The sequence below is a fragment of the Crotalus tigris genome, unplaced genomic scaffold, assembly GCF_016545835.1.
Source record: "Crotalus tigris isolate CLP2741 ecotype Arizona unplaced genomic scaffold, ASM1654583v1 scf7180000017698.756297, whole genome shotgun sequence".
In the NCBI taxonomy this organism is placed as follows: Eukaryota; Metazoa; Chordata; class Lepidosauria; order Squamata; family Viperidae; genus Crotalus; species Crotalus tigris.
The window spans coordinates 51,262-195,440 of NW_024096575.1; the positions used below are offsets into that span (position 1 = coordinate 51,262).

The window sequence follows — 144,179 nt, forward strand, 5'->3', positions numbered from 1 at the left end:
CAGATGCCATTTGAACTTGAGATAAAGGAAAAATATGGGAAGAAGAGAAATATGTGATCAAAGAGGACGATATAAAAGACTAAGTGAAATTTATTCAATGTTAAAAGAAAGAGGAAATGATGTTCTGCCACGAGCCATTGAGACTAACTGTAACTTTTATATTAATTTAACAAAATGCACAATGGGAGCTTTCTTTTTGGAGTGTATAATGTGGCAGGCGGAGGCCCGATTATGGAAACCTATTTGGATTAGAAAGAAACCCAGAATAAGATATAAATATTAAATCTGATTATAGTAATGTGGTAATGGCCGTATAGCGATCTGGATTGATTTGGACTTGGACTTTGTTAAAAGGGCTTTATATGTTTTTATTGGAGATGGTATAATGAGAAAAGAATTGAAATATGGGATTTGGAGAAATAATGAAAAATAATAGAAGATTGGTGAGAAAGAGAAGAATTTACTTTTGGAGTTAATAATGTTTAAATAAAAAAACACTTGGGGCACCTGAATAGTAAATGAATATGTTAGTTTAAGATTAAATATTTTGTAAAATTAAGAAAGCAAGATACAGGATCTTTGGGATTGATAATGAATTTGTAAACTTTTATTGATTAATGAAATTTAAATAGAGTGATATATTCAATGAAAATTTGTTTTAGAAAGGTTTTAATGAGTCTATAACAATATAAATAGATAGATAATGTTAGTCTATTTTTAATTATATGATTTGGATGAAATGTTATATTAGTGAATGAATTGGTTTTAGATATTGACTTGATTATAATGTCTCTAAATAAATGGAGTTCACTAAGCCTAAGTTAAATGTGAGAAGAAATATAGGTTTTTATAGATTATTTTTTTATTGATTAATGTAGTTGATGGTTAGACATAGTAACGAATGAATTCAATGAAAATGTACTAATCTGATTATAATATTCTATATAGATAGAGAGGGAAATTTTTAAGAATTAATCGGTATATATTTACTATGTTATTGTTTGTTTTTTAAAAAAATGGATCACCACGTTTCCACATGGGTTCTTAAGCTGTGTTGGTGTAAAATGGAAAATTAATAAAATGGTTTTTGAAAAGAATTAGGCTAACCCTAACCCTTTTCATGACTCTCTTTTCATACTTCACCTGAATATTGCTTGTCTTTTTACAAAATGCCTAGGCATTATATCACATGCCTAGGGAAAGTATATAGAATGTTACAATAACACAGACATTTCATACTTTGCTTAAAATGTCATGCATTCTATAGATTTCCTGTTCTCCACAATGCCAGCTTTTCATACATTGCTGGTGACATATGTAATATTAAGGGAACTGGACCGAAAGAAGAGGAGCATAATTTTAAACTGGTGTAATGTTTCTATACTTAACAAAGATCAGATTGTGCAAGCAGCAGTATTTCCTCTGATACTCCATAGAAGCAAAAATTGGACTTTGAAGAAACATGATAAATGAGATTTATTTATTTGTAGAATTTATGGGCCACCCATCTAACCTCAAGGTAATTCTGGGAGTTTTATAATTAATACCTGTAAACACCATGAACTGCCAAGAAATGAACAAAAGGATCATTAAATAAAATCAACCCAGAGTTCTCATTTGACGGGCTCAATTATCGTACTTCAGACATCTTATGACCTAGCACTCTGGAAAGGCTATAATGCTGGGAAAAATGGAAGGACAGAGAAGAAGAGGACAAGTAGCAGCAAAGTGGATGGACCCAGCTTAGTGATGTTGTGTACCACTGGAAGATTTGAAGGACCATGTTAGGGATATATGATTAGAATGGGGAAAATCTTTCTATGTTGTTATTAAGAATCAACATCAACAATCAGTCAGCTCTTGGCATACTTTGTCCTAAGGACAGCATAACAGAAAATATATATGAATGACTTTTATATCCTAAAGTTTCATCATGGTTCATACTATAGTTCAAAATGTATAAACAAAAGAAAACATGACTGTTTTTATTATGTATTTTTCCTAGGATAGTTATTAGCTTATGGTACTTGGGTGGTTCTGTGACCATTTAATCAGAACATAAATTCTACTCTTTTTCCAAAATACTGCAAAAGGATTTTAGCAACATTATCACATTTTGCAAAAAGCTTCTTGGAATTGATTTTTCTTCCTTTTCTTTTTTCTTTTTCTTTTTAGGACAAGCTGTGTAAAGGTAGCTCAAGGCAAACCAAAAAAATCTCAGGTTTTTGGGTTAATGTAGAAAACAATATATTAAGATACACATTAAAAAGCACAGGTACAAAACAGCTGAATTCTAAGCGAAATCTGTGAAAATTGTCCTGCTTGGAGCCTATAGCAACTGCATAGAAGCTGATTTTCATTTAACAGTTTATGTGATAAGATGTGCACTTCAGAGAGAAAGTAAGGGGAAAAAATACAAGTGGTACAATGAAAAAGTGGTAATAAAAAGGTGGGGCTAAACATTTAGGAAGTGAGATGCCAAGAACTCCTATGATTCCAGATTATATATCGGTGACTCAAAAGAAGTCAGATGTTCATTACATAATGCCTTAGAGAAATATCATTTAAGGACACAATTTTTCAATTTGCAGAAATTGGCATATCATATGCATTAAGTGAAGTACATTTATATGTAATTCCAACTTTTGCCCATTTCAATAAGAGCCTAGAGTGATTTCTGAAATGCAAGCATATTCTTTAGAGCAATTGGGAATAACATTCTGGAATGAAGGGAGAGTCCACAGTGGGTGAAGCACTCATGCAAAGTGGCTTGGAAGAAGGTGACACCTATGTGACGGGGTGAGGAGTATGTTGTGTTTCTTCCCAGAGGGGGTTGAAAAACATCTTTGAAAAAATTCTCAGGCTGTTGTTTGCTTAAGAGTGGCATCAAAATCAACAGCATCATTATCACTATTATCTGATGTTACCATTATCATATTACCTAATATCTTGTCCTGTAGAGAAATTCTGTAAGACGCAGGCTGGCAAACCTTTCATGGAAAGCTGAGTGACTTTTCTTCTTATCATGGTTCCATAATCTAAGGCAGTGTTTTTCAATGTTAGCAACTTTAAGATAGATGGACCTCAACTCCCATGGCTGGCTGAGGAATTCTGGGAGTTGAAGTCCACCCATCTTAGAGTTACTAATGGTAAGAAACTCTGCTCTAAGTTAAACTTTCCCAATCTGGTGCCCTCCAAATGACTTATGCTCCTGGAATTATTAGCAATAGCCCTGCTGAAAGTGGACTTCTGAGAATTACTCGAATTACTGAGAATTACTGAGAAATGTAATGGTCTGTGAGAATAACTTTGGGAAACCAGAGCAAGAGACACAGCCTAGACCAGTGATGGCGAACCTTTTAGAGACTGAGTGCCCAAACTGCAACCCAAAACCCACTTATGTACCGTCGGGTGCCAGATGGGCGTGGCTCATTGGGTGGGTGTAGCCCATTGGGTGGGCATGGCCCATTGGGTGGGCGTGGCTGCGGTGGTAACGGCAGACTGGGTGGGACTAAAAAGTTCAATCAATCAATTCCAACTTTGCGAGATCTTTTTTTTCCCGCGAGAAGTTGAAATTGATTGATTGAACCTTTTTTTTTTTTTGCACACGGCAGCGGAGGTCTAAAGCAAAAAGGTTTTATAAAACCCAGCTGAAGGCCTAGGACTGGGGCGACGGTGCGCGTGCCCACAGAGAGGGCTCTGAGTGCCGCCTCTGGCACCCGTGCCATAGGTTCGCCACCACGGGCCTAGACAGTCATAATTTAAAAGATATCTTAGAGCACAGAAGAAAGGCAATGTTGGAAGCATCTTAGAAGGGGCCTCCTCTAGTTTTCTGGAAAATAAAAGAAGGAAGAGGTGCTTTCAGCCGTGCAATGTTCTGTTACTGAAACTTTATAATAAGGCTAATATTAGTACTCATGGTTTGTGGGATTTTCATGGACTACTTTGACCAGCTGACAGAAAGGAACTCAGGTTAGGAAAGACTGTTGTAAAGGAATAATTTGTTCAGTGGGTTGAAAAAAATGTTGGGCATAACTAAAAGGGATGGGACTACTTATTCCCTCTTTTTTGCGCTCTTGATCCCTGCTTGAAAATTGCTTTTTCCCTCCCTTTTTGCTGAATCTGGCAAGCTCAAAGACTTCAAGGAGACTTAAAGCTAGTCAACATAAAAATATAATCTTAAAATGTGGAAAAGTAAATTTCCAGGCAGATTTACAGGAAGTCAATTAAGGCTTAGAAGTGTCCCTATAGCCCCCAACTCTCTGATGGGCTGGTTCTTCTCAGACCTACTGGATTCCCCCTTTGCCTGGTTTCTACAGTCCCTCACATCAATAGAGGTGGAACTGACCAATGGAGGAAAGAAATAGATACAAGGAGACAAGAAAAGCTGATCCAAGCTTCCTGCTTGTCCCATCACAAGGATGGATAACAGACCATTTTGGGAGGGGAGAAATGGATGACATCATTCTCAGCCCTTCCCTAACTTCTGAGTAGAGACCTGAGTTTTCTCACTCTGCATCCAAAGCAGTGTTTCACACCTTTTACTAGTGTAAGTAGGGCAGTCTGGATTGCCAGATATACTTCAATCTGTCTTCTACAAACATTTTCATTGCAATTTACGGTTATGAAATCCGACAGATATACCACCCAACCAATCCTTCTCCTTGCAGTTGATGGCTATTTCAAATTGACCTGCCTGCCATGAAACATTGGATATATTATTTTTTTTTAAAAAAAGATATAGTATAATACTGGAGTGCTGAAATGCTATCCATGCCTTATTTTATTATTTTTTAAAACTGGATAAAATTCTGCAAGAGTTCTGCCCAATATCCCCTTCTAGCCCAAGGGATAGGAGGAATTGTAAAATTTAGTTGCCATGATGCATTTGTATCTACAAAGATCAGAATTGTGCAAGGATTTGGTATTCCCTATGGCATTCTATAGAAGTAAAAAATTAGGGAGGAATATTGATGCAGTCTTTGGCAATCTCCAAAGCCCTCCTTCACCACAGTTGTAAAAAAAAATCAATATTACAATTTCCAGCCAATTTGAGCCAATTTCCAGGCAGGCAATAAAGAAAATTGTTGGTACATATATGCTAACAAAAGAATCTTAATGTAGTAAAAAGGCCTAAAAGAAAAAAATAGCCCGAATTCATTCATTCATTCATTCATTCATTCATTCATTCATTCATTCACTCATTCACTCACTCACTCATTCATCCATTCATTTATTCTCTTTCACCCAGGAAATTTTTTATCTTTGCTGATGCTTTATTTAAACTAAATTTGTGTATCAGGTATTGTGTGACCTCTGTAGATGCCATGTGCTAAATAAATAATATAATAACCCATTTTCATCTTTGCCCTTGGCCTTCTCCCTTCTCCAGAATGTTAAATGTTCTTCACAGCCATCAAAAGATTATTACTTCTCTATAAGAACTTCTTTAGATGGCCTTATGATAAAGGCCCTTTCTTTTTCTCCTTGACAGCAATGGGGACCTGAGAATGCATAAATAAATACAATGTACTGTAAGGTATTGAAAGTAACATTCAAACTATTTTTAAAAGAATACTTTTGGCTTTCATAGAAATGGCAGTATTTTCCCCTTTATGAAATTCTATTTTATTCACATCTTTAACTGATAATTCCTCATACATGAAAATTCATCTTCTTTCAGTCCATAGCTCACAAAAGTTTGATCTGATTTTTTCCCCCACCATTTTTAAACATCTGCTCTTAATATTGAGTCATGAGAGAAAATGAAGCAAGATTAAGCTTATATCAGAATATAACTTACTGATATTTATAAAGTACCAGTTGGATATCATTTTGCACTATAACATAATTTAGGGACATAGAAAAGGAGCTACTGTATGTGGTGTAGTTTCTTCCAGATAAAATCCTTATATTTAGATATATGCATTAAAAAACTTTTCTTGCTTCCTCTTGGGCAGTGTTATTAGGGCAGGCTTCTCACATAATATAATTTGGATTTATTGTGATGTCTGATCCCAGCTATTATTAAAGTATGATGTTTTCTAGGATGTCTAATCACAGCCATAGATAAAATGTATCATGGTTTGGTCTTTGTAGACTTTAGTTATTTCCCCAATAATTTCCCCATTGTCTGGCAGACTTGATCCAAGATAACGCCAACTTGGTATGAATTATGGATATCTGGTTGGGTAAGATGAGCATTACCATCTGAACTCAGATTATCCCACCACGTTTCTGTGTTCTGCAACAAAGAGCTGGGAGAGAAAGTAGTGTCAAAGGATTTATTATCCCCTTTTCCCAAACTCAGGGAGAGATGAGTGTGTATTTCAGAAGAACTGGGTGAGTAGAACACGTTGGGGGAGGGAGGAGGGAGGGAGGGAGAGAGAGAGAGAGAGAGAGAATGATTTAATTATATTTAAATAGTATACAGCAACTGGTAATTTTGTCAGGCAGAACTGCCAACACTCAAAGAGAAGATATATGTTGTTCTCCCTAGTCATTTTGAAAAGCATTCTCCTCCTCCCCAAAAGACTTTTGCTTGATCTATTCCATTGATGGCAAACCTTTTAGAGACCAAGTTCCCAAACTGCAACCCAAAACCCACTTATGCATCGTTGGGTGCCAAGTGGGTGTGGCCCATTGGGTGGGTGTGGCCCATTGGGTGGGCTTGGCTGCGGTGGTAACGGCAGACTGGGTGGGACTAAAAAGTTCAATCAATCAATTCCAACTTTGCAAGATCTTTTTTTTCCCCGCGAGAAGTTGAAATTGACTGATTGATTGAACCTTTTTTTTTTTTTTTTGCACACGGCGGCGGAGGCCTAAAGCAAAAAGTTTTTATAAAACCCAGCTGAAGGCCTAGGACTGGGGTGACGGCACAAGTTCAATATAAATAGAGGTTTTTCAGTAACAGTACATAATCATAACTGTTAGTTATCACCAGGGCTTTTTTTTCTCATAGAACGCCCAGAACGGAGTTGTATGACGTGTGTGAGTTCTGGCACCTTTTTTTTTTTTTTTTTTTGAAAAAAAGCACTGGTTATCACAATATGCATTGATAGTTTGGACAGAGGTGATCTTATGGAAAGACCAGTAAGAGGAAGTATAGAGAAGACTGAGCAAGAAAAGAGCACAAGCTTTTAAAAGATTTATAAAAAGGTTTATAAAATGCTAATCTTCAGTAGAAGGTCATGTTGACAAAAGAAACTTCTCTGAAGAAGATTCTGGGGGACTTAGAAAAACTACTTCCCACCTTATTCGGTTGCTAATCTACTTAGTCATCTTGTCCATCTCTCTCTTGAACAACAACCACAGATTTTGTTGTCACTAGCCTTGGCTTTCATATTTTTTTCCACAGCAACCAGCTCTAAACTAATTGTGGCAGTCAGGCACAAAGCTTTTATATTATAATTAAAGCACTTTTCTATGACTAAATGTTACCTCTATGTTACTGCTTTTAATTCAGCCTTCACATTTAGTTTTCACATCTTTGTATGTAAATGCAGATACCAATCTATAGAACATCTGCTATGTTTATGAATCTGATCTTGATTTTTTTTCTTTTCCCATAAGAAGAAAAGTTCATTTGCAATAATATGAATCAAACTGAATATATTTTTTTCCCCTGGGGAGAAACATAAAATCTCAATTTAGTGATTCCCAACCTGTGGTCCATGGACCACTGGGGGGAGGGTCGTGATGTAATCACAGGGGCCCACAAAAGCTTGAAGTAATGTTATGATTTAAATCTTGAGTTAAGTCTGGGTGGTCCGTGGCCACAAAAGGTATTTAAAGGGGGTCTATAGTGAAGAAAAGGTTGAGAACCACTGTGCTACTGTTTGTCTTTTCCTCTATATTTATACATATAAGCTGTTGAATGAAATTCTTTTTTACTTTGCTTGCACTATGTAAAAGACTTGATAGGGCCTTTAAAAATCAACAAATATCACATTGATGATATTACCACATTTTCACAATAACAAATATCACAATATTTTATTTAGGGGGCTTGAAATAAGATTCCATCTTCATTAGCACAGTCTAGGCCAGGGGTAGGCAATCTTGGCTCTTTTATGACTCGTGGACTTCAACTCTCAGAATTCCTGAGCCAGCTATGCTCACACACCATACATGATAACTAAATAGATAGTTACCAATTAAAAGCTGAGGCTATATGAGTATGAAATGTTCAGAAGAATTCTATCTATCAAGAAATGCCACTTACTAGTTTTTGCTGAATAATATTCAAGATTTCCTCATAATATATGTTGGAATGTATATCCTGCATACTCATGTGTACTCTGTATTCAGAAGTAAGACATTAAATATTTAATATTTAATTGCAATTTAAATACATTTATAACTACCCTTTTTATAGGGGTAGCTATAATGTAAATATATTGATTTTTCTATAATGTATAACTACCTTTTTTAATTGCAATGACAGAAAATTATGACTTGGAATATTGCATACTACAATTAATATGCAAATATTTAGAAGAAAATTTTAATAGCATTAAAATAATTGTGATGAAAATGGCAAACGCATTTAGCCTAGATCAAGGGTAGGCAACCTTGGCTCTTTCATGACTTGTGGACTTCAGCTCCCAGCTCCCAGATATCTTGATAGATATAATTCTTCTGAACATTTCATACTCATATAGCCTCAGCTTTTCATTGGTAACTATCTATTTAGTTCTCATTCCCGTAAAATGTGGTAATAGTTTATTAACAATCTTCCCATTTTCTTCAGAATACAGAATAATTTCTCATAAATGACCATTTATTTATAAGTTATGAAGATGAACACTGATTACATTCCAAAAGTCTAACATGTAATAAAGCTTGTAAGCAATACTGTTCAAGTGTGTTTATACAAATTTAACTTTAATCATAACTGTACTACAGAAGCCTATCATTTTAATAAACCAAGATCCTTCCAAAACAAAGTTATAAATAGTATTTACCTTATTAGATCTTATATTATGAATTTCAATGGCATTTCATTCAAGAAATCAGTTTCCACTAAACATCCTAGTTTCTACCTTTCCCTCTTTAAAACCGCACTTAGTGAATTTCCATTTTCTCCCAGTGCAGCCATATTATGCAAATTATTTTTGCTGCCTTATGAACAGCAAAAAATGAATACAAACGAATGAAATCTGGGACTAGAACTTTGCCAATGGCTTAAACTGTTGACTAAAATGTTGATCAGGATCCAAGTATTGGATCTCATAATGGTAGTAGTTCTATGGGTCTCAAATCCTTCTTGCTCTCCACAACTTTCTTCCAATTGCATAAGGAGACAGAAATATGAACAAATGATAGATAACTGAAGAAATAAGAAAGAGAAAAAAAGTTTGATATTATTCACGACAAAACATGGTAATGGCTTATAAAGGATTAGTAGTTGACTGCAAACTGAATATGAATTAGTAGTGTGGTGTTGCTACAAGAAAGGCATCTGCAGTTTTTAGGTTGCATCCATAATATAGTTCTGAGCACTACACTTTACATTCAGAGAAACTAGAATAGGTTTAGAAAAGTGTGACTTGGGAAGAAGAAATCAAATCCTATGAATGGAGACAGAAAGAATTAAGAGTGTGTTGAGAAGACTGAGCAGAATTATGATAGCTTTTTTCAAATACCAAAAAGCTGTCACACTGAAGGTTAAGACCCCTTAACCATCATTCCAGGGGGCAGGATGTGAAATAATGGTTACAGGCCACAGCAAGGCAGATTCCAATTAAACATTAGAAGAATACTTTCTAACAATAACAGCAGAGTGAACCCAATACTGAGTGAAAATAATTGGGCTTCCCATCACTTGATATGGTGAAATGGAGGTTTGAAAACCATCTGTCTTGGATGCTAAAACTTGGATACTTGCACTGAACAGAGGACTTGATGGTCTAGATCAGGGGTAGGCAACCTTGGCTCTTTTATGACTCGTGGACTTCAACTCCCAGAATTCCTGGCTCAGGAATTCTGGGAGTTGAAGTCCACGAGTCATAAAAGAACCAAGGTTGCCTACCCCTGGTCTACATAGTTTATTCTAATTCCATGAGTCTAGTTATTATATTGTTATTTTTTCTTATAATTATGATAATTATTCTTTCAATTGCATGGCTATCATTTCCTGAACAATTGGCCTCACAGTGATTCAAGTGAACGGATGTAGAAGGTTTGAGAAGTTCTGCCTTAGAACACACCCAACTCAGTTCTGCAGTGTTGGCACATATGGTAGCAGTAAAAGTTAGCTGTGGCAATGGACTAGTGCGCTTCAATATCTTCATAAATGATCAAGAGGAGGGGATAGAAGTAGAGCTCATCAAATTTGCAGATGACGCCAAGTTTGGGGAAATTGCTAACACTTTGGAGAATAAGCTCAAGATTCAGAAGGATCTTGACAGATGAACATTGGGCCCTAGCTAATAAGATGCAGTGGTGAGAAAAATAAGGCCCTACATCTAGGCAGGAAAAATCAAGTGCACAGGTATAGAATAGGCATATTGGCTTAACATTAGTATGAGAGGAATTTAGTACCCTAGTGGATCTGCACTTAAGTATGATTCAGCAGAATGCTGCATCTGCTAAAAAAAAAAAAAAAGCCTGCTAGACTGCATTAACACAGGAGTAGCATCAAGATCTTGAGAAATAATAGTACTACTTTATACTGTACTAGTGAGGCCACACTTGGAATTCTGAGTCCAATTGTGGTCACCATGATATAAAAAAGATGCTGAGAACCTAGAAAGAGTGCAGAGAAGAGCAATTAAGACGATAAGGGATCTGCAGGATAAATTGTACAAGGAATGTTTAAGGAACCAGGTAAGTCTAAGCCTAACAAAGAGAAGAATTGGGGGTAACATCGTCTTCCAGTACATAACGGGCTGCCAGGGAGAGATTAAACATATTCTCCCAAGTTCCTGAGGGTAGGACAAGAAGCAATGGATGGACGCTTGTTAAACAGAGATCCAACTTGAAAACTAAGGAGAAAGTTACTGAAATAGAGAACAATTAACCAATGGAACAGCTTGCCTCCCAAAGTTGAGGGTGCGCCATCGCTGGAGGTTTTCAGGAAAAGATTGGAGAACCATTTGTCCAGGATGATATAAGTTGTCCTGCCATGGACAGAAGGTCAGACTAGAAGACTCCATAGTCCCATCCAGCCCTATGATTCTGCTGCTAGGCTGCTAGTTTTAGGATGCTACTTTTGGAAAGTAAATCCATCAGTTATCTATCCTGACTTGTTTGCGTTTTCTAATCCAAATACTTGTGCCATGCCAGAAATAGGTATGTGTGTGTGTGGGGGGGGGGAAAGTGTAGACTCTATCAAGTCAAGCTCAACTACTAGAGCAGTGGTTCTCAACCTTTTTAATGCCACGACCCCCAACCGGTCGTAAGTCGAGGACTACTCAACTGGTCGTAAGTTGAGGACTACTCAACTGATGCAGCACCGTTTGCAGAATGGGACTTTTGATGGGCTCGGCAGGGCAGAGACAGCCTGGACAATTCCTATTGGTTTTTGAAAGCCAATAGAATTAGACTCTATTCAAGAGAGTCTATTCTATTGGCTTTCAAAAGCCAACAGAATAAAAGGGAGTAGCATAGCTAAGGAAAAGGGGAAAAAAATGGTGGACTGCGTTGTTTGGCGACCCCCGTGAAATGGTCATTCGACCCCAAATGGGGTCCCGACCCACAGGTTGAGAACCACTGTACTAGAGACTGTGCACTTCTTACTGAATAATAGGGGAGTGGTTTATTGAAATGTAACCATTTCCAACCTTGCTTAAGTGTATTTAAGATGAAAAGCCAGTGATATTACCTCAGTTCATCCGAAACCTAAACAAAGCCAGAAATAGAAAGTGACAACTTAAATCATAAAGAAACAAAAGTCCTCACTTGTTATTGATATTACTGTGATGAATAAAATATAGGTTAAAGATAAAAAATATGTATTTAAGAATTGGGTTTGGCTCTGCAAGGCTACTATGAAATAGGCTTATTAAAAATAGTAAATGTATTGTGTACATTTCTGTTCTATTGTATATATTTGCTTTCTCCTGTTTATGTGTTTAAAATATTAAATTTACCACTATATAGTAGAAAGATATTGCTATACAATATTTTTCTGAAGAATCATTCTAGTAAACAATGATTAATAAATTTTGATGAAAACTCTGCTCACTATGCATTGGGCAATATATTATTGCAATAAAATATCACCTTACAGAGTTGAAGGAGTTTTAGATCTTTGTGTAGATTCTTTATCATATTTGAGATATTCTTTATATTTTTATTATATGATTTATCATATGTTTATCATATCAAATATGATGAAGAATCTACACAAAGATCTAAAACTTCATTTGCAATGAAAATGAATTCAGGTTTTTCTTTCTTACTTTCATCGAAGGGTAAACAGGATCATCACAGGATCATAACATTGTAAAAAATTGTCTGAACATGTTCTGAAAGACTGTAGCAGAATGTACAACAATTAGGGAGAAATTTACAACTTTATTCAGAACTGTGGGGAAATTAAAAGCAACATCAAACAAATACACAATACAGATAGCCCTTGACCACAATTGAGCCCAAATTTTTTGTTGCTAAGTGAGACATTTGTTAAGTGAATTTTGCCCCATTTTACAAGCTTTCTTGCCACAGTTTTTAAGTGAATCACCGCAACTGTTAAGTTAGTAACATGATTGTTAAGTGAATCTGGCTTCCCTATTGACTTTTCTTGTCAGAAGGTAACAAAAGATGATCACATGACCCCAGGACACTGCAACCGTCATAAGTATGAGTCAGTGGCCAAGCGTCTGAATTTTGATCACATGACCCTTGGGATACTGCAACAGACATAAGTGTGAAGCATGGTCATAACTCACTTTTTCAGTGTTGTTGTAACTTCAAAAGGTCACTAAATGAACTGTTGCAAGTTGAGGACTACCTGCATTTTATAGTACCCAGAGGTGCTAGAAATTCTGCAAATACAGTCACAATAATTCAAGGTAAAAACAATAGAATATTTGATTTGAAAGTTTAAATTCTGTTTCTTTTTCTTGCATCAATATCACAGTATACAGTGTTCCTGAAATGCAACAGCATTTTGTACCAGTATTTGTTGTTGTTGTTAATTGCGAAGTCATGTCCGACCCATCACGACCCCATGGACAATGTTCCTCCAGGTCAGGGGTAGGCAACTTTGGCTCTTTTATGACTCGTGGACTTCAATTCCCAGAATTCCTGAGCCAGCCATGCTGGCTCAGGAATTCTGGGAGTTGAAGTCCACGAGTCATAAAAGAGCCAAGGTTGCCTACCCCTGCTCCAGGTCTTCCTGTCCTCTACCATCTTCTGGAGTCCATTTAAGTTCACGCCTACTGCTTCAGTGATTCCATCCAGCCACCTCATTATCTGTCTTCCCCTTCTTCTATTGCCCTCAATCTTTCCCAGCATTAGGCCCTTCTCCAGTGAGTCCTTCCTTCTCATTAGGTGGCCAAAGTATTTGAGTTTCAACTTCAGGATCTGGCCTTCTAAAGAGCAGTCGGGGTTGATCTCTTCTAGGACTGACCGGTTTGAACACCTTGCAGTCCAAGGGACTCGCAGGAGTCTTCTCCAGAACCATAGTTCAAAGGCCTCAATTCTTTGGTGCTCAGCCTTTCTTATGGTCCAACTTTCACAGCCATACATTGCAACTGGGAAAACCATGGCATGGACTATACGCACTTTTGTTGGCAGGGTGATGTCTCTGCTTTTTAGTATGCTGTCTAGATTTGCCATAGCTTTCCTCCCCAGGAGCAAGCGTCTTTTAATTTCTTGGCTGCAGTCCCCATCTGAGGTGATCTTGGAGCCCAGGAAAATAAAATCTGTCACTACCTCCATTTCTTCCCCATCTAATGGTTAACAAAATAGAAAATCATTTGAACATTTTCAGAAAAGATCATATGAAGTAATGGAATATGAAAATGAGGAAGACAACTATAAATGTGTCTTTCTAAAAATCATTGCTTTGGAACAAATCTGAGGATGGGGTGATTTTAATTCTTTGTGAATTGTAGACACAACTTTAATGGAGAGCTGTACTGGACAAAAAGCAGAAATCACTATTTTTTTCTATATTCTATTATTTTTCATCTTATGGCATTGAGTTTAGCCTGAAACAGTTGACAGCTGGTCTCTTACAATAATATTTTTTCTTCCATCTTATGGACATTTAGAATGTTCTGACCTTATGCAAACTTTCCAGCAAAGTTGTAAGGCTTTAAAATAATTCTGGAGCCAAGTATATTTTCAGGTTAAAAAAAAAAAAAAAAATCTGTGGATGAGAAGTATAGCTAGAACAGACACATTCACTACATGCTGATTGCAGAACACAAACAATTCCAATTCTAAAGCGTCAAATACTATTTCTAGTTTACCCATCCTCCCGAGAGTGCAATAATACAGAAGTTGTCCATCCTGTTCACAGTAACCAAACCCTGTTGCAGTGATTCTCCCTTTTCTTTTAAATCAAGTAACATTAAGATTTTCTTAACTACTGAGTATCAACGAAGCAGATTTATCAAATGTGTTTCATAACTACTAGGTACCCAGCCCTGAGAATATGCCTCTAAAAAGAAATAAACTGAGAGAGGCAGACAGGTACATCATCTGAATTCTCTAGCCTTCGTTATTCAAAGCTGAAGTCGTGGCAGCGCTGGATTACCCTGAATTAGAAGATCGATAGCAAGATCTTTCATTCAATGAGAAACGGAGCCAAAAGCAGCATGAAACTTCATAGATGAAGTTATCCATGTAAGAGACTCTTCGTCACACAGTAGTAAGAAATCCCTTTATTCACATGGTCACCCAAGATGATGTAAATATCCGAAGGGGATGAAAAACGTGGGAAGGGCCGGTGGTTATTACGTTGAGGCTGGTTTCTCCGGCGTTTCGCCATTGGACCTGTGGCCCCTCCGCGCCCACGCTTTGCTTCTGGCCGGCGGCGTTCGCGTAAACTTTTTAAGGCTCTCCCCGCCTTTCCCTTTTTTTCTTTTCGTTGTGGCTTTTGCAAAGGCTGGTTGAGCCACTCCGTGCACGGATGGCTCTCAGAGAAGGGGGGATAGGACTGGTTGACATAGTAACTCCGCTCTTTTTTCCCCCCTCCCTCGGTGGCCATCCGGAGGCTCGGCGCGGAGGCGACGGCGCCGAAGCTGCCTGCCTGCACTAAGGGGCTGAGGTGGGAGGGCTGGAAGCGACCCCCGGCGAGGGAGAGACCCGTCAGGGCTCGCCCTTTGGTTTTCCCCAGGCAGAAGCGACCTTCTCCAGCCCTCTTTTAAAATGGGGACGCTGCGCCACAGGTAGCCAGAGAACAGAAGGCGAGCGCTTCGAGCCATTTTTTTTAAAATATTGCTTTTGAAGAACGCCGACCGAGCGCGCGCGAGTGCGTGTGTGTGTCTCTGTGGACACGGCGCGCGCGCCTGTTTTTTTTTTTTTTTTTGCGGGAGAGGGGTTCCCCAAGGGTGCCCCTTTTGGGGGGAGGCGAGGCTGGGAGCCTCCTGAAGAAGAGGGGATTTTTTTCGGGGCACCCCCCCCAGAGGAAACGCCATGAGTCACAACCAGCTCTACGCGCCGCGGGGGAACAACTCGCCGGTCGGCGGAGCCCCCAGGAACGACAGCCAGGACTATTTGCTGATGGATTCCGAAGCGTGTGAAGAGAACTGCCTGGCGCCTTACGCTTACTACCCCATGTGAGTGGGTTTCCCGCTAAAAGAGGCTCGCGGGGCAGATGGTGGGGCGTCGGGTGAGCCGGGTAGCTTGAGGGGGACGGTTCAGGTTCCAGGCTGGGTTGGCGCCACGTGCTTAACCTGGCTACTAAATTACCCCTGACTACTACATTACGTATTTTGCCCACGACTCCTGAAACCTCTTGCGTTCACACAGCACACTAAGCCCTTTCCGCCGCCTCCCACCAACACTGCCAACCAAGAACTAAACAAGCCTGTTGCGCGAATGCAGCGGTTAGAGGCCAAGCTGGTTGTGGGAACGCAGTCACGATCTCATTATGCGTGTTGGCAAGCCTATCCCACACCGGTAAAACGTCACGGGAAAGGAAGTGCCAGAGTTTAAGCGAGGCACACTTTCTGGAAAGGGGGGGGGGGTGGTTCATCGAAATGGGGGATGAGGTGGGGGAATCGCTGCGTGGGATACAGTATAGAACTGGATTTGCCTTTCTTTGCTCCTCAAAGTGGGTCTGGGCATCTGACAACTGTATAGTGGGCAGAAGTGGCCGGTGAAGCTCTTTTCCGAGAGGCACCTGTTGCATTTCCACCTCTTTAAAAAGTGGCTTTGTCAGCAGCTGGAGAAATTGCAGAAAACCTAGAGGCGAGAAGCGTTTGCTGCAAAGAAACATAGGGAATGCGAAAGCACATGTTTATGATTGCTAACTGAATGCATGGCAAAAACATATGAGTGATAGAAAGTAGTTGTATCTTATTCTCAGATAAGACATATCAAGTTGTGTGTGTGTGTGTGTGTTTGTGAATGTTCAAGCCTTTTAAAGAGACTTGAGGGGCCCTGGTGGGAAGCAGAATGCTCACTGGACACCCCTCCAATTTTCTTCTCCCTCCATTCCATCTTTGCATTTTTTTCTCCTGTTATTGTTTGTCCATTAAAGTCAATGATGCAGGAAATAGGAGCATATGGGAAAACCTGAGACATACTGAAATAACTCTTGAGAGTTTGGAATGATTAGTTTTACTGCTTATCGAGGCATAAAAGGCTGAAGCAAATTATGGATGGTCCTTTGGTGATAATCCCTCAGCAATAGGCCATATGTAATGAGGCGGAGATGTGGCCCTCCTTTCCATAAAAATGTTTATTTGTGATAAGAATTGGTGGTGAAGGTGGTCTTTGTTAGGTTGTGAGGCAGGACTCTGCACAGCTCTCTATGGATGTGGAGAGAGTGGAGTCATTGTAGAATAAAAAATGCCAACCTTTTGCGTTCATGGCACTAACAACACAGAATGTATATCTCTCCATGGCAAGGATGAAATGAGAGTTGGACTTGGGGTAGAAGTAGAAGACCAGCTTGAATTGCTGATTTATTTGCTAGAATTGCTGATATAACATTTTTCCTCCTATGGCCCACTGTGCTTATTCTCAGATAAGACATATCAACTAAATGCCACTGCAAATAAGAACATGAAATCCAGGCTCCAAAAGTACTGCAGTAAAGGACCAAATGATTTTGAAAGTAAATAAAGGCGCTGATTTATCCGCTTTTATTGCTATATTGATGGCAAAGCCATCCCACAATGCTGGAATTTTTTTCATTATTATACTAATGTTAGGGTGAAGTGGTTCATGTACCCATTTCTGCTCCAGTTGGCATACAGTACTTTTGGAGCCTGGATTTCATGTTCTTATCTGCGGTTTGGGTGAATCTGTTGCAAGATGCTTCATCTGTGATAAGCAGTATTTGTTTATGTATTAGTTGAACAACAAGATGTGAAGTAGAGAATTTCTGTGCCTTAACTGTAGATCAGGGACATATTAGAGGCGAATGACCTGTTGGACAAAACCAGTGTTTATATCCTTGCTGACAAAACTGCAGCAGGTTGTTGAAAGAGAATGAGTACAATGTACAAAACAAACACAAAAGAAAAGATAGTATTTGACAGGGAATGACAGCCAGGGAAGCTGCAAGTTTTGAAATATATAATGTACCAAATCTCTGAACTTTTGCATTCTGAAAACAATGCCATGATATTATATGTGCAGTAGTTTACTTCTTAATGCACATAGTTAAAATAGAAAGGAAGAGATGAAAATCTGTCTGTCTGTCTGTCTGTCTGTCTGTCTGTCTGTCTGTCTGTCTATCTATCTATCTATCTATCTATCTATCTATCTATCTATTAAATTTAAACACCATCCATCATCACCCTGTCCAATCTGGAAGATTTGGAGCAAGACCTGTGCTGAAGGATATGGCACAGGAGTTTCTTTCTGCTAGCTTAATGCTGAAAAACCATTCTAATTATGCTACTAGAAGCATGCCTACTTTCTGACTGAAGACATCATGTGACAGAAAATTTGGATCAACACTGTTCTGATTCAAACTGATTCAAATATCCTTTCCCCATCTTACAATGTCTTTCATCCAATATATCATCACAACATTTGCTGATCAGGATACAGAGATTCCCTTTTTTAGGTCAATGCTAATGGCACTATTCACTTACTCTTCCATTACTCTATTTAGAGGTCCTCATTTAGTGACCACAGAACCAGCAACTCAGTTGTTAAGCAAAGCAATCACTAAGTGAAACCACAACTCTGCTTATGATCTTATTTCAGCTTTCCTTTCCTTTACAGACTTGCAAAGAATGTAAATACAAGGATTGGTTGTAAAGTTATTTTTTCATCAAATGGTGGCTAAACAAGGCAGCCACTAAACAAGGACTGCACGTTCTTGCTATATTTCTATTTCCCAAATTATCCAAAATAAGGAAAGGAAAATGGACATGTGGAAGTGGAAGAGAGGATACTTCTTGATACACAAGAATTCTCATTGAGCTCAGTTCTGAAAAAAAAAATCTAATGGGGCAAAATGAACTTGAGTGAACAATTGGATGCAAAGTGTGTTTAATTCTAAGGGGTTGGCATCTGCCCAACCTTGTCTAAGCTCAGAAGCTAAACAGGTTTGGTTCTGGTTGTTACTACAGAGAATATAAGGACTGCAAACTACAGTGAGGACTTTAAAAAAAAAACCCTCAGAAAGTAATGATAAACTACTTCTATATTACTGCCAAGAACATTGTAAGGGCATATTTATGAAATCACTACAAGTCAGGTTTGACTTGAAGTAGGCTACTTTTTCAGAATGGGAAGTGAACATATTTCTGTATCAAAATGATTGTGTAGAGATATTGAAATTCAGAGGTTTTGACAAGTTTGATACCTCTTTGATATATTCCTTTCCTTTGTGGAAGTAACTATCTTGCGTACCATTATAAAGATGGCAGATGTTATAACAAAGTGATCATCCTTAATATATATACTACTGTACTAAACCTCTTGTTGTCATGTCCCTTAATTGGGTGAGATGGTGCAGCATGGCAATAATTTTTTGAATCAAGGTACCTCAAATGGGCTTCCTTATAGAATGTGTTTAAAATCTGGGACATGACTCCTGACAGAACGAAATTTGAGGAAGTTGTGGCTGCTTCAGTGTTACTGGCCACTGCTGCACTGCGCTTATGGTTACATGATCTTTATTTACAATATAATAATAATAATAATAATAATAATAATAATAATAATAATAATAATAATAATAATAATAATAATACCACCAAATGAAGAACAGAATAGAGGCATAGGAAGACAAAGCACTACATGGCCAATACATTAAAAAAAAATAGCTGGGAAAGCAGATAATAACAAGACCTGGCAATGGCTAAGAGCTGGAAAATTGAAGAAAGAGACCGAGGGACTAATTCTGGCTGCACAAGACCAAGCCTTAAGGACAAATGCATATAAAGTCAAAATTGAGAAGACAGCAAGAGACAGTAAGTGCCGCCTATGCAAAGAAGCTGAAGAAACAGTGGACCACTTGGTAAGCTGTTGCAAGAAGATTGCACAGACTGATTACAAGCAGCGGCATGACAAAGTAGCAACAATGGTGCATTGGAAGATCTGCAAAAAATATCATTTGCCTGTAAGCAAAAACTGGTGGGATCATAAAATAGAGAAAGTCATAGAAAATGATAAAATTAAACTGCTCTGGGACTTCAGAATTCAAACAGACAAGCACCTGCAACATAACACCCCAGACTTAACAATTGTCGATAAGAAAGACAAAAAAGTCTGGATAGTGGATGTGGCAGTGCCTGGAGACAGCAGAATAGATGAGAAAGAACGAGAAGATAACAAAATACAAAGACCTATAAATAGAAATAGAAAGACTGTGGCAAAAGCAAGCAAGGGTAGTACCAATAGTAATAGGCTCCTTGGGTGCAATCCCAAAACAACTGGAGCACCAGTTGAACACCATTGGCATTGACAAATTCGCTATTAGTCAATTGCAAAAAGCGGCCTTACTAGGAACTGCTTCCATCCTGCAACGATATCTGTAATACCATCAAACATCCACATCTGCCTATCCCAGGTCCTGAGTAAGGACTCGATAGGTAGACAAAATGCCAAATCCAGTCTGAACATCTGGCTGACTGTGCAATGATCAATAATAATAATAATAATAATAATAATAATAATAATAATAATAATGATGATGATGATGATGATGATGATGATGATGATGATGATGTTGGAAGGGACCTTGGAAGCATCAAGTCCAACCACCCCTGCTCAGGCAGGAAACCCTATACCATTTCGGACAAATGGCTGTCCAGTCTCTTCTTAAAAACTTCCAGTGTTGGAGCATTCACTGCTTCTGGAGGCAGGTTGTTCCACTGGTTAATTGGTTGTCAGGAAGTTTCTCCTTAGTTCTAGGTTGCTTCTCTCCTTGATTAGTTTCCACCCGTTGCTTCTTGTCCTGCCTTCAGGCGCTTTGGAGAATAGCTTGACTCCCTCTTCTTTGTGGCAGCCCCTGAGATATTGGATATATATCCTTCTTTCATTAAACTAGACATACCCAATTCCAGCAACCGTTCCTTATATGTTTTAGCCTCCAGTCCCCTAATCATCTTTGTTGCTCTTCTCTGTACTCTTTCTAGAGTCTCAACATCTTTTTTACATCGTGGTGACCAAAACTGGATGCAGTATTCCAAGTGTGGCCTTACTAAGGCATTGTAAAGTGGTATTAACACTTCACGAGATCTTGATTCTATCCCTCTGTAATGCAGCCTAGCACTGTGTTGGCTTTTTTGGCAGCTGCAGCACACTGCTGGCTCATATTTAAGTGATTGTCCACTAGGACTCCGAGATCCCTCTCACAGTTACTACTATTGAGCAAGGTACCCCCTATACTATACCTGTGTATTTGGTTTTTCTTGCCTAAATGTAGAACCTTACTTTTTCACCATTGAATTTCATTTTGTTAGATAGCGTCCAGTGTTCAAGTCTGCCCAGATCCTCCTGTGTCCTACGCCTGTTTTCTGGAGTGTTGGCTATTCCTGCCAGCTTGGTGTCGTCTGCAAATTGTGTGACAATTTCCCAGTCAATCTCAAAATCCCTCACTCCCTCCCCCACTCAGCAGCAGCCATTTACCTGCCCTCTGGAAAGGAAAGAGAATGGAGATTTCTGATGCTTCCTGCCAGATTCCCACAAGGAAACTTAATGCTGTTGCTGCCATTTTTTTTTTTTTTTGCCTGCCCTTCGACATTCTATTTTTCTGTTTAGGTAAAGAAATATATCTGAAACTATGAGCCAATGGGGCACGGGTTGTCTAGTGCATCTTTAAAATTGCTGAAAACCCAGGTTTGGTCAGAAGTATTATAACTTATAAATCTGTTTATAATAATAGTTCACAATGAGGAACAACCAGTCAAAAGAAGAAAAAAAGTTAACGTAAACATTCAACAAAAATGTAGACTGGGAAAGTAGGAGGAAAATCTTGAGAATATATTTCTGGGAAGGGATAACAAATATGCATGGGAGGTAGCACCTTTGTTGCTTGACTCCTAATTATAGTTTGTGGGATGAGAAAGATGACATTTGTAGCATTAGTGAATCCATATTTTGTTATATTAATCACATATCTGGCTTACTTCATATATTCAGTGTAAAAATACTTGTGTGCATATTTGGAAATTAAAAAAAACATCTAATTAAGCCCAATTGTAATGAATTAACACGTCTTTCTTCAATGCTTTAATCAGAAATATAGGAAAGGAAGAAATCCATTCAGAAACAGGTTAAGATCTGTTTGCTATTGTTAAGTAAAGGACAGATTGTTTGTGTTAAGTCCTTCGCAAAATGGCAATGACACGAGAAGCAGTTGTAGTTCTCAGGAACTCTTTATTTCTGTTCAGCATACTGGTTACGAGACGCCGACAACGCCCAAATCTCCCTGCCTCTTTTATAGGCGATTCCCGGGCCAAACTGCAACATTTGGCGCGCTTGCACCCGCGCATGTGCGCGAGTGCTGATGACAGCCAGTCTGGTCCCGGGCAGCTTGCACCTGCCCAGGACCGTTGCAATGCCCCGAGCCTGCTTCCACAGGCTCAGGACATAACACCCCTTCCCCCCCGGCTAAGACTATGATCATACAATAATAATATACAACCCAATACGAGTGTGGTACCCATACAACTTTGTACCAATTGTCCCCTTTGCTTCTATTGTTCCCTAGTGTTCTATTTTCCTATGTGTACAGGAATACTCTCTGTTAACTCTGTTTTGCCAGTAGGGTTACAAAATCTTCTAAATACTTAGGAGATCTTCTAGCTCTCTGTGACCTCCTGACTTCTGGGTACCTTCCAAGTACCCCTTGACTGAGGGGTGATGTATGCTTGTCCCCCTTGCTAAACCCTGGTGATTCCCAAGGACTGTGCTCCAATGCCTGGCCTGCTTGCCCACCGGGCTTGTCAGGCCAGGGCTTCTTTCTCTGGTTGACCTGGTTGTCCTGCCTAGCTGCAGGCACTCTGGCCCTCTTAAGTGACTGTCACTGTTGGGCAATTCTGTAGAACCTCCCAGGTCTGTCCTAGACCTGTCAAGAGGTTGTCTTTCCCCGTGTTCACGTTCTGTCCCCGGGCTTGTTGGGGTTTCAGTGCTGTCCCAAAACTCAGTTGTCCCCTGAGTGATGTCAGAGGTGTTGTAGTCGGGATTTGGTTCCTCGACCACCTCCCTGTGTGCTTGCCCCCTTCTAGGGACAGGGGTAGTGTCAGGCCAACTAGACGGAATGTGTGCCAGCTCTCTTGCAGGGTGTGGGTTGTTTGGACGCTCCCGGATATCCTCCCTGAATGGAATACTGAGTAATGCGGGTGAGTAGTGATTATGCCCCCGGGGTGACTCCCTGGCTGGAGTAGGCACTGGTGCCTGAGTTCTAGTTGGGCTCCATGGATTCCTGTTTGGAGCACTCGCGGAATCTCGGAATGAGCTGTCTGTAGATCCCTTGTTAATGATAGGCGGCAGCCCGCACTCTTCCCTTTGCCCAAAGGGGTCCCCGTTCCCCCCTGGAAAAGATCCAGGAGTCTCAGTAAGAAGGTCCCATCTAGTGCGGAGCTGGTTGATGTGTCGTCGCAGGACACGACCGTCGTCCAGGGACACCTCATAGGACAAAGGATCTGTGACCCTGGATACAGTGGCAGGGACCCATGAATGACCAGGCCCGTAGTTACGAGTCCAAACCGGGGCACCCACAAGCAGTTGTCTAGGTGCCCTGGGGTGTGTGATTGTGGAAGGTAGTCTGTCTGGGTGCAACCGGTCAAGCTTGGTAGTCAGTTTGCGCCCCCAACGAAGTTCAGCTGGACTCTTCCTGGTAGAAGTGGAAGGTGTAGTGCGATAAGAAAGGAGGAAGTCAGCCAACCTGTGATGCCAGTCTCCATAGGTAATTTTCTTCAAGGCGTCCTTGGTGATGCGAATCAGGTGGCATGACGAATCATGTTGGCCTGTAAGAAAGCTTGGAATTCTGAAGAAGTGAATTGAGGGCCATTGTCAGATACGAGGACATCAGGAAGCCCGTGTGCAGCAAAAATCCCCCTCAGTACTTGAATAGTCTTTGCAGTGGTGGTGGAAAAGACAGGTACAACCTCAAGCCATTTTGAATGGCTATCAATTAGGACCAAGAAGAATTGACCCTGAAAGGGCCCAGCGTAGTCAATGTGCACCCTAGACCATGGAGACTGTGTTTCCTCCCATCTATGTACAGGAGCTTGGGGCATTTCAGGGCGCGAGCGTTGACAAAGGTGGCATGCATGCACCTTAGCTTCAATGTCTCTGTCTAACCCAGGCCACCACAAAGCGCCTTCATACGAACAATGCCAGGATGACCCTCGTGGAGGGAACCTAAGACCCTAGTCCTCATTGAGGCAGGAATGACAACTCTGCTCCCCCAAAGCAGACAACCCTGGAAAGTGGACAATTCATTCCTTTGGGACCAGAAACTCTGAAACTCAGTGCCTGGACAGCTCTCTGGCCATCCAGATAAAACCCAAGAAAGGACACGCGAAAGTGTGAGATCTGTGGCTGATTCAGCAGCCACATCCCTTGCATCTAAAGGGGACTCAGGCAAGGCCTGAATGGAGAGGATATTGATTGTTGGTGCAGGGTCAGCTTCTACTACTGGCAGGGGTAATCTACTGAGGCCGTCAGCATGGCCCATTTCTTTCCCAGGTTTGTGAAGTAAGGAAAAATCATAGGCAGACAGAAAGATAGACCATCTCAGCATCCTGGGGGAGATGATTTGGGGAGTTTGTTTATGTGTAGTAAACAGCCCCAACAAAGGCTTATGGTCAGTGAAGACCGTGAAATGCCTGCCATATAGGAAATCATGGAATTTTTTGATTCCAGCAACAACAGCTAAAGCCTCCCTGTCAATTTGAGCATAATTTCGCTCTGCAGAAGACAAGATTCTGGAGTAATGTGCAACAGGAACCTGAGTTCCATCTGGTCTGAGGTGGCTCAGTACGGCTCCCACCCCATAAGGAGAAGCATCACAAGCGATGCACACAGGAAGGGATTCATTGAAATGTGTAAGCACACTGTTAGAAGTGAGTAAGGCCTTAACCTCATTGAAACTTGCTTCATGTTTTTGTGACCACTGCCACACTGCCTGTTTGTCCAAGAGCCTATGAAGAGGCTCGGCTACACTAGCCTTGTTTGGAAGGAAGGAGTTGTAGAAGTTCAGAAGGCCCAGAAAGGCCTGTAGTTCGGCCTTGGACTTTGGCCTAGGAGCATGCAAAATAGCTTTCAATTTGGATTCAGCAGGGTGAATCCCGGTAGCATCAATTTTGAATCCCAGAAAATCTGTAGAAGGCACCCCAATTTTACATTTGTCCTTCTTAAGTTTGAGGCCCGTTTGCCTGAACCTTAGCAGGACAGCCCTTAATCTCTCAGCTAAGTTGTGTGTAGAGTCTCCAGCAATTAAGACATCATCAAAATAGGGGCAAACCCCTGGTATACCCCGTAGTGTGTCTTCCATTATGCTTTGGAAAATTCCAGGAGCGACATTTACTCCAAATTGTAACCTCTTTACCTTGAATGCCCCCCTGTGGGTCACAATGGTTTGAGCTACAGCAGCAGCATCATCAACAGGCAGCTGTTGATACGCCTGAGCTAGGTCAAGCTTTGCAAAAATGCACCCCCCCTTGAGGGAGGCCAGAATATGACTGACCATGGGGACAGGATAGGCATGTTGCTGTAATGCCTTATTCAGAGTGCATTTGTAATCTGCACAGATGCGAATGTCCCCATTTGCCTTAAGAGGCGTGACAATGGGGGTCTCCCAAGGACTGGAGTCGACAGGTTCTAGAACTCCTTGCTGAATCAATTTGTCCAATTCTGTGTCAATTTTACCTTTCAAAGCAAAAGGGACCCTTCTTGCTTTAATTCTAATAGGGGTGACAGTGGGGTCTAACTTCAGTGACACAGGGGGTCCTTTGTACGTGCCCAGCTGGGGGCTGAAAACATCTGCAAATTCTTTGCAGACTTCTTGTAGGTCTATTGTTTGCAAGCTATTGAGCCCTGTGACATGTATTCCCAAGGCCTCAAACCAATCGAGTCCTATGAGACTCGTTCGTTCACCCCCTACTACTATTACATCTAGTGGACCTTCAAAATCCTTATACTGAACGTTAAGGGTGGCCTCCCCCTTAACACACACTCTGGAGTTTTGAAAGTCTGTTAACATAATGTCGGAAGGCCTCAGCTTGGCCTGAAATCCGCTGCCAGAACAAATCTTCCTAAATGTGTGCATGGAAATGATTGAAAGTGCAGACCCCGTATCCAGTTCCATAGCCAATGGAACCCCTTGTAGCTTCACTTTAAGTGACAGCTTTTTCTTGATGGGCTTGTGTGTGCCTGTCCTATAAATGCTTCTTCGCGAAGCACAGAAACCCACCCTGTTTTGGCTGGGGACCCTGGTACCTTTCAGGCGCAATTCTTCCCGAGGTTGTACCTTCTGACGGCCCAGACACACAGCTGCAATGTGTCCCTGTTTTCCGCATGCCCTGCAGATAGCGGAGCGGAATCTACAGTCGGTCCTCTTGTGGCGACCTCCACAACCGAGGCACTTGGGGAGAGCTGAAGAGCTTTCTTTCTGTTTCCCTTCTTTTGTGGGGTAGAGACGGTCTACTTCATCGTCAGGATCCTCCTCTGGGTTCCTTTGGACTCCTTCCTGGTGCACGGACACAGCTTCTGGAGTGCTTCTGATTGGCCTCATGTTCTTGATGGCGCCATTGCTGCCTCTTCTGCAGTAACCTCTCTCAAGGCATCTTGGAATGATAAGTCTTCTTTAGCAAAAAGTCTCTGCTGCAATTCTCTATGCCTCAGTCCGCATACAAATCTGTCTCTCAGCCGTTCTTCTAGATCCTTGAACTCGCAGTGTTTAGCGGCTTTTCTCAGTGCAGCAATGTATTCTTTGGCTGATTCTCCGGGTCGCTGATCCCTCTGTTCGAAGGTGTGGCGCCAAGCGATGACGGACAACTTGGGCTGGAAGTGTTCCTTTAGTAGTTTTTTGAGATCTGTGTAGTTAACAGATTCTAGAGGTACAGGTGCTGCTATGTTTTCAGCGATTTCGAATGCGTCTTGACCGCAAATGCACAGCAGGGTGGCGGCTTTTAAACTATCTTCTCTTACTTGATTGACTTTAAGATAGTTTTCCACCCTAGCTACGTAGGACTCCCATCTTTCCGGATGCGAGACGTCGAATTCTGAAAGTCTTCCAACTTTTGCCATTTTTGTAGAAAAGGAAGGGTCTATCAGCCAGCCTACCCCCGATGCTTGCTAGATTGGCAGGTAGCTGCCGAGTCAACGCCGTTCCTACTGCTCAGGACTCTAGGGTAAGCTTACACCTGTCTTCAGTCGATGTAAGGCAATCCTACCTTCGTCGCCAGTGTTAAGTCCTTCGCGAAATGGCAATGACACGAGAAGCAGTTGTAGTTCTCAGGAACTCTTTATTTCTGTTCAGCATACTGGTTACGAGACGCCGACAACGCCCAAATCTCCCTGTCTCTTTTATAGGCGATTCCCGGGCCAAACTGCAACATTTGGCGCGCTCGCACCCGCGCATGCGCGCGAGTGCTGGCGACAGCCAGTCTGGTCCCGGGCAGCTTGCACCTGCCCAGGACCGTTGCAATGTCCCGAGCCTGCTTCCACAGGCTCAGGACATAACAGTTTGTAAAACTTGAATCTGGGAATTTTAGGATTAAAAGGGATTAATGGTACCCCCAGCCTAGTGAAAAACGAATTAAAGCATTCCTGAGAGACAAGTGTCTAGTTATTCATTACTTATAAAGGAGAATATTCTCCTTTATATTGAATATTATACTAATAGGGCAAGTCATTAGAATATAAAGCTGACAGCAAACCGCACTCCTTACTATCACTGATGATGTTACTTACTGCAGTTTGGGTAACGAAACGTCTGCAAAAAAACAAGCAAGCTAAGAGAGCACCAAGGACCCCTTATTCATTACTTGATGACCCATCATTACTAAGGTCATTGGTTCTACTATGGGACAACTCTTGTTATTAAGTTTGTTTTGGGCTGAAATTTGTCTTCTTGTCTTATACTCTAGAATCATAGAGAACAGGTCTGAACCTTCTGAGTGACAGATTATAGTATATTTAAATAATAATATCATATTCCCTGTCTCTTTTTCTCAAGGTAAATATATCCAACTCTATCAAAATCTGTTCATACTTTTAGTCTCCTATTTATCCTCTGTGCCCTTCCCCAAATCCAGTTTATCTGATTCCTTTTTAGAGTATAGTGCCCCAGATTGGATATAATTCTTTGAGAGGAGTCTGACCAAGATAGAATACAGGGCAATAGTTATTCCCTGGGAATTGTAAACTATGCAGCCCCAAAATGCATTTGTCTTTTTTTATAGCCACATCAAATGTTGAACCAAACTGAGATTACAGTCATATTTCTGTAAGAGTTAAATCTGCAATATATGGATATGTATAAGAGTAAGGGTAAATGTATGTAATGAAATTGTAATGATTTCATCTTGGCTGTTCTTAGTACAATCTCCAACTCAAGTGTAAAGATTTAAAAAAATAAAGTGCAGATGGTTTTAATTGTCTTACCATCGTAAAATAAAATATAGTTTTGGCATTTTCACTGTAATAAACTTTGATTCTGTGTCTAACTTCCACTGTCTGCAGTATAAGGTGCAAAATGTTGACACTTAGTTTACGATGTAGGTCACCATCATCTCAGTACTTTTCATGTAAAAACAGAAATCTTGGCATAATATCTCACTTTCCTCTCTATTTCACTGCTGAACTAGGTCTCTTCTGGGTTCTGAAGTATACCTCAATAAATATATTCTCTTCTACTGGAACAGTACATTTAGAATTAAGCTTTTACCAGTTCTGTTTGGGACTATCTTGATTGGAATTTCTAGCTTGAATAATTTTTGAACTGGGTAACCCAGAAAAATAATTCTTAAAAAATATGAATTTTAGGAATAAAAATCAATCAAAAACATTTTAGGATTTAGAGAAATTTCATGAAAGGATATACAACTTTTTTTAAGCCGAGAGATGCCTTTGGTTGTGCTTAAGAAGTTGTAGAACTAGCATCAAGAAAAGTGACATCAAATAAAAAACTAATATTTAAATGTATTAAATTGATCAAATAAATTAATATCATAGTCCCTCATGTAGTTATTGATTGTTCCCTCCAATCATATAAAAAACTAAATTTGGTTGCAGTTTGGAAGTTCACATGTGGCTCTAAGATTTGATAGTACACACTTTTGAAATCTATGGATTTTCAATAAAACCAGATAAATATCATGGCTTCCAGTTTATCTTAATTTAATCACAACATCTTGCATACAATAACCTTCCCTAGGGAACAAGAAATAATTATATCAGAAAGCATGTCAAGAATCTAGAATATTCAGAGATGGCTGTAGGAGACATGTTTTCTATCTCACTAATAGTCTAACTTTGTATTTTAACTTCTTAATGTGAGTCATTTTGAAATTCACCTCCTCTGATTTATACAAGTTGAGCTTGCCAGAATATATTAATATAACCTGGCACAATTTTGGAGTGCTGGTATGAGGAGGCAGCAGATTAAGATAATAAAATTTAATGTTATAAGAATAGGTACTCAGAGTAACAGCATTGGAAGAGGCCACTGAATTCAAACTCCTGCTTAGTAGAATATTTCAGATCAAATCATCACATAGACATAGGTATGTCTGGTCTCCATCTGAACACATCCTCAGGATAACACAGCCCTTCTCACCCTTCAAAGAAATAATGAACAGTTGTTTAATTCTGTTAAATATTATGCAAATGTTGAAATGCTACATGCAAGACTCTCGCTTTGGGACCATTTGAAGAATAATTACCAATGGGTTTAGGAACATTGAAGAAATGATAATTTTACTGGTTCAGTTCATTTGAAAGTTTATTAGATGGACTTTGCAAAAGATGGAAATAAATAAGAGAAGTTGGAATCAGATAGGAGACAGGATAATGTCACTATGGTTGAGTACCAGCTTTCTCAATTTGGGCTCATTCTTAGTGCATTGGATTGCAATCCAACAACACGTCAGCTGTTAGCTGGAAGCAGGGCTTTTTTTGTCATAGAATGCCCAGAATGGAGTTCCGACACCTTTTTTGGATGAAATCTTATAGGGTAGGCAAGGCGGGTTGTATGACGTGTGTGAGTTCCGGCACCTTTTTTTTTTTTTTTAAGAAGAAAAGCACTGGCTGGAAGTGATGAGAATTGTAACAACTATCATAGTACACTGGGAGAAGGAATGGAAAAGGCTTTTTTGAAATTGTTTTCTGCTTTTGGAATAGTCTATGTAGAACACTTACTTGGTGATTGGAAAGCTTTGCAAACCCTAGGAAATCTTTTCTATTTTTGCAAGTGTTTATATCTCTTATCTCAAGCGCTCTTCAAAAAAGTTCTTTGTGGATTTAGTCTATATTTTATTTTGTTTGTGTGCGGATAAATAGATGATAGATTAATATATAGATAGATAAAATTTAATAAAGACTATTAATTGAGTCTTACAGATTTGTTTGTTTTGCAATAATATGGATGTTTTTTGCCATTGGCTTCCTCTGTTGTTTTTTTTTTTCAATTTCCCAGTATAATTTGTAATCCTGGGATTCTTCATACCAGAACTAAAAGGGTCCAACTCTTTCCTGCATGTGGCAAAGTTCTGCCACACTTCATTTCAAATCTTGTTCATATTTTCTCAAAAGCTCATTGGATATACTTGCCTAGAAAAATCAATGAACGGATTGTATAACAGTTATATAGCAGGCACTTTGGCTACTTAGTATTTAGTGCATCATACTAAGTTACCTAAACATGGTTTGATACTAATTTGTTGGTGGGCTTCATATGACATAATAAACCCAAAGTCCAAACAAAAGCATGGTTGTGTCAAATTAACCTTTTTTTTTTTTTACTTTTCTATCTTTTCTCTGGTAACATAATAAAGCAATTGTGAAAGTCAATCAGAGTGAAAAAGACAGTAATAAACATGTAAAAATCACTGCTGCTCCACTGCTAATTATCATCATCATCATTATTATCATCATCGTGATAATGACAAGACATTTTTAGATGTGAATTCAGGTTCCTTGGACCAAAGCCAACATTCTAGTCCTAAATCACACAGATAAACCATCCTGGACTATAAAAATAAGCAAATATGATAACATGTCTTTTTGGTCATGTGCTTCAAAACCACTGATTTCTGTCTGATCGTGATGAAAAAATGCAGAGAAAACATTTTGCTTGACTAATGTAACACACCCGATACATTTTTGAAGACCTTCCAGAAGCTTCAAGCGGTCCAAGAATATAATGACATGGGCAGTTATGAGTGCACCTGCAGGGGTGGAGTGCTCTGAGTTTATCTCTGTTGCAGCATCTGCCTTCTGGAATGAGGTTCCCTCTGAGATCTGGGAGACCTCGGTGTTGGAATGGGACAACTTGCCATAGCCAACTTGCCATGGCCAACTCACTATGGGCAACTCACCAAGGGCCAACTCACTACAGGACAATTCAACAATTCAATTTATTTTATTATTTTATTATATAATTATTTTTGTCATTCACATTTCACTTTGTCCCTTCTTCCTAAATGAATCTATTCCACCATTTCTTCAATTCTTGTCCCGCTGCTAGTTGTCACGAAGTGAGTTGTCTGTAGTAAATTGGTTGCAGCAAGTTGGCCGTGGCGAGTTAGCTGTCTAACTTGGCTCTTTGTCCACATATCTGATTAGGATATGTGTAATCTCCAAGAAGTAAGTATATTTTGTTGCTGCTTTTTTTCTTTTTCTTTTTGCTGTTTTTTTGTTCCTTATTTTTTACCATTGCATTTATATTGGGCAGTATACCAAATTAAATAAATAAAAAATAAGCATATGGATGCTGTCATCAAATCCATAGTAAAACCTGAATATAAATGTATTGAATAAAAATAAATAATAGATGAAAGTGCAAATCTTTTGCACCTGGATCTCCACTGAGTGAGTCATTGCCTACTTGTTTGGTTGATTTCAGTGATCTGTTGTGAGAATTTCTGGTTCAGAATCTAATTCAGGAAGTCCAAAGTAAAAATCTGGGTTATTTTTAATATAAAGAAGTAAGCAAGGCATTAGGATACTACAAAGGTCTATACTGGAAATTTAGAAGAAGATGATAATGTTAAGAGCAAAAGTGTGAAAAGAGCGGGGAAGGCTGAAATGGAGGAGGAGATACAATTAGTGCAGGTGAAATTCTGAAATGGAGAAAATCTAAAAAAGTGAGACAAAGTGGGATGGAAAGAAAATAGATATGCTGGAGGTGAAAAAAGAATCTTACATAGAATCAGAGCAATGTACTAAATCAATAAACCTAAGAAGGAGGAGGAGGAAGAGGAGGAGGAATGATTGTAGCATTGAGCCAGCTGGTTTGAACAAAATATTCCAATACTCTGTAGATCTGGCAAGTAGGAAGGTGAGAAAACAGAATGTAAGAGTATAGGTAAGATACCACACATTAACTCTAATATATGAAGCAATATGGAGGTAGTCCTCAACTTACAATCACAGTCGGGACCAGAATTTTGGTTGTAAATTATTGCGGTCATAAATTAAGGCACTATGTGACTGCACCCATTTTTATGACAGTTGTAAAATGAGTCACCATGGTTGTTAAGCAAATCCACTCTCTTCAATGAGCTTTTTTTTTTTTTGCTGGAAACAGTCTGAAATGGGTAGCTAGAATGAACAGAAGAAATGCCTTGAAGGACAGGAGGAAAAATGGCTACCAAGGCAGTGGTTAGATAAAAGGGCCCTGTGCCCAGACCAAAAAAGTAGCTTGAGAAAGGATCCAATCCAGGGCGATCACTAGGACCAGAGGTTTAGCCTTCTGAGCTTTTGGACTTATGCTGGAACCCATCCTCAGGGAACTTCTCTCTAGCAGCATGAGTCTGAAAACTCTGGTCCCTGTGATCAACCCAGATTGGATCCTGCAACATTATCCTGAGATATGTATATTTGCTTTCATCAGTAGCTTGAGAAAGCTTTTCAGACAAGCCCCTTCTTAGGTCACACACAGATAGAGGGAGGGAGGGAGGAAGGGAGGGAAAACATATTTAGACTTGCAAGATTGATGTCAGCCCTCCTAAGTAGACCAGACTAAAAAACTAATGCAATGTAGATCAAAATTACTTGTACTGTTACAGTTTTAGTGACAAATCTTGCAAGTCTGAATGTGTTTCTCCCTCCCCCCAGGATAATTCCTCTTTTCCTATTTTGTGAACTTTGGTTGGCCAATTTGGAGAGAAATGTTGAATTAGATAAGCTTTTGGTTTGATCCAGCATGGCAGTTTTTATATTGTTTCCTGAAACAGCAGATTAGAATGTCAGAAACACAGAAAACGTCACATTCTTTTGGGAGCAGCCTACTTCAGAACATGACAAGTCAAAGGTTCTGGATATTTACTATAATAGATAAATATATGGAGTGATCCTGCTTACCTTTTAAATAAATATTTACAATTTCTTTTATTTCAATAGAAGAATGTAAGTACCATATGCAGTTCCATTTCATCATCTGAACTTGATATAAATTAATATGTGCAACTTAAAATGGAATCTATTATATATTCATCGATCATCTATCACATCCCTTTGCAATTTTCCAATGAAAACATAAGTTTTCTTATTCTTTTTGGGAGAAATATCATGATTGGTGCTTCCCATACCATGGCTTCTCATTTTGGCTTTAAGTAATGTGTATTAAAGATAGTGTAAGATTTAATTTAAATATCTTAGCTTCCAGTTTTCATAATAGCACTAGTGGGATTTAAAAAATACGTTGGAATTCAAAATGATGGAAACTCTTTATAAAAAAGAATGCAAAGATGTGAATTATTTAGCATTTATTTCATCAATGAAAACCATCTGCCAACTACAATACTTAAGTATTTGCTTCCAAATATTATTTTTTCTCAGGTAGATTGCCAGATAGATAGATAGATAGATAGACAGAGAGATAGATAGATGATAGACAGACAGACAATCAATCTTATTTAGAAAGTGGTTAAAAGTTACTTACCATGTTTACCACAAGATACTTCTTTAATAGCTAAAATTATGGTTTAACTTTAATAAGGAATGGCTTAAATATCTTTTTAAAAAAAATATCTGTACCCACTGGGGAAAATGGTAGTTATTATAGTAAATAATTGCTTTTTAAACATCTTGAATGAATTGTTCTGCTAGTTATATTACTTACTGAGAAGATGACATTAATTTAATAACAGACTTACGTACTTTTCTGTACATTTAATGGAATTAATGCATTGAAATGAAATAATTACCATAATTTTTAGGTAACCATTATCAATTATGTTAGTTTGCTTTTTTGTTATTTACAGAGAGAAATATACATGGTTCTTTTTTTTCTTTTGTATCTTTACAGATAATCATTATAGCAATGGTGATAAATATTTTGCATACTTACATATTACATTTCAAATGTATAAATCACACTTAAATTCTCCCTGCATTTATGAAGCTGTTATGAAGTTTTCTCATTCTTGTAATCCCATTGGTATGAGTTTTATTATTATTCTCATAGTACAGTTGGGGACGAGGCTTAAAAACTAGTGCCTTCTTGAAACTATCCAGAAATTCATACAGCTAGAATCTTACTCATCCCATACACCATGTGCAGTTTTGTATAGATGCATAGCTATTAAACCTCTTTTCTCGTCCCCAATATTTTCTTATATATGAAAAATCCGTGTTTTCATACAAATTAGAGGTCCACTTTGCAATATCTCTAGATGAGGTCAGCTGTCTTAATTCTTGGTGACCTACTCTGGAAGACAGGTTTTTGGGTAGCATTCTGAACTGATTTTTTCCCCCTAAGCACAAATCTCATATTACTTTTAGCAGGCTTTACTAGGATAAAAAACAGTATTGTTATAAATCCTGCAGCAAGAGCACTTAATTTTCAATTTAGATCTTATATATCTATCTATCTTTGCAGGCTTTCTGACCCTTTTCTCACAAAAAAATGTTTTGGAAATCTCTCCTACAGTGGGCAGTATGGATTTAGATCAGGGGTCACCTGGCCCTTTTATGACTTGTGGACTTCAACTTCCAGAATTCCTCAGCCAGCATGCCTGGCTGAGGAATTCTGGGAGTTGAAGTCCACAAGTCATAAAAGGGCCAAGTTTGAAAACCCCTGATCTAGATACATGGAGAGTTGTTTCATTATAGGACAGATATTTCTGTAATTCATTTGTATTTATTTATTTTTATTCTGCCTTTATTATTTTTATAGAAATAACTCAAGGCAGCGAACATACGTATAATACTCCTTTTCCCTCCTATATTCCCCACAACAACAACTCTGTAAGATGAGTTGGGCTGAGAAAGAGTGATTGGCTCAAAGTCACCCAGCTGGTTTTCATGGGCTTAGAAGTCACAGTCCCCTAGTTTTGTAGCTGATGCTTTAACCATTAGATCAAACTGGCTCCACAACTTCAATTGGTGGCACTATTAAAGCTAAATTTTGGGGAAGAAATCCTGGGTGACACTCTATACAATGAGTGAACTATTTTTTTTTTCATAAAATAATGACTCTAAAGTGATATACAGTTTCATTGCCATAAAAAGTTCTCTTAGATTATTATATTTACAATTTAAAATTATCTTGCTGTACTTTTGAATCCAATAAATATATCCAGGGGGAAATGCTATAGCAGTCTTTCCTGTTCTCAAAATTCTTAATTACCACGAGTTATTGTGTTCTGTTACTTGTAATACTATTATGATTACACAGGGCTAATAGAAGATGGACATCATTTAGTATAGAGCTCATTAATAAGAAATGAAGGCATTTAAATATGTTAAGTTATTCATTTGAGTCTTTTGTAAAGAGTCATTTCATTCTTCAACATGGGGATTAAGCTGAAATCTCCATATATAATCTCAAGAGAAGGGACTGTCCCTAACCCTCAGTTATAAATTGTTGCCTAAGAAATTCAGTAGTAAGTGAAATGTGCTGCTTGATTTTTGCAATTAACATGGCTAATTTGTAACTTCTCTCTAAATAATACACTTGTTAACTCTGAAGCTTTAATGGATGAATGGTTTCCAACAAAATTTGAGAAATATGTCTATAGCAAAGAGTAACCATATTTTTGCACGGCTGATTTTTATTTCTTCATAAATGTTTAAATAATGAGTCAACTTTGAACAAAAAGGCAATATGTTTATTTAGAAAATATGTTCAATATTTTTTTTCTGATATTATAGAGTGAATAGCTCATATCTTCTCCCCACTGTTTTTTTTTATTATTTCACATTTCAATCCCAGGCTATAATAATGCACAATTCCTATTTATTTCAAAGTGGCTTGGACAACAGACATGAGATCTACAGAGTTTTATTTGTTTTATTAATATGAAGCAATCAATCAAAGCCAGTCATTTCCTCTTTCTAAAGATGTAATTTAGCAAAGAATTTTGGAAACATAAGTGATGTTTTAGAAGGAAACATTTAGAAGTACAATTTTTACAATTTTACTAAGCTCATTCTTCTGTCTTACTTTCCAGAATCACAAATTTCCATGCTTCTTCACCAATCTAAAGAAATTTAATATATTGATCAATTTCATTATAAGCTTGTATTGTTTACCTAGAAAATAATGTCTTCCTTATTTTCCATTACCCAATAACCTACAGGTTTTCAGCAATATACATTTGAACAGTGTTTAAATGGTTTACAATAAGAATTATTGAAAGCATAAACAGGAATTCCATATTAATTTTAAAAATAAAAATCTTACATCAGACAGTGTCTCTATCCCAGTTTGGCATCTCCACATGTATCTGGACTGAAGTTTTCAGAATTCTTAGACTTTTATTATTCTACCAGGAAATACTGAAAGATACAGTATTTATATACTCACAAGTTGAGAGAAGATTGATTCCATCCATCCATTGATTCCATCCATCCATCTATCCATTATTTATACATCATAAATCATAGTGCACAAATCACATGATCAAGATCAAGCACTAAACTAAGCCAATACCAAGCAAACCACAGAGTTATTTAATATGATGTATTGATCATGCCATTGTCATTGATTTGTAATTGTCTAGATTAGCCCAGACCAAAAATCTGTTCATAAGAGACAAGATAGGAATCTCCCTCTTCTATTTAGTTCAGCATGAAGCATTCAGAATTATGCCATAGTTACCATGGTTTTAATCATTATGCAGATCAGAAAATTTTGTCAGGTGTAGTTTCTCAAGCTTAGAAGCTGTGCTGGGTGAAATTTGACACAACTATTAAAGCCAGTGATGCAAGTTTCATTGCTATGTTACAACTATTTTTTTCCTCTTATCATACAATCGTCTTCCTAAACTACCCAGTAATCAAGTTACATTTTCTCTTTCTGATATGGGCCACACTGTTTTTATTATATACCTCGACTAAAAAGACAGACAACTGTTAGTGTTATGCACTGATCCCTTACTCATTTTTTTTAAAGTATTGGGTCTATTATTATTATGTTATTCTGGAGTGGACTGTTAAGTAAAGTCTTAAATACTTTTCCTAGTATGTGGTTCTTGGGTCTTGTGTGCCAGTTTCAATATAGCATTTTTTTACTTGTTCTTTTCTTTTGGAAAGCATAGTAAATGACTTTGGGAAAAATATACTGTATTTGCAGCATCATTCATTTCTGGAGCCTTTGATTGAACCGTTTCCTAGAGATCATTTCAGGAAACCATTTAAAAGCATTGTGGAAAATAATAGGTTTAGTTCTGTGGAAAAATACAAAACAAATGGACAGTGTCTAGAGCAGTGGTTCTCAACCGGTGGGTCGGGACCTCATTTCGGGTCGAACGACCATTTCATGGGGGTCTCCAAACAACGCAGTCTGCCATTTTTTCCCATTTTCCTTAGCTGTGCTACTCCCTTTTATTCTATTGTCTTTTGAAAGTCAATAGAATAGACTCTCTTGAATAGAGTCTAATTCTATTGGCTTTCAAAAGCCAATAGGAATTGTCCAGGCTGTCTCTGCCCTGCTGAGCCTGCCAAAAGTCCCATTCTGCAAACGGTGCTGCACCAGTTGAGTAGTCCTCGACTTACAACCGGTTGAGTAGTTCTTGACTTACGACCGGTTGGGGGTCGCGGCATTAAAAAGGTTGAGAACCACTGGTCTAGAGAAAAATTACAATGGTGTAATAGCAACAACAAAAAGAATAAAGTATTTTTAGTAATTGCAAGCATGCTAGTTTACCATGATCTGAGCAAATATAAGACCTGAATGAAAAGACTCTTGGAATTGCTTTGGGTGCAAAGATGGTAGAAAATACATACAATCGTTTTATAGTACTTTCATATCAATATTATAGACTTCTGAGAAGATAACTACTATCCTCTAATTCTTAGAAGAGATGCTATTAGTATGTCTTGATGTGTATTTCTCAATGTTATCATTGAATTGCAAATCTAATACAAAGAGAGCACATTTACAGAGTGGAAATGTAAAAACAAACTTATATTGTAATCTTGTGAAACTAATATTTATCCCATTAAATTAATTTCTATGCTACTTGTAGAAATCTCTGCTTGGGTAGTTTTGAAAATTAGGCCCTTATTTTAATATAATATGTGCATTAGAACCATATTACTTAACCTAATAATGTTCATTTTGTCTCTACATTTGTAAATTTCTGGGGTTTTTTAAATGCATTAGCTGCATTTGTCTGGCGGCAGGAAAACAAGACATAGCAGTTAATGAACTTTGTTTGTTTCCATTCATGGACAAAATAAATTTAATAGAATTGTAGAAGAAGCTGTTTGGGACACTGAATTCGATCCCTGTTCAATGCATGGATTCAAAATAAAGTTTGCCCATATTTGCCTATCCAAACTTTACTTTGTCCTCAAGTAGATGCCCTGAATTCTCAAGAATTATATCAATTCTCAAGAATATAATTCTCAAGAATTATATCAATAATCATTAAAATCACACAGGCTAGGAATTCTAAAATTCACTAAAACAAAATGGTAACGTGTTGGGGAAGGGCGATGAATTACTCCAGAAACTTTATAAATTTATAACCTTTATAAATTCTTTTATAAATTAATTAAGTTATAAGGGTAAAAAATATTGTGAGTAGTCTGATTTTTTTATGCAAACAACATGGAACCAATGTAAAAGAGAAAATGATAACAGTATTTTGGGTGATTTGGAAAAGTATGCAAATGTTGGGAAGTATCAGTACCTACCCCTTTGTGGATTACTGCCTTGTCGTGGCGAAGGGGCTTGTGTAACTCAATGAAGCTATAAGCTATGCCGTGCAGGGCCACCCAAGACGGACAGGTCATAGCACAGAGTTCTGACAAAGTGTGATCCACTGGAGAAGGAAATGGCAAACCACTCCAGTATCTTTGCCATGAAAACCCCATGGACAGTACTAAAAGGAAAAAAGATATGACGCTGGAAGATGAGCCCCTCAGGTCGGAAGGTGTCCAATATGCTACTGGGGAAGAGCAGAGGGCTAGTACTAGTAGCGCCAGAAAGAATGAAGCGACTGGGCCAAAGCCGAAAGGACGCTCAGCTGTGGATATATCTGGTGGTGAAAGGAAAGTCCGATGCTGTAAAGATTTTTTCTCCATAGGAACCTGGAATGTAAGATCCATGAATCAAGGCAAGCTAGACGTAGTCAAAAAAGAGATGACAAGACTGAACATCGACATCTTAGGAATCAGCGAACTAAAATGGACAGGAATGGGTGAATTTAACTCAGATGACCATCAGGTATACTACTGTGGGCAAGAATCCCTCAGAAGAAATGGAGTAGCCTTCATAGTCAATAAAAGAATAGGAAAAGCAATACTGGGATACAATCCCCAAAATGACAGAATGATCTCAATTCGAATCCAAGGCAAACCATTCAATATCACAATAGTCCAAATCTATGCCCCAACCACTGGTGCTGAAGAGGATGAAATTGACCGGTTCTATGAAGCCCTACAGCACCTTATAGAATTAACACCAAAAAATGATGTCCTTATCATCATGGGGGATTGGAATGCTAAGGTAGGAAGCCAAAAGATAACCGGAATAACAGGCAAGTTTGGCCTTGGAGTACAAAATGAAGCAGGGCACAGGCTATAGAATTTTGTCAAGAGAATACGATGGTCATAACAAACACTCTTTTCCAACAACCCAAGAGACGGCTCTACACATGGACATCACCAGACGGTCAACATAGAAATCAGATTGACTATGTGCTCTGCAGCCAAAGATGGAGAAGCTCTATACAGTCAGTAAAAACAAGATCAGGAGCTGACTGTGGCTCAGATCATGAGCTTCTCGTTGCAAAATTTAGGCTTAAATTGAAAAAAGTAGGGAAAAGCACTAGGCCACTCAGGTATGAACTAAATCATATTCCTAATGAATATACAGTAGAGGTGACAAATAGATTTAAGGAATTAGATCTGATAGACAGAGTGCCTGAAGAACTATGGATGGAAGTTCGCAACATTGTACAAGAGGTAGCAACTAAAACCATCCCAAAGAAAAAGAAATGCAAGAAAGCAAAATGGCTGTCTGAGGAAGCTTTGCAAATAGCTGAGGAAAGAAGGGAAGCGAAAGGCAAAGGAGAGAAAGATACACCCAATTGAATGCAGAATTCCAGAGAGTAGCTAGAAGAGATAAGAATGCCTTCTTAAATGAACAGTGCAAAGAAATAGAAGAAAACAACAGAATAGGGAGGACCAGAGATCTCTTCAAGAAAATTGGAGATATGAAGGGAACGTTTCATGCAAAGATGGGCATGATAAAGGACCAAAATGGCAGAGACCTAACAGAGGCAGAAGAGATTAAGAAGAGATGGCAAAACTACACAGAAGAACTATACAAGAATGAGCTTGACGTCCCAGATAACCACAATGAGATGGTCACTGACCTCGAACCAGACATCCTAGAATGTGAAGTGAAATGGGCCTTAGAAAATCTGAGCAACAACAAAGCTAGTGGAGGTGACAGTATTCCAGCTGAGCTATTCAAAATCTTAAAAGACGATGCAGTAAAAGTGCTACACTCAATTTGCCAGCAAATTTGGAAAACTCAACAGTGGCCACAGGATTGGAAAAGGTCAGTTTACATTCCAATTCCAAAGAAAGGCAATGCCAAAGAATGTTCAAACTATCGCACCATTGCACTCATTTCACATGCTAGTAAAGTTATGCTTAAAATCCTACAAGCTAGACTCCAGCAGTATGTGGATCGAGAACTACCAGAAGTACAGGCAGGATTTCGAAGAGGCAGAGGAACTAGAGATCAAATTGCCAACATACGCTGGATCATGGAGAAAGCTAGGGAGTTCCAGAAAAACATCTACTTCTGCTTCATTGACTATGCTAAAGCCTTTGATTGTGTGGATCACAACAAATTGTGGCAAGTTCTTAAAGAGATGGGAATACCAGACCATCTCATTTGTCTCTTGAGAAACCTATATGCGGGTCAAGAAGCAACAGTGAGAACTGGACACGGAACCACTGATTGGTTCAAAATTGGAAAAGGAGTCCGGCAAGGCTGTATACTGTCGCCCTGCCTATTTAACTTATATGCAGAGCACATCATGAGAAAGGCAGGGCTAGATGAATCAAAAGTTGGAATTAAGATTGCCGGGAGAAATATCAACAACCTAAGATATGCAGATGATACCACTCTAATGGCAGAAAGTGAAGAGGAACTAAAGAGCCTCTTGATGTGGGTGAAGAAGGAGAGTGCAAAAGTTTGCTTGAAACTCAACATTAAGAAAACCAAAATCATGGCATCTGGCCCTCTCAATTCCTGGCAAATAGATGGGGAAGAAATGGAGGTAGTGACAGATTTTATTTTTCTGGGCTCCAAGATCACCTCAGATGGGACTGCAGCCAAGAAATTAAAAGACGCTTGCTCCTGGGGAGGAAAGCTATGGCAAATCTAGACAGCATACTAAAAAGCAGAGACATCACCCTGCCAACAAAAGTGCGTATAGTCCAGGCCATGGTTTTCCCAGTTGCAATGTATGGTGTGAAAGTTGGACCATAAGAAAGGCTGAGCGCCAAAGAATTGAGGCCTTTGAACTATGGTGCTGGAGAAGACTCCTGCGAGTCCCTTGGACTGCAAGGCGTTCAAACCGGTCAGTCCTAGAAGAGATCAACCCCGACTGCTCTTTAGAAGGCCAGATCCTGAAGTTGAAACTCAAATACTTTGGCCACCTAATGAGAAGGAAGGACTCACTGGAGAAGGGCCTAATGCTGGGAAAGATTGAGGGCAATAGAAGAAGGGACGACAGAGAATGAGATGGCTGGATGGAGTCACTGAAGCAGTAGGTGTGAACTTAAATGGACTCCAGAAGATGGTAGAGGACAGGAAGACCTGGAGGAACATTGTCCATGGGGTCGCGATGGGTCGGACACGACTTCGCAATTAACAACAATAAGAAATCAGTGCCTACAAAAATCAAAATAATGCAGGCATTGTTTTTTGCTATGATATTTTGTGGAAATGAAAGTTGAGCTTTGAAGAAGAAGGATAGTAAAAATATTGACATTTTGGAAATTCGAAGAAGACTCCTGAGCATACCAAAGGTAGCCAAGAAAGCATACAATTGGACCCTGCAATAAATCACGAGTTGAGGCAGAAATGACCTGGCACAAATGATCCTACTTTGCATATTATGCATAAATTCAATTCTACTAAGAAGTCCATAATTTCGTGAAGGAAAGAAAAGAGAATAACCAGTAGCAGGGTGGAACGGAGTCAATTAAGTGGCAATAGATGCACCATTGGAAGAGTAAATTTGGGACAGATCCTCTAGGAGAAAATCTACCTATGTGCTGGCTAAGAGCCAACACTGATGATGGTACATAATCAATGAATCTGAGTGAATAGTGACTTATGATCTTTCGGGCATCACTAGTGTCCTTTGTGTCAAGTAACTCTTATCTCTGTGATAGCGGTGTCACAAATGAAAACATTTCAACAAGGTCATTGGAGAAATCATCTCTGATTTCCCTGAGGAAAAGAATTTTATTTAAGTTTGTCATTAGGTTACAGGAAGAGAAGAATATGTCTGCAATTATGGGTAGCAGTTTTTCCATTTCGTCCTATGTTGGTGATACTTCAAGTCATGTTTCCAGTTCTGGATATTCTTTAATCATAACTCAGGCAGTCTGGAACAGTTACAGAAAAGAACAAGGAAAATGATTGGAGGACCAGAGGAAATTAAGTTTTGTGAAGAAAGGTAATAGGAACTGAAAACATTTAGTTCTGAGAAGTGAAAACTGGATGGTGGATTTGATAATCTGAAATAATTGTTCTAGCAGGCATTTCATAGAATAATAGATTTATGCTATAGAAGGCAGAGTCTCTCTCTCTTATTAGGAAAATTTTCCTAATGGTGAAAGCAATTTCAATAGTATAGTTGTTTACCTAAAGGCTAGATGTTCATATATTTGGGGTGCTTTAATATGGTTTACTGCACTGAGCAAAGCATATACTCAGTGGCCCAAAGCTTTAATTTTAGCTCCAGATCTAATCAGAGCAGAGTTAAAAAGTCCAGCAGAGAATCACACATTGATGGAACCAAATGGGCAATCTATGACCATATCATGTTTCTTTAAGCTTACTTAAATTATAAGTTTTAAAATAGGAATTTGGTGATGGGGTCAGTGGTGCCTTTTGTCTTCCTCCTCCAACTGCAAATCTCCCTCAGGAAGGCAGACTAGCTGGTTTACATGATGCTGGCAATACTATAATGGCTTGGGAGCCAGAGAGCTTCTCAACACTGGGTAGTAACCATGTTTAATATCCTTTGGACGGTAAACTTGGCAGCCCGGGACATAAAACTTGACAACTGTCATGGGTCAGTCATGGTCAAATGGCTGCTTAGTTCCCAAATGTTCACTGTGCTGACAGAGGAAAAGAGAGAATTACAAAGTGTTATGTGTGCATGTAGAAAAAGCATAAAACTATCTCACATTTTATTTATTAAAACTACATACCTGCCCAAATCTTTACTGGCCTGGTTCTGCTATAGTATTAAACACTAATTTTTGTTTACTATTGACTTAATGTGATTAAGGATACCTTCTCATTATGACTTTGTGCAAGCATATACCTTTTTAGACTATTGGTCATATATAAGAATTTTGAAAGTAAGCTCTGATCACTCCCACAAAATGGTTGCCATAGTATTTTGTTGTCATTTTTTTCAGCATTGCTAAATAATTAAAATGTTAAGCTTGAGAGCCTGTAAGTGCCAAGAAAAATGTTAATGATGCAACATCACCTTGAGTGTTTAGATTAATCTCCCTCATCCACCAATTTTATGTGTGTCTCTCTGGGTGTGCATATATAACATGTATTGCATGATTTAAGAGAACCAGCTTAGTGTAATGGTTAAGGCACCAGGCTAAAAACCAAGAGACTTGAGTTCTAGTTCTGCCTTAGGCACAAGGCCAACTGGATGATCTTGGGCCAATCCCTCTCTGTCAATCTTAGGAAAGAAGCTCTAGCGAAAACACTTCTGAAAATACTGCCAAGAAAACTGCAGGGACCAATCATACAGTTGCCAGGGGTCAACACTAATGCCTAAAGTATTCTGATATCAATAAAATAAAGGAGAGCTTTCTTGGATATTTAACAAATACAGACATTTAATATTAAAGTAAGGCTATTACAGTATACAAATGGTTTTTAAATGATAGGAAGTGGTATTGTAGTTCTTTTCCCCAAACCAGCTTTTGTACATTTTTCCTGTTTGACTCATGCAAAATGCAAAGCTATTCACCTGTTTTAACTCTGCATTTGTGTCTGTTTGTCCTGATAAATCTTTTACTTCTTGCATACTTTTTACAACTTTTTGAGCAGTTGTAAAATAGTCCAGAGGTGCAGTGTGGTCCATTTAATCCCACATCCTTTCATGTCTGAAACAATCCAACTTTCTTTCTGGAGAGAAAATTTCCTTCTATGGCTATTACTTACTTCACTGGGTGTTAGCCAGTTCTCTCTAGTAACTCTGCTAGGTCTTCTCTTATTTACCACATACACAACATATTTTCTGCCATTCTAAGTGTATGCATCATTCCAATGCGTATCTGTGATTCCATAAAATCAAAACAGATACAAATTTATATCAGGAAGAAGAGAAAATCAGAATTCTTGTGGTTTTTGTGCCTGTGCTTTGCTTAGCAGCATGGGGGAATGCATGAAATGAAATTGAATGGCGCACAGCCAAGCATTTGGCCAGTTACTTCAAAAGCTTTAGTTTTGCTTGCTCTCAAGCTTTTCAAGTTACTGTCTGTTTCATTTTGTTCTTGTTTTCATCTTTCCTGCAGCAAGCTATACATAACATTCAAAAGGATGAATGGCAATAATTTTAAAAAACAAAGGAAAGCAAATTTTTTTTAAAGGGGTAAAGCAGAAATATAGTACACGAAGATCTAGTGCTAGGAAATAGTGAGGAATTCTGTCATCCCATTGTGTGTTATTAGCTCTCAACAGAATTAGGAGTCTGCCAATGAGCAAGCCTTTAAGTCTTCTTCTGCTAGTTAGATTTTATGGAATGTATTAGAGAGAATCTGAAAGCACTTAGAAACAGTTAGATGCTTGCTGTTTCTCCCAAATGTCAGAGAAAACTTGCTTCTTGCCTTAGGCTTTGCCTAAGTATCTTTGCCAAGTCCAAAATGAAGAGTTTGCAATCTTTTCCTGTGCGTTCGCAGGCAGGATACTGAGCTGAATGTCCTGCTTATAAACACAAGATGTTTTCTCTTTGCCTGGTAACCACAAACCGTTGTTTGACATTACAGACAAAATGGCAGTACTATGGTTTGTTAATAAGAGAACAAATGCAAAAGTCTGAACCTGCACGTTTTCCCTTAGTCTATAGCCTGATAATTTCTAAACATGGTTTGATATTGCATCCATCTCAAAGGAAAACATTATTATTAACTTTTCAGCAGAAATCAATGATATATTGTACTGTTCAGCTAATATCTGAGAAACATCAGAATAATGTTCTCTCTCTTCCTCCCCCCGCCCCCAATCATTCATTCATACATACACACACACACACACACACACACACACGATATAGAATCCTCGAACTCTGGGATAGATAAAATAGTTGTTTATTGTTAAAAGTAATAAAAACAATAAAAACAACCCTTCATAAAACCAAAAATCTACTGTCTTAACCTTCGCTAGTCCACTGCCAGCGTCATCAGAGTAAGCATTGGAAGGTGGAGAGTCTGCTTATAAGCCCAATTAGTTCCGTGCTCTACTCATCAGCCGTGTGATAGGCCCGTCTGCTCTAGTTAACCGTAATTGCTCTGGTTGTCCCACATCCCCTTGCTCGCATTTTGGTCTTGTCGCCCTTTCTTCTCCCATCGTTCCCTTATCTGCATGTTTTGTTTTGCTCATCCAGGTCAATCCTGCTTTCTTTCGCTGTGCTCCCTCCCCTGTCATTCCTGCCGATCCTGGGGGTCCCTCTTCTCCTTTCTCTATCTTCCCCACCTGCCTTGCTCATACTTGGCTGTTTGGGGCTATTGTCGGGCTTTCTTCTGATATATATCTTTAAGAACTTTTGTTATAATGGTAAAATATAATACAGACTAAATTTAAAGAAAGAGAACAGAAAGAAAGAATAATAAATGCAAAGAAAAAAAAGAACAAACAAACAAAGAAAGAACAAGAATATAATATAGAAGTGTCTGTGTGACTTCCAAACTTCATCACAAGTGTGAACAAATTTAGTGGTTCTTCACCCCGTCTAAAGTTACAGACTTATATCTCTTCATCCCATATCCCAACTCTTATCTAAATAAGTCTAAAACATATCAACTTTTCAGTTCTGTGTCAGCAGAAACCCATAAAAGGTTGCCAGAAGTAACAACATATCTTGTAATATATCTTACATATCTCCTGGGCTTTTCCACATCAAAGAAACAAAAGCATTACAGTAATTTGCAGAGCTGTAATGCAAGTAATTATCCAACCTTTCTCTATATTTGTGATCAGCTAAAAGTTTTACTAAAATTACTAGATAATTGCTGAAATGTTACTGATGAATGGATATATAAACAAGGATATTAAGGATTTCAATGCATTTCACACTGTCTTTTGTGGCATATCTATCAATATTTCTTTGGTTTATTAATGTTCGAAAGAAAAGTCAATAAAATCAAGGCTTTTAGCATGGATTTTCTCCACGTTCAGTTGTGCCATAGCTACACTAGGTAAATAATTCCATGCCTTTAATAATGTTTTTTCAACTTTTAAGTGAAAAAACATAAATGCCCATTTGTTTCAATGGATGACAACCACTAGAGAGCTTGTTAAGAGATACTTTTAACACATATATGGCTGCTAATGGTCCAAGTACAGAACCATTTCTGCTTGTTGGCTGCTTTTAACTTCCTTTTCCATCAAGGAAACTTTATCACCACATAATAATTCTGGGATCCAAGTTGAAATAAACTGCAGTTTTTGACCCACAGTATCAAATAGGAATCTCAATTACAGTTACCATAAAGTGAAATGCACCTACCATTCTGCATAGGGATAATCTGTATTCTGACCTTATTTGGGGACGGGAAAGAGAAAAAAAAATTCAACTTTACTAATTAAAGCACTGCACATTTTTAAACTTAGCACCCATTTTGTGCCAGTTTTAAAAGAAGCAATTCAAATGTTTGTTGTTGTTAGTTGTGAAGTCTTGTCCAACCCATCACGACCCCATGGACAATGTTGCTCCAGGCCTTCCTGTCCTCTACCATCTTCTGGAGTCCACCTACTGCTTCAGTGACTCCATCCAGCCACCTCATTCTCTGTCATCCCCTTCTTCTATTGCCCTCAATTTTTCCCAGCAAAAGGACTCCTGTGAGTCCTTCGTTCTCATTAGGTGGCCAAATACTTGAGTTTCAACTTCAGGATCTGGCCTTCTAAAGAGCAGTCAGGGTTGATCTCCTCTAGGACTGACCGGTTTGATCGCCTTGCAGTCCAGGGAACTCGCAGGAGTCTTCTCCAGCACCATAGTTCAAAGGCCTCAATTCTTTGTCACTCAGCCTCTCTTATGGTCCAATTTTCACAGCCATACATTGCAACTGGGAAAACCATGGCCTTGACTATACGCACTTTTGTTGGCAGGGTGACGTCTCTGTTTAGTTTCTGATTTTAGTTTGTTTATTTATTTAGTAGATTTATATGGCTGCCTATCTTAAAACACAACTGTGGGCAGTTGCCGTAACAGTAAAACCTCAAACTATAGAAACCATAAAACATAAACCCATAAAATAAGAACAAAATCCAGCACCTTGGTTATCCCTTTGGGATGCTCCAAGAAGCAACCTAAAATATTCTCACTCTGCACCAGTAAAAAAAAAGTCTTGATGATGTTCTGGAAGGCTAAAAGAATAGAAACATAATAAAGTGTTACAGCTTTATGTAAAGCTCATTCATGAAATTATTGGGAACAGAGGAATCAAAACTTTGAGAACTACTGTCTAGGTCAGTGTTTCTCAATCTTGACAACTTTAAAGGTGTGTTGACTGAACTCCCATAATTCCCCAGCCAATATGCTGGCTAGGGAATTTGGGGTGTGGAAATCCACCCCATCTTAACCTCACCAAGGTTGAAAAACACTGCTCTAATTTGTAATAGAAAAATATTATAGGGAAACCCACTTGTGCAAAGATTTCCATAACAGTAATCAGCAGTAACAGAGATCCATTGTTGGATACATCATCCCATCCATCAAACTGATTCCTTCATGATGCAGAATACACTAGGGATCACTTGATGTCCCATGTTCCATCTCTATTCTTCTGTAGATACATAAATGGATTAAACCCAGGACTCAGATTGTTGCAGGCAATATGCAAATAATGCTTACATTGTAACCCGCCCATAGAGTGCTATAAAGCAGTCGCCCCCAACCTTTTGGGTATCAGGGACCAGTTCTGTGGAGAAAGGTTTTTCCATGGACCGTAGGGGACTTTGCTTGTTTGTGTGGCCCAGTTGCTGGCATGCCGTGGCCTATTGCTGGTCCACTGACTGGTGGTTGGGGATCCCTGCTGTAAAGTGCTATGGGGCAGTAATATAAGCTTAAATGCTATTGCTTTGCTAAACTGGAATAACCAAAGTCCTCTCCCTTTGGATCTCTCCATGCTAATTACTCATAATATTGTTTCCAAGTGGTTCTGAAAGTTCTATGCCTTTAAATATAGATAGATGTTCATAATATAGATTGTAAATATTAAGCCCCCTATTCTTTTTATCTGCTAATTATGTCACTTTCTCCTTGCTTTGCATGCCTTTAGCCCCATTTTGCGAGTTAAATGTTTTTGTTGTTTGTTGATGCTTAATTAAAAAACATCAAGCTATAATTTTGTGAGCTGAACTGAGCCTGCTCTAATATGCATACAGGCTGTCCTTGACTTACAACCTTCTGCTTAGTGACTGTTTGAAATTCACTTAACAATCATCAAAAAAAGGTTGCAAAATTGAGTGTGACTCACTTAGCAACTACTTGGTTTAGCAATGGAAATACTGGCCCCAATTGTTGTAAGTTAAGGACTACCTATATAGAGATTGATTAAGAGAAAATAAGTATCAACCGAACTGGAAACTGCTCTCAGTAATTTTCCAACAATTACCAATATATAAATGTTAGGAAAATACTGTAGCTGATTTACCTATATTAGAAGAGCCTAGAGAAATGATTTGTTTCCTTAAAATAATGTATTAAACTTTTCAGAAAAGTTAAATGCAGAACAATTGAAGAAGTTTGTTTTCAGACTAATATTAGTAAATAAAAATAGCAAATGTATTGAATCATAAACTGGTCCTTCATGAATTCTAGGTAAATGGGGTAAGATGAAAAAATTATGTAAGGCATAAAAAACTGTACAGATGTATCCCACAGATGGTAACAAACCATAGTGTTAATATCAAAACCACAAGCCAAAGCAAGGGAACTACAATATGGCTTATATGATTAACTTGGTGGAATCATTTGTATAGCATACCAATATATTAATGCTTATTGTTTTAGCATGTGTATGAACTTAGCCACCATCTCATCTTATGATGAACAAGACTTGGAATTCTTAAATTGTATTAAATATTGAATATGTTCAGTTAAATCAGTGTTTCTCAACCTGTGGGTCAGAACCCCATTTGGGGTCGAATGACCATTTCACAGGGGTCGCCAAGCCACGTTATCTGCCATTTTTTCCCTTTTCCCTAGCTGTCCTACTCCCTCTTATTGGTGGCCACACCCACTTGGGGGTCACCACAACATGGGGAACTGTATTATGGGGTCACGGCATTAGAAAGGTTGAGAACCACTGAGTTAAATATTGTATTGGTCTATCCTATATGTCTTTTGATATTTGCTAAAGAATGTTTTAAGATAAAAATGAAAAGTAGATTCAAGGATTCCTATACCAAATCTTCTGTTAGAACAGAATCAATATTGCAGTCCACAAAAAATTGTAGCTATATGCATTGTGTGTTATAGAATATCAGCAGGCAGCCAGATAACTCTGTGGGACTGAACATAATGAAATGCAGTTAGATTGGTATTTCTTCTGCCATTATCCAAGTATTGGTTACTGTTCTCCAAGGATTGCCTCAGCTCTTAGCATCTTGCAGTTATCACTTTGCTATTCCCACTGGCAATAGCATATGTTGATACACTTATCAACTTCAAAGTGCATAGTTCACCACTCCTTTTATTGGTCTGCCGTTTTCCAGGGAGGGAGGATAAATACTCCATTCCTCTTGCGATGGTCCTTCTTAAAGAGCTACTGATTGATGCTGAAGCAGTGTTTAAGAACACCTCTGCTTATAATGACTGATATTGGTATTCTGCCTTCAGTTTCTAATCCTTGGATTATCTCCTCAGGTCTTCCTACAGCAAATAGCTAAACTCCATCCATTCTGAGATTAAAGGTATGCTCTACTGTCCTAGCATTTCTGCTGAGATATATCTCCCATGTACAACAGAGATGATTCTTTAGGTTTTAAAAATTATCTTGATGGGCGGGTCTGTAGAATGATGGTGAAAACTGCATGCCTTTTGTTCAGAAGTTGTTTAGCATCTCTGGTTAAAAGATAGTCAAGAAAAACTAAGCAAAGCCATAGAGAGGAGCTGCCAATCGAAGGAGACAATAAATAGGTATTTGAAGAAATAGTTCAATAGATTAATAGCTTTGTGTTTAATTTTAATAAACCATCCTACTTTCCTCAACCCTTAAAGCAAGAATTAAACAGTACTAATGGATAGCTTAAAAATTAGGGATTAATTGGAAAAATGGGGCGGTATGACCAAAATTAATTAGGGTGCGTTTTTAAAAAGTAGATTGTAAGATTTCTCCTGGAAGACTGAGCAGCATTATATCTCCAGACCCCTTTCCTGCTGTTTTGTTTTATCAGTGGATGTTATGAATCTCTGTGAGGTCTTGTTTGTGTGTTTTGGATTGTCAATGTTCACTTAAGCAAGTTGACATGCATGATAACATATGCCTTTATTTTTGTACAATATAATCTTTTAGGGAAGGTATCTTGTAGAAACCTGTAGCATAAAGCAAAATAACCACCTCTAGAAACCAAATAAGGAATTCTGCTCCTGCATTTCTTTTGTTTTGTTAAAATAATGCCAAATACTACCATGGAAGTCTCAGCAATGAAAAGCCCTGTAGCACAATGGACTTTATGTGTCTGTGCCTTCTTTGAGTTCTGTGTTGTGATCTGATTTATAGTAGATGGTACAAAATTTACTGTAAACCTCAGCTTGGTGCTAAAGAAAATTTAATAGTTTTTTCTGTTTTAGGAGTGAAATCTTGGTGCAGCTGAAATCAGTGGCAAGTTGCTTGAGACACCCTTATTATTTCTTGGCATACATTGTTTGGGAAATAACAAAATTAACACTACAATCTTATGCATGTCTGCCCAGAAGTAAGTCCTTCTTGTGGGTCCAATTCCACCTTTATTGGTTGTATAAATAAATATGTAGAACGATGCATCCAGATGAAGTTGGTAAGTTGGTAAGACACAAATACTACAAGAAATAATTTTCATTTAATTCCTGGAGAGTTTTTAAACAAATAGTTTATAATACTGCCTATAAAATAGGAAAAATAGCATTTCTGTATTCCATGGACTTAAGGTTGGTAAAATCTTTTTCATATATTTTTTCATGTTTATTTATCATAGTTTACTGAATTTGCAATACTGGAATTTAGTTAAAAGAAAGAGAAAATCTATGGTAACTGACAGAATATGTTCCAGAAAATGCTTCAGAATGGAATATACAGCCAACATGCAAAGACCAGATTTCCCTTTTGCCCATCTTTGTACTTGATCCAACCAAGGATAAGGGTTTGAATAGCATATTATCTAAGCCAGTGGTTCTCAACCTTTTTAATGCTGCGACCCCCAACCGGTCATAAGTCGAGGACTATTCAACCAGTCGTAAGTCAAGGACTACTCAACTGGTGCAGCACTGTTTGCAGAATGGGACTTTTGGTGGGCTCAGCAGGGCAGAGACAGCCTGGACAATTCCTATTGGCTTTTGAAAGCCAATAGAATTAGACTCTATTCAAAAGAGTCTATTCTATTGGCTTTCAAAAGCCAATAGAATAAAAAGGAGTAGCACAGCTAAGGACAAGGGGAAAAAAAATGGCGGACTGTGTTGTTTGGCGACCCCCGTGAAATGGTCGTTCGACCCCAAATGGGGTCCCGACCCACAGGTTGAGAACCACTGCCCTAAAGCATTGTTTTCCTTTAGCTTTAAATAACATAGTCTTCCAAGTCTAATTATGTTCTACATTGTCTCCCTTCTTATGCTCCTCTTATGCTCCTCTGAATTAGGGCTCCTTCCTAATATTATCTGGATATTCTGGACTTAAAAATGTTTTAACCTTTTTGCTTAGGCAACTCTTCCTGTCAAGCTCATCTTGTTTATTCTACATGGAGTTATTGATACAGGTGGCAATATAGATTCTATTTTTTTAAAAAAAACATGATTAAATCTTGGGAGGTCTTACAACTGTTGCACAATTTCATTCAATTCACATAGGTTTTTAGGATTCTTGCTAAATTTTAGACAGGAACACCAAAATATCATAAGATTTAGTGATTTCCTAAGATTTTGGCTATTTTATCCATTTATTCATTTTTGCTAAAATTCATTTTCACATCATGTTTATGTCCATTTGGAAGGGGGCACATGTACACCACTGCTAATAGTTGAGAACTTTCAGTGCTAATGTTTTATTTATTCATTTATTAGATTTTTTTCCCCTGCCTCTATTATTTTTATAAACAACTCAAGGCAACAAACTTGCATAATAGTCTTTCCTCCTATTTTTCCCCACAACAACAATCCTGTGAAGTGAGTTGGACTGAGAAAAAGTGATTGGCATAAAGCCACCCAGATGACTTTCAGGTCTAAGATGGGACTAGAACTCACAGTCTCCTGGTTTGTAGCCTGATACTTAAACTGGCTTTCTACATAAAGTGATTGTGGTCCACATAAAGGAAAAGGTTGGGAATTACTCTCTTAGGAGATCTCCATGTGATTTTGTTTTCACTATATATGCTGCTACAATGAGAAAGTTGCTGATCTTTAGTTTATTAAAACGTATTAATTTATAAAGTTCATTTCTTAAAGTTATAATGTTAACTTCTGGATCTGAGTATTGTTCAAAAACATTGTAATTTTTGTATCTGAAATCTCCAGGATTTTTGTTTGGTAACTCCATTTGAAAGAATTTGCAAAGAAGCATTTCAATCCATTTAGAACTGATCTCTAATGCATTTATAATTGTGGAATAAATGGGACTTTTCAGCAAAATGCCTTATTTACAAAATAAATGTGCTTGAATAAGTCTATTAAATTGTAATGGAAAGTCCATCAGTATAGCTTACGTTGTTTATTCTAAAAAAACATTGGCATTGTGTCACAATGCTCAGAAGCCTTATTCACGATTGGATTAATGCAGCTGCTCTTAAACATGGAGTTGCTATATTTTTCTCACTATTGGTCTTATTTGGTTGCAGGGTCCACTTATTTTGCATTGTAGTTGACAGTTCATACAGCAAAGACATCAAGGCATCATGTCATAAAGGTTTCTTTTACAACCAACTATATACAGAACCTGACATTGATTGGGAGGAGTGGCCCAAGGTCATCTAGCTGGTTTCTGTGCCTAAGGAAGGACTATAGGTAGTTCTCTACTTATGACAAGTCACTTAATGACTATTGGAAATTACAACAGGCTTGAAAGTTACTTACAATCAATCTCTCTTAAAATAATGACAGCCACACTACCTGCACAGTTACGTAATCATATTTTAAGCGCTTGCCAGCCGGCTTGATTTACAACTAGTTGCAATCTTACTCAGTCAAAAGACCATGTTTTGTGACATTTTTACCATTTCCTAGCAAAACACAGCAAAAAGCATCCACTGAATAAGCTGGATTTGTATTTACAACCACAGGATTCACTTACCAATTGTGATGACTTGCTTAACAATCATTGTAAAAATGGTCATAAAAATGAGTCTGGTCACATGATGATTGGATTTATAACCTCAGTGACTTACAAACAAAATTTCAGGCTCAATGTGGTAATAAGTCAAGGGTCTTCCCAGTTGAACACATCAACCACTATACCAAAATGTCCTATTGTCCTCTTTCTGTAGCTTTAGTCCAAAACATGTCCTCCTTCTCGAGGATTGCTTTTTTATCTGTGGGACAAAATATGTAAAATTCCTGACATCATGTTTAATTTTATATTCAAGATTCCATTTTTCAAGATTCTGATCTTAAATTTTGTTGCCCCAGTCATTTTCCTATCTCTGATTTCTCAGCTCTGCTGCCACTTGGATTCCTGCTATTCTGCATCTTCTGTCCACCGATACCTGAGTTTCTTCTGTCCCCTAATAATACCAGTGTATTCAAAGTCATTATCACCTGGAATTGATATCATTATGAATTATTATGGTTGGTCACACAGTCAGCCAGGTGTTTAGACTGAATTTGATATTTTTATCCAGCTATCGAGTCCTTCCCAAGGACCTGGGATAGGCAAAAATTGATGTTTGATGCTGTTAGAGGTAATATTACAGGATGTAAGCTGTTCACAGCAAAGCAACCTTTTGCAATTGACCGATGCTGATTTTTTCAGCGCCGATGATATTCAAGTAATGCTCCAGCTGTTTTGGGATTGCACTCAAAATATTACCATTAGTACTTCCTTTGCTTTCTTTTGCCAAAGTTATTTTATTTCTTTTGCAGGTCTTTGTATTTTGTGATGATGTTGGTGGTGATGATGATTTATTACTTTAAATTATCATCAATTTGTTACCAAATTCCTAAATACATTATCATTGATTTCTTTTTGGCACTGTGTTTCCTAAAAGACAAAATAGGAAGTGCTGTTTGCATTTGTGTTTGTGATAGGATCCTTTGATAAACTGTAGCACTGTATTTTCCCTCCTGCTAAATTTAGAACCCACAATCAATATCAGGACTTGAATAATTGTAAGCTAAGTATCTCCTCAGATAAATATGCAGTGAAAAGAATTGATTGGTTTTCCTTTCCACCATCGCAAATATTTTGATATTTTCGGCTTTGAAATTTTAAAAAGTTTTAAAAAAAAAAAAAAAAAAGAAAATGAGCAGGTTGTGAGTAAAGAGCACATTTTGCCTCTTATTTTCCTCAAAGAGAATGATAGATGTTCATATATCTGGGGGAAAAAAATGATATTTACTCAAAAACAAAGACTGTGGTGAGGAAGAGTTATTTCTACAGAGAAAAATCTCATTGTCTGAAATAAGCAACATGATTGTTTTTAATCATTCGTATTCTGGATTACAAATTTATGACACTAATATAATGATTTACATGGGATAAAATAATAAAAAAACACATCTTTGTATGACCCAGACTTCAGTAACTTCTATAAGATGTGTTCATGGCTACTAATTTAGATGGATTTTGAAAAGGACTAGACAAATACAGGAGATAAAGACTAGGGATTAATTGTGGACAATTCTGCTTTGTGGATTTTCTGGTTAGTTCAAAAAAAAAAAAAAAGGTTGCAGAAGATGGAATTTTGACTTGATTTACTAAGCTCATGATATCTTATAGAATTACGTTCTCCAATCTGGTGCCTTCCAAATGTATTCTGCCAGAATTCCCAGCTAGATAGGTTAAAAAAAAAATGCAGCCAAAATTTTAAAAAGTGAAATTCAGCATAACTGGAAGGCACTATAGCAGAACTGACCAGAGTAACTATAAACCTTGAATTCAATTTGGATACAACTGTCTGATTTTTTTTAGCTTTGATGATGACGATGCTAAAGTTTTAGAGGATTGGACATAGCTGAATATAACATTGGGGTTAGGTGTGTCTGCCTATGTACAGGTAGTCCTTGCTTAGAGATTACAATTGGGACCGGCAGCTCCATTGCTAAGCACTGTGGTTTCTCAGCAGTGTGATGTTGTTTCCCATTTGGTGATTAAATGAATCATCATGGTTGTTAAATTAGACTGCAATTTGCAAATGTTTACTTTCATGTCTTCCATGAACTCTGCTTATAACTTTGAATGTTTGCTAAACAAGGCAGTCAGTAAGTGAAGACTATCTGTATTAAAATGCATGCACCATTTCTAGAAAGCAAATCATATAGCTTTTTATAAACTTTTGCACAGTTTCATGCATTCCCAGACAATGCTGAATTGGGAAGCTTTTAGAAAAAGTGCAGAATATTTAAAACAGATTAGAATGGAAATGTATAGGAGAATGTCCAGTTTAATCTGCTCTGGGACCACAATTCATCAAAGCTTCTTTAAATAAGAAGCATTAGCATACTTAGCCCTTTGTGATCACTACATAGCAACCCCTGTATAATTTAACAAAGTATAGTTATGTAATTGCAAATGGGAATCACATTTTAAAAATTTATTCACCAGAATTTATTTACACACCTGTCTTTTAACATGTTTTAGAAACACATTCATTGTAAGAGAATCTCAGCTGCTAATATACTTTTTGCTACTGAAAGAACATGCAGTTTATATTTTCAATAGATCTCTGACATACCAGTTTTTCTTTCATGATTATAGATACGTGTTTTATTGAATTTTAGATCAAAAGATTAATGTAATTTTATACCTGCAACTGTATTGAAGGAAATTGGAAACTTAAAAAAAGGACCTGCAGCTTATTCTACCCAGATAGTAGATTTTATCACTGACATTTCAGACAGAGATAAATGGTTTCACTTGATACTACTTTGTATTTTTTGCTATGTGGTGTCAGAACTGCATTGGTTCACCAAGAATGAAAAACAAAGAAAAATAAGCTCAATGAAAATCTTTAAACATACTCAGTGCAGAACCAACTCTGCTTGGAGGGGAAAAAATGAGTATTTTGTTGAAATCCACACATTTTCAAGTTGCCAAGAGAAACACTTGTGTATATACAGTACAATCTTCTGAATCAGAGTGAATGCCTTAAATAGTTGCTAAAGAGTGATGCTATTAGAAGACTGCCCATGCTTATGAGGTTCCCGAATGCCTCTAAATTGTTCTCTCTCTCTAATATAGAATGCTGGATTAGATGGGATTGACTTTCCTTATATTCTTAATTGGTCAAATTTATCTATGTTTGGTATCCTAGTATTAGCATTATTAGTATTATCCTAGTATTCATGTCAGTTTTATTTCTGTCAGATGTTGATTACTTTTCTATTTTTGCAAAGTTGTAATAAATACACATCAGAGTTATTTTCTCTAGCAAGACTACATTGGAACAAAATTAAATAAGCATGCCAATTGGTCTGCTTCCACATGATTGCAATGTTTCAATGATAACCTTTCCATGACTGTCCTCAGGATTTCTGCATTCCATGTACATTTCATGTGCTGTATTTGTTAAAATTTCACAAATTTGTCTCCTTCAGACAAATTCTCTTTATTTTCTTTATAAGCCTGGAGAGGAAGTGAATTTTCTTTTATGTGGGGAATCAGGTGACTTAGACTGCCCTTTTTGCAGGAAAATGTCTACAATTCTAACTTCAGGTTTTATTTCAAAGCAAGGTAATTCAGTTTAAGAATTTGATTCTAAAAATGTTCTTCAGATTTTTTTTATTTGAAAAGATTGTCTTGCAAGTATACTTCACAGTGCATATATTATAATATTTAAAAGTTCTGAGGAATAATAGTGAGCAAAGTAAATCGAAATTGAAGCTACTGGAGAAAACATAAGCAAATCTTCATCAGCTGTAATTAACATTACTGTAATGATTACTAGGCAGTTTTTAAAATATAAAGCTAACCCAACATTTCGTGAACTTTAATTTATGAGCAAAATGTCCAGATCTGACAGCCTTTTAAAAACTAAACAATTCAGAAAGGTTTTCCAATTTTCATCTAAGTTTCTGGTGCTAATCTGAGATGATATTAGAGCTGCTGATATATTATTACACATACATTTTTACAGTTTCAAGAAAATGCAGAGTTTTGAAAGTTAGTGGAAACTAATCAAGGAGAGAAGCAACCTAGAACTACGGAGAAACTTCCTGACAATGAGAACAATTAATCAGTGGAACAACCTGCTTCCAGAAGCAGTAAATGCTCCAACACTGGAAGTTTTTAAGAAGAGACTGGACAGCCATTTGTCCGAAATGGTGTAGGGTTCCTGCCTGACCAGGGGGTTGGACTAGATGACCTCCAAGGTCCCTTCCAACTTTACTATTATTATTATTATTATTATTATTATTATTATTACTGATTAGATATGGATCAGGTTTCGAAAGAATTATCCTGTTGACCCTTTGTATGTTTGGAAAAAATAATTTTCAAAGAAAATCCATGTAATTGCAATCAGGTGAAGAGATAATGACATTGATTTAAGTGGAAATTAAATGCAAATGAGTACATAGGATGAATCAGTAGCAAAGATTACTTTCAACAGTTCTCTTTGTCTCTTGTTTAAGGTATTATTTTAGTTCTACTGCATGTAAAAAATTAACACTCAAATTCCTGTAGGCGCTGATCTAATACATAGTACTTACAATCTAGATGGATGTACTTATTAGAGCTTAAACAGAGACAATTCATTTTAGTCCCAATGTTGCAAAGCTGCTCTCAACAATTAAAATGTGATCAAACTAGGCATTTAAATATGCATTCTAAGAAAAAAGGTAAAAATTTAAACATATAATTGCATAAATACACAATTTGAAAATAGACTATGTAAAAAAAAACTATATCAAGAGTGAAAACAGTGTGAAGATAATATGGACTAGAGATAAATTCAGTCATTTTTACTGGATATTAGAAGATATTATGTATTTCAATACATAAAATTTTAACTCTTTTGATGCTGTTTGCACTCTTTTCCAGGCTTTGTGGGGTCCTTGGTGCTCTCTAAACTTGATTAGTTTATAGGTAGACATTTCATTATCCAACTAGTTAATATCATCCTACCAGCAGACAAAGGCCAAACCATGGTGATCATGAATAGATCACAATATATACAAAAAGCTAAAGAATTACTGGAAGACAAAGTCGAGCACTGATGATCTCACCTGGCTGGGTAATTGAAATGTCTGCAAGAAATCAATCAAGCTCAGAGAGCACCAAGGATCCCATGGTTCAACCCTCAGCTACAAGTATTCTTTTCTGAGCTTTTTAATACTATATGGAGGCCGACATATAGTATAATGGGGACTATATGCCAAAAACTGGTTAAAAGGTAAAGAACTAGGCATTGGGAAGAAAAAATTAAATTGGATTTAATTTTAATGTAACATTAAATAGGGTTAAATATAAATAATTCAATATTAATTTAACTAATATGATCACTCCTGTATATATAAACAATTATATTTCCTAAAGCATAGAGAAGTTGTAAGAGACCTAGTTGAAGATCTAGCTTAATATTGCATAGAGCCTGAGGTAACATTCCACAAATGGTCCTAAAAATATTGTGGAATTTCGAGGTGCGCTGAGGGGAAGAATGAAGAAGCTGGCTAACCTTGAGTCTCTGATGGGAAGGAAGCAGCTGAAAAGAAATCGATGTATATCTAGTAGTTTGGTGTGTGTGTGTGTGAGAGAGATTTAGTGTGGCCAGATTCCTATCTATAGATGAGTAACAATAAACATACCACTCTGTTCAGCTCCTTGTGTCTCTCCTTGTTCCTTGCACCTGACAAACATATCCTTAAAAAAGGAAGATGGCCAAAGCATTAATCCTCTCTTTCTTTTTAGTAGAGGTGCTGAGAACCGGCATGGCTTTCGCCAACAGACTGTAGTTAGAGAGAAAGGCAGGAGATCTGCTGTTCGAGGCCCAGCATATATGTTTAATGATCATTCAACCAGCCTTTCTATTGAGGAAGAGCGTTTTTTGGAAGCAGCAGAGTATGGCAATATCCCTGTAGTCCGTAAAATGCTGGAGGAATGTACTTCACTCAATGTGAACTGTGTGGATTACATGGGCCAGAATGCATTACAACTGGCTGTAGCAAATGAACATCTGGAAATCACAGAGCTGTTACTTAAGAGGCAAAATTTGTCACGCGTTGGAGATGCGCTACTCTTAGCCATTAGCAAAGGCTACATCCGAATAGTTGAAGCCATTTTGAACCATCCCGCATTTGCAGAAGGGAAGAGGCTGGCCACAAGCCCTAGTCAATCAGAGTTGCAACATGATGACTTTTATGCCTACGATGAGGATGGAACTAGATTCTCCCATGACGTGACCCCAATTATCCTTGCTGCCCACTGCCATGAGTATGAAATTGTGCATATCCTGCTGAGGAAAGGAGCTCGGATTGAGAGGCCTCATGATTATTTCTGCAAATGCAGTGAATGCAACAAGAAGCAAAAGCATGACTCTTTCAGCCATTCTAGATCCAGGATCAATGCTTACAAAGGTCTAGCAAGTCCAGCTTATCTATCTCTGTCAAGTGAGGACCCAGTCATGACTGCCTTAGAACTCAGCAATGAGTTGGCGGTGCTTGCAAACATTGAGAAAGAATTCAAGGTAAGATTTTAATTAATGAATTGTCATTACATAACCTCTTTTGGAATAGAGTAAATCTCTTAAATTCTTCTCATTACCATAACAAAACACATAAACTATAAAAAAGATTTTAAGAAAGTCTTAAAGTAGACTTTGAAGGTTTGACTCCCATATTTTGCATTCTAAGTTAGATGTGAAAAGAAATTCAGTCACGTATATTAAGACAGTTTGCAAAGTTAAAGCTAATATTGGTATTAATTACTAATACTTTTCTGGGGGCATGATGGCTCAGCAGTTAAAGACTCTAAACTTGTCAGCTGGAAAGCTGACAATTTAGATTTGAGACCCGAGCACTGAACAATATGATTCATAGAAAATCATAAATCATAGAATGTGAACTTACTCTCCTTGTAATTCTTAGAGAAACTTGCATGCAAGGCAGGACTTTTAGAATAGTCTGTTTAAGACAATTTCTCATTTTTGCTATTCCATAAATTAAAATGTATTGAATTAAAACCCATGTGCTCCGTCTGCCTTTTACATGAAACAGCTGAAACCACAATTTAAGGGAAAACAACTATACTTCATTCACAAAACAGAAGATCAAAAGAAAAGCATGTTCAAAGTAGCTTACAGTAGTTTATAGTTTTTTTCCCTGCAAGCTAAAACTTGATAATAGCACTGCAATAAAATCTGTATCAGATCCAAAGAATGCTGTTGATCAGAGTGACCTTTTCTATTCTCCGGGCAGGGGAGGAAAAAAAAACCAAAAACCAGAACTGCAGAACCATATTCCTATGTTGGGTTTCCTATTATATATCACCCATAACTTACTTCTCTTATTAAGTTTGTAATTGACCATAAAATCCAGGGCTTCTGTTCCTTGATTGTTCATTACCTGATCATTCAATTATGCTTTAGTCATATTTTTATTAGATTCCATCTTCCTTACACAAGCATCATTGGGGGTTTTTTGGTAAGATCTGCAGAAGCCTTCCATTCCTTCCTCCTAGTTTTCAGAAAATCAGCAAACAGTTGGTTATTTCATCAGAGCTGCTGTGACTATCTCTGTGGATGATGAATTTGCCTTATTATAATTAGACAATTGATCCATGGTTTTTATAGTACGGTAAATGATTTTATTTTTAAAATCTGATTACTCTTCTCTCTGATTTGATTCATGGACATGAGGAGTTATACAGCACTCAGTAGATGAGATCAGTCCTGCAAATATTTATTTATTTAGTAAACACATTCACCTAATCCCTTTTTGATGTAGTCAGAATTGCTCAATATGGAACCTATGTTTTATTATCTTGACCACTGTCCTACATTATTTGAAGTTGTGCAGTATAAAAAATATGTTTCGAAGGCCAAAAGTCGTCTGTCCATCCGTCTGTCCATCCATCCATCCATCCATCCATCCATCTATCTATCAATCAATCAATCATGCTGCCCATTTCACCAGAGGTGACTCGAGATGGCTGATAGACATTCAGTTAAAATGTACTCTAAAACATTTAAATAATAAATAAGGATCATAAATTTACAATTAATTGAAAATTATTAAGGATTTTCTGTACTTTCCTTTTATACCATTTCTATAATGAACTACTAATTGTGCAAGATTAGGGGAAAGTGAGGATGAGATATTTGAAGGTTTATTTCAGAAGCATCTCAGTCCTTATCAGCTGAGAGATATGAAAAAAGCATTTAGAAGAGATTCTGCCTTAATTAACTCACTATAAAAGAAGCTAAGAGGTTACTCTCATACTTTTCAAGCTTCTGCATTTCACCCAGCATCAAATATATCTTCCTGAAATTTTAGCATTTCTTGCCTCTTTGATCTTTCTCACTAGCTGAGGCTTAATACTAGTTTTGCATGACAATCACCTGTTATTTCTGAATGCTGAATTTTTGTCTATTGCTTAAAAATGTTAGTTAAATATTTTATTAGTCTTGGCACATTTATTTATTTCTTAAAATGTATTTAGCCACCCATCTACCAGAGTACTTCTGAGTGGCAATAGAAAACAGAAATTAGAATTTAGAAAACTATTAAAAAATTTAAAACTCTGCATTGAGGCTCTCAAAAATTTCATTACTAACATGTCAACACAGCCACACCAATGCCCAAATTCCATTCACATCCTCACCCTAGTTCATGGGGGGAAAATCCAAGTCTTCACAGCCTTCTGGAAAACTACTAGGACCAAGTCTGTCTGTATCTTGGGAGAAACTTCCACAGATAGGCAACGGGACAGAGAAGGCATGCTTCCTAGCAGTCATCAAGTAACGTTACTTTGCTAATGGGACCTGAAGCACACCACTCTGCCCAATGCAATGGATAGAAACAATTGGGAAGAGACAGTCCCACAAGTATCCTAGCCCCATGTCACGAAAGGGCTGTCAAGCGCTGGGGAAATCAAAAGATCCCGGCAGTTCAAGTAGGTATAAAGATTTTTTGCAAGCTTAAGCTGTCTACAAGAATCTGAATTACTAACAGTCAAAGTAAATTGGCAGTAGATAAGAGTCAAAGGAATTCAAAGTGGGCTGGACTTAGATCTCTAGTGGCCATGAAGAGACTTGAGACTCATGACATGTTTGACTCCTACACTGGTCAAACATGTCATCAGTCTTGAGTCCCTTCACTCAATCTGGTCACTTCCTACAAAGGCTGACATATGGTTCCTAAGAATTGCCTTGCTATATTTAACATTGCATACCAAATACTTCACTCCATTATTTCACAGTCATCTTTAATTTCTTGGAAGTCAGTGTCCCATTATTCATTGGTAAACCTTCATAACATTCACCAACCTACACACGGTGAGGAGCAGAAAATTCCACAGCTAGATCAAAAATAGAACACAATCTATACTAGAGCCCTTCTATTTCCAACAGCCTACTAAGAGAGTTCCCTTGTACTCTGTGTTACTGGGTATGGAGAGATTGTTTATTTACTCATCAACTTCTTTTCCTTCAAAGAACGATTACAAAAAATTGTCAATGCAGTGCAAGGACTTTGTAGTTGGACTTCTTGATTTGTGCAGAAACACAGAAGAAGTGGAAGCTATCCTCAACGGAGATGTTGAACTGAATCATGGGGAGCATGGACGTCCAAGCCTGAGCCGCTTAAAACGGGCTATAAAATATGAAGTCAAAAAAGTGAGTTGTGAGATTCTTAGCAGGAGGGTTGAGCCCTTCACAATTTTCAATACTGTTAGCATGGAACACGAAAAATAGTCTTAAGTAGTGTGATATCCTTGTCTCAAAGTATCAGAAAGTAAACATCCTGTAGCATCTACATTTTTGATATTCATATATCCACCAATTAGCAATGATTGGTGCTGATCAGTCTACATAATATACTTGTTAACTTGATGGCATTTCTTGTAGGCTTTCTTTGCTTTCAAGGAATTACTCACAATTCCTTGATCCCATGTTATCAACAATTCCCACTTTTTGACAGCCATTAAAAATCACGCTGCCAAATCTCGGTGGACAATACAAAAAAAATTAAATATATAATTTTCTAGTATGTTTAACTCCAGAAAATTAAAATAATTAGTTGAGTCCATCATTACTTTAAATGTAAACATACTAAAATATATTCTCAGTTCCAAAAATGTAATAAATCTATACCACAAATAATAAATCCTAATTGTGGATTCCCTTTTGCAAATCCACAACTGATTGTATATGATCTATGACTATGAAATGTTTATTGTGGTCTCTCATTTGTCTTTTTTCTCCTTTAAACCAGTATTGATAATTGCATTCAGTTTTCATCCTTGATTACCACCTAGAGATTCATTAATACATGGCTGTTTCTATACAATGCAAATTCAGCCAAATATGAGCAACTACAGGCTGGAAACTGGGGAATGTTTGGTGTTCTCTGAGCTTGGTTGTTTGCTTGCAAACATTTCATTTCTCAACTAGGTAACATCATCAGTGCTAATTGTGGGGTTTATTCCCTGTTTATATACAATAGTTTGCCCTCCCGGTGTTGGTAGAGTGTGATAGTTCCTTGTTTTCTGCTTGAGTGTTGTGTGATATTAATCCCTATTTGTCTGGAGGGAAAAGTAAGGTTCTACATTTAGGAAAGAAAAACCAAATGTGCAGGTATAGTATAGGGGGTACCTTGCTCAAGAGTAGTAACTGTGAGAGGGATCTTGGACTCCTAGTGGACAATCATTTAAATATGAGCCAGCAGTGTGCTGCAGCTGCCAAAAAAGGCCAACACAGTGCTAAGCTACATTAACAGAGGGATAGAATCAAGATCACGTGAAGTATTACTACCACTTTACAATGCCTTGGTAAGGCCACACTTGGAATACTGCATCCAGTTTTGGTCATCACGATGTTAGAAAGATGCTGAGACTCTAGAAAGAGTACAGAGAAGAGCAACAAAGATGGTTAGGGGACTGGAGGCTAAAACATATAAGGAACAGTTGCAGGAATTGGGTATGTCTAGTTTAACGAAGAGAAGGACGAGGGGGGACATGATAGCTGTGTTCCAATATCTCAGGGCCTGCCACTGAGAATAGGGAATCAAGCTATTTTCCAAAGTGCCTGAAGGCAAAACAAGAAGCAATGGATGGAAAGTAACCAAAGAGAGAAGCAACCTAGAACTAAGGGGAAACTTCCTGACAGTTAGAACAATTAACCAGTGGAACAACCTGCCTCCAGAAGTGGTGAATGCTCCAATACTGGAAGTTTTTAAGAAGAAACTGGACAACTATTTGTCTGAAATGGTATAGGGTTACCTGCCTGAGCAGGGGGTTAGACTTGATGACCTCCAAGGTCCCTTCCAACTACTACTACTACTACTACTACTACTACTACTACTACTACTACTACTACTACTATTATTATTATTATTATTATTATTAGGCTATCCTGGTCTTTTTGTTTCCTTCTTAGCTTTTTTTTATTCTCTCTTTTGAATTGGTTTATCTCTATTTCTATTGATGGCTGATTTGTTGAATGCTAAGCTTCCAGGAATTCCCTAGCATTTTTTTGGACTTGGTTTTTCTAGGTGGTTCACAGTTTATCAAGTTTCAAACAGTTGAGCAGAAAACAATACCCAGATCAAGGGATCACCAAGGAAAAAAACTCACTCCCAACAATACTGGCAGGGCAAGCTGCTATACATAAACAGGGAGCAACTCCACACTTACTAGCAGAGAGGTTATTACCTAGTAGGTAATGAAGCATTTGCAAGGAAACTACCAACTCAAAGAGCACCAAGGATAGCACAGTTCAACCCTGAGCTACAGATATTCTCTTTTGTTGGGACTGCAAATTATATGCAGCCCTACAGTTACCAAGATCAGCTGCTAAAATTCAGGATAAATATACCAAGATGGTACATATATTGTTGTAATGTATATATTAGTGTTTTAAATCTGCAGTAGATTTAACAATATATATTTATTAACACCTCTAAAGTTCCAAAACAAGCAAATAAAAGCTCTCTTTAAAAAAATTAGAAACCCCTCCACCTCTCCCTGTAGCCTTATAAAGATTGAACACTTGAGGTCCAACTTCATGTAAGCAGAGAAGTGAAAAGAGTAGTAAAGCTCTTTAATGCTCTTGGATACTAGCTATAGAGATGGTATTCAAATATGGCTATTGAAATATCCAAAAATGCATTTTTTTTCATTTTCAAAAGCAATAGCTTCTGTACTTCTTTTATGAGATGTTGTAATATCATAAAAGGGAATGGTTCCTGCCATCAGATTCATGGTGCAAAAATCCCAAAGATATTATTAAAGTAATATCTTAACAGGATACCGTAAAATATACCATTGACTTGACTCAGTCTGGCACATTTTATGCTCTTATTTGTAGTAGTAGTTACCTGGGGACATTTGTTGGAAGGAAAATCTTTTTAAAAGCAATATTGCTGAAAACTAAATTCAGGGTGTCTTCTGGTTAACTGATCAAAATTCTCTACTTAAGAAAAAGACATAAGGCACATAAAGAGGTTTTCCCCCCACTTTAAGTGCCATGCTTCCTTTGTGAATGTGCTGTGAAATTTATTTAGATTTTTTTCTGTTTGAATATTTTTTTAACATCCTACTTTTGAAGTGAGTGGCAGTTTATGGCTAATGCTTCTTTGTGTTTCTTTTTTCTTTTCTTTTTTTGCAGTTTGTTGCTCATCCAAACTGCCAGCAGCAGCTTCTCTCAATCTGGTACGAGAATCTGTCGGGTTTACGACAACAGACTATGGCAGTGAAGTTTTTAGTGGTTCTTGCTGTAGCTGTTGGATTGCCATTCCTTTCGGTGGCTTATTGGATTGCTCCATGTAGTAAGGTACTGGTTAGTGCTCAGATGGGCCTTACTTTTTAATAACTTTGGGGCTTGGTTTGCACGTAGGAAAGAATAAATAATGTAATGAAATGTGTGGATGACCTTGGAGATGAAGGCCACAGATGCTGCCAGGGAAACCATTAGAGAAGAAAATCAAGGACCCCCTAGTGTCTCAACCATCAGAGAAAGAATCTTAGCAAGGATTTGTCTTAATGGATTAGACAATTAAAAGTAGCAATGAGAAATTTGTATCTTCAGACTTGCAAAATTCTGTTAACTCAGTCTTACAATAAAGTAGAATTAGCTCATCTAGTTGTTTTTCCTGTCTGATTTATCTGAGACCATTGATAGATGTAAACACAGAGGCCGGGGTTTTTTTTGGATCAGTATCAGCTGCACTAAAATGAATCACATACACTTCAAAACTGGGAAACTGTAAGTTATAGCTAAATGTTTTCAAGGAAAAAAAACAAAACAAGAAAATCCAATTCCCTTTTGGAAAAACACCTTGGGTCTTGCTTTGAGTTTGTAGTTCTTTCATTGTGATCAGAAGATTGCAGCAACCCACTTCCAAAGTTAAAATATTTCAAATCTGGAACATTTTACTCATGCCTACTTTAAGCCATGAACTGGTCATACTTGAGCACATTAAATACATGTAAAGGACTTAACTTATAGGCACTCATTTTGATTGGAAGGAAACTGTTGAAGGACAATCAATCTTAGATTGCTCGAAATCAAACAGATATAACATTCTATATAAAGACTGCAAGCAGATTTGCTCATGTGGTATATCACAATTGTGTTTAAACTAAAGATACAAAAGAGTTGGTGGTCAATATGGTTAAATTTTGAATGGTCTTTATGATAAAATTCAGTTTATCAGACCCAAGAATTCAGCCCAAGATCTTCCATGTGCAATCCCTATGCTTTGCTACTAGACTATTTGTGATTATATAAACTTCCATGCGTAAGTTTCAAATGAATAAAAATGAATGACATTTCCCATGCTGATAAAGTTAGTCAGGATAGGGGGAGAAGAAAAAGTTATTTCTCATACTAATAATGATGATTATCTAATGAGTGAACAGATGTAGACTATAAAAAAAGCAAGCTTCCAGGCACTGGCATAAAAACTGGTCCCTGCAGTTTTCTTGGCAAGATCTCAGAAGTGGTCTGGAGGAGCGTGCCTGGCTCCTGGTTTCCAGCCTGGTGCCTTAACAATTATCAAACTTTCTGTCTCTCTGTCTCTGTCTATATTTGTGTGTTTCCTATTTTAAAAAACCCTTATTTTAACATAAATATTGTGGTTACTGAATTATAGCATCTTAGCTGGACAGAGCCATTGGCAGATTTCTTCACTTACATGATTGAAACTAATATTTGAATCTGGAATACCTTTCTGCCATCAATCATTCCTTCTATTTTGTACGCCACCCTGAGTCCTTTGGGATTGGGCGGCATATAAATAAATAAATAAATTAACAATGATTCTTATCTTACATATTGATCAGAGGACATGTAATCCAATCTTTCATATATTTGAACAGCTTAAAGGAGTAGGTTTGCAGCAATAGAAGTCCCAGCAGAATTTAGGATATTTCAGCTCAGTCATGGATGGGATTATCACAGCTGAATTTCCCATTATAAGATTTTCTTTATAAGCACTTATAAGATCACTTATAAGCACTGTCTTGGTTGTTTTAGATCAGGGGTGTCAAACTGCCGGCCTGTAGGCTGGATGCATCATAGCGAAACTGCGCCCACCCCATTGAGGGCAATGGAAAAAAAGTCACAATACATCGCAACACATCACTTGACGTTGCGAGTTTGACACCACTGTTTTAGGTCATGATACATCTAGATGTGCTATCCCACACACACACACACACACACACACACACACACACACACATAACAGTGGTTTAGTGGGGTTATTAATATTCCCCAGCAACCCCCTTCACCAAAACCCCAGAACTGTCCCAATTAAGTCCAGCCAAAAGCAAACCAATGCTAGTTCACAGAGCTATAGCCAATGAGTCCACAAGACACTTGAAAGTTTCCCAGACAAGATAAACCCTGGAAGCAAAATTAAATCCACAATACAAGAGGGCTTACGAGAAGGCATAATCCAAGTCAAGGCACAGTATCAATTCAAAGTAAGGCAAAAATCACAAGAAGCGGCAAACACACAGCTAGGAAATGAGCACATTGTTACCAGCATCACCTCTATCTGTCTGCTGTGCTAAATAGCCAGCTTCTGGTGCAGCCCATCAAGAAGGGGCGAGCCTGCCTCTTCACAACTAATTGGGCTGACCTTTGCTGCTTCTGCCTTTTCTCTGCCCTACGTATTCTCGGATCAGGTATAAAAGGCAGGTCCTCTTCCTCATCACTAACTGGCTGCAGTTATGTGCTTTCACCACCTGAAACCTCAGGGCTGTACTGCTGCAGCTGTGCTTTTCCCTCTCAGAGCTCGGAGCAATTGGAGCCATTGACCAACATCTCCTCCAAGCTGATATCTGGAGAGGTATCTGGGGAAGCGTCTGGGGGAGTCATCACACTAGGTGTGTTAGTTTGCAATTCCCATAATCCCAGTTAAGCAACTTCTCCCCATTGAACCCTATAGATTGGTAGAAAATGGAAATTGTAATCTAGCATATACCAAAATATTGGGTAGTAGGTGACGATGCCCTTCAACCCTCCAAATACAGGTAGTCCTCAATTTACAATGGTTCATTTAGTTTGAAGTTACAACAGCACTGAAAAAAAGTGACTTATGACTGTTTTTCATACTAATGACCCTTGCAACATCCCCATGGTCACGTGTTCAAAATTCAAATGAATCATACTTAGGACGGTTGTAGTGTCCCAGGGTGATGTGATCTCTTTTGCATCTTTCTGACAAAGTCAATGGGGAAACCAGATTCACTTAACAACTATGTTACTAATTTAATAACTGCAGTGATTCACTTAACCACCGTGATAAGAAAGGTCATAAAAGGGGGCAAAACTCACTTAAGAAATGTCTCACATAATTGTTGGGCTCAATTGTGGGTTGTAAGTCAAGGATTACCTGTATGCTAAATATGGTTGCTAGCTATGACAGTGTGGCTTACAGTATCTCGTCATTTTCCTCGTTGTGCTTACTCATTTTTATTACTTTTCCCATTAACTACCTGTTTCCTCTAAATCTAATCTGAAAGAAGTTTTCTTTTTTTACTCTTTTTGTAGTTGGGTAGAATAATGCGTGGACCCTTTATGAAATTTGTGGCACATGCAGCCTCTTTCACCATTTTCCTTGGGCTCCTAGTCATGAATGCAGCTGACAGATTTGATGGCATCAAACTAAAGCCTAATGAAACCATGACAGATAGTGCAAAGCAGCTGTTTCGAATGAAAACATCTTGCTTCTCCTGGATGGAAATGTTGATCATCTCATGGGTAATAGGTAAAAATATTCCTCAAAGTTCTGTTCTGCAACCATAGTAGAGATTACAGATGTTTAAAGATGCATTACAAATAGTCCTCAGTTCTCGGACCAGCATTTCCATTGCTAAGTGAAATTCACAATTGCAATGCAATGGCAGTTCTGCCAGTCCCCAGTTACCATAGTTAAGCAAGGACTGTGTGGGTTGTTAAATGAGAACCTCATGTGATCACGACTTCCTTCCAGGTTCCCCATTGATTTTGCTTGCGGGAAGCCAGCAGGGAAGATCACAAATCATGATTAGCTTTGATGGTCAGAAATACAGGCCAGATGCCAAGTACCCTGATCATCTCGTATCTGTTTGAGATGCTGTGCGAACCGGTCATAACTACCATCCATTCAGCATAATTACAAGTTTGAATGGTTGCTGCAGTATCACAATATTGAAATACAAACTAAAGGAATTTACAATTATGTATTAAAGTCCCAAACCAGGAAAAAGACCATGCATAGAATTCATTGCTTATTCATCCAAGTACCATTTTTGGAGTCGGATTCATTAGAGCTGGACCAATTAAACTGAGCTCAATGTCCATATGTTATACATTCATCCCAGATAATACATTTCATAGGCACATTAAAAAATAGCTTGCGGCTGACATGTTATTAATTCCATTGCAGTTTACATTTCACAATCCTAGGAGGAAGAATTCAAGTTTTAATATACTTCCTGACCATCTGCTTATTGTATTTTAGCCGTATGCTTTAAAAAACAAGGTCATACATTATCATGAAAGCACTACAGAACTATTCGTCTGTAGAATTAACAATATACATCAACTGAAAACAACATTATTTAGTTTCTGGCTATAGTATCTATGTAAATATAGATACTATATATTTAAACATTTATAGTATTAAAACATTTATAGCAATGTTTTAAAAAAGAGTTTATTGTTGACATGACATTAATAAGCATATGAAATACTTTTAGTGAATTCTAGAAAAAAGTTGTATGTAGCACGAGAGAGAATCAACTTGATGAAACCTGGCATTCCAGATAATTAAGTACAATTCTTGAGAAAAGAATATAATGTTAAATATTAACAAATATTAAATGTAATGAAAGTAAATAAATTAAGAACTTAAGGGTAAATGAATGAGTGGGATTCCATGAAATTGTTTCTTTTATTTCATAATTAATATTTTTTCATATATAAAAAATTGGAATGTGCACACTTTCATCCTAAAGTGTTCAAATGTGGCATAAGCAAAGTTATTCATAATGGAGGTCTGTTTTTTTCAGTCCTCTGTATGACTATGAAAAATGATGTAGCTGCTTTAAGGAGTTGACTTGAATAAGTCTCACAACAGTCTGAAAAAAGTAGGGTTGCTTGAATGAATAGCAGAAAAGTACTTTGCTTGCTTGAGGTCTAAGGACTTGTTCGGAATCGTTTCAAAGCATACATAGACCATGAAATGACAAGTCTGTTATACAGTAATATATGTTAATTGAAAATACCAACTTGAACTCAAAATACCAAATAACAGCTATACTTTAATACTTCCCAGTGCAGAAAAAGCTAAGACATAGCTTGTTCTTTATTTGTTTTTTTTTTTTCCTTTTGACAATTCCTTTGTTTGCAGCAAATCATAACGGTTCCACAAGGAACACAGTTCAAAGCAATTCTACTGTAGATTAAATATTCAGGTCTAATAAATCTCAACTGTGCTGAAAAGAGAAAGTTTGTGACTTTTGTAATAAAATAGAACTGACATTCAGATCTTGATCTATTCAGTCTGTTCTTTGTCTCACCCATTTCCCTCCCTTTTTTCTCCTTCCCGATATTACAACTCAACTAATTTGACTGTTCTCAATAGACCCAATGTTTTATTTTTTCTGCATAAACAGTTGCACCTCCTTGCTTTCTGCATAAACAGTTTTGTTTAGTTTTTTGGGGAGGGAGATGCACTAAGATCACACTATTAGGAAGTATTAGGAAGCCAGATCATAAGGCCATAGAACAAAATAGATCATACTAGGTAAATAATTGGTGAAGGAATACCTAGCTGTTTTAAATGAATCCCAGAGGGCTAATGAACTGATGGAGGTGATCTTAGAACCTTTGACTGTTCTGTTAAATACAGCGGAAGTATTGGAAGATTAGTGAAGAATGAATATTTTTCTTATCTTCAAAATAGGCAAGGTAGACTCAGGAAACTATAAACTGGTCAATCTCATACCACTACCTGACAAAATCCTAGAAAAAGATAAGCAAGCAGTACAAACAGTATGAAATAAGGATATTGCTAGAAGCCAGTATAGGCTTGTTAAAAATATTAACCATGCCATACTAAATTTACTGCTTTGGGTTTTTTTGTTATTGTTTTGTTTTTTGCTGGGAGAGACCACTAATACTTCATTGGGCCCTTTACATCAAAATTCAAACCAGTTGTGAAAAAAATGTAGTGTTAAGGACTCACATAGGTACAAAATAGATTATGTTTGTCTCAGGAATGGTATTTGTGAGAAGGTTATGGGTAACCTGATAGACCAATGATGGCAAATGTTTTACAGACCGAGTGCCCAAACTGCAATCCAAAACCCACTTATGTATCGTCGGGTGCCGAGTGGGTGTGGCCCATTGGGTAGGCGTGGCCCATTGGGTGGGCATGGCTGCAGTGGTAACGGTAGATTGGGTGGGACTAAAAAGTTCAATCAATCAATTCCAACTTTGCAAGATTTCTTTTTCCAGCAAGAAGTTGAAATTGATTGATTGATTGAACTTTTTGTTTTTTTGCACATGGTGGTGGAGGCCTAAAGTGAAAAGTTTTTATAAAACCCAGCTGAAGGCCTAGGACTGGGGGGACACACGAGTGCCCATAGAGAGGGCTCTGCGTGCTACCTGTGGTACGCGTGCCATAGGTTCGCCACCACTGTGGTAGATCATAGGTTAAGCATCAGCCAGAATTGTGTTGCAGTTGTCAAAAGAATTAATGTAGCCTTGGTTGTCCCCTGGGTGTTTTCCCAAAAGGCAACTGGGCTTTCTTGGTTTTTTTCTTTGAAAATGTTTAGCTTGTCATCCAAGAAGCTTCTTCAATTCATTGAAAATCAGTTCATTGAACTGAAGAAACTTCTTGAATGAGAAGCGAAACATTTTCATGGAAGAAAAAGACAAGAATGTCCAGCTGTCTTTTGGAAAAGCACCTCTGGGACAACTGTGACCAGGATGATTGAGAATCTCCATAGCAGTCTTGAGTTGTATCAACAGAGGTGGAATGGTGACATAAGGGGAAATGATAGTTCTGCAGTATGCTAGTCAGATCACCCGTGTGTCCAGTTCCAGAATTCAAGCAAGATCTGGAACTTGAGGAACTGGAAAGAATGCAGAGATGGTTAATATGCTGATGGTTCTATGAAAAGTAATGAAAGGAACTTAGGTATGTTTGGCCTAAAGAAGAGAAGGTTAAGGAGAGAGATAATAACAGCTTTTAAATCCTTGAAGTCCTGTCACAGACTAGACTTTGTTCTCTACAACTCCTAGAGATAGGACAATTAACTATGAATGAAGAGAAATTTTCTGACTGTGAGAACCATCAATACCCCTCAGAATGACCATTCTGTGACCATTCAAAATCACAACAGCACTGAACATATGTTACTTATGCTCAGTCTTCAAAGTTATGGCTATTACAGGGTTCCCACTGCTATGTGATCAAAATTTGGGTGCTTGTCAGCCAGTCTGCTGACAACTACAGATCATGCTTCAATTACACCTGCCTATCCGCCCCCATCTCTATTCTTTTGACCGCTGTGCACCATGTTCAGAGTCTTTCTGAGGTAAGGAGAAGCATGAAGTCTAAAGCTAATGTCCTATTTTCTTCTTCCTTCCTTTAGGTATGATATGGGCTGAATGTAAAGAAATTTGGTCCCAAGGTCCCAAGGAATACCTGTTTGAGTTGTGGAATATGCTAGATTTTGGTATGTTGGCTATTTTTGCAGCCTCATTCATTGCAAGGTTCATGGCTTTCTGGCATGCTTCTAGAGCCCAGAATATTGTTGACGCTGATACTGAAATGAAGGACTTGTCAACTGCGACACTGGATCCTAGCATAAAGTACTACACTTTGGGTGAGCAGCTCATATTTATATTATAGAGCTAATGTTTTAATTCCTTTCAAATATACATTCATATTATTCAGTCCTGAAATATACCTTATATACTTATGTATAGGTCTGTTCAGAAATAAGCCAAGCCTCAATTTTTTAATCAAACTTAGCTTATCTTAGATATGGAACAGGATAGCACCACGTAAATATGTCATTTTCCTTCTAAAGTAAAAGAGGTTTACTGAATAGTCATGAAAGTAAATTAAATGCTGTAAAGTAAGTTATCAGCTAGACATTATAAACAAGGAAATATTTCCAGGAAATATTCAGCAGTTTTTACAACATTTTTTTCAAAATATGATGACACCTTCTGGATCTGATGAGACAGCGACTCTCAAAATTCTAGCTTTCTTGTCCTCCACTGTTTGGGAGTTGCAAAAAAGTTGCAATCCCAATTTACATTAAAAAGCAGCAGGTTATAAAAGGTCAGTTTACTTATGAGATGCCATAATTTATTCACCAATTTTATCAGCCCTCTGCTGCTGGAAAAGTGAAGTGTTCATTGTACACCTTAATGTAACAGGGGTGTCAAACTCAATTTCACTGAGGGCCACATCAGCATTGTGGTTGCCCTCAGGGGGCCAGGTGGGTGTGGCCTACTGGGTGGGTGTGGCCTACTGGGTGGGTGTGGCCAGCTCTACATCATTCGCGTCAATGGTCCCTGAGGGGGCCTGGGCAGGAGTGGGACAGATCTGAGGGTCTCTGGCAGAAGGGGGGTGGGACCAGGGCAAGTGCCAAGGCATGGTCCACTGGAGGAGCCTCACTGTTCCTCTCAGGCCATGCGGGTGGGGGGGCTTATGGAGCTAAGACTGAATGCGTTTCAGAATAGAGGGCCACCACAAAATTGTACATTGGCTCCCAGCTGGCCTGGGCCAGGGCCAAGGCAGAGGGGGCCGTTTCCTTACTATTTCCAGGATGGCTTCGCGGGCCACATGAAACCACTTCGCGGACTGCATCTGGCCCCCGGGCCTTGTGTTTGACATGTCTGATGTAACAGTATTGAAGCCAAGAGAAACACTTCTGAAGATTGTTGCATGAACTCACTTCTAGAACAAAGGAAGATCCTCTTGTTTCCTCAAGTGCTTTATTTTATACAACAAAGTTAAATCACACCCAAGCTACAAGTAGGCCTTGACTAATGATTACAATTAAGCCCAAAATTTCTGTTGCTATACGAGACAGTTGTTAAGTAAGTTTTACCCCTTTTTACGATCTTTCTTGCCACAGTTGTTAAGTGAATCATTGCAGGTGTTAAGTTAGTCACATAGTTGTTAAGTGACTCTGGCTTCCCCATTGACCCTGGTACACTGCAACCGTCATAAATATGAGTCAGTTGCCAAGCATCTGAATTTTGATCACGTGACCATGGGGATGCTGCAATGGTCATAAGTGTGAAAAATGGTCATGTTATGTTTTCAGTGCCATTTCAAACAGTCACTAAATGAACTGTTGTAAGTCGAGGACTACCTGTACTGTGTTTAGCCTAATGTTTTGAGCAGGCAAGTAGGAAGACTAAAGCGCAACGTATTAAACTAAAACTCTTGTATTTTTTTCTTTTTAGCAAGAATAGACTGGGATCCATCTGACCCTCAAATCATATCTGAAGGCCTGTATGCAATTGCTGTGGTTTTAAGTTTCTCACGAATCGCCTATATTTTGCCAGCCAATGAAAGCTTTGGACCCTTGCAGATATCACTTGGTAGAACTGTGAAAGACATATTCAAGTTCATGGTCATATTTATCATGGTTTTTGTGGCCTTCATGATAGGAATGTTTAATCTCTATTCCTATTACTTGGGAGCAAAGCAGAATGAAGCGTTTACTACGTAAGTTAATGCTTGTGAATTCTATGAATGATCGTATTGGAAGACTCGTTTGTAACATATTTAGTGTAAGCAGAATGTATTTAATGTATTTAATATATTCATAGTAATGGTTGCTAACCCTGAAGTATTTATTAGTTATACCGTTTTTTATGCTGTTAATATCGATGCCTTCAAATCTGTGAAATCAGATTAATCAAACGTTTTCATGAATGGATTGAGGAAGGATTACTGCTTTTAATCAGTGTGATTTTTTTTCGTGCTACTGTATCTTGTTTGAATGCCAGAAAATGGATTGATAAGATTCTTAAAGAAAGCAGAACTATGGTGCCTGTACATTTTCATAAGAAGAGATGTTATACAAAAGAAAGTTTATGAAATATATTTCACATTCTTTACTTTGTATACATTGAAAATTCAATATTTTGATACAGATGTGTTGAGCATGCATTTAGTTTATTGTTTATTTATTTGTATCCTGCCTTTATTATTTTTACAAACAACCCAAGGCGGTGAACATACCCAGCACATTTTCCTCCTCCTGCTTTCCCCACAACAGTAACTTTGTGAGATGGGTTGGGTTGAGAGAATGAATGACTGGCCTCAAATCACCCAGCCAGCTTTCATGGCTATTATGGGATTTGAGTTCACAATTTTCTAGACTGGTGCCTTAACTATTATCTGTTACTATACATTACACCATGTATTACTTCATGTGTTACTAGTATAATACCCGTGTTTCCCTGAAAATAAGACTGGGTCTTTATTTTTTGCCTCCAAAAGAGGCACCAGGTCTTATTTTCAGGGGGTATCTTTTATAGTCACCTCCAGCACCGACAGCCCCACCCAGCCGATCCTCTTCTTCTGGGGCCGAAGGAACAGCTTTATTTTGCAGCTGCATTCCGGCCTGCATTTTGCAGTCAGGCCTTTTCCGAAGGCATTTACAGCCGAGTAACATAGCTTGGTCCTCGGCTGCAGAGGTCTTGCAGAACCGAGCTATGGATTCAATCCATAGCTCAGTTCTCAGCGACAGTGGTCTTCCAGAAAGGCCTATGACGGAGAAATGCAGATCTGGCTGCAGAAGACCCCACAGAAGAAGTGGGCCAGCGAGGAGAGGCTGGCTGCCAGGTAAGTGGTTATGGAGCTCATGGGACAGATCCCACCCCCGCCCTAGCTTGATTTTTAGGTGTGTGCCTTGCCCCAAAACTAGGACTTATTTTGGAGGTAGGGTTTATATTAGGCCCACCTCAAAAATCAATCTAGGGCTTATTTTTGGGGTAGGTCTTACTTTTGGGGAAACAGGGATAGTATTCAACTTATGGCTGGTCACTTAGCAATTCTTTCCTGATGTATTGTTTTCCTTTCTCCATCCAGCATTTTATGCTGAGTAACCAACTTCAGTTCTAATTGTGTTATTTCGTTTCTCTTTATATGCATTCTGTCCCGTTTTGGAGTTATTGAAGCATTAGGGTTTTCCCAATCCAGTACTGATTTTTTTGTTTGAGGAGAGTATTGTTGTGGTTTCATCAAAAAAATGAGATTGCTGTTATTATGTATTATGTTATTAAGAAAATACCCGGTCAGATCATTAAAGAACATAGCCATTTCTTTCAAATGTGCTAAGAAAATGTAAATTTGTAGAAAAAAAGGAAGGCAATAATATTTAAAAGAAGAAGAAACAAAGATTTCTTTAACAGACTAGTGGTATATTACATGATTGGAAACATTTCTACCTTTGACTTGCCCAAGTGACTGCATTTTTCCTATGTTTTTTTCTAGGAACATCTGATAATGTCTCACTTAAAATTTTAAAATTATTGATATTTAATTATTGTAATTTTTTATTGTTGTGATCCACTTAGAATCATTGAGGCCTAGAAGTTTAATATAATAATATATTATTGTGACATATTTGCGTATTCACAAAGAAGAGTCAAAATATGCGAGATGATAAGAATGATATAGGTAGAAACTGGTGGGTTTTAGATTGTGACAATGCACCTTTATTTTCCAATTTTTGATATACAATAGTCCTTGATTTACAACAGTTCATTTAGTCACCATTTGAAGTTACAATGGCACTGAAAAAAGTGACTTATGACCTTTTTCACACTTATGATCACTACACTGTCCCCATGGTCATGTAAACAAAATTCAGGTGCTTGGCAAATGGCTCATATTTATGACAGTTGCAGTGTCCCAGGGTCATGTGATTACTTTCTGCGACTTTCTGACAAGCAAAGTGAATGGGGAAACCAGATTCATTTAACTAGCAAGAAAAGTTGTAAAATAGAGCAAAACTCACTTAACAAATGTCTCACTTAGCAACAGAAATTTTGGGTTTATTTGTGGTTGTAAGTTGAGGACTACCTATACAAATATATAACACATATCCTGCAAATACCATTCATGACATACTATCAAGTACTATTAATTAAAGATAGGCAGGTTGCTGCTAACGCAATTCAGTTTTTTTTTATCTTTTGCAAGATTTGTTCATGCTTCTATTTATTCTTTTTTTTCAGAGTGGAAGAAAGCTTCAAGACTTTGTTCTGGGCAATATTTGGACTTTCTGAAGTCAAATCTGTGGTCATAAATTATAACCACAAATTTATTGAAAATATTGGTTATGTCCTTTATGGTGTTTATAATGTCACCATGGTTATTGTTTTGTTGAATATGCTTATCGCAATGATTAATAGTTCCTTCCAGGAAATTGAGGTAATATTCTGATTAAACTGATATGGTCTTTCCTCATATAATGTAAAATGTTGTACATATTCTTAATTAGGAACTACAACCATGCTAGTAAACAAAGACAGGAAACATTGTAGCATAGAAGCAGTCTTTGAATTAATAGAGCTTTTCTTTAAAATTATTACTGTTCATTAAAATTATATTAACTACTCTGCTGATAGTTACATATGAGTATTCAGCAATACAACTCTATATTTGCATCTGTCTTCTGTTTTGGTCAAGGCCTGTTCTGGAAGATAGTCATGAGGGCTATGACCTTTCTGAATGCTTCTGGGTGTTGCTTTCTTGGACATAATTAAATCCAGCAAGACTTTTCTGATAACTTTATGCCTAAAGACACTGTAATTTAAGAAAGATGTTGATAGGCTAGAACATATCCAGAAAAAGACAAAAGAGATGATACATAGCTTGCACACTAAGGCTCATGAAGAAAAGTTGAAGGATGTTAGCTTGGGGAAGAGGCTATTAAAATGGTGTAATACCCACTTTCTGAAGCCATAACTAGATAGTTCTCTGCCATTAGAGAAGATAAGACATAAAAGAGCAGGATAAAATAAAAAAAGTGATTTTGATTAAGTGCCAGAAGGAATCACCTGGCAAAATAAGCTAATAGACTATGGAAAAAAAAAAGTATTTTCAGCACTAAGCAAACCAGTTTTTATTTCTTAGCACTGAGCAAAGACATTTGTTTGAATCACTCAATCAGTGTGCTGATTTTTTAACATCTTGCTGTTTAGAAATTTGAATTCAGGCTGCTGCTTTTATTTTATTGTTTTAGTGTTGTGCTTTTTAATAACAGTAGTTAATTATATATTTAATGTATTTGCATTTCATGTATTTATTTAACAAATATTTATAGTCAGCTCCAAAAAGTAATATAGGTCACCCTGACAAAATGTTGATTTTGAAGAATGAGATCTATCTATTTCTTTTTATGATCCTGTAATCCCTTGAATCGGGGTGTAATCGGGACAACTGAATGGAGCTAAGCATTTACCGGGTGGATGACCTTCCTGATGCCTAGGAGGGGTTTGCAGCAGATATTTTTTCTTTGTGCCCAGAGACAGAAATATCTGCTGCTACCTAGGATTATATATATATCACTGAAAAAGTAACACGTATATATTAAAAAGTGTGTGTGTGTGTGTGTGTGTGTGTGAGAGAGAGAGAGAGAGAGAGAGAGACAGACAGACAGACAGACAGATAGACAGAGACTGCATTTGTAAGTCTGTGGACAAATCTGTAGCTCTTTAAAACAAGTGCATCTTCTCTTTTAGGTCTATGTCCCACTGCCTCAGGTAATCATTGATAGACTCTTTTGTCTGCCTTCCAGGATGATGCTGATGTAGAATGGAAGTTTGCAAGAGCGAAACTCTGGTTTTCTTATTTTGAGGAAGGCAGAACACTTCCTGTCCCTTTCAATCTGGTGCCCAGCCCCAAATCTCTGCTGTACTTTTCCCTCAGAATAAAGACGTGGATTTTTAAACTACTGTTTTGCCATAAGAAAGGTTTCCAGGAGGATGCTGAGATGAATCAGGTAACCAACTGCCACTTCTAGAGTTACATATTTTTCATAGTTTGAGTTGGAGGAGGAAATACGTGCTATTCCTACACCTTCAATACAATGGCTGCCTGAGGATGTGTGCTTTCAGCAAGTAAAATCAGCAGCTATTACAGTGCTACCCTACTGTTTCAGGAAATGAGGTAGCATATTTAACATTGTTTAAAGTCAGCTTTTAGACTATTAGACAATTGAAAAGTGTACAGACTTTGTGCATTCTGCCACCATGTGTTTACAGAATGTAATGCAATTAAATTTCACTTGGGCCTTTTAAAATTTAACAGCCAGTCTTGAAATACTACTATATTGAAACAATGTAATGTAAGTACCTAATAAAATCTGCCTTCTGCTTTTATATCCTACTTTCAGAGGGACTGAGAATTGTTTCTGACTTAGTAGTGGTTTTGAGCGTTATTGTAGGAGGCTATTGCTGGTGGTCCTGATCTTTCCATTATCTTGAAATCTCCTGACTTTTTCAATTAGAAACATCTCCCTGGATGATGTTCCCTTATTATGACTTCTAAAGTGGAAGTATGAGAAATCAGAACTATAGATTGCTTAAGAGATGATTTTATGTGAAAAATAGGAATTGATGCATGTCTTGTTGGCGTTAGAACTAAACAGCTGCAAATACTCCAGACTTCAATCAAGCTGGAAGGGACCTTGGAGGTTTTCTAATTCAATTCCCTGCTCAAGCAGGAGACCCTATACCATTTCAGACAGGTGACTGTCCAGTCTTTTTTTAAACAAATTTAGAAAAGAAATTCTCTTTCATTAGAAATGAAAAAAATACAGGATAATTTTTCTGCATAACACTAAAAATAACTACTCCTGTGGATAATTTGTTTAGAGAGGATGTTAGTGAGAAGATATTCCAGAACATGAAGGATAGCTCTTCCTGTGAGATTTTGCTTCCTGAAAACTGTACTTCCAAAAATTGAATTTCTAAAAGAAAAAACATCATACTTGTTGCATGGATGAAAAATGTTTTAGATGGAATTGCAGTAGTTATGTGGTAGTGGAGGGGAAAATGAAGGCAATTCTGGTTGAAATTCTTGGTCTATTCATCAGAACTGACTTGTATCAGGATGTATATATGCAGGTAGAATTAAGCTAATTAAAAGAATTTATAAATGGAGATCCAGTGGGATGAATCAAGTTTAATAAGGTATACCCCAATAACCAACTTGCATGTTTAAGCTTTCTATCCTTAAAGTGAGGAAAATAAGGAGATACCAAGCTATTTTTTCCTACAATCTTCCGTTTAGGGGAATACAGAGGAAATAGGAGTAAAGAGGGAAATGCTTATTTTTTTCAATTCTAAAGCTCCTATGGATTAATAAATAAAATAATTAGTGTTTTGGAGCTCATGTCTAATAGTTATTATCCTCAATATGACAGCTTGTTCTTCCTTTATCACGTTTGTAGCTAAAGCTCCAGTCACTTGGGGAAATAAGAAATTCCAGCAAATATGAAATGCGATGTGTTTTTGAAAATGTGTTGGTCCGTGTGGACATGGTCCTCAACATGAGCTGCTTATGAAAATGTAGCTATGTTAATTTAATGAAGCAGAGAGTCTGGATCCTCAAAAACTATCATCAAATTCCTAGATAAAAAAAATAATACAGAAAACTGGATACAAAAGGCTATGAAATGAGAGAGAAATAAATGGGAATGATATATCTATACAGAATCCAGTTATTAGTTGGTGACAATTAATATGGATAAAATAGTACAACTAAGTAAAAATATTTACCTATTCTTCCTTGGTTTATATTTTGAATTCCCTGTTTCTTGAAAAATCCAGCAAATAGAAAAAAGGAAGAAAAATAAGTTGGAATTATTTAAGAAAACTTCTTAGCATTTCTTATTTTCAGATGGAGCATAATAAGCTACCAAGTATAAAAAGCACAGATGATATCGACTTAAACAGCTCTAATAATCCACAGAGAAAGTATCAGGTAAGTGTCAACTTTTCATTTTATGTTCAACTAGATCAGTTAAAGATACAGTTGTGGTATTTGCACAAGAACCTAGCCAGGTTTAACCTGGTTGTGTGTGTGTGTGTGTGTGTGTGTGTGTGTGTGAATTATTTTGTCATATAGAGTACCAGATCTGGATTGCAGAATTTAGGATTGCCTTTATACAAAAGCAAAGGGCTAGATTTTTTAAAATTATGCCTCTTTATTTTCACAGTATTTCATAACTCAACCTGTTTGGTTAGTTATGGTTTGGTATGTTCTGTAGATTTGAAAAAAATGGGTTAATTCAGTAAATTACAAATCTAGCGTGAATCCAGCTAATTGGAACCATCTGAGAAATTCAGCAGAAAAATTCTGCAGAATTTTAGTATAAAGTGTAAGACATAATCAATCTTACATGAAGAAGTCACAAACTAACTTGTGAGAAGACTCAAGTATAAAAAATGCCATAAAGGAATTCCCTCAGGAATTGTTATGATTCAGTTGAATCACATTAACGTATGAATTAACATACAATCTCCACTAGACCACTGTGTCCAATTTCCTGCTCTCTTCAAAAAAATCCAAATTAAATCATCTGAGATTGTTGGCTTTCTAAGTCTCTGTTTCAGTGCATGTAGTGAAGGGATCCCACCACCTTTTTGAACAGCCGGTTCTACTGGCTAACTGTTCTCACTGTTAATAAGCTTTTCCTAACTTTCAAGATGGAGCCTCTCTGTATAATTGATCTCTATTATTCCATGCTTTTTCCTTTGGGGTAGTAGACAACATATCGTGATCTTCTCTTAATAGATTACGATTAAGTAAATCTTTTAATGGATTGTTCTTAATATGGATCACCTGGATCACATTCAGTTTGGATCAATGAAAAAATATAGGGAAATTGTTATGATGCAGTAAATCCTATGCAGTTCAACAGGACTTCTGAGTTAATATAGTTAACATACATAACACGGCAGTACTTCAGTAGGCATCAGTTTGGTCGTAGGAAGACTCTGCATAGTTTCTGGAGAGCAAGCCAAGCCTTAATTAGCTTGTAGGATTGGGATCCTTTCAGCAAGTTAAAAATATATTTTATGCTTCTTTTTTCCAGAAGATCATGAAACGTCTTATTAAACGATATGTACTGAAAGCTCAAGTAGACAGAGAGAATGATGAAGTCAATGAAGGTGAGATTGTGGAATGGCTATAATTCTAATATTAGACAACAGAGATTTCTCATTTGTTTCTGTCACCAAGACTTTAGTTGTATCTTTGCTGCCAAACATGTATTTTTAATCTATGGTCTATACTAGTCTTGTGCAATTCTAGAAGTGTCTCCTCAAGATCATGCTGCCAAAGATTCATTAGCAAATTGATGAATAACAGAAGCAGAGCTTTCAGGTCATAGCTGCAGAAAACAGAAAATGTAAGGGTAAATGGGATCTTAGAGATCACTTATCCCAACCTAATTGCCCAATGCAGAAATCCATTATTACAGTAAAGTGTATTACATTGAGTCTTGGGTAGGCTTAATATACCTATAAACCCTCAACTTATGATCACAATTGAGCTCAAAATTTCTGTTGCTAAGTGAAACATTTGTTAAGTGAGTTTTGTCCCATTTTACAACCTTTCTTGCCATAGTTGTTAAGTGAATCACTGCAGTTGTTAAGTTAATAACATGATTGTTAAGTGAATCTGGCTTCCCCATTGACTTTGCTTATCAGAAGGTCACAAAAGATGATTACAGGACCTTGGGACACTGCAACCATCATAAATCTGAATTGATTGCTAATTTTTTGACCACATGACCATGGAGATGCTACAATGGTCGTAAGTGTGAAAAACAGTCATAAGTCATGTTTTTCAGTGCTGTAATTTCAAATGGTCACTAAATGAACTGCTGTAAGTCAAGGACTACCTATATCAGAGGTTCCCAACCTTTTGGGCACTAGAGATCAGTTCTGTGGAGAAAGGTTTTTCCGTGGACCGGAGCGGCGTGCTTTTGTGTGCTGCTTGCATCCCACGGATAGGGCTTTACTTGTTTGTGTGGAGCAATTGCTGGCATGCCATAACCCGGTACCAGTTCATGGACCAGGGGTTGGGGACTCCTGACCTATATAACCTTTTCTCCAACATACAAACATACATAAAGTCCCAAAAATAAAAATAATTCCAATTTATCACAAATGCTAACTTTTTCTTCTTGGGGACACTAAAAAAAGATATTTATTTTTCAAAAGTTTGATCTGCTGGTATACCAAGAGGACAGCATTTCTTTGGCTAGGAAAACTAATTTTAAAGGTTCAAAATTAAAGAAATGTTCCGTGATTAGCCCTGCACAAAATTGATGCTCGTTCCAGGAGGTTTCCAAAGCTTTGGGGCTGAAACCAGTGTGTGTGTGTGTGTGTGTGTGTGTGTGTGTGTGTGTGTGTGTGTGTGTGTGAGAGAGAGAGAGAGAGAGAGAGAGAGAGAGAGAGAGAGAGAGAGAGAGAGAGAGAGAGAGAGAGAGAGTGCAGCAATAGAAAAAGATAATTTTTTTCCACTGACTGGCTGAAGCATAGGAGGGACAGGAAGTGAAGGAGTTGGGAGCAAGGACTAAGGTGTTCCAACTTCACTAATGAATAATCTTCAGGAATTTAAGTCATAAGTCAGGGCAGTTCTTAAGTGGGTTATCTCATGACTTGATTCTATTTTATGAGCATTTTTACAATGGTCGTAAATCAAATCACCACAGTTTTAAATGAACCACATGCTCTTTAAGGAAATGCAGGATATCAAATGGACATTTTTGCTATTTTCTGCTAGAAAATGGTGAAAAATATCACAAATTGCTGATATGCAATTTGCAACTGGTTGTAAATGCAGGCTGCTTGCCAAACAACCCACATGTGGTCATTTTATTTATTTATAAATTTTATTTGCTGCCCATCTTGTATCCAACCACTGGGCAGCTTGCAACACAGAAAGATTGAAAAACATTAAAAATCATACATCGTAAAAAATGCAGGAGATAAAAATATTTTACAACAATTGGAAGAGCTTTAGACACTTTAAAGCACCCTTTTAAGGCCATCATAACTTCAAATGGTTGTTAAGCAACAGGTCGTTAAGCAAGGACTATTTATATTGCATTGCTGATGGTAGGGGAACAGATCTCTCTTTTTATAAGAGGAACAGTACTGTAGCTTATAGGAAAGCAATTTCAAGTGATAAAAACACTTCAAGAGGGAAAAAGAAATGCATAGTTTCTTTTCAAATTTAAACAAGTGTTAGGACAGTTGCTAGCAGTGGTGCTAGTAATATTGATCCCCATAGCACTAAAATCTACCATCTGCAAAAAGATACTGGATAAGAGAGAGGATGAATTCTGACCTCTGTCACCTGTTCTAGATACTGAACCAAGGTTGGCTTTCTTGGTGATGTTGTGTAGGAGGGTGAGCAATGACTGGCATCATTAAACCACTGCCCTGAAATTAACCATGGTATCTGAATGATCCCTGGAGGTGCAGTGGTTAAAGGACAGTATTGCAAGCAAATTCTCCTCACAGCCTGGAGTTCAAACCTGACAGGGCTCAAGGTTGACTCAGCCTTACATCCTTCTGAGTTTGGTAAAATGAGGAGCCAGATTGTTGGGGGCAATGTGCTCTGTAAACCACCCAGAGAGTGCTGTGAAGCACTATGGGGTGGTATATAATGCTATTACTATTGCTATCTGTTGTGCAGGCAATGCCACCAGTGATCTCATTGTAGAGGAGACTGGGGAAGGCTCAAAGGTTGATTGGGGAGGCCAGCACTTTTATATACTATATCTTTTTTTTCCCTCCTGGCTGTATATTTGAGTCTTCAGTGGATCCAGAAACCAGACCTCTGCCATTTGTGACAGGATACAGAGTCTCAATCTGCAAGTCATAAAGTGAGCTCTGGGTAGATGTGGACAGAATAGCATTTCCACCCTTGACTGAGAAACTAAAGAAAGGAGCAGATCTCTACTGTAAAAAAATGCTGGAAGTTTCCAGCAGACTTGATTTTTTCAAAAGGAATTACATGTTGGGCAGCCAGTCTGTCGCAAGGCTTTAAATAGTGCTTTGATGCCAAGGGCAAGGCAAGATAAGATGTGAAGTTGTTGGAATAACAAGGCCGGTTAGCATCTTCTCTGAACTACATAGATGGGTTTCCCAATCTAATCCTTTCCTGAAAGTTGAGGCTGAGACTTGAGAGGCAGAGCTAGGTATATACCACTTTGCGCTCTTTGGATGGAAAGTAGAACATAAAAAAAGCCAACAAATAAAGGCTCACCCTTTTTCTTCTGCAATATACGTAGTCCTCAACTTAACAACCAAAACTGAAAGCAGAAGTGAGTCATGCCCAATTTTACGATCTTTTTTTACCACAGTTATTAAGCAAATCACTACAGTTGGTGGTTAAGTAAATCCAGCTTTGGATTTGACTTTGTTAGAAGCCAGCTGGGATGGTCACAAATGGCAATTACATGACCCCTGTAGGCTACAACCATTGTAAATATATTCTGGTTACCAAGTGCCAGAATTTTGATCATGTGACCTGGAGAATGTTGCAATAGTCATAAGTGTGAAGACCAGTCATAAGTCACTTGTTTCAATGCTGTTGTAACTTTGAATGATTGCTAAATGAATGGTTGTAAGACAAGAACAAACAATCATTTGTAAGTATGACAAACCAAAGCAGAGGGCTAAAACTTCCCACTATAAAAAAAAAATAGAATGTGTCTTATATCAGATAGCATTCTTAGAAACAAAGATGATATTGGAATCTGATCCCCCAAACCTCCACTATTGAGTTAAAAATAGCTTCTGTAGATGCGAAGGTCAAGGATCCTATCAATATAACCAAAGTTTATCAAATACTAGAGAAGCTATCCAAAATAGTGGCAGAGGTAGCTTTGTTCCAAGATCCAACATTAAACCTTGTTTCTCTTACTAGTAAAGATTCTCTATTTCTGGGGGGGAAAATAACCCATCTCTTTTGAAAAACAGATTTGTTATTAAAAATAATAATGAAAAGATTTTACTACCTTCATTGTTGGTGTTTTATTTATTAGCTTCCCTCTGGAAATGGGTCCTTGATTCCTATATTCCTAAGCCTTTGATCTTTCTCTTTTACAGGTGAACTGAAAGAAATTAAACAGGACATCTCAAGCCTTCGTTATGAGCTCCTTGAAGAAAAATCACAGAACACAGAAGACCTGGCAGAACTTATCAGAAAACTTGGAGAGAAACTGTGTATTGAACCAAAGCAGGAACAAAGCAGCAGATAACATGAACTTCTTTCTCAAAAGAAAAAGAAGCAGAAATTCTCCAAGCTGACAGACCCAATGAAAGCCATATCAGTGTTACCTCCCCGTTGTTCTCCTTCAAACTTAATTGACACTTTTACAGCAGATACAAAAGCAGACTCATCTTGAATGGATTTTTTTATTACTATTTGTAACGGGAAAAACAGCATTTGACTGAGTTGTTCAATCCCATGCACCAAAGGAGAGAGAGAGAGAACCCTTCAAAAATAATCTTAAAATTAAAAAAGACATAAAACACAGTTTCATAAACTGTATGACTTTAACTGCTGGACTCTGTTAACATCAAGTTTTTTTCACATATACAATATGTTCAAACGCATATATCTTATATCTTATTTGTATCTGTAATCATAGTCCATTAAAATAAAGCGAGGTTACAATAAATTAGGTAGAAATAGAGTTCTGGTCTTAAAAAAGAAAAGAATTGGACCTCCTTTAACTAAACAGATAGACATACAATTAAATTGTCAATTAACCAAAGAGATGAATTTCATTGTCAGTATAAAGGCTTAGGGTGGATAAAAGATAGGTTCAAAAGAATACATCTGGAAATTGTTGTGTAACTCTAAAACTACTGTACTACAATGCCACATGTATCACTATAGTTAGTCCTCAACTTATAACCATAACTGAGCCTGGAATTTCAGTCATAGGTCAAGATGGTCATTAAGTGGGTCATCACATGATTGTCCCTGATTTTATGACCTTTTTACAGTGGTTGTTAAGTGGATGTTAAGTAAACATTTTGATTGTTAACTGAATACTGCGATTCTTAAGTAAATCTTTGGTTTGCAATGGGTGCTTTGTGGTGGGAACTAGAAGTAAACACCAGTTTCTGTTCAAAAATGCCATAAATTGCAGTCACATAACCACAGGATACTGCAAACAACCATAAATGTGATCAGTGTAGAAGCCAAAATGCAAGTATGTGACTGCAAGGAAGGAGGAAGTTCGAATACAACTCATGAATACCTTTTAGAGGGTCTGACATAACTTCAAATGGCTGCTAAGTGCCGGTCAGTTGAGGACTACCTATATTGTAATGTAATTTTTCTAAGGAATTTAAACAAAAGTATTTTAACTATCTTGGCCTAACAAAAATGTCTTAAGAGACCTAGTTCTCCTCTTAGAAAATTATCATATATGGCATTGTTTGCAGAATGGGCTAAACCAGTGGTTCTCAACCTTTTCTTCACCATGGACCCCCCCTTTTAAATACCTTTTGTGGTCACGTACCATGGCCACGGACCTCCAAGACTTATCTCAAGATTTAAATCATAACATTTCTTCCAGCCTTGGCAGATCTCCTGTGACAACATCATGGCCTCTCAGGAGTCGGTGGACCACAGGTTGAGAATCACTGGGCTAAACCATACCATGTAGAGATACAATAACCATCTCACACACAAAAGTTTATGTTAGCAAGTTAAAAAAAAGCTGAATAATGTTGTATCATCTATATGTATAAATTATGGTAGGATTACATTTATATGTTTATTATAAAGTGTATAGAGATGTTTTCATGATGTGATAAGCCAGATTTATTCATTATCAGGAAACACACATTTCTCCCTGGGGCTTTGGCATACAATGAAATGAAAGTGAAGAAATAACCTTCTAGGTATTATTTTGTCACATAAATGCAGTGTAGAAGCCATAAACAGCTAAGGCTCAAAAGCAATGGTTCTCAACCTGTGGGTCGGGACCCCATTTGGGGTCGAACGACCATTTCACGGGGGTTGCCAAACAACGCAGTCCGCCATTTCCCCCCCCCCCTTTTCCTTAGCTGTGCTACTCCCTTTTATTCTATTGGCTTTTGAAAGCCAATAGAATAGACTCTCTTGAATAGAGTCTAATTCTATTGGCTTTCAAAAGCCAATAGGAATTGTCCAGGCTGTCTCTGCCCTGCTGAGCCCGCCAAAAGTCCCATTCTGCAAACGGTGCTGCACCAGTTGAGTAGTCCTCGACTTAACGACCGGTTGGGGGTCGCGGCATTAAAAAGGTTGAGAACCATTGCTCAAAAGGAAAAATGATTGGGAAATACATAGTTGATTCTGAAATTCAGTGTTTCTCAAACTTGGCCATTTGAAGATGGATGGACTTCAACTCCCAGAATTCCTCAGCCAGCTGTGCCAGGTCCACTCATTTTCAAGTGGCCACAGTTGAGAAACACTGCTGAAAAGCATAAAATTAATGTTTTTCAAGTGAAGGAGATGTTTATATGTGAGTATTTATATATCTGCCTCACTCTCCTCTGGCTTTTAAATAGCTATTATTTCAGAATTACTATCTCCTGCTGTAAAGTGGAAGGTGTAGATTTAGTCCAAATCTTTCAGCTGGATTTATTTCTACTCGGTGTCAGAGATACTGGAAAATATAAATTTATTGTCCTCTGCAGCTATACTAAAATACTTACTTTAGTATGCAATCCCTCTGCAGGGACTAGAACACTTCCAAGGTCCCTTCCAACTCTGTAATTCTGCTACTTGCTGTTAAAAACATACAAATAACTTTTTTTTTTTTTTGAAAAAAATATTTTGATTAGGATTTTTCTAGGCAACTTTCCAAATACAGGCAACTTCAACTTATAACAACAGTTGTGACTGGAAATTGCATTGCTAATTGAATCATCATTTGACCATACCTGATTTTGTGACCTTTTTTAGCAAGATTTAAGCAAATCATGCATTTATTAAGAGAATTCCTATTAGTTGCTTATCAGAAGCTGGCTGGGAAGGTTGCAGATAGCAATCACATGACCTTGAGACTGCAACTGTCATGAATATACGCTGGTTGCCAAGCACCTGAATCGTGAACATGTGACATGGGGACGCTGCTACGGTTGTAAGTGTGAGGACTGGTGGTAAGTTTCAGCATTCTTGTATCTTCAAATTCTTGTTAAAGGAATGGTTATAAGTCAAGGGCTACCTTAATGTGCTCTCTTTCTCACATCTTTTGGTGTGAAAGTTTGAGCGGAGACCGCAAACACAAGTAGAGCCTTGCTCACTCTTCAGTGCAATCTGCTTCCATGCACTGCGCCCATGTGTTCTCTTTGAAACGTGTGCAGATTTCTTCTGAATCGTTATAAACAGATACCACGCAACAGTCTGCAAGAATTCAAGCAGCATCCTTTCCCAACGATTGTTCTGAATGTATTTTGTAACTAAAGATGCCAGAGAAAGAACATCTGGTTTCCTGCATTCGCTTTCAGTCAGCTCCCTAGAAGAATGCTAAATACCATTTATTTGTAATCATATAGGGCAATAGGGCTACAAGAAAAGGGTTAAGTATCCCCATTCTCCACTAATTCTAATCTGTGGTATTAAAATTAAACATGAAATAACACACATCAGAATGAACTCTATTCAATTTCTGTTGGAATGGAATCGCAACAATACACAAAACAGCTTGAGAAACAGATACGAAAACCTGGCAAGAGAAAACTGATCAAAAGTCCCTCTATTTTAGTCCTTGGCAGAGTCTTTGATCTCCAGCATCTCCACCAGCTGTTTTCTATCTCTCTGAGTCATCCTCTTTGACTCTCATTCAGAGTAAGCAGAGGATAGATTATTTAGCTATATATTTTAAGCTCTGACCTTTTGCAAAGAGATTTCCTTACAGAGTTCTGAATGTGTTTAGCCCTGTGATATATCTTAATGGTGGGAGTGAAGACCTTGGCAGGGCCCTCAGAACTGATAACTGTTTTAAATAGCCCAATGTTGTATTGAAGTGCTGTTATCTCTTGGTTGGCCTGTGATTGAACATACATATTTCAGGAATATAGGAGCAACAATACCTCTGCAGAGCATGTCCTGCTTAGTATGTTTCCTGCAAAGAAGAACTCAAGGACCTTGATTAAGAGGTTGAGTTAAATAACGCAAGTATATTTTGCCCCAAGTATTTAGAGAAAGGAGTGGTGAATTAGACATTCTGCTACCAACACTGGATCAGTACTGCTACTAATAGGAGACAATGTGTTATAGCTATATAGTACTATATAGTTACCCCAAGACTATATAAAAAAGTATAGATAGTCCTTAACTTACAACCACAACTGAGCCCAAAATTTTTGTTGCTAAGTGAGACAGTTAAGTGAATTTGCCCCATTTTACCACTTTTCTTGCAACAGTAGTTAAATGAATCCCTGCAGTTAAGTTAGTAACACGATTCTTAAGTGAATCTGGTTTTTCACATTGATTTTGCTTATCGGAAGGATACAAATGGTGATCATATGATCCCAGGACACTGCAACTATCATAAATAAGAGTCAGACTGAATTTTGATCACCTGAAAATGCGGATGTTGCAACGGTCGCAAATGTGAAAAATGATCATAAGTCACTTTTTTTCAGGGGTGGCTCTGAATGGTCACTAAATGAACTGTTGTAAGTTGAAGACTACCTGAACTTGAGGTTATCTCCTATAGCCAAATATCAATAGAGATCCTCAGGTTTCAGTACTGAACTGGATGGATCATGCAAAAAAGAGAAAGAAAATAGAAATGAAATTTAGGTGGTATTTATACCTGGAGCTGAGGAATTGATTGACTGGTTGAGTGCAATCAAGTCTTGGTTGACTCTTGGTGGCCATATAGATAGATTTTTCACCATGGGGATCTGCCCCTGAGTAAATCCTTCAGCTTTGCCACCAGTGCATTCATTACTGATGTAACAGTTCATTCACCTTGCTGCTGGTTGCCATCTTCCTCTCTTTCCTTCCACTTTTCCCAGCATTACGGCCTTTTCCAGTTTATTCAATTAATTATGGCTAGGAATGTGCAGAGAATACCTATCAGGCAAGCAAATACATTTCCAATATGACTAGGGCTGAATCTGTACCTCTGCACTCTTTATTAAGTAAATAGGGGAAGAAGAGATCATTAAAAGCTTGAAGATTGGTATGAAAATTACTAAACTGACTCCTGAAAGGCCTGTGATTGTATGATACCAGAAAGGAAAGAAGGAAGGAAAGGAAGGAATTTAAATCTAGTTTATACTATTTATCATAGAACTTTTAGCTGTAGGTCAGGATGTACTTCAACTCCCAAGAGCAAAATAGGAAGAATCTGATCTTTTGCAGACATAAAGAAAAAATTAGAACTATATTATGTAAACTGTTTTGTACCACTGAAGTTTCAAGTAGGGCTTTTTCTCAGACTACTCTGCAAATGCATCAACAGATTCTTTTAAGACGTTTTGTTCAGCATGTTGTAACACTGGAGTGTGTGACACAGAAGTGAGTAGGCAGGATGAAGGTTGGGAAGGCACAGGAGTTCATTTAGGAAACTGTATCTCTATTAAAGCATTATTGTGAAAACACAACCATTCTTTCCACACCCTGCCTCATCACACAGGGTTGATTTTGTGTGTGTGTGTGGGGGGGAGGGAATTGGAATACGCTTCATAATAGTAAAGGTAAAGATAGTCTCAAATCAAAAGGGTGGATGACAGGGTGTGTTTTTAAAAAACGCAACTGAAGCTCCATTTCTTTTATTTAAGTGTTTATCAAATTTAGAGACCACCCATCTTATTCACTGAACAAATCTGGGTGGTGACTTGATCTTGATGTTTTTACTTTGCTTGCCAACAAAGCCACATTCAACTTCTGAGCCAAATTCAGCTTTTGCTGACTACTTGATAAGACCTATCCAGTTTCCTTTAGGTGCTACAAAAATGGTTTGCTACTCCCTTACCTCTTTTGGATGATAATTTTCTCAGCTCCTCAATCTTGCACCAATTACTGGGTGAATAATGAATTGTGCCTTGCTGATACCTTTGTAGACATCTGGTGCAGTTTTACACTTTCTCATAGTAATTGAGCTGCTTCTTATTTACCCTTCAGTCAGTGAATGTCCCATCCAAACAATCTAAGGCTATTTGCGAGATCGCCTACTACCTCATAGTTCCCTACGTCCGGTTAGATCCCACAGGCTGGGCCTCCTTCAGGCCCCGTCGGCCAAGCAGTGCCATTTGGCGGGGCCGTGGAGGAGGGCCTTCTCTGTGATGGCGCCCACGCTTTGGAATCAGCTCCCCCCGGAGATTAGGACCGCTCCCACCCTGTTGGTCTTCCGTAAGCTACTTAAGACCTGGCTTTTCCGGCAGGCCTGGGGTTTATAAAACCTAACCCTTGGATGATTGTCTTTGTACTGTTGTTTTGTTATGTTTTATGTGTTTTTTATTGTTAGCCGCCCAGAGTCCTTCGGGAGTGGGGCGGCTTATAATTTTTATAAATAAATAAATAAATAAATAAGCACAACAAAATGTTCTCTCCAGGAAGAGAGCAGGATAACGGGTTCTTGGGTGAGAAGATGTTTTGCATTCAGATGGTCAGATAAGCCCTGGCATCTCTACCTAGAGATGGAAAATAGGAGCCATCAACATGAAATAGGAGCTATCAACAGTGGTAAGAATAATAGGCTAAATACACCACAATCTGACTCAATGTAAGGCATTCCCTGGAGAGAAGCAACACCAGGATTATGGAATGAAATAAGGGTTATGGAATAGTAATAGCAAAATGGTGTTCAAAATTGGTGCCTCAAAAGTAGCAGTCTCCTTTGAATCATATTAAGTTCTGTTGACTTTGTAGACATGTCCATGTAATTTTCTTGACCACTGTTGCCTTCTTCCAGAATACTTTCAGATTTTCAATCTCAACTTCAGCCCTAGGGGTTTCTGGTGGTTTTCCATCCAAGTATTAACCAGGTGTGGATCTGTTTTATTGTACAAAATCAGTCCAGGTCAGTTAGATGTTAGTAGATTATCAAAAATAGCCTTCAAAAGGGGCAGGTAGCCAAGTTGGTAAATCAGCTGTTAATTTAAAATGCAACATTATCAAGGCAAATGGCATCTAACTAGCCTAAGTCTGTCAGCCCTCTTAATGAATCCTTTCAACAGTTCTTTTTTCCTTGTTTTCGCCAACTCTTCTGACTCTTTGTTGTCAATTCCCACAAGAACATATTTGCATATTTTTTATCTCACTTCTACATCTCATGGCTTATGCAAAATTCTGAACCCCATCTGGGAGACACTTTTTGATACAAAGCAGAAGCTCCCCTGCATTTACCTTGACAGGTTCGATAAGCCTGGCTTGCTACAAAGGAGAGGGGAGTCCAAAATCTGATGAAGGGTTGAAGTCCCTCAGGGGCATTGTGTTGGAGGGCACAAAAGGAGAATGGAACACCATTTGTCTCTAATAGCGCTTCAAGGAAGGAGAAGACAGCTCCTACACAGAGTTACCAGAGATAACACTCAAAGGGAGGACATGGGAAACTGAAAAAAGAGAACAGATGGGGTGGAAAGGAGGACACACTAATGATTAATTTTCTTGGCATCTGCAACAAAGGTTACAGTGAAAATCTCTCTCTCTCTCTCTCTCTCTCTCTCTCTCTCTCTCTATATATATATATATATATATATATATATATATATATATATATATATGAATTAAACATCCCCGAAGTAGACAACAGAAAGAGGAATGAAATGAGAGCTAATGCCATTAGAAGAAAGGAGGATGAAAGGGTGCTAATAGATTTGGGTGTTAGTAATGGAGCAGTAGAAGGAGTGATCTGGAAGAACGATAGAAAGAAACGCAAAGAGAGTAACAAAGAAACATCTGGAACACAAATTGACAGGCCAGGGCCAGTGACACGGTCCAAAAGCCGGGTGCAAATGTCAGCCAAACCTATTTGAGTCATCGTTGTTTACTGGCTTTTTTAGCCCTGATGATGTTGGGAGTCCCCAACGAAAGCTCGGCGGTTTTTAGTAAAGTATATTTTTATACCTAAACTCTCCTGGTGATCGTATTTTATTTATATTATAAACATGCCCAGGAGTCGTATTTTTATGGATATCATTCAATACATAGATACATACATACATACATACATACATACATACATACATACATACATACATATTTGATGAATAAAAGGCGATCACCAGGAAGTAAAACTGTAAAGTTTTAATAAATAACCGAGCTTTCGATGGGTACAAACCTGCCATCATCGTCAGGGTATAAAACCAGGGAGTGGGGAAACTCGCTCATGAGCGCAGCCGCGCCCGCATTCGGCTCATGGACCTCGTGACAGGTCCCAGCCGGCTGATCCTTACATCACTCATAGTGCTGCGTGATGCATCTTTACATTTTACACTTGTGTTGACACATATATATGTGTGTGTGTGTGTGTGTGTGTTCAATGATGCAATCCTCGATCTCCAGGAAGAGTATACTCTAGTTATTTATTGTTAAAACAATATTTAAAACAATAAAAACAGTTATATACAAGGTTAAAACAACTTAGCTTTCGCTGGTCCTCTGCCAGCGTCCTCAGAGTGGGGCTTAGGGAGTGGGGAAGTTCTTTTTATCCCCCTGCTGACCTAACTGCCTGCTCATTGCCCGCGTGATGGGGCCACTCTTCCTGATTGCCTGTAACTACCTTAACTGTTCCGTCCTCTCTTTCCTGCACTCCAATTTTGCATTTTTCTGCTCTGTCATTCTTGTACAGCCTCCTCCTCTCTGTGCTGTTATTACCAACACACTCTCCAATCCCTCCTCTCTACTTAATGCAAAGTGCCCCCTCCGATCCAGCACCACATGAGTCCTGCCACGGAGTTCCTCCTTTTTATTCTTCCTGTTAGTCTGCTGGTCTGCCTGCCATTTTTGCGTTCCAATGTCCGTTCCTATCCCATCTCCCTTCTCCAGTTTTTCTCCTCTCCTGACCTGCCGATCTGTGTACCCTTTCTGCCTTCTTTCATCCATTCCTGTCACCCCTCCCTTCTCCAATTTTCCCCCTCCCCTGACCTGCCTACTTGTATACCATTCCTATATATATATATCCTCTTCCAGCACCTTAAAGCTACAGGACATGAAATTGATTTTGAAGGAACCAAACTAATCTCCAAAACTGAACACCACAACAAGAGAATAATTATGGAAGCCATCGAAATAGAGAAACAAACCCACAACATGAATAAACGTACTGATACCTCCCTCCTACCAGACATCTAGAAACTAGCCCTAATCAACAAATGAGTCCTAGCCACAAAAACTGACTCTGGACCCAGAACAACACAGTACGCCACCACCATTCACCCTCACCAGACCCAAACCCAAGCCCAAACCCATCCCTCAAGATGAAATGCAACCACCATCCAGAAGCCAAACCACAACGACATCACCAGTTGCTGCACCTCCCTCTGACCCCCACACAAAGTAAACGGACACACGCCATGAACACAGAGCTAGACCACAAACTTGGAGCCAAACCAAAGCCCGGTATGTTACATCACAGCCTTCTGCTCTGGACATCACATCACAGAACTCAGGAGGTTACAACGTTAAAGCTCAGGATGTTACAACATAGCCTACCACCCAGGATGTTGCAACATATTGTAAAATAAATAAATAACGATCACCAAGAGAATAAATGAAAAAACATTTAATAAAACCTAGCTTTCGTCGGAAGCTTCCGAAATCGTCAGGGTTAAAAGCAGTCATTGGGAAGAAGCTTATATGTGATCACTAGACGCCTGCATCCGGCTTCTGGACCGCGTCACCAGTCCCAGTGATCGAATTGCACTCTAAGTGTATCCCTTATGTCAGCACACAGCCTTTTCCTGTTTCTATTCTGTGTGCTACTGTGCACTCCTCCATTATTAATTCTGGGGCTGAGTGGGGTCCTCCCCCATCTCTTCTGGGTGGTAGCTGTCTCTATTCCCTCACTCCCTTGTGCGCAATTCTCTTGGCGGGTTTCCAAATGGCTGGTAGGCGGGAGGTATCATCTTGCTTGTTCATGCTGTGTGGGCATTTTTCTATCTCGATGGCTTCTCTGATTATTCTGTTATTAAAATGTTCACTTTTGGCAATGGTTCTGGTATTTTTAAAGTCAATTTCATGTCCTGTGGCTTTAAGGTGTTGGACCAGGGAAGATGTTGGTTCCTCTTTTTTGACTGAGTTCTTATGTTCTTCAATGCGTGCACTTATTCTTCTGTTGGTTTGTCCGATGTATGTGGTGGGACAAGTGGTGCATGGGATTTCGTATACTCCTTGATTTTCTAATTCAATTTTATCTTTGGGGTTTCTAAGGATGGTGGATATTTTTCTGTTTGTGCAGAATGCTGTTTTGATGTTGTGTTTATGGAGGATCTTACTGATTCTGTCTGTGGTGCCTTTTATGTATGGGAGGAGGGCTTTGCCGTTTTCTTGTTCTTTGTCTTGGATTTTAGTGGGGGTTTCTTTTTGGATTAGGTTTGTAATCTTATTTTTATGGAATCCATTGGATGTTAATACATTGGTGAGAGTGTGTAGTTCAGTTTTTAGGTGTTGTTCGTCAGCTAAGCGTTTTGTTCTGGAGATGAGTGTCTTGGCTACAGAGTTGATCTGTGCTGGGTGCTGGTGTGAGAGAGCGTGCAGATAGGGGTTTGTGTGTGTTTTCTTCTGGTAGATGGTGTGTCCTAGGGAGCCATTGGATTTCTTGTAGACTAAGACATCCAGGAAGGGAAGTTGGTTGTTAGCTTCTGTTTCCATGGTGACCTGTATTTTGGGGTGTAGGCTGTTGAGGTGTGTGAGGAAGTTGTCCAGTTTTTCTTTCCCATGTGGCCAGATTATGAAGGTGTCGTCTACGTATCTGAGCCAGAGTTTGGGTTTGTGATCCAATTTTTCTAGAGCTTGGGTTTCAAAGTGTTCCATGTAGAGGTTGGCAATGACAGGTGAGGGGGGTGATCCCATGGGTGCTCCTGCTGTTTGTTTGTATTTTTGTCCATTATAGATGAAGTATGTGTTGGATAGGCAGTGGTTGGTCAGATCTAAGATGTGTTTGGGGGGGTTATATTTGTTTTGAATAGCTGTCAAGCGTTCTTTGATAGGCACTTGGGTGAAGAGGGATATGACATCGAAGCTCACGAGTAGGTCGCTGGGCTGTAAGTTTTGTTTCTTTATGATCTCTATAAACTGGAATGAGTTTTTTACGTGTGAGGTATGGATTCTGCATAGGGCTATAGTTGTTTGGCGAGAAATTTGGCTAGGTTTTGTAGAGGTGAGCCTATGGAGCTGACTATAGGTCTGAGTGGGGTTCCTTCCTTGTGTATCTTGGGGAGACCATAGAGTTTGGGGCATCTGGATGATTTCTCTCTGGGAATGATTCTTTGCTGGATCTCTTCGCTAATGGGGGAGGCTTTTATTTTGGATCTGGTGGTTTTTTCCAGGTAGGTGGTGGGATCTGTATTTAGGGGTTTGTATGTGGAGTCTTGGAGTAGGTTGGTTAATTTGGTTTGGTAGTCAGATGTGTTCATAACCACCGTGGCGTTGCCCTTGTCTGCTGGTAGGATTATTATGCTGGTGTCTTCTTTCAGGTTACGTAGTGCTGTCTGTTCCTCTTTGGGTAAGTTGCTTTTGGGTGGCTTGCTGGTGCAGAGGATGTTGGTGATCTCGAGTCTGATTCTGTTAGCGTCGTTGGGGTTGATTTTGGTCAGGCTGGTTTCAACTCCACATATAATGGTTTCAGTGGGGATGTGTCGCTCCCAAACACAGCCTGAAGATGACGAATGGGACTTCGTCGAAACGTCGCCAAGACACTTCCAATTTTACACGGGAGAAAACCCGAACAACCAAAGATCTACATATATATATATATATATATATTCTTTTAAAATGCGAAAATGCGAAAGAAAGAGAGAGAGAGAGAGAGAGAGAGAGAGAGAGAGAGAGAGAGAGAGAGAGAGAGAGAGAGACTTATATGTATATGACATTACTGTCAGGTTCAAAACCAAGAATTACATTCCATAGAACAGGGGTCTCCAAACTTGGCCCTTTTATGACTTGTGGACTTCAACTCCCAGAATTCCTTGGCAAGTGTGCCTGGCTGAGGAATTCTGGGAGTTGAAGCCCACAAGTCATAAAAGGGCCACATTTAAAGACCCCTGCCATGGAATCACAGGACTAAAAATGTATTTGTACATATGTGTTAACAAGGTCATATAAAACTGAAATGAAGGAATAAAGAAAAGAGGGAAAAGCTTGGGAAATTAAATAATAAACAAACTATTCAAAAAGATAGAAAAAAGCTTTCAAGTCCTTTTTAGAAATATATAAATTCATTTTCTTCCTACAAACAGAATAAAAGATTAGATTAGCATCACCTAGAAGCCGAGTTGCCCAGTTGGATGGACTTTGCTCTTGGTGTGAAAACAATTACGATGTTGTAATCCAGGCCTCTGCCCAAGACAGGAAAACTTATACAATTGTGGACAATGTCTGTCCAATTTCCCCCCCTCAAATTTCCAGTGATGGAGCAACCACAACTCCAGGAGGCAAGTTACTCTGCTGGTTAATAGCTTTTAGTGCCAGGAAATTTCCAGGTAGGATCTCTTCTTAACAAGCTTTTACCAATTGCTTCTTATCCTGCCCTTAAGTAGTTTGGAGAATAAGTCAACTCCCTCATCTTTGTCTTCTTCCAAGCTGAGTTCATTATTGTTTTCAGCTACAGACAAAATCTTCTCAGAGTGAGGACTCTATTATCTGCATCTACAATACACTCTGTGAAGTGTTAGGAAGGGGCTGTCTTTACTCTCTTTCTCCAACACATAATATCTGGACTGAGTTAGCTGACTAAGGATCTGGCTGAAAGGGGCTGGATTGAACCCTGTTACTGAAATCAGGAAATAAATAACGTCTGTCAATGGGTGAAGAAAAGAAAGAACTACACATTTTATATAGTGGCAATGCATAAGCATTTGAATGAGTAGGATTGTGAAAACAGTTCATAACAACAACAACAACAACAACAACAACAACAGACAAGCACCTGCAACATAACACCCCAGACTTAACAATTGTCGATAAGAAAGACAAAAAAGTCTGGGTAGTGGACGTGGCAGTGCCTGGAGACAGCAGAATAGATGAGAAAGAACTGGAGAAGATAACAAAATACAAATAGAAATAGAAAGACTGTGGCAAAAGCAAGCAAGTGTAGTACCAATAGTCATAGGTGCCTTGGGTGCAATCCCAAAACAACTGGAGCACCACTTGAACATCATTGGCATTGACAAATTTGCCATTAGTCAATTGCAAAAGGCGGCCTTACTAGGAACTGCTTCAATCCTGTGACAATATCTGTAATACCATCAAACATCCACATCTGCCTATCCCAGGTCCTTGGTAAGGACTCGATAGGTAGACAAAAATGCCAAATCCAGTCTGAACATCTGGCTGACTGTGCGATGATCATCATCATCAACAACAACAATAATAATAAAGTTGGAAGGTACCTCGGAGGTCATCTAGTCCAATCCCCTGCTCAGGCAGGAAACCCTATACCATTTGAGATAAATGGTTGTCCAGTCTCTTTTTAAAAACTTCCAGTATTGGAGCATTCACAGTTTCTGGAGGCAGGTTGTTCCATTATGAATTAAAATTCATAATTCATAATTTGAAAAAGACACTAAAAAGGATGGATAATATTTGATTTTAAGGCCATGCCTGCTTGCCAGAGGAGACAAAGATAAAAAGCAGGGCATGTAGTTAATAGCAATATCTAATAATTCTACTCTTACAGGAACTCCAAGCTTGTACATATAAAATTGAGACTTGCACTATCAGCTCAGCCCTGTTAAATACCTCTGCAGTGCCAAACAAGATCTTCAAAATATTGTACATTATTAAAAACTCAATAGCCATCTATCCTGGTCTATAGCGAAATCAGTTCTTTTAGCATCAGTACTAGTGAAAAGATATTGCGTTTCTCTTGGGGCATTTTAGCTATTGGAATAAAACCTGGACCACATACAAGTAGTCCTTGACTTACAACTGGTTGCTTAGCAACTGTTTGAAGTTATGATCTAGCTGGAATAAGGAAGTTGCGACAGGGTTCCAAAGTTCTGACAATCACAACTCTCACCCTGGTCATGTGATTGCAAGGGCAACACAACTTTTGCAACGCCACTCAGTCACATGACCACGTTTTAGAATGTTTTTGCTAAACCATTTCGGCAAAACCATGCCATAGAGAATAATGGGTTCGTTTAATGACTGTGCAGTTTAATGACTGCAGCCTTCATTTTATGACTGATGCATTTGCTAAATGACCGCTGCTAAAAAAAGGCATAAAATTGGGTTGATCACATGACAAACTGTTTTACAACTGTCACAGTATATGACTGTAATGGACGGATTCCAGGACTACCTGGTGAAACATTTCCAATATTCTTGTTTTAAAAAGTTTCAATAGAAAGAAATTAACCAGAAGCACCACAAGGGGGCAGTGTGTCCATTCCCTCATTTCAAAGAGAGCTCAAAAGCTCTGTTTTATACCATTTCCTTCCTAAAACAGTTTTAAGTCTGTAAGGTCTTGTAATTCCAGTACAGCTCTTGTATGCATAACTAAGTAACTTTACACAGGCTGTGACTCCTGTTTTGCAATAGAAATGGCTATTTAGAAATCAAATAAGAGCATAAGAAACTAAGCAATTCCCATCTAGCCCAGCCATCAGTGGCTGACTAACTGCACAAGAAAGCCCATTAATCTCCCAGAAGGTGGCCTTCAGAGGCATTCCCACTGCCATCAAGGCTAATAGCCATTGATTCCCATGACTTGTATGAATTGGTCCAACTCTAAAATATATTAAACAATATTTTATGTCATTAACACATTTCTATATCCCTTCCCATGTAATCACATCTCAGAATACTTTTGCCATGGAAAGTGTTTTATTAAAAAATAAAAATAATGCATGCAAACAATTAAAAACATGTTCAAGGGAAGCCAGGGGAAGAAGACCAAACCAAACTATTTAAGCAATAACCTTATACTGGAAAGATTTAGGCAAAGAGATAAATCTTTTGCAAGCACTAACTAGATTTAATGATAGGTACTTCAAAGAAGAACATTTCAAATGGAAGAAGTTTTCAATATAGAAGCTCCACATTGGGATAACCTCTGACACCTGTTAAACTTGGCACATGCAGCTGGACTGTTTCATATTGGCCTCAAAAACTAAAAGAAACTCCCTAGCTGAGGAATTCTGGGAGTTGAAGTCCACAAGTCATAAAAGGGCCAAGTTTGAAGACCCCTGTGTTAAAAGAGTACTGGTATTCTGGGTTCGAATTAAAGTTTCCCTAACATTTATTTCCCTCAACGTAATCCACATTTTCCCTAACATGATACAGTGGAAGATTTTGCAAACAAATAGGAGTATGTTTCAAATCTGTTTGAAAAACTGCCTAGAGACAGATTTTAAAACATAGGTAATATGATCTGATTAACCTAACTTGAGCCTAAGATGAAGCAGCTGATATTTTAGAGTTGGTGTTTTTATATAGCTCAATTTTGGAAGAGTGATAAAATTATAATGTGCCATAAAATGTGAGTCTTTTGATATTGTTCAGCTGACATATAGGACCATGTAAAATCCATTTTTAACTGCAGAGGATGAAGATGAGTATCTTTTCTATCTTCTGCACCACATAATATTCTCTTTCCTATAATTGGTTTTATACTGCAATCTCTAATGAAACTAAAAATGTTTATACATTCTAAATTGATACTATTAGGTTTTTAGTGGAAAATCACATCACATTCCTCCTGGCAGTGAACAGACTTAGCCTGCATTCTAACCATTGTGCCACCACTGTTCCTCCCAATACAGGTAGTCCTTGACTTACAACAGTTTGTTTAGTGACCATTCAAAGTTACAATGGGACTGACAAAAGTGAGTTACGAATGTTTTTCACACTAAGGACCATTGCAGGATGCCCGTGGGTCATGTGATTAAAATTCAGACACTTGGCAACCGGCATGTATTTAGGACGGTTGCAGTTTTGTGATCCTCTTTTGCGACCTTCTGTTAAGCAAAGTCACTGGGGAAACCAGATTCACTTAACAACTATGTTACTAAATTAATAACAGCAGTGATTCACTTAATAACTGTGGTAAGAAAAGTCTTAAAACGGTGCAAAACTCACTTAACAACTGCCTTGCTTAGCAATGGAAATTTCGGGGTCAACTGTCGTTGTAAGTCAAGGATTACCTGTATTTCAATAGCCAAAGCTGGACTGAAAGATTCTGAATGTGGGAGGACTACACAGGGAGTAGTGATGATATAAAAGGAGCATCAGAACATTACAAACTGGAGAGTGGATTTGGATTTTCTCCGTTTTCCTGTTTTCCTGAAGGTAATTTTTTCCTCTTCATTTAGTTTTGTTTGGAGGTTTTAGGACTTCCATTATAATTGTGTGTGCAATGGTAGAAACTGTTTCACAGCTTGGACACATTCTGTAAGAGATGGCTCCATAGAACACAGAAGACACGGCTTGAGAGCTGTGGACTCTTGGGTTTCTAACACCTAATCTCATCTTTCGATGCTGGAAAAACTGAGCAGATGTGTCAACCTTCCAGGTAGATGAGATAGAATCATGACCAGATGAACTAATTCTACTTTATTACAAGGTTACCTGAGCAGAATTTTGTAAGTCAGATAATATAAATCTCCTACCATGGTTCCCCCAAAATAAGACCAGGTCTTATTATTATTTTTTGCCTCCAAAAGAGACACCAGGTCTTATTTTCAGGGGGGGATGTCTTTTATACTCACTTCCATCACCGACAGTCCCACCCAGCTGGTCCACTTCTTCTACGGCTGAAGGAACAGCTTCATTCTGCAGCTGCATTTCAGTCTGCATTTTGCAATCAGAGGCCTTTCCAGAAGGCTTCTGCAGCCGAGTACCAAGTTATGGATTCAATCCATAGCTCGGTCCTCAGCTGCAGAGGTTTTGCAGCCCAGGGGTCTCCAAACGTGGCAACTTTAAAACTTGTGGACTTCAACTCCCAGAATTATTCAGCAGCCCTGCTGGCTGGGGAATTCTGGGAGTTGAAGTCCACAAATCTTAACACATTGACACATTTGGAGATCCCTGATCTAGCCTTTGGAAAGGCCCATTTCATGAAAGAAAGGTTGAGGCTTCACTGAGAGGCAATCTCATTGTTGAATAGGTAGGTGCGTATACTACCACTTGAAAAAATTATTGTACTTCCTTTATTTTATACCTTCTTTTCTTTTGTCTCCAATAGCATGGATATGAAACTATTTTTCCAGAGGTTGCTAAATAGCAACACCCAACAGCTTTAAACAGCTGGTGAAGTTGTTGGAAGTTTTAATTCAGCAACAACATCCAAAGAGCCATAGATCCCTATTCAAAACATAGCCAACCACAATAGAAAGATCTCCCAGCTCATCAACTTAGCTATGTTTCATAGTCATATTAAATAGAGTTAATCATAGAATGAGTGAAGTAACTGTAAAGACCCATCTCAGCTAACCACCCAAGAAAGCAGAACTCTTGAAACAGGCATTGTCTCAAAAGGAAACTTTTATTAGGGGCTAGTGACAGTAGGGAAGTCAAGGCAAAATCTGGGAAAATCCTGCTTGAATGGTATAATTAAACCAGCAATATTCCTCCTCCCACCAAAGTCATAATGTTCATTTGAAATCCAGCCAATCCACAGGTGGCACAATGAGCGGGTAACTGGTACAGTTGGTGTGCATCTCAAGGTCTTCTCCAACTTTCCTTTCTCTGTAACTGTCTCCCTGATAAGGAAGACACATTCTTTTCTCAAGTGGATAGAGGTGGAAGAAGGAGAGCAGAAACTGAAAGTTATTCCAAGTGAAAGCGAACATCCCCCCTCCCCCCTGCTAAATGGCAGGCCCCAAAGCAAAGCAAAGGAATATATAGATGGAAGGGGGACAATAAGGATTTGGGGACCTGACAGCAACCTTGAACTTCTAGCCACATATGTAGATTACTATCTGTTGAATTCTAATACTTTAGCAAATATAACCAGTTTGCAATGCTTGCTGAAATGCAAACTTATTTAACCCCTCATTGGAAAGCAAGAACCATTTGCAGCTTTGAAAACTGTTAAGTGGCTTGATTGCAATTTATCAGGTTAACAATTTCAAGCACATTCTATGTTTCAGAAGCAATGAGAGCAAGTGACATAGTTAAGAGGACTCTAACAGCCATTAGAATTTTAATTTGCACACTACAGTGGCTTGAGAAAAACTTTTCTTTCTTATCTCATGGTTTACCAGAGGTTCATTCTATGTAGAGGTAATCCTTGACTTACAACCACAATGCAGAGCAAAATTTCCATTGCTAAACAAAATAGTTGTTAACTGAGCTATGCCCCGTTTTATGATCTTTTAGCCACAGTTATTAAGCAAATCACTTCAGTTATTAAGTGAATCGTGATGTAGCTATTAAGTGAAATTGGCTTCTCCCATTGACTTTGCTTGTTGGAATCCAGCTGGGAAGATTACAAATAGTAATCTTGGGACAGTGCAACTGTCAAAAATACATCTCAGTTGTCAAGCATCCGAATTTTGATCAGCTGACCAATGGCTGTGGAAATATTGCGACAATCATGTTAAAAACAATCATAAGTCACTTTTTTCAGCCCCATTGTAACTTTGAACAGTCACAGTTACAAACTGCTGTAAATCAAGGACTACCTGTATACAGATACTTTTTTTAAACTAGAGTGAAGAATATTAATTATATTGTGAGGTTCATATGTTAACTGGGGTTTATGACATGTAATATATTTGTGTGCCCTGTCCTAAGAGGTACTGTATTAAATTAGGCTCTATTTGTTCCCATTTTGAAGAAAAAAAGGTAATTTATAAGTGTTTATTCCATTTCTTTTCTTAAATGAAAGATATTTAAATATATTTTATATAAGGTTTACTAAATATTTTCTAGTTTTTAGATTTTTAATTTGTAGGAATATATATCCAAAACAATATATGAGGGCAATGCTTTTTAACCTATAATATGTAATTATGTCTCTTGGCTGCTGTGTATTCTGCTTCTGTTGTGTGATAACCATCAAAGAATGAATATGTTGGTTACTTAGGGATCACCTGAAGATTGACTGAATACCAAATACAATTTCAAAACAAGAAGCTGAAGTGAAATGGGTTGATAATGGGTTGAGAAAGTTTTAAAAATGGAAATGGGCTTTTTTGAAATTTTGTGATCTTATCTGTTTTCCTTTTGACTGATATTATCTCTCTGGAAGTTTTTAAGAAGAGACTGGACAACCATTTATCTCAAATGGTATAGGGTTTCCTGCCTGAGCAGGGGGTTAGACTAGATGATCTCCGAGGTACCTTCCAACTTTATTATTATCGATCATCGCACAGTCAACCAGATGTTTAGACTGGATTTGGCATTTTGTCTACCTATCGAGTCCTTACCCAGGACCTGGGATAGGCAGATGTGGATGTTTGATGGTATTACAGATATCGTCGCAGGATGGAAGCAGTTCCTAATAAGGCTGCCTTTTGCAATTGACTAATAGCGAATTTGTCAATGCCAATGGTGTTCAAGTGGTGCTCCAGTTGTTTTGGGATTGCACCCAAGGCGCCTATGACTATTGGTACTACCCTTGCTTGCTTTTGCCACAGTCTTTCTATTTCTATTTATAGGTCTTTGTATTTTGTTATCTTCTCCAGTTCTTTCTCTTCTATTCTGCTGTCTCCAGGCACTGCCACGTCCACTATCCAGACTTTTTTGTCTTTCTTATCAACAATTGTTAAGTCTGGGGTGTTATGTTGCAGGTGCTTGTCTGTTTGAATTCTGAAGTCCCAGAGCAGTTTAATTTTATCATTTTCTATGACTTTCTCTATTTGATGATCCCACCAGTTTTTGCTTACAGGCAAATGATATTTTTTGCAGATTTTCCAATGCACCATTGTTGCTACTTTGTCATGCCGCTGCTTGTAGTCAGTCTGTGCGATCTTCTTGCAACAGCTTACCAGGTGGTCCACTGTTTCTTCAGCTTCTTTGCATAGGCGGCACTTACTGTCTGTTGCTGTCTTCTCAATTTTGACTTTGTATGCATTTGTCCTTAAGGCTTGGTCTTGTGCAGCCAGAATTAGTCCCTCGTCTCTTTCTTCAATTTTCCTGCTCTTAGCCATTGCCAGGTTTTATTATTATCTGCTTTCCCAGCTATTTTTTTAATGTATTGGCCATGTAGTGCTTTGTCTTTCCATGTCTCTATTCTGTTCTTCATTTGATCTTTCTTGTAGGCCAGTTTGGTCTCTCCAGTAGTTAGTAAACCTTCCTGATATACTAATTTCAGTGCATCTTCATCATTGTTCTTCAGATATTCTTCAAAAGCCATTTTTTTTTCTTCAACCATCTGATGTACTTGTAGCATTCCACGCCCACCTATTTGCCTTGGTAGATAAAGTCTATCAATGTCACTGCGTGGATGAAGGGCATGATTCATTGTCATTATTTTTCTGGTCTGCCTATCCATTGCTTTTAGTTCTGCTTGAGTCCATTCCACTATTCCAGCTGTGTACCTAATGACTGGGATTGCCCAGGTGTTGATTGCCTTTATAGTATTTCCTCCATTGAGTTTGGATTTTAAGATCTTCTTCACTCTCTTGATGTATTCACCTCTAATCTTTTTCTTGACTTCAGTGTGCTTGATGTTGTCAGCTTGAAGGATATCCAAGTATTTGTAGTAGTCTTCCTCATCCAGACTCTTAATGTTATTTTCATGGGGCATCTTGATTCCTTCAGTTTTCATTCTTTTTCCTTGTTTGATAGTAAGTGTGGCACATTTGTCCAAGCCAAACTCCATTACAATATCTTGGCAATATATACGGACAGTGTTGAGCAGCGATTCTATTTCAGATGATGTTTTTCCATACAGCTTCAGATCATCCATATAAAGGAGGTGGGATAGTCTGGCAGATGTTTTTGATATTTGATAGCCATGTCCTGAGTTATTCAGTATTGTTGACAGAGGAAACAGTGCAATAACAAATAGTAATGGTGATAATGAATCTCCTTGAAATATTCCTCTCTTGATATTAACCTCTCCCAGCCTCTCACCATTGATCTGCAACTGTGTCTTCCATTGTGCCATCGATCTTTGCACAAATTTTCTGATGTTTCTACTGACTCCTGTTATTTCTAGGCACTTGATTATCCAGTCATGTGGCAGAGAGTCAAATGCCTTTTTGTAGTCAATCCATGCCACATTCAGGTTGGTCTTCCTTCTCTTGCAGTTTTCCAAGATCATTTTGTCTATTAGGAGTTGATCTTTTGTTCCTCTGCTATTGGGGCAGTTTCCTTTCTGCTCAGGTGGAAAGAGATTGTTTTCAACTAGATGCTGTTGTACTGCATCAGCTACCACACCAGTTAGTAATTTGAAAGTTGTTGGTAAGCAGGTAATTGGCCTGTAGTTACCTGGTGTTGCCCCTTTTGCTGGATTTTTCATTATTAGGTAGGTTTTCCCAGTTGTTAGCCACTTTTCAATTTCTCCTCCTTGTAGTATATTGTTGAACTGTTTGGCAATGAGTGGGTGTATAACAGTTAGATGTTTCAACCAAAACCCATGCAGTTCATCTTCACCTGGTGCTGACCAATTTTTGATTTTCTTTGCTCTTTTTTCTACCATTTTTGTTGTTATTACTAGTTCTTTCATTTCAACTTCTGTTTTATTTGCATCCACCTCTTTTAACCAAGCCGCATCCTTGTTGTATTTCTTTGGGTTATCCCATATCTGCTTCCAGAACTGCACTGTTTCTTCCTTGTCAGGTACTGACTGATTCCTTGCAGTTTCTCCATTGATGGATTGGTAGAAACGTTTCTGATTGGATTGAAATTGGAGGTTCTGCCTATAGTTTGCAATTCGAGCTTCATATCTACTGATTTTCCTGGCTATAGCTGTTATTTGTTGCTTTATTATTTCCAGTGCTTCCTTGATCTTCCTTGTTTCTAAGTGGTATTTCTTGATTAGGTATTCTTTGGTCTTCTTGTTCTTCAGCTTCTTTTCTTTCATCTGTTCTAGCTTGCTTGCATGTGATCTTAACTTGCTGATCTTATTTTCTAGTCTAACCTTCCATTTTTCTGGTGCACTGTTTGTTTGTTTTTCTTTTTTGTTGATTTTGCATCCCAGGTATTCTGTTATAACTGCAGCTGTGCTGTACATTAGTTGGTTTGTTTCTTGCAGTGAATTGGTGCTTATACTTGATATTGCAGTATTTGCATCTTTTAATGCTTGTGCTAGCTGTTTCTTTGGAACAAGCTTCAATGCAGGTAGCCTTATTCTGTTGTTTTTGTGCTGTTCTAGATGCTCAGTTATTCTTTGTTTCAATTCTTTTATTTCTTTAGTTAGAGGGTTTTGTTCTTCCTGAGGAAGAGGTGCCTGGTTTCCAAATGAGAACAGTTGTATATCTCTGCTGGATTCCTTCACTGCCAACTCCCCCTGGTTTGCCTCTACATTCTGAATTACTTCTGGTAAGGCTTTGATTTCTTTGCCCTGGGTAAACCTTTGCAGTTTGTCCAATTCTGTTTCTGTGAATACTTTATTTCGTGTTATAAATCGGCGTTGATCTGCTAGTCTCTGTTCTGTTATTTCTGATTCTGGATGTTGTTCTTTCCAGAACTGGTGCATTCGTTTTAGATATCCTCTTCTTGTTGGACTTGATCTGTAGTAACAGATCATTATTTCTTTGTTTTCAATCACTGTGTATCTGCGACGGGTAACCATCTTTTCTTCCAGTAGTTCTGCAGCTGCTGGCCCTGGTTGCTCAGCCAACAGTCCTGAGTCCTGTAACCCATTTTTCACCAGATATCCAGGAACTCCAATATCTAGCGCCGACCTTGTTAACCCGGGCGACGTCCGAGCTGGTATGGCATTCTGCAATTTACGTCTCACCATATTTTTTATGGGAGAGACACTCTTTGTCTGACTCGTCTGATGAGACCTGTCCAGTATGGTTGAACCTCTGGCATAGCTCTCATCTTCCTCAGAGTACACAAGCCCGACAACCACGTCAAGGTAGTGCCTATTATTATTACTATTATTATTATTATTATTAATCACCGCACAGTCAGCCAGATGTTCAGACTGGATTTGGCATTTTTGTCTACCTATCGAGTCCTTACCAAGATGTGGATGTTTGATGGTATTACAGATATCGTCGCAGGATGGAAGCAGTTCCTAGTAAGGCTGCCTTTTGCAATTGACTAATGGCAAATTTGTCAATGCCAATGGTATTCAAGTGGTGCTCCAGTTGTTTTGGGATTGCACCCAAGGTGCCTATGACTATTGGTACTACCCTTGCTTGCCTTTGCCACAGTCTTTCTATTTCTATTTGTAGGTCTTTGTATTTTGTTATCTTCTCCAGTTCTTTCTCATTTATTATTATTATTATTATTATTATTATTATTATTATTACATGACCTTTGGATTACATGATTATGGACATGATCTTTGCAGCTCAACAGCTCCAGGAGAAATGTCAGGAGCAGAATCGTGAACTATACACCACCTTTGTGGATCTCACCAAGGCTTTCAACACAGTTAGTCGTGAAGGATTATGGCGCATTATGTCGAAGTTTGGGTGCCCTGACAGATTTATTCTGATGGTATGGCAGTTCCATGATGGCATGGCGGCTCATGTTCTGAGTAATGGTGGAGCCTCAGAGGCCTTCCCTGTCACTAACGGCGTTAAGCAAGGCTGCGTGCTGGCACCAACCCTGTTCAGCATGATGTTTTCAGCCATGCTGTCAGACGCCTTTCAGAACAGCTCAATGGGAGTTAATCTGAGGTAGAGAACCAATGGGAAATTGTTCAACCAGCGAAGACTTCAGGCTGTCACCAAGGTAAAGGAGACTGTGCTATGAGATCTCCTCTTTGCTAATGACTGCGCTCTTAATGCAGGATCGGAGCAGGAAATGCAAGCCAGCATGGACAAATTCACAGCCGCTTGTGACAACTTTGGCCTCTTCATCATCACGAAGAAAACTGAAGTGATGTACCAGCCAGTTCCAAAAGCCCAATATCAAGAGCCTGCCATCACAGTAAAGGGACAAAAGCTGCAAGCAGTGGACCAATTTACGTATCTTAGTAGTACCCTCTCCTGAGGTCAACTGTAGAATTGCCAAGGCAAGTTCTGCATTTGGCAGATTGCGGACTAATGTGTGGGACCGGCGTGGAATAAGCCTTGCTACTAAGCTTAAAGTTTACCAGGCAGCAGTGCTAACTACCCTGATGTATGCTAATGAGACCTGGACAATGTACAGGAGGCACGTTAGGCAACTGAACTACTTCCACATGACTTGCCTTCGTAGAATTCTGAAGATCCGGTGGCAGGATAAGATACCAGACATAGATGTCCTCTCCAGAGCAGGCTTATCATCCATTTACACTCTGTTGATTAAAGCCCAGATGCGCTGGGCAGGCCATGTTGTAAGGATGCCAGATCATTGCATCCCTAAACAGCTCTTCTATGGTGAGCTGTCTCAAGGAAAGTGATTGCACGGGAAACAAAAGAAGTGATATAAAGACACGTTGAAACCTTTCTCGAGTCCCTGGATATTAACACCATCTCTTGGGAACTTCTGGCGCATGATTAACCAACATGGCGCACCTTGGTGTGCCAGGGTTGCCAGACATATGAACACAGAAGGACAATCTTGGCACAAGAGAAGCGAGCACTCCGCAAAGCCAGAGCTGTAAATGCTGAAGTAACAGTGTCTACATTTCTTTGTTCAGTATGTGGTAGAACATTCCGTGCTAAGATCAGTCGTATCAGCCACCTATGGACACATCGTTGATGGCCCATAATCTACAAGATGTCAAGGTCCTCATCGAAATCGATGGACGAACAACATTATTATTACTACTAGTACTACTATTATTATTCATCAAACTGATCAGAGCATCGAGATTTCAAGGATAGTGAGCAGGACTCTGATTAAACAACAAAAAAGTACCTCTTTGATTTGTTCAAAGTAAACTCTTAATATGATTTTGTTTTGATTAAGCCATGACTTTATAAGTTAAGAGATAAATGTTGTTGTTTTGAAGTAATATATCTGAATTTTCATTTTATACAATGAAATTTAAATGGTTTTTTTTTCTATTTTAAAGCATAGGAAAGAGAATCTTTACTTATTCAGCTGTATCCATTAGACTTTTAAGGCTGATCATTTCCCCCCCCCCCCCACTCCATTATGGACTGTAGCCAATATGTTGAAATACTTGGTTGGGGCTGTGGTTTGTGTCATGTTCTTTCAAGTAATTATAATCCATCAAGGCAAAACAAAATTGTGTAAACAATTGCAGTTTGTTTATTAGATTGTTTATTAGGCATATAGAAGATTTAGAAATCAAGTACTATTCCTTTAGATAATCAGAACAGAATAACAGAGTTGAAAGGGACCTCTGAGGACATATGCAGGGATAGATAAAAGCATCAGGAATGAAAGAATCATGCAAAGTTCTCGGAATTCATTTAGATCAACACCCTTGTATATAGTGGTGTGCTGGAGCTGGTGAGAGCCAATTGTTGAACTTTTAGGAATTTTGCCAGATGGTTGAGAGCAGCTCAATGCATGGCATCGCAGAGACAACAGAACTGGCAGAGGCAGTTATATGTTTGTTACCACACCACTGCTTGTATAGTATCGCTACAGCCAGTCCTCGACTTACAACAGTTCATTTAGTGACTGTTCAGAGTTACAATGACATTTAAAAAAGTGACTGACTGTTTTTCACACTAATGACCGTTGCAGCATCCCCATGGTCATGTGATCAAAACTCAGATGTTTGGCAACTGACTCATAGGATTTCCTGCCTGAGCAGGGGGCTGGACTAGATGACCTCCAAAGTCCCTTCCAACTATTATTACTATTATTATTACTACTACTACTACTACTACTACTACTACTACTACTACTACTATTATTATTATTATTATTATTATTGATGGTTCCAATGTCTCAGGGTCATGTGATCACTGGGGAGCCAGATTCACTTAACAGCCATATGACTGACTTAACCACTGAAGCGATTCACTTAACAATACTGGCAAGAAATGTCAAAAAATGGGGCAAATTCCCTTAACAAATGTTTTGCTTAGTGAACGGAAATTTTGGGCTCAACTGTGGTTGTAAATCGAGGACTATCTGTAGTGACTTACAGTAGTGACTCAGTTTTTGCTGAGAAAAGAGAAAAATGAACTTGTGATTTGTGGGTAGAAAGAATAGAAAGAGCAGCTGCCAAAAAGGCCAACACAGTGCTAGGCTGCATTAACAGAGGGATAGAATCAAGATCACGTGAAGTATTAATACCACTCTTCAATGCCTTGGTAAGGCCACACTTGGAATACTGCATCCAGTTTTGGTCACCACGATGCAAAAAAGATGCTGAGACTCTAGAAAGAGTACAGAGAAGAGCAACAAAGATGATTAGGGGACTGGAGGCTAAAACATATAAGGAACGGTTGCTGGAATTGGGTATGTCTAGTTTAATGAAGAGAAGGACGAGGGGGGACATGATAGCAGTGTTCCAATATCTCAGGGGCTGCTACAAAGAAGAGGGAGTCAAGCTATTTTCCAAAGCGCCTGAAGGCAGGACAAGAAGCAATGGATGAAACTAACCAAAGAGAGAAGCAAACTAGAACTAAGGAGAAACTTCCTGACAGTTAGAACAATTAACCAGTGGAACAACCTGCCTCCAGAAGCGGTGAATGCTCCAACACTGGAAGTTTTTAAGAAGAGACTGGACAGCCACTTGTCCGAAATGGTGTAGGGTTTCCTGCCCGAGCAGGGGGTTGGACTAGATGACCTCCAAGGTCCCTTCCAACTTTACTAATATGAACAAATTATAATTTCTCTCAACCTTAGAAAGGGCAAAGTAAAAAAATTATCTCTAACCACTATCAAAGAGATCCAAAACCACTTTTTTATAATCTTTCTTTTCATTTTCTATTTTCTCCCCCCCATTTACTATTCCTTATTATTTTTATTTTCTCTTATAGCTTTTACTTTATTTATAAAATTTATATAGGCTCACTCTCACTCTGCAAAGTGACTCTGCAGCTTACAATTAAGATCATAAATATAATAATAAAATAATAATAGATTACTTACAGTATTTTTATGATCACTTCTGGTAGTTCCTTCAGTATCTTATAATGTAATTCGTTTGGTCCTGGAGATACGAATTTGTTTCCATTAAGTACGTTCTCTCCTTTACTATTCTAAACTGAAGTTCCTCCCATCTTCCCAGAGGCATAATCACGATCAGCTTGAATTCTATTTCTCTTCTGAGAGATGTTGAATAAGGAGATGTGAAGTTCTATCTTCTAACCATCACCCATCACTGCTTCTCTACTTTTCCTGGCAATTCTTTAGCTTTCCTTTTATTTCTAACATATGCAACAAATCCTTTTCTGTTATTTTTGATGCCTCTCACAAGTTTTGAGTTATTCTAAGCTTTAGCTTTTCTGATTCTGGTTTTTGAAGAAGGCCTTGTATTTTTCAGGGATTCTTCCACTTCTTATATTTCTCTTTTTCTCTTTAGCATTTTGGAGAGCTCTGTTCCTCTATAAATATTGAAAAGGATGTCATAAATAAGGATATTCTCTAAACTGAAAATAGAACAACGATCCCTGGGCTGAAGATTCAGGCTGAAGATCAGGATGCATTTTATGACGGTCAGAGATGTTAAGCTATGGAAAAGTGTCCTTACATGATGGATTCCTGCCTTCAGAATTTTTCAAATAGGGCTGGATGACCAGCTGTGGAGGATGGTTTAATGCAGTGGTTCTCAACCTTTTTAATGCCGCGAATCCCAACTGGTCGTAAGTCGAGGACTACTCAACCGGTCGTAAGTCGAGGACTACTCAACTGGTGCAGCACCGTTTGCAGAATGGGACTTTTGGCGGGCTCAGTAGGGCAGAGACAGCCTGGACAATTCCTATTGGCTTTTGAAAGCCAATAGAATTAGACTCTATTGAAGAGAGTCTATTCTATTGGCTTTCAAAAGCCAATAGAATAAAAGGGAGTAGCATAGCTAAGGAAAAGGGGAAAAAAATGGTGGACTGCGTTGTTTGGCGACCCCCGTGAAATGGTCATTCAACCCCAAATGGGGTCCCGACCCACAGGTTGAGAACCACTGGTTTAATGGGTTCCTGCAATGAATAGAAGCTGGACTATGAGATTCAAAAGATATCTTCCAACTCATACTTGTTTTGATTCTACAATTAATTAATAAAGGTGGTAATTTTTTTTTCAGTCTATGAATAGGAAAAGCAACATTTCTCCTATCTGATAATGAAAAATTCTAAACATTATTCTAAATATTAAAAAATGTGCATTGCTGAACAGCAACAAAGGGGACTTTAGAACTCCCCTTCCTCAAAAGAAGACAGAAACAGCACAACCACTAGTATAAGATAATAATTTCTATTGTTTTAAAATTAGAATATATATATTTCTGTTTTTACTTAAGTGGCTGGCCTTGGGTCATTATGGTCAGAAAGGCAAGATGCTTCCTGTAAAACAAAACAAAATTATGACCCTGGAAGGTCTTTGCAACGAATTAATCTTCAGCAGCAAAATTACAAAGAGCAGGTGCGTTATATCATTTGTTTGCAAAGCAACTGTTACAGCTACCGATCCATTTCCACAAAAGTGAGAATATAGAGAAGAATATTGGTGCAAGTGCTTGATATGTTTTTTTAAAAAATATTATTATTATTATTTGATGAATTTATTTTCCACCTATCCCATCATGGGGCTACTCTAAGTGGCTTAAACAGAACAGAGGTAAAATAATAGAACAATAAAATAAACAATGACAAAGAAACACAAAGAGTATAATATATCATTGATACAATAAGCAAAAAGATGGATGGGTGGAGAGCAAAGAGGTGGAGTGTGCCATCAATCTAGCAGCCACCTCCAGTGTGGACCTCCCCCGTTTGGTAGGCCAACTGGCAGAGCCATGTCTTCAGGCTCTTGTGGACTCCACCTCCCCACCCTCCTTGTCTTTGGTCTCCACCCATCTATATTTTTGGTTATTATATTGATGCATTATAGAAAAATGGGGGTATAGAAGGATAGGAGGGTGTTGGCAGATTTTACCTTAGAGGGTAAAATATTTATTTATTTATTTATGAGACTTATATACCGCTTTAAGTGCAAGCACTCTCTAAGCGGTGTACACCAGTAAGCAATGTATGTATATATATATATATATATTTGTTTTCTGAGGTTTTCGCGGGTATTTGTATATAGGTCTTTGGTTGTTCGGGTTTTCTCCCGCGTAAAATTGGAAGTGTCTTGGCAACGTTTCGACGAAGTCACATTCGTCATCTTCAGGCTGGTGTTTTCAGCTTCTTGCTTTGAGCAGCAATGTGTGGTTTTAGCTGTTTCTTCCTTTTAACTGCCAGTGAGGGTATGAACTGATTGGATGGGAGCTTGGCTGTGTTCTGATTGGGTGGAGTGTGTTCTGAATGGTTAGGGGCTTGGCTGTGCTCTGATTGGCTGGGGGAGTGTTCTGTTTGGTTGTGCTCAGGTTAGTCTGAGTTGCAGAGGGGTTTAAGATTTTGGGGTTTGGAGTCGTTTGTCAATAAGGGCGGGTTTCCAAATGCTGGTAGGCGGGAGGTATCATCTCGCTTGTTCATGCTGTGTGGGCGTTTTTCTATCTCGATGGCTTCTCTGATTATTCTGTTATTAAAATGTTCACTTTTGGCAATGGTTCTGGTATTTTTAAGTCAATTTCATGTCCTGTGGCTTTAAGGTGTTGGACCAGGGAGATGTTGGTTCCTCTTTTTTGACTGAGTTCTTATGTTCTTCAATGCGTGCACTTATTCTTCTGTTGGTTTGTCCGATGTATGTGGTGGGACAAGTGGTGCATGGGATTTCGTATACTCCTTGATTTTCTAATTCAATTTTATCTTTGGGGTTTCTAAGGATGGTGGATATTTTTCTGTTTGTGCAGAATGCTGTTTTGATGTTGTGTTTATGGAGGATCTTACTGATTCTGTCTGTGGTGCCTTTTATGTATGGGAGGAGGGCTTTGCCGTTTTCTTGTTCTTTGTCTTGGATTTTAGTGGGGGTTTCTTTTTGGATTAGGTTTGTAATCTTATTTCTATGGAATCCATTGGATGTTAGTACATTGGTGAGAGTGTGTAGTTCGGGTTTTAGGTGTTGTTCGTCAGCTAAGCGTTTTGTTCTGGAGATGAGTGTCTTGGCTACAGAGTTGATCTGTGCTGGGTGGTGGTGTGAGAGAGCGTGCAGATAGCGGTTTGTGTGTGTTTTCTTCTGGTAGATGGTGTGTCCTAGGGAGCCATTGGATTTCTTGTAGACTAAGACATCCAGGAAGGGAAGTTGGTTGTTAGCTTATGTTTCCATGGTGAACTGTATCCACCCAATCAAACACAGCTCAAGCTCCATCCAATCATTCATACCCTCACTGGCAGTTAAAAGGAAGAAAACAGCTAAAAATGTAAAAAAAAAAAAAAACACCAAAAAAAAAGACACCCCCTTACCGTCACACGAAAAATTGCTGCTCAAAGCAAGAAGCTAAAAACACCAGCCTGAAGATGAAGAATGTGACTTCGTCGAAACGTTGCCAAGACACTTCCAATTTTACGCGGGAGAAAACCCGAACAACCAAAGACCTATATACAAATACCCGCGAAAACCTCAGAAAACAAATATCGAACCTCTACGGGGAGGGAATCCACCATCTGACCAGGACCTATGAAAAACTTGAAGTCCAAAGAGCTTCCATTTTATGTGACCTCGCATTCCTACGTAACTGCCGAGATCAAAAATCTAATCCCCACATGTTTCCAACTGAAATTCCACTCCAACTCTGCAGCCACCAAACGGATCCTGAAAAGAACAGAATTGGCCCTAATCAGAAATGAACTTCACACAAAAAGATTCCGCCATAACCGAATTAACAAAGATCTCCTCATACACTCCCCTTCAAAACTCAGCAACAAGTCCACTCCCGCCCTTTGGGACAAATCCAAACCTCGCGGGGTCTGAGAGCACAAAACCAGACCACCCTCAAGACAGATACACACACCAACAAACTCCGAAGACTACAGAACGCCAGAAACAAACCCCTCCTCCCTCACAGCCAAACATGAAACAAACAGTGCATAACATCTCAGATAGGATCCTCACCAAAGCCGAAACCAATGTCCTTTCCAAAGGATTCAACTTTGCAGTCGCTCCCAAACACATCCCCACTGAAACCATTATATGTGGAGTTGAACCCAGCCTGACCAAAATCAACCCCGATGACGCTAACAAAATCAGACTCAAAATCACCAACATCCTCTGCACCAGCAAGCCACCCAAAAGCAACTTACCCAAAGAGGAACAGACAGCACTACGTAACCTGAAAGAAGACACCAGCATAATAATCCTACCAGCAGACAAGGGCACCGCCACGGTGGTTATGAACACATCTGACTACCAAACCAAATTAACCAACCTACTCCAAGACTCCACATACAAACCCCTAAATACAGATCCCACAACCTACCTGGAAAAAACCACCAGAACCAAGATAAAAGCCTCCCCCATTAGCGAAGAGATCCAGCAAAGAATCATTCCCAGAGAGAAATCATCCAGATGCCCTAAACTCTATGGTCTCCCAAAGATACACAAAGAAGGAACCCCACTCAGACCTATAGTCAGCTCCATAGGCTCACCTCTACAAAACCTAGCCAAATTTCTCGCCAAACAATTACAGCCCTATGCAGAATCCATCACCTCACACATAAAAAACTCATTCCAGTTTATAGAGATCATAAAGAAACAAAACTTACAGCCCAGCGACATACTAGTGAGCTTCGATTCATAATCCCGCGCTTCACCCACTTGCCTATCAAAGAAGGCCTTGACAGGCTATTCAAAACCAATGTAACCCCCCAACACATCTTAGATCTGACCAACCACTGCCCTATCCAACACATACTTCAATTTATAACGGACCAAATACAAACAAACAGAAGGAGCACCCATGGGCTCACCCCTCTCACCTGTCATTGCCAACCTCTACATGGAACACTTTGAAACCCAAGCTCTAGAAAAATCTGATCACAAACCCAAACTCTGGCTCAGATACGTAGACGACACCTTCATAATCTGGCCCCATGGGAAAGAAAAACTGGACACCTTCCTCACACACCTCAACAGCCTACACCCCAAAATACAGTTCACCATGGAAACAGAAGCTAACAACCAACTTCCCTTCCTGGATGTCTTAGTCTACAAGAAATCCAATGGCTCCCTAGGACACACCATCTACCAGAAGAAAACACACACAAACTGCTATCTGCACGCTCTCTCACCCCACCACCCAGCACAGATCAACTCTGTAGCCAAGACACTCATCTCCAGAACAAAACGCTTAGCTGACGAACAACACCTAAAACCCGAACTACACACTCTCACCAATGTACTAACATCCAATGGATTCCATAGAAATAAGATTACAAACCTAATCCAAAAAGAAACCCCCACTAAAATCCAAGACAAAGAACAAGAAAATGGCAAAGCCCTCCTCCATACATAAAAGGCACCACAGACAGAATCAGTAAGATCCTCCATAAACACAACATCAAAACAGCATTCTGCACAAACAGAAAAATATCCACCATCCTTAGAAACCCCAAAGATAAAATTGAATTAGAAAATCAAGGAGTATACGAAATCCCATGCCCCACTTGTCCCACCATATACATCGGACAAACCAACAGAAGAATAAGTGCACGCATTGAAGAACATAAGAACTCAGTCAAAAAAGAGGAACCAACATCTTCCCTGGTCCAACACCTTAAAGCCACAGGACATGAAATTGACTTTAAAAATACCAGAACTATCGCCAAAACTGAACATTTTAATAACAGAATAATCAGAGAAGCCATCAAGATCGAAAAACGCCCACACAGCATGAACAAACGAGATGATACCTCCCGCCTACCAGCCCTTTGGAAACCTGCCCTTATTGACAAACGACTCCCTAACCCCAAAATCTTAAACCCCTCTGCAACTCAGACTAACCTGAGCACAACCAAACAGAACACTCCCCCAGCCAATCAGAGCACAGCCAAGCCCCTAACCATTCAGAACACACCTCCACCCAATCAGAACACAGCCAAGCTCCCATCCAATCAGTTCATACCCTCACTGGCAGTTAAAAGGAAGAAACAGCTAAAACCACACATTGCTGCTCAAAGCAAGAAGCTAAAAACACCAGCCTGAAGATGACGAATGTGACTTCGTCGAAACGTTGCCAAGACACTTCCAATTTTACGCGGGAGAAAACCCGAACAACCAAAGACCTATATACAAATACCCGCGAAAACCTCAGAAAACAAATATCGAACCTCTACGGGGAGGAAATCCACCATCTGACCAGGACCTATGAAAAACTTGAAGTCCAAAGAGCTTCCATTTTATGTGACCTCGCATTCCTACGTAACTGCCGAGATCAAAATCTAATCCCCACATGTTTCCAACTGAAATTCCACTCCAACTCTGCAGCCACCAAACGGATCCTGAAAAGAACAGAATTGGCCCTAATCAGAAATGAACTTCACACAAAAAGATTCCTCCTAGACCGAATTAACAAAGATCTCCTCACACTCCACCTCAAACTCAGCAACAAGATCCACCCCGCACTTTGGGACAAATCCAAACAACTCGCCGTCTGGAGAGCCGAAACACAGACCACCCTCAAGACAGATACACACACCAACAAACTCCGAAGACTACAAGAACGCCAGAAACAAACCCCTCCTCCCTCCACAGCCACACATGAACAAACAGTGCATAACATCTCAGATAGGATCCTCACCAAAGCCGAAACCAATGTCCTTTCCAAAGGATTCAACTTTGCAGTCGCTCCCAAACACATCCCCACTGAAACCATTATATGTGGAGTTGAAACAGCCTGACCAAAATCAACCCCGATGACGCTAACAAAATCAGACTCAAAATCACCAACATCCTCTGCACCAGCAAGCCACCCAAAAGCAACTTACCCAAAGAGGAACAGACAGCACTACGTAACCTGAAAGAAGACACCAGCATAATAATCCTACCAGCAGACAAGGGCAACGCCACGGTGGTTATGAACACATCTGACTACCAAACCAAATTAACCAACCTACTCCAAGACTCCACATACAAACCCCTAAATACAGATCCCACCACCTACCTGGAAAAAACCACCAGAACCAAGATAAAAGCCTCCCCCATTAGCGAAGAGATCCAGCAAAGAATCATTCCCAGAGAGAAATCATCCAGATGCCCCAAACTCTATGGTCTCCCCAAGATACACAAAGAAGGAACCCCACTCAGACCTATAGTCAGCTCCATAGGCTCACCTCTACAAAACCTAGCCAAATTTCTCGCCAAACAACTACAGCCCTATGCAGAATCCATCACCTCACACGTAAAAAACTCATTCCAGTTTATAGAGATCATAAAGAAACAAAACTTACAGCCCAGCGACCTACTCGTGAGCTTCGATGTCATATCCCTCTTCACCCAAGTGCCTATCAAAGAAGCCTTGACAGCTATTCAAAACAAATATAACCCCCCCAAACACATCTTAGATCTGACCAACCACTGCCTATCCAACACATACTTCATCTATAATGGACAAAAATACAAACAAACAGAAGGAGCACCCATGGGATCACCCCTCTCACCTGTCATTGCCAACCTCTACATGGAACACTTTGAAACCCAAGCTCTAGAAAAATCGGATCACAAACCCAAACTCTGGCTCAGATATGTAGACGACACCTTCATAATCTGGCCACATGGGAAAGAAAAACTGGACAACTTCCTCACACACCTCAACAGCCTACACCCCAAAATACAGTTCACCATGGAAACAGAAGCTAACAACCAACTTCCCTTCCTGGATGTCTTAGTCTACAAGAAATCCAATGGCTCCCTAGGACACACCATCTACCAGAAGAAAACACACACAAACCGCTATCTGCACGCTCTCTCACACCACCACCCAGCACAGATCAACTCTGTAGCCAAGACACTCATCTCCAGAACAAAACGCTTAGCTGACGAACAACACCTAAAACCCGAACTACACACTCTCACCAATGTACTAACATCCAATGGATTCCATAGAAATAAGATTACAAACCTAATCCAAAAAGAAACCCCCACTAAAATCCAAGACAAAGAACAAGAAAACGGCAAAGCCCTCCTCCCATACATAAAAGGCACCACAGACAGAATCAGTAAGATCCTCCATAAACACAACATCAAAACAGCATTCTGCACAAACAGAAAAATATCCACCATCCTTAGAAACCCCAAAGATAAAATTGAATTAGAAAATCAAGGAGTATACGAAATCCCATGCACCACTTGTCCCACCACATACATCGGACAAACCAACAGAAGAATAAGTGCACGCATTGAAGAACATAAGAACTCAGTCAAAAAAGAGGAACCAACATCTTCCCTGGTCCAACACCTTAAAGCCACAGGACATGAAATTGACTTTAAAAATACCAGAACCATTGCCAAAAGTGAACATTTTAATAACAGAATAATCAGAGAAGCCATCGAGATAGAAAAACGCCCACACAGCATGAACAAGCGAGATGATACCTCCCGCCTACCAGCCATTTGGAAACCTGCCCTTATTGACAAACGACTCCCTAACCCCAAAATCTTAAACCCCTCTGCAACTCAGACTAACCTGAGCACAACCAAACAGAACACTCCCCCAGCCAATCAGAGCACAGCCAAGCCCCTAACCATTCAGAACACACCTCCACCCAATCAGAACACAGCCAAGCTCCCACCCAATCAGTTCATACCCTCACTGGCAGTTAAAAGGAAGAAACAGCTAAAACCACACATTGCTGCTCAAAGCACGAAGCTAAAAACACCAGCCTGAAGATGACGAATGTGACTTCGTCGAAACGTTGCCAAGACACTTCCAATTTTACGCGGGAGAAAACCCGAACAACCAAAGACCTATATATATATATATATATATATATATATATATTATATATATATATATATAATAATATATATTTACATTGCCCCCAACAATCTGGGTCCTCATTTTACCTACCCTGGAAGGATGGAAGGCTGAGTCAACCTTGAGCCGGTGAGATTTGAACCGCTGACCTGCTGAACACAGTCAGCTAAAGTGGCCTGCAGTACTGCACTCTAAGTGCTGCGCCACCTCGGCTCATATATTCCAAAGGGCAGGCACTGCAGCAGAGAAGGCACTCCTGGATCCCCACATTCGGAGTTCTTTGACCAATGGGATCTGAAGTAGGCCTTCCCTGCTGAATAATAGAATAATAGACTTGAAAGGGACCTTGGGAGTCTTCTTGTCCAACCCCCTGCCCATGGCAGAAGATCCTTTAAAATTCCGGACTATCTTTGGGCTTGATGGGATGGATACATGTGATCATAGAAAGAATAGCAGAATAACAGAATAACAAAGTTGGAAGGGACCCTGGAGGTCCTCCAGTCCAAGCCGCTGCCCAATCCACACCATTCCAGACAAATGGCTACCCAGACTCCCTTCAAAAGTAGGGAGTAGGATGGGCTTGTCTTAGCATGGCAAAGTGGTTCATCAGGTAGATATTTTTTTGTGTGTAATGTGTCTATTAATCTGAGAAGATGAATCACACCTGCAACTAATATTCGGTGTTATAAAGCTTGACAACCTGTCTGCAGCAAATGTTGAAAGGGCAAAATGTTGGCATGCTGATATGCATGCAGTGATGACGTTATTCCATACTTCCCCATGCAAGTACATTAAAATAGAATAGAGCTGGAAGGGACCTTGGAGGTCTTCTCGTCCAGCCCCTCTGCTCAAGCAGGAGAACCTATACCACCTCAGATAAGTGACTGTCCAGTCTCTTCTTTAAAATCTACAGTATTGGAGCACCCACAGTTTCTGGAGGCAATCTGTTCCACTGATTAATTGTCCTCACTGTCAGGAAGTTTCTCCTTCATTCCAGGTTGCTTCTCTCTTTGGTCAGTTTACAACCATTGTTTCTCGTCCTGCCCTCTGATGCTTTGGTGAATAATGTGACCCCATTTCTTTGTGGCAGCCCCTCAAATACTGGAATACTGTTATCATGTCGCCCCTGTTTCTTCTTTTCTTCAGACTAGCCAGATCCAAGTCCTGCAGCCGTTCTTCCTATGTTTTAGTCTCCAAGCCTTTGATCATCTTAGTTGCTCTTCTCTGATTTTTTTTTCCAAACTCTCAACATCTTTTTTATAATATGGTGACCAAAGTTGGCTGCAGTATTCCAGGTTTGGTCTTACTAGGATTTTATAAAGTAGTACTAATACTTCACAAAAGTTGTGGCATTTGATTGATGATCTCACAGTGTCCATTTTGTCCTTGCCCTCCCTGCAGATGCCTTAATGGAACAGATTGGCTCCCAGAAGAGCATTCCACCTGATCTAGATGTATTATCCTATATAGAAGAATTCACAATGTTATGAAAGGATAATAACAATAGCAACAATGGTGCGTTGGAATATCTGCAAGAAATACTATTTGCCTGGAAACAAATAGACAAAGTAATAGAAAATGAAGAAGGTAAAGGGAGAGAGGGGAAGACCCAGATTATTGGTGACAATATGCTGACTCTGTAACAGCTTAGAGAGGGCTGTAAAGCAGTATGAAGTGATATATAAGTCTAAGTGCTATTGCTATTGCTAAAGTGTTCTGAGACTTTAGAATTCAAAGAGACAAGCACCTGCTATGCAGCACTTCAGACTTAACAGCTGTTAATAAGAAAGACAAAAAAAGTCTGGATAAGTGGACCAACAGTGCCTGGAAGCAACAGAATAGAGGAAAAAGAAATGTAGAAGATAACAAAATACAAAGACTTGCAAATAGATGTAGAACAACTGTGATTAAAAAAAGCGAAGATAATACCAATAATAAGAGATGCCTTGGGTACAATCCCAAAACAACGAGAACACCACTTAAGTATCATTGACATTGACAAAATCACTGTTGGTCAATTGCAAAAGGTAGCTTTATTTGGAACAACTAATAGCTTCAACACCATCAAACATCAAATTCCTGTTCCAGGTCCAGGGAAAGATTCGATAGGCAGATAAAAATGCCAAATCCAGACTAAATATCTGGCTGACTGTGGAACCAACCATAAAAATAAATTAAATTTATATGCCACCCAACTCCCAGCAGCTTTGGGCAGTTTACAATTGTTAAAAACATTCCAAAACAAAGAACAATGTGGAAAATAGCAAAAACAGCACAAATCCAGAGGGTAACAAAAAGGAAGAAAGGTGTATCCTTCATTCCCACCAAAGGGCTGGGTGAAGATCCTTCCAAGTATCTGTAGGGTGAAAACCACTCAAATTTCAAGGGAACCTCATTCCAGAGGGCAGGCATTTGTGGGATATTGATAGATGGCATTGCTTCACTGAAGGAACCCAGAGGTTTTTAAAGAGATGTCATTTAGGACTAGCCTTCCCTTGTGGAATTAATTGCCACAGATGGTATCCAGATGACACCATGTTTGCAAGACAGGATTTGGGTAGTGGTGAACATTAGATTTAATACTTTGGCCTTCAGCTTCATGCTCTTCCAATCTGGTAAGTCTCTGTGAGTAACTTGCAAATAGATGTAGAACAACTGTGATTAAAAAAAAATACTGGTGAAACATTTTCTTTCCTGGCCCTTTTCAATTTTGATTTTTTTTTCAAAACTAACATATAAAAAAGATGAATGCATAAAAACCACTGGATCGTAACTATAAAGATAAAAGATAGTTAGGTTCATATGGAGTAGGTTTTTCCAGTCTAGTAAAATCCTGCATCTGCTGGGATCACGTACAAGAAACTATAAAATGTTTTATTCAGGAAAGTCAGAGTCATTTTGCTGGCACTTTTTCCCCCCTGTTGAACAACTTGAGTTATGAAAAAAACAAATGCTAGAAACCAGGAAATTGATTCTAAAGTCAAACCTTCTATAGATTTGTATGATGTTAAAGAGCAAACTCTGAATGATCCAATGCTTTTGGGAATATTTGCTGGGAGCATTGCAACCTTAAACTTCCAATTCTATCCTTTCAGTTGCAACAGTAGTTATACACACCATTTCTTTCTTTCTCAATGCATAACCTTTTAACGGTCAGTTGTAAAGTATCTGAACAAGAATATAATTTTTCTCACTTATTATTATGTCCAATGATTCATTTTCTAGTCAGACCTGGTGCAAAGTCTCATTTCTGTCTTTGTTTTTCCTATACATTCTTGAGAGCTTTGCTTTATTTTAAAAAATTGCTTTTTATTCATGTATTTGGCAAACCTCTTTGCTTCAGAAGTGTGAGTTGTCCAACTTCAGAAAAGATGATGAAAATGTACTGCTGACTTCTAAGAAAAGATCCTGGAACTTGGGAAAGAAGAAGATGTGTTTTGTTAGTTAAGACTTGAATGCATATTTGGAGATATATCTTGTTCACAAGATAATAAATCATCAAGATGAAAATCTCTGATAAAACATTTCCTTCAATCCAACTATGAGATATAGTTACTGCTGCAGAAACAGAAAATAGTTGTCCAGCATAGTTATCTATTACATCTTTGGCTTCTCAAACAGACATCAAACAAACTGTGATTCTAAAAGGAGAGAATATATGTAGCTCAGGGCTGACCTGTAGAGGCTTGGTGCTCTCTGAGCTTGGTTGTTTTCCAGAATAAACTTTTTTAAAAAAAATACAAGTAGATAAAACTGTTAAAAAACATTCTGCTAGCGAGAAGCAAAGATCCACCAAGTCCAGCATTCTAGGACAGTGCCCTCTCCAACCTTTTGGGCACCTGGGACTGGTTCCATGGAGGGGTGGGGGAAGAAGTGGTTTCATGTGTTGCCTGCATGCTGTGGATGAGGCTTCACTTGTTTGTGTGGTCCGGTTTCTGGCATGAGCAGGACCCTTGTTCTAGAAAGTTCACAGGTTTGACCAGAGAAGTTTTGGCCACTTGTATCGCTGCTTTCCAATAGCTTGTGGTATATGCTTATTGCTGTACAGGAAGTTGAAAAAACTATAGAACATAGAATCATAGAGCTGGAAGGGACCTCAAAGCAGGAGGTCTTATACCATCCTGGTCAAATGGTTGTCTAGTCTATTTTTGAAAACCTTCCGGGATGGAGCACCCAACTCTTGGAGGCAAGCTATTCCATTATTCTCACTATCCTCTACTTCTCCCTACTTCTAGATTGGATCTCTCTTTAACAAGCTTACATCTATTATTCCTTGTCCAGCCCTCAGGTATTTTGGAGAATAAGTTAGTTCCTTCTTCTTTGTGACAGCCCCTCAAGTATTGGGAAACAGTTATCATGTCCCCTCTAAGCCTTCTCTTCGATAGTCTAGATGAAGGATACACAACCTTGGCTCTTTTATGACCGTGCTGGCTCAGGAATTCTGGGAGTTGAAGTCCACGAGTCATAAAAGAGCCAAGGTTGCCTACCCCTAGTCTAGACATACCTAGCTCCTTCAATCATTCATCATATGATCTGATCTCCAGAACCTTTATCATCTTTGTAGGTTTTTTGTCAGGATAATAATTTAACAGTTAAACAGCTTATGTAAAGATGTAATGTAATGTGGATGATGCAATAATAAGAATGACTCAGCAGGTGTATATATCCCTTTAAGAGTCTGAATATAAAAGGGAAGTTTTTTGCTGGAATTTTTCTCTCTCTCATCCATTTGACTGCTGTAACTACTGTATACTGGAGTTTGCTGTTTCACCACCTGTATGTATCTTATTTCTAGTGTATATTGTATAGTGTAATATAAACCACATTTAATTATAAACCACTGTTTACTGTATTTACTTCACTGCAATAAGACTGTACTTGCTCTGACATTTTCTTTGCAGAATTTCTAGGGTCTCAGCATCTTTTTGTACCATAGTCTCTTGATAACCTGATTCTTCATGTATTTGTCCAATCTCTCTTTAACATATCTAAATATCAGATGTCAGAGAATTCCACGATTTGCCTTATGTAAAGTATTTTCTTCTATCAGTCTTCAATTTCTCTGCATTTAATTGATTCCAAGTTTTAATATTGTGAGATAGGTGAAAAGCTTTCCTACAGCTATATTTTCCATATTATACGTGATATTTTAGACGTTTTTTTTCTCCCTGTTTTCAAGTTTAAAAAAAATCTTAAGCACCACATTGTTTTCCTCTAGCTTTCATCTGTAGCCTCCTAATTGTTTATCAACTCTACTGTTATCTTTTTGAGGGGAAATGACCAGCCACATACAAATCATTCTCAGTCTGTCACTAAGTAGTAAAATTAAAATGGCAATAAAGCGGCATATAGACAAAAACAAAGGTTAGCAAATTACAAAACCAATAAAATATAGATGAGCCATGCTGTACAAATAAAAAAACTAGTATATTCTACTTTCAATAGTTACCATTACCGCACATGATTTTTTAACATTTCATTTCTTGCAGGTTCTGTCTTTGCAATCACTCATCACAGATGAGGAGAAGGAAATGAAGGAAGATAAGATTGAAAACAAGTAGAAAAGACAGAAATGAATTGGAGAAAGAGAAAGGGACTATCAAGATGAGAATGAGAAGATAATCCCATTTGGAATATTGTGTCCAGTTCTAGAGACCTCCCTTCAAAAAGATATTGATAAGATTGAGTGAGTCTAGAGACAGGGAACAAAAATAGTGCAAGATCTGAGGAACAAAACATATCAGAAGAGATTGGAAGAACTGAATATGTACAACCAGGAGGACAGAAGGAAAAGGGAATCTGACATGACTGAAATCTTTAAAACTATTAAGAGTGTGAATGAGATTTTAGAAGGCAGTATTTTCAATGTTAAGCCAAAATCAAGAACACGGGGGCCGAACCTCAAACTGACAGGAGGAAAGTTTAAAAGAAATCTTAGAAAGTATTAATTCATAGAAAGAGTAATGAAAGCTTGGAAGCAATGTCCAGTGGAGGCCGATCATCAGTAATCGAGCTTAAATAAGCTCAGGACAAATACCTGTCCATCATCTGACATCATCATCATCATCATCATCAACAACATCATCATATAAAAATAATAATATAAAAATAAATAAGAAAACTGAAAACAAACTTAAAAGGCAGGCTCAATGGAACACTAGGTCTTTTTCTGCTGTAAGTTTTCTATGTTTCTATAATACATAATGAGAAAGATTCAACAAGACACCAACCATGTCCTGTTAGCATGGCCACTTGGATTCCCCTAGCTTGCAGTGTGGGTGTCTCTAATTTATACTGGGCAAACATTTCTGTGGAGGGCGGTGACCACAAAGGTTTCCCCACCCTCTTCCACAGGACATCCTTCATGGGATAAGTCCTCATCCTGGCAATTTAGTCAGCCCTGGATTAACCATTAAGCAAAATAAGCACTAGTTTAGGGCACCAAGGCAAGGGAGCACAGCAAAGTTCCTTACCCAGCTATCATGCCCTTAAATCATTCACTGCCATGTTTGACTTTAGCTGAATTTTTGGTAATCGTTCCTACCAGTATCCGCCATGTATCTGCATTGTTAAAAAAGATGTTTTGCCTAGTGAGTGACTAAGGTTTGAAAGATTGGTCTGACATTCACATTTGTTACCATCTCATAGTGTGAGAGTTTCACTTCTGTTGAGGACTACCCCTGCTGGGCTGTGCTTAAGACATCAATTAAGCTTAAGCCAGCCCTGTCTTTACTCAAGTATGAGAACAGAGTGCTAAGATGTGGAAGACCCAGCTGTTTGACTATATTGTTTACCATTTCCTCAAGTGTCAGGCTGCACAAATTGTAGTCAGAAGCTTGTTTGCATCCTCAGGGAACATTCTTTCATGAATCTGAATTTTCATTTAATTGTTATTGCACAAGAAAATTATTGCTCACAGGTGTCAACCTCACCATTCTCGGGGGAAATATATTTTTTTTGAGGGATTGCTTTCCCTAATGTTTAAGCAAAGATTAATGGTCACCATGAAAAAAAAATGAATCCTTTAATGGTTTCGTAAAATTTGTCGGTAAAACTCAGAAATAAGATACAGATGATTCTCTGGAAAATCTGGGAGGTGTGCCTCTTGGCAGCATTATCTCTAATATCATTTTCTGGCTATGGGAAATTTTAATCTCTAGATCTGTCACTATATTAAATGTATTAATTTAACAATGCTGGATGTTCAAGCTGGTTTTAGAAAAGGCCAAGCAACAAGAGTCATGATTGCTGATAGAATTAGTTGAGGAAAGTCATATGGATGGAGAAATTCAGAAGTACAGAGCATTGGGAGAACTAATGGAAATTCATGAACTTTGAAAAAAAAACAGGTAATATAACATATAATGATATAAAAAGTACTGATGCTTTTGTACTGTGGTGCTGGGCAAGATTCCTGAGAATACCATGGATAGTCAAGGAAACAAACTAATGATCATAGAACAAATCAATGCAGCGTTTTTGTTTCATGAAGAAATGAACAGCCTCGAATTACCATATTGTGGATACATTACATGAAGACCTAGCTCTCTTGAGAGGTCTATAATAATGGGAAAGATAGAAGGAAAGGAAAAATAACCAGAGCAAAGTAGATGCACTTGATTATGGCAAGGATGGTTGCACCTTCGGAAGTCTAGAAGGGCTAATTTTACACAGATAAGAAAAGCTCAACATTGAGTGGGTGAATGACATAACATTTACCATCCAATGGAACACAGCATGAGTTACTGTGGGGACCTTGGTGCTTGGTGCTTTCTGAGCTTGGTTGTTTGCTTGCAGAGGTGTCATTACCAAACTAGGAAACCAGCACTGATGATGTAACTGAATATGGTAATGAAATATCTTCAAGAAAACCACTAGGCTCAGAGAGCACTGAGGACCCCACAATTCAACCCTGAGCTACAAATATTCTCTTCTATTGGTACATGAGTCATGACCTACTGTAACTCCAAATGCTTCAGAAATATGACTGTTTATTTCCAAATAAAGGTGCTTTTAGTACTAGTAGGCTGTAAATTGCCTTGTCAGTTTCTCTGGATCAAGATAGAGAAAGTGTTTGTTTGACCTTGAATTTTTTTTTTTTTGAAATAGTGCCTTAGAATGGAGAATAAGTCTAGAAATGTAAAGTCATTTTGTAACAGGGGAATTACAACTGGAAAACATGTTATATTATTTTAGAACAGGGGTGTCAAACTGCCAGCCCGTGGGCCGGATGCATCATCCGAAAGCCATGCCCACCCCATTGCTGGCAATGACAAAACTGGCCTGATCTGTCTCGTGACGTCACGTGATATCGTGAGTTTGACATGTCTGTTCTAGAACATAGATAGGAGATGAAGGGGGACGTATAAGCCATTTTACTCCAAAGATGAGAAAGCCAAAAACCTTTGATACTGGTAGTCAAAATGTAGCTCAGCTACACTTCTCAGCATTCCTTTCCACTGTCCATGCTTGTTAGGGATGTTGGGTATTTTATCACAATTTGGATAAAATTATGTTCCCCCTGCAGTGTCAGAAATTCTAGATATTTAAATATTTAAATCAAATTAACTCCCCCCCCCAAGTGTAATTATTTAAACTTGTAACATGGGGTGGAGTTAAGATGACAATAGAGCAGCAGCTTCTCTGCAAAACTCCTAATATTTCATTTTATTTAACTCGTCACATAGATCAGAGGTGGAGAACTATGGTCCCTTTATGACTTATGGACTTCAACTCCCAGAATTCCTGACTCAGGAATTCTGGGAGTTGAAGTCCACAAGTCATAAAGTTCCCCACCCCTGGCATAGACTTGCGCATGCTCTCTCTCTCTCTCTCTCTCTCTCTCTCTCTCTCTCTCTCTCTCTCTCTCTCTCTCTCTCTCTCACACACACACACACACACACACACACACACACACACACACACTTATCAGTCTGCTATTAAGTTGACCAAGAGAAAAATAAACGATCTGATGTGTCTTGTTGATAAAGATAGATTTTCAAAATCATCTTTGTTTCTTCCTCTTTAGTAGGGTAGAGGAAGAAAAGAAGCATCTCCTTTGATTTTCTAAATGTCCATAGGCTGTTTGACTCCTTCACTTACTGCAATGGAAGGGATCTTACAAAGTCAAAATCTCAAAAAGTTTCTTGATAATCTATTTCTCCAGCCTTTCTCACTTTGTGCACCCATGTTTAATTGCTGGAATTTTACACAGTCCTTTCAGCAGTTCCAAGAAGGTTCCACACTGATTTGCAATATTCAGGTGAACTTGAGGACACAGATAAACCTTCAAGTGGCCTCAATGACTCTCAAAAAGAGGGCTAATGACTAGATGACTGCAAGGAATATAAATCATTCCATCCTCCACCATTCAGTCAGAACTGAAGAAGCTTCTTGGATGAGAAGTGAAACGTCTTCAAGGAAAAACAAAGTCCAGTTGCCTTTTGGGACAACCATGACCTGGATGACTGAGAATTTCCATAGACATTTAATATAATATAATATAATATAATATAATATAATATAATAATAAAGTTGGAAGGGACCTTGGAGGTCAACGAGTCCAACCCCCTGCTCAGGCAGGAAACCCTATACCTTTTCAGACAAATGGCTGTCCAGTCTCTTCTTAAAAACTTCCAGTGTTGGAGCATTCACCTTAACTTTAAACCTTCACCTGTGACTTGACTAAGTGCCAGTTGTAGTTAAGCAACACCTCGAGTGCTATAAAGTGCTACATTTATCCCTGATTAATCCAAGTCTGAGGATAAAGTGGAAAATCAAACTTCTTTCGAATTTTTTTCAGCACTCATTTCCTCATCAGTCAAAATGCAAAGGCCAGTTTGGTTGACTTGTGTATATGGAAATCCATGGGGTGAAGGGACAGTGACTTTCCCAGGCAACAAACTATCTTGGGCCTCATGGGAAGTTTTCTCAACCTTTCATTCCTTACAGCAATAAATTACATAAGCAGCAGCAAAAAAAAATAATAATTCTGGGGAAATGCATATTATGGTTGCAATCCATTGGAAACTGGAACCACTTAAGGAAGTCAATGATAAACAGTGATGCAAAGTCAGGTTACCATTTTCTGGGCATTTTAGATTCTTGGGTGTGTGGTAGCAGGTCATCTTTGTATTTTAAACTGTGCCAAATCTCTTTTAGGGTTGATATGACATTTATTATGTCTTCCTTGTCTCAAAAAGTTGAAAAACTAAGCCATTGAGTTTTGGCTTGTCTGAATTCCTGAAGGAGTCTAACAAAAAGAGTCCATTTTACAGCAACAATTTGCTCTTTAGAATAACAATAACCCTCCATAACACTGGCAACCTTTTCCCAACAGCAAAGGCTCATAATTTTATTTCTATGTATTAATTTATAAAACAAACATCTTTAATTAAAAATTCATATGGAAAGCAGTTTTAAGCTGGCCCATGAATGGTGATTTCGAAAGAAAAAATGTGGAACAACATGTCCTAAAAGTTTATTGCTCTAATGAATAAATTAGTAATAAAATCAGGTGCATTTGCACCACATTATAAATAACTGTCATAAGTGACTTTTTATCCTTCACAGGAAAACATCTGCAGTTTTTTTTATGGATAAACAATGCAAGTGTGTCCCTCTCTTTCAACTTTTAATTAGTATCTTGAGACAAAATCCTTGATGTTTCCTTTGTTTTCCCAGGCATGCATGACGTAGATTTTCTTAGAATAACAATAATATGTAGTAGAAGCATAGGATCCTTTCACTGGGCCAACAGGAACATAAATTATTTTGCAAAACTTCAACTCTCTTGGATTTTAGGAAATTTAGAGAAAGGATATTTTATTTAAAATATTACATGTTAAGATAATTTGGATTTTTTTATTTTACAACCTCTTCAGTCCCTTTATTTGGGGTGGAGTCAGAGCAACTGAATAGAGCTGAGCATTTACTGGCTGGATGCCCTTCCTGACACCTATGTGGAGTTCACAGCAGATATTTTCTCTTTGCACCTTGACAGAGAAACATCTATTGCTGCCTAGGATTGAACTCTCAACCTTCCAAGTGGGAGATGGCCATCTTCATCTCTAAGCCACTGTACCATTCATCAGGTTAATTTGGAATAATATGAATGAAAGTAATACAGAAAAAATAGGAACAAATAACTTAATAAAGAACACTTTTTAAAAGTTTCCAAATTATGTTTAAGACCATACAATTAAATTGCTGTTGAAAAGGGAACACTTGTCTCTCACAAAATAGACATTAGATAAAGACATACCTGCATTCAGTGTTGAGTGATCACTTAAAATGTTGGGATGCAGGATTATTGTAAATGTAGCATTAGCCTTCAATCTATTAAAACACATTCATGGTGTGCATGACTGTGATTATGTACATGTGTGTGTGTGCCTTCCCCAACTAAACTTCACTATTCAGTAAAACATAAAGGTCTTATTCTTCTTCCAATAATTTAATGAACATAAAGTGGTAGTTTCCTTGCCAACAACATGCAGTTGTTTCACTGTTGTCTTCACTCAGGATAGTTTTTCTATTTCCTGCCTTAATTTGATTATCTATACGAGTACTAACTAGACTTGTTCCTGTTTAAAATCAATACACCTCAGCTAGGTACTTCTATCTTTCAGGTGACACACACACAAAAAACATCTTGACTCATTGGCCTATAATATGTACCCATTCCTGGCATCACATTAACTAAAATGGCAGCATTTTCTGTTTAAATATAAATGTAACAGTGCTAGAAAATCTTAAAGCTCCCAAATGTGTAATATTGTAAGTTTTTGTAACCTAAAGCTTATTTTGCAAGATTCTGGATTCACTCAACAAATTAACAATATGATTTCATTCATTTTGGCTTAGTATATTATGTTATACATCATATATTAAGTTATATGTCATAATGTATTATAATACACACACACACACACACACATAGATATATATATTGAGCCCAAACTTTCTGTTGTTAAGTGAGATATTTGTTAAGTGAGTTTTGCCCTATTTTATGATCTTTCTTGCCACAGTTGTTAAGTGAATCACTGCAGTTGTTAAATTAGTAATACGGTTGTTAAGTGAATCTGGCTTCCCCATTGACAGCGTGTCAGAAGGTCACGAAAGGGAATCATGTGACACCGGAACACTGCAACCGTCATAAATGTGAGTCAATTGCCAGGCATGTGAATTTTGATCACGTGCCCATAGAGATGCTGCAATGGTCATAAGTGTGAAAAATGGTCATGTCACTTTTTTCAGTGCCGTTGTAACTTTTAATGGTATTAAAATGAACTGTTGTAAGTCAAGGACTACCTGTATAATGTTATATGACACATAATATATGACATATTTCATATATTATGTGAACTTAGCAATTATGGTTTATTCAACAAATAGTGGTTGAACCAAACATTCCTTCGTCGAACGTATGATTGCAGCCTAAATTTTACACACCTTGACAGAAACACTAGTCCTTAAACTTCAGAGATGTATATATCTGGGAATATGTCCCAGTGAACCCAGAAAGACTATTCATAGAATAGATATATTCTATAGAGCAGTATTTCTCAACATCAGCAACTTTAAGATGGGCGATCTAGGGAATTCTGGGAGCTGAAGTCCACCTATCTTAAAGTTTCTGAGGTTGAAAAACACTGTTATAAAGAAGCGTAAGAGAGGAAGTTACTCTTCTAGAATCAAGATCATGCGAAGTATTAGTACTGCTTTATGAAACCTTAGTAAGACCACACCTGGAATACTGCATTCAGTTTTGGTCACCATATCAAAAAAAAAAAAAAAAGATGTTGAGAGTTTGGAAAAAATTCAGAGAAGAGCAACTAAGACGATCCAAGGCCTGGAGACTAAAACATACGAAGAATGGCTGCAGGACTTGGGTTTGGCTAGTCCAGGGGTAGGTAACCCAAAACACTCAAAGAGCCACTTGGACACATTTCCCACTGAAAACAAAACACTGGGAGACGCAAAACCCTTTTGATATCTAAAATGAAGATAATACTGCATATATCCTTTTTTACCTTTAATCTCTCTCTCTCTCTCTCTCTCTCTCTCTGTGTGTGTGTGTGTGTGTGTATAAAATAAAGGTAAAAAAAGATATATGCAGTGTTATCTTCATTTTAGATGTCAAAAGGGTCTCTCTCTGTCACTTTCCTCTCTCTCTCTTTCTCTCTCTCTTTCTTTCTTCTCTTTCTCTTTCCTCTTTCTCTTTTTCCTCTAACTTTCTCTCTCTCTTTCTCTCTCTCTTTCTCTCTCTCTTTCTTTCCCCTTTCCTCTCTCTTTCTCTTCTTTCTTTCCTCTTTCCTCTCTCTTTCTCTTCTCTTTCTCTTTCCTTTCTCTCTTTTCTCAATCTTTTTTCTCTTTCCTCTTTTTCTCTTTCCTCTCTCCCACTCTCTTTCTCTCTTTCTTCTCTCTTTCCTCTCCCTCTTTCTCTCTCTTCCTCTTTCTTCTTTCTCTCTTTTCTCTCTTTCTCTCTTTCCTCTCTCTCTCTCTTCTCTCTCTTTCTTTCCTCTCTCTTTCCTCTTTCTTTCTTTCTTTCTTTCTTTCTTTCTTTCTTTCTTTCTTTCTTTCTTTCTTTCTTTCTCTCTCTCTCTTTCCCCTTTCTCTTTCCTCTAACTTTCTCTCTTTCCTCTCTCTTTCTCTTCTTTTTCTCTTTCCTCTCTCTTTCTCTCTCTTTCCTCTCTCTTTCTCTTCTCTGCCTTTCCTCTTTCTCTCTTTCCCCTCTCTCTCTTTCTTTCTCTCTCCCTCTCCCTCCAGGTGAAGAGAGAGAGCGAAAGGCAGATGGCGCCAAACAGATGGGGGGAGGGGGAGCAGGACAGGTGGCAGCAGCTCCCAGCTGCCCACCTGCTGCATCCTCAGCTGAACGGGCGAGGAGGGGGAGCAGGATGGGAGGCAACGGCTCCCAGCCATCCCCCCACCACGTCCTCAGCTAACAGGCAGGGAGGGGGAGGACAGGAGGCAGCAGCTCTGGCGGCGGCGGTGGCAGCTCCGGCGTTGGCCACTGCAGCATGGTCGGGGTCCTCGCTGCCCAGCCCCCTGCCATTGACCCTCTGTCTCTGCTGCTGATTGGCCAATGGTCACGGCGGCTGGGCATCGGAGGGGCTACTGTCCCTTGGGGCCGCAGTTTGTGGAAGGGCTGGCTCGCTCAGTGGAGGCTCGGGCGGCTCCCCAGCCACATGCACCTCAGATGGGGCCAGCCCGGGAAAGGGACTTCCTGGCCGCCCTTCTCCCAGGGGGTAGGGCACCCGGGCATAGGGCCAATCAGGAGCCCTACAAGGGGGCAAGTCCACATGAGAGAGAGAGAAAGAGAGAGAGAGAGAGAGAGAGAGAGAAAGTGCCTCTCTCTCTCCTTGTCTCTCTCTGAAAATGGCGGGGGGAGGCTCCAGAGCCACAGGGGATGGCTCAAAGAGCTGCATGTGGCTCTGGAGCTGTGGGTTGCTGACCCGTGGGCTTGTCTAAAGAAAAGAAGAAATAGGGGAGATATGATGGCAGTGTTCCAGTACTTGAGGGACTACTGCAAAGAAGAGGGAGTCACGTTATTCACCAAAGCACCAGAGGGCAGGACAAGAAACAATGGTTGGAAACTGAACAAACAGAGAAGCAACTTGGAATTAACAGAAACTTTCTGACAGTGAGGACGATTAACCAATGGAACAGCTTGCCTTCAGAAATTGTGGTTGCTCCATCACAGGAGGTTTTTAAGAAGAGACTGGACAGTCACTTGTCTGAGATGATATAAGTTCTCCTGCTTGAGCAGGGGGCTGGACTAGAAGACCTCCAAGGTCCCTTCCAGCTCTATTCTATTCCTATTCCTTTTTTTATGCCAAGAAATTAATATTGCTTTGCCCAGCTAGATGGCAGCATTTGAACATTCTTGGCTGATTTTTAAAAAGCTAAACAGGTTTTAGTATGCTTCAAAGGGAGATCAGCAAAAAATACCCAGGTTATCATTTAACCTAGAAAGATGAAAAATCTAGAATCATACAGCAGTGAACCACTTCTGCATTGTTGCTATAAAAATATGGACATATTGAAGGAGGTTTGTCTTGAGTATACCGAAAAAGATATGATCTAAATTGCTATGTTGAATAACTGTTACTTTTAAAAAAAATGTTTCCACAATGCAGGTAGTCCTCAACTTATAACAATTCATTTACTGACTGTTCAAAGTTACAAAGGCCACTCAACAAAGTGACTTATGACTATCTTTTCATACTTATGACCGTTGCAGCATCCCCATGGTTATATGATTTACATTTGGATGCTTGACAACTGATTCACATTTATGACGATAGCAGTGTCCCGGGGTCACATGATCATCTTTTGCAACCTTCTGACAAGCAAAGTCAATGGGAAAGCCAGTTTCACTTAACAACCATGTTACTAATTTAACAACTGCAGTGAGTCACTAACAAATGTGGCAAAAAAAGTTGCAAAACTCACATAACAAAATTCTCACTTAGCAACATAAATTCTGGGCTCAATTGTCATCATAAGTCGAGGAATATTGGTATTCTCTCAGAAACTGCAAGGGTTGGCTTTGCACAATACATAAAGCCAAAGCTAAACAAACAGCATTAAAGCTTATTCCAGTTTACCAGATTAGGAAACCTGGCTTACATCTTTGGGAAAAGATTCTGCTGCATTTCCAGATATGTCGTGGTTGAAGTGTTCTAACAAAGAGCAAAGGTAGCTTCAAATGCTGCAGCAGTTCATTAAAATATTGTATGTGGGTTTTCTTTTTTAAAAAAACACACCATGTGGGGGTGTATGCCAGGGTAACCCTGAAGTTATCAGTTTAAATACGACAATCAGGAAGCCACGCTCTTGAAACATAAATGTCATCGCAGTTGGGCCAATCATTGCTACTGGCAACAACAAGGTCAGCAAATGAGGCAGCAAGGATGAATTCTCAAGGCCCACAAGAAACGAAAACGGGCTGTTTGTCATGTACTGTAAAGCTACTGCAACTTGAATTGCTGAAGATCAAGGCAGTGCTGGAGACAGCCACATGCAGAAATGAGCGTCGGCATTTAAATATTCAAGCATAAAATGGGAGGCTCACAGAGAGATTGCAAATACGTACCTAGCTTGTCCGTGCCTCTCATTCATCGTCATAGTTATGGAGCAAGTAGGCAGAGAAAGATAAATTTTCTTGCCTCTTTCATAATATGAAAGGATCGTTGAATAAAGATGACTGGCAGAACTGACATAGAAAGAAGACAACAATGAATAGCTAGCACACTCAATCTAACATGATGGCTATATTTTAATGCATTTTAGATCTCTTTTTCTTAAGAAATACGGAATGCAGAAGTGATATAAATAATAATACTATGACATCTTAGAAACATTAGTTCACACACTGTACATTTTCCCATGTTTTTGAAATTATGGTTTACTGAATAATTGGCTGGATTCTCCTAGATGGTGGTTTCTGAGCTGGATATGGCCACCAGATCCTTTTCTGCTGTCTCCTGAATCCTCTTTGACCACAACTGCTCAATATTAGTATTGAGACTTGCTACTATTTTAAAGCTAGGTATGCAGAAAACTATAGTGTAAGTTCAGATATAGACTCAGCATAGTCTAAAATACAAAGATCTTAACACAAAATACAAAGACCTTAAAACTGTTCACCCAATCCAAGAAACCAAATTATGAAACCAGAACCCTAATCATCTGTATCCTTATCTTTAGCTACTAAAAGATCACCAACCTTTTACCTTCCATGTGAGGCTGAAAAAGGATGCTCTGCTTTGATGAATGAGCAGCACCTCCTTAAATTTACACATTTAAGTTACATTTTAAGTCAGTGGTTTTCAACTTCAGCAACTTTAAGAGGCCTGGATCTCAACTCCCAGAATTCTCCAGTCATAACAGATATATGATTTAGAATGAAGAAAACATTGCTTCAGCAGCTCTAGAGGTTGATGGTTTTAAATGCCATCATATGGCTAGAGGGTTTGAAAGAAATATAATCTGTAATTCTTCTCAGAAGGGGAAAGACATTGACTGAACTCTGGCTAGGAATTCAGGGCTTCTTGACATTTGTGGAGTTGAATTTAGTAATCCAAAGTGGAACTTAAAATGAGTTTACAAGCAGCCTTGGGCTAACAATGCATTTGCATTCTTTCTGAATTGGTCAGATAGCATATCTAATTGTGAGTACTCTACAGTCTGATTTTAATAAGTATGACACCTTCCTAGCATTGTAGCAAGTTTTTTTTTTTTGGAGTGACTAACTCTTCTTCTCTTGAAACACTCTCTGTTCATATGGCAGGTCAGATATTGACCCAAGTGTGATGATTAAAGGAACTCAGTCAATATAAATTTCCGTAACTCCATCAGGTTACTGTCATTATTTTGCATCATTTTTATGTTCCCCCTTCCTTTATCTGGCTCCCCCCCAGAGGGAATTATGATTCAAGACCTTTCCACAAACCGAGGCCTTGGCTGAAAATTTCCCTCTGGTTGCAGAAGAGCTGGAAGCAAATTCATTTACAATTCATTTAATGACTGTTCAAAGTTACAACAGCACTGAAAAAAAGTGACTTATGACCATTGCATTTATGACGGTTACAGTGTCCCAGGGTCATGTGATCACCTTTTGTGACCTTCTGATAAGCAAAGTCAACGGGATAGCCAGATTCACTTAACAACTGTGTTATTAATAACTGCAGAGATTCACTTAACAACTGTGGCAAGAAGGGTCATAAAATGGGGCAAAACGCATTAAAGAAATGTCTTAGAAATAGAAATTTTGGGCTCAATTGTGGTCGAAAGTTTGTACCTGTAATTACTCAGTGGGCAACATGGTAGAGCTTTTTAAAATCATCTATATAGAGCAGTGGTTCTCAACTTGTGGGTCGGGACCCCATTTGGGGTCAAACGACCATTTCACGGGGGTCGCCAAACAACGCAGTCCGCCATTTTTTTCCCCTTTTCCTTAGCTATGCTACTCCCTTTTATTCTATTGGCTTTTGAAAGCCAATAGAATAGACTCTCTTGAATAGAGTCTTAATTCTATTGGCTTTCAAAAGCCAACAGGAATTGTCCAGGCTGTCTCTGCCCTGCTGAGCCCACCAAAAGTCCCATTCTGCAAACGGTGCTGCACCAGTTGAGTAGTCCTCAACTTACGACCGGTTGAGTAGTCCTTGACTTATGACCGGTTGGGGTCACGGCATTAAAAAGGTTGAGAACCACTGATATAGAGGGTTGTGAACATTACTGGTCCACCTGTATGAAAGGTTATTCATTCTCATCCTCCATATCTCTCTTCTCCAGAGAGGCTCAGGGACCAAAGTCAAATGGTCAATGAATTGAATATAAATGGAAGAAACATCTTGGAGAAGCAAGAACTTTCCCATTATCTTCCCTGCTTTCTGATCATTATTTACAGTATCTTCTGAATGAGTGAAAGCACATTTTTCCTCCAATCTGCTACCTTTTCTCAATCCTGTTTCTGAAAGAAGTTCTTCATAATAGTTACTCATTGTTGACAATTCTGAGATGCAAAGAAAGGTCAGCATCCTCAGATGTTCTGCCATTGACTTCCTGAGGAAGGATTGAATCAATGGCATAACACCTGAGGATGCTGACCTTAATTTCCATCTCAGAACTGTCAACAATCTGGAGGGTTTTCAGCCACTGTTTATCCCCCTGATCCCTTTGTTTTTGTTTTGCAACTTTTGCCTTTGTTTTTTCCCAGGGTTTTCAAGAACTTAGTTGCCAAGGTGACCCTATTACTTGCTAAGTACCTTTAATACTTGCGAATTTGACCTTTTTCCCTCTTAGTTTTGATCTTCCCTACTTCCTCTTGTCACACCTTATGTGACCTGCCTTATGGACTGTTCTTTAATGCTAGACAATTGTCCAGAAATGTTGAAATGTTCAACCATTTCTGAATAAATCATTCTTTGTTCATTTTCATTCACTACTATTCATCATCAGAGTTGGAAGATCTTCTAGTCCAACCCCCAGCTCAAGCAGGAGACCCTATACCATTTCAGACAGTCTCTTCTTAAAAGCCTTCTGAAGATTACCCACAACCCCTAAAGCCAAACTGTTCCACTGGTCGATTGTTCTCACTATCAGGAAATTTCTCCTTAGTTCTAGATTGCTTCTCTCCTTGATTAGTTTCCATCCATTGCTTCTTGTCCTGCCTTCTGATGCTTCAGAAAATAAGTTGACTTCCTCTTCTTTGTGGCAGCCTCTCAAACACTGGAACACTGCTATCATGTCACCCCTAATCTGTCTTTTCACTAGACTAGGCATACCCAATTCCTGCAACCATTCATATGTTTTAGCCTCCAGTCTCCTAATCATTTTAATTGTTGTTCTTTGCACCCTTTCCAGAATCTCAGCATCTTTTTTATATTATTGTGACCAAAACTGGATGCAGTATTCTAAGTGTAGCCTTATCAAGGCCTTATAAAGTGGTACTAACACTTCATGTGATCTTGATTCTATCCTTCTGTTGATGCAGATGTGGGAAGTTAGCCTCCCCCCAGAGAAAGAAATATTTTGAGAAATATTAAAAAGGCAGACTATATTTTCCCAAAGGAATAATGGAGAAGATTGTAAGACAGAAACCAGCCCCAGCCCCTAGGCAGAGGCCAAATTTAGAAATGCAAATTCAATAATCCATTCAGGAAGGTTAGAGCCTTCCAGCTAGAAATTGAAGAGATTAGGAAGACAAAGACACTTAAAATCTACATACCCCACCCAAACCCTATGACAGGACATAATAGGACTAATCCACCAATGCCAAAGGTGCACACTCAACTCAGGTCAGAGTACATGACACAGGAAATACAAAGCTTCAAACAGGAACAGGAAACAACCTCAAGACCCCAGAAGGTATAAAAACCCACCACTCTGCTCCATGTGGTCAATTTTTTCCAGAGCCATCTTTCTGTCTGGCTCTCCTCTTCAATAAACTACAACCTTCTTTCTAAAGCAGTCTCCATGTTGTTAATTCTCGGCTTGGACTGGACCCTATGAAGATTTTTCTTTCTACACAGCCTAGGATTTCATTGGCTTTTTTGGTGGCTACTGCACACTGGTGGTTCATATTTAAGTGATTGTCTACTAGAACTCTCTTGCAGTTACTACTCTTGAGCCATGTTTCACTCCTTCCCTTCTTATCCAAAATTCTTGAAAATTTGCCTTCTCGTAATTTGCTGTTTGTCTAACTGTCAATGATCCTG

At 38.6% G+C, this 144,179-nt stretch overlaps 1 protein-coding gene and 1 long non-coding RNA gene across 4 annotated transcripts in view; one reads left to right on the forward strand and one right to left on the reverse strand.

Moving 5' to 3' along the window:
• Positions 1–14,792: 14,792 nt before the first annotated feature.
• TRPC6 (transient receptor potential cation channel subfamily C member 6) lies at positions 14,793–89,510 on the forward strand. Of its 3 annotated transcripts, none has more exons than XM_039338373.1 (12): positions 14,793–15,737; positions 59,971–60,745; positions 63,713–63,892; positions 66,884–67,048; positions 70,277–70,493; positions 74,371–74,604; positions 76,205–76,469; positions 78,992–79,187; positions 80,557–80,760; positions 82,662–82,745; positions 83,860–83,935; positions 87,893–89,510. In XM_039338373.1, exons 1-12 carry the CDS (start codon positions 15,595–15,597, stop codon positions 88,042–88,044), a joined length of 2,691 nt encoding a protein of 896 aa, XP_039194307.1. In that variant the 5' UTR covers positions 14,793–15,594; the 3' UTR covers positions 88,045–89,510. The 3 variants fall into 3 exon arrangements, with proteins under 3 accessions (XP_039194307.1, XP_039194308.1, XP_039194310.1); XM_039338374.1 differs by having other exon boundaries at positions 59,974–60,745; XM_039338376.1 differs by having other exon boundaries at positions 15,665–15,790.
• A 36,297-nt stretch (positions 89,511–125,807) lies between these two features.
• Positions 125,808–144,179, reverse strand: part of LOC120305932 — a 22,857-nt gene continuing 4,485 nt past the window's right edge. Inside the window, exons 2-3 of the long non-coding RNA XR_005556132.1 lie at positions 140,054–140,173; positions 125,808–127,368 (exon numbers count right to left, since the gene is read on the reverse strand). This is a non-coding gene — a long non-coding RNA (uncharacterized LOC120305932). The remainder of the gene's footprint in view (positions 127,369–140,053; positions 140,174–144,179) is intronic.

Coding starts and splice junctions, on each gene's coding strand:
- TRPC6 (XM_039338373.1), top strand. CDS start 15,595: ATGAGTCACAACCAGCTCTACGCGCCGCGGGGGAACAACTCGCCGGTC. Junction 74,605..76,204: donor CATAAAGTACTACACTTTGG/GTGAGCAGCTCA, acceptor TTTTCTTTTTAG/CAAGAATAGACTGGGATCCA. Junction 82,746..83,859: donor ATCCACAGAGAAAGTATCAG/GTAAGTGTCAAC, acceptor TCTTTTTTCCAG/AAGATCATGAAACGTCTTAT.